Genomic DNA, 144179 nt, shown 5'->3' with positions numbered 1-144179 from the left:
TTACAAAATAACAGTCCAGTAATTTATCTCCTCGCAGTAGAGAGAGATATGCAACAAACTCAGAAACTCCTCTCTTCCGTCTGCAACTCCAGTAATTGCCAGCAAAACGTCAGGGAATCGTCAGCGTCTCGTCAGCGTCTCATCAGCATCTCTTGCTCCCTCTTATGGTGGTTTCACACCACACCCAAAATACATGCTTTGCATTTAAAGTAACACACACTTTAAACTAAGAATCATAGCTTATATATATATTATCTTACCCAAACTAGTTAGGTGACCAATGTTATACCTAACAAAGCTTGACAGCCCTGATCTAAACAACGTGCCACATGTTTATTAAGAAGAATTAGGCCACTTCTTCAGCATGAATCCCTTATAATTTAAATAATTTAGCTCATCACGTTGCATAAAGCGGAGTTCTTCCTACTCCCATATTCTGGATAATAGATGAAACAGGTGGCTTGATCCATCATAATCAAACTGCACTATCATTATCAAAGCCTTACTGGCATACCTCCAGCATGTATTTTTTGGTTTTAGTTTGGTTTTGTTGTTTCCTATTATACTGTTTTTTAACATTTCTAACATATGGTGAGCCACCTAGGGTTACTTGGAATCAGAGGCATAAAATCAAATAAACAAATAAATATTAGTTAGGCGCTGTGACTGATTCGAGAAACCCCAAATAAGGGGATTAGGGTACAAGACGTCTGTGTACTGTTGATGCTGCTTATATATGATGAATTTCATAATTCATTTTTTCATAGTATATGGCCACCGCATGTAGAAATCTAGTATTCTTAATTGTGAACATGGCTAAGCACAAATAGTAAGGGCTTGATTTCCAAAGCAGCACCATAGTCTTAAAATACAAATACTTCTATCATCTTCTCTGAATTGTGCTAACATAATTCATATCTTTTAGATTGTACTACATGGCAGGGTAAAAGTCAAATTGTAGAATAGGACAGGATTATTCAGATATCTGAAGACATCATTTATTTCATTCAGTTCATTCATTCAATGTAATAACTCTCTCTCTCTACACAATTTCAGGAATAAAAAGAAAAAAAGACCTTACTCAGAAGAACCAACCAATAATTCAATAAAAATAAAACTCATAATAAAGTGCTTGTTTGTAGTGTTCCGTGCAGAACTTAATTTAGTCCATCAGGTATTTTTCAAGAGGGGAAGGAATCTGGCACAAGTCTATCTGTAGACTCTTATTTTTCCTCTAGATTATTTCTAATAACAGTCTATAAGTTTAGATTTTTCTAAAATTTGAAGAAAAAAATGCTAGCATCTTCTCCTCTGACAACTGATAAAAATTTTTCATAACTGATCAAAAAAGCCTAGAAAGATAAAAATATACAAACCTTCAAGGAGAAAGGACACAATGTCAAGGCCCTCTCTCTATACATAAATACCATCAAGTGTAGTTAAGTGCCTCCGTTTCTAGGACTTTCCTTTTTACTTTGGCATCTGGTAGCATTGCTGACTTTTTTCAGCAAATATGTGAATGATAAATAAACAATTAACCAAACATTACACAAGGGTAACTGTTTTTCCTGCATCAAATACCCCCAATTTATCAAATGAGATTCAAAGGAGGTCATGAAACCTCAATTGCATCGTGTCCAAGAGGTCATTGTAAGACAGGGATGATTTAGTTCTGCCCTAGTTGAAAAACTCTCTGAGATACCAGCATTACAAGGGATTTATTCAGTCAGTCAGATATACTTTTCTGTAACTGAATAGCTAATTGGAATAAGAGACAGCTATCAAAGCAATATTCAGTACTGTGCAATGAAGTCTTTTAAACATGTAGTCTTGAAAGTTTCTCATTTTTACATTGCATACCCAATGCCCAAAACTCTATTTAATTAAGTTGCTCCAATCCATTTTTTCCTGGATATCTTTAGTTCTAGGTTTTTGGTATCTTTCAGATTATGCCATGAAAAAATGTTTTCATACATCTAACTAAATGCAAGTTGGACAAAATGTTTTTTTTTTCATCTACCTCTTCATCTACACTCCATAGCAAGAGACAGGCAAACTATGTTCTCAAAAATTAGCAGAAAATCTCATAAAAATTGACAGGACTTTCTTCTAAGTAAATATGTAGCAATTGTAATGTTATACACCAAAATATTAAACAGCATTCACAAATATGCAAATAATATTGTAGGTTCTGTTGTTTTTCCATTCATATCATCCAGTCTAATTTTCACAATAAGCCAATTCCTGGTTATGTTTTGCCCCAAATATGCAATCAATATGTATTCCACAAAATCACAAAATACTCTATTATTAATAGTGGTTCACTAGAAGTTCTGTAAAGATTCTGCAACAATTTATGAATTGAAGATGCTTTCAATGCTAGTTGACATGTGGAAAATATGTAATTTGTACTGGGTAGGCAAGGATGAAAAGAGAATGAGGCTAAAATTGGGGTGGGGAGTTGAGGAGACGGGTTGGTGGGTTTTGTTTTTACATCATATTAAATCCCTTATAGAGCTTACATTAGTTTCCATGCATTCCTAACTTAAAAGGATTAAAATTTTTGCCATAAAATATTTCAGAATTATAAACAAAAAGTGCTCAGTGGGCCATACGGAAGAAGTTGGGGACTATGCCTGGTCCAGGGACAGCATGTTGCCAGTCTCTGCTTCAGAAAACAACACATTCATTGGGAAGAAATTGTGAACTGAAGATAGTTCAGCTGTAGCAGAGCTGACAACCATAGCAAAATGAAGAGATAGCAAGTAGACCAGCTCTTTGGAACTCCTTTCCAGACAAGTTGAAATTGCCCATAAGTGCTCCAGACGGTTGTTTCTTGTGAGGAGATTGCAAGAGCAGCAGTCCCAAATGAAGATGAAGTCCCATCTTCTGGGCGATGAAGGAAGAGTTATTTTGCTCAAACCACGGTTGGTATTTTTAAAGGGACACTGATTCAAATACTTCCTTTTCCAATCACTTTTGGATATTACTTAATTGCTTTCAGCCATTAGAACCCTTTGGATCAATATGTTTTACATTACTCATCACTAAATTTGAAGCAGCATGCCATAATTGGAATTTAGCTACCAAATAAGTAATTCCAACTGAAATTCAGCCCAAATGAGTTTGTTTGTGTGGATGACTTTTTTGACATGACTCCTGTTTGTTGCTAGGCCAAAATATGTTAAAGTGATGAATTGGGAGAACTGATTTCTGTGATCAAGAATGAACTGTATGACTTGTGGCAGCAATCAACAAATTGCACGAGAAAACCTGATAAATTGATCAAGAATAATTGAGGGATCACTCAAAGAAAAATTGCCGCAAGGCTTGCCATTTCACAGAATGTGGGATAACATTGATGTTTTTTCATATTAGAAGATGGGTTCCTGGCATGCTGACAGCAGAGATGAAAACATCATTGAAGAGGTGTTATTCACATAGCTTTCCTTGAACTTGGTACCACGATCAGCTCTGCGCACTATACTGGAACATTCAAAACTGTGAAACAGTGTTCGAAATTCAGAAGCACAAGGATGTGTTATTGAAACATCATGCGATGCTTCATATTTCACAAGCTATCCAGGAGACAATTGCAAAGTTGGATATCATGATTTCAATCCATCTGCATAACAGTCTTGATTTGGTATTAGACAATTTGCACCTTTTCCCAAAACTGAAGGATTACTTTTGTGGGCATCTGTTTGATTCATATGAAGAGGAGGAAATGATTCTCTTAATCTGTCAGAAGAGACAAAGTGTGGGTTCTTTTGTGATGGCTTTAAAAATTGTCCATTGTTGACTGAAATGTGTAGTGAATGAGGGTAATAACCATGTAAAAAAAAAGTAAGTACATATTACAAAAGACCTCAATTCAAAGATAATTTTGCTTCGTGTACTAAAACATCCATATTTTAACTAGTTACAGAGGTAAAGAAACTACTTTTCATTCAACCCTTGTAAATATGTATACATATATACTTATAAATACATATATGTACAGTTTCTATTGGGTAAAAAAGAAGCGTTCAGGTTATGAATAGTAATGGTGCAGAAATAGTGATTAAAAACATTGGGGAATTAGTGTTTTTTAAAAAAATCATCTAAAATAATATCCAATACTGTACTTTTAAGCATATCTTCAACCATTATCCTAAAAATAAGCAGTTCATTTCATATTTATTTATTCATGAAGTGTAGAAAGGAGGATTTCAAATTTATTTCCCTTCTGTGTGATATTTTCTTTAAAATGCTTAAGTACTTTCATAATGAAAAATACTTTGAGCACAGCAAAGTTTAATAATAAAGTAAAAACATTACAATTCTCTCAAATGAAACATTGATTAATATAGTTTTTCTGTGGAAAGTAATCAAAACACAAGTTCAATAAATAAGAATAAGTTTATTAAAAATTTAGTTAATGTAAAATTATGGAAAACATGTTACAAACTTTTATAAGATTGCTAATTCTATTTTTATTTTGTAGTACTATTCACTGTATTGCAATTTGGGTGTAGCACATTATAGATATGTGTACTTACTTGGGACATAATATAGTCTTGCATGCAACATTCAAACATACAGTTCTTATGTTTGTATTTAAAAACTTGATACTTTAAGTATCTTCCAACTTGCCTACATTTTTCACTGGGGAACCTTAAAACAATTCCAACCTAGTCATGTGAACTCTAAAGCATTAGTGTTCAAAAGAAGTAAATGTTGTATGTGATCTCATCAGTACTACAAGATGGATGGACTAGATGTCAAGTAAAAATGCAGATCATATTAAAGGATGTACATCAATCTGTAAACTGTACATGCAAATTCCAATTTATCATGAAAAGGCATTTGAAGAAACCAGTTTCTGCATGTTATATCCCCCTACGGAATTAATGCCATTAGCTACACAAGCAGAAATTATCTGCCCATTTCCATCCTTTAGCAATTTTTTTTTGAAAGCTGACTCAAATCAATTTGGGAGTTTGACCCAGAAAATTTCACTTCTATACAAGTGTCATTACTTATCAATGATTTACAAAAGGATGTTACAGTTTCATGCCTTAGAACCAGATTGATTTGCTTTCTCCTCTGTGACTACAGAGAAGACTCCGTTGACTAAAGAAGGGATTCAACATCAGATCTGAAACTATGAGAGGTTCTTTCTGAGATCAAAAAACCACTTCAAAAACCTCCCAAAGAGATGTGCCAGCAGCTGAGTGGCATAAAGAAGGTGTTGAGGATACAAAAAGCTCTAAAGATTCTTAATCATCATGAATACACCCCAATATTTAGTGTAGCTCATTGATGCAGTCTGGGAGAAATATCTAAACTGGCTTAATGGGACATTAAAAACAACTGAGGTTCCTTTCCATCCTCCTATACTGCAGCTAAGACAATTTGCTGGAATTGTTTTGCCCAAATGGACTTATTTTTCTGAAAACCTATCAAATGGAAAAGAAGCACAATTTGTGATCTGTAGTCAGATTATCAGGAATAAACCATAACTCACTTAAGCTTATTTTAACATTTACTCAATTGCATCAAAAGAACCAGTCAGGTTAATGCAAATTTATATTTAGGTTTTTTTTATTAATATATATCACAAGAACGCATTTCTAAGCATATTTAGTATTTTTTAAAAACGGTACATGGGGACAGTGGTGGGATTAAAAAAAATTTTACTACCTGTTCTGTGGACGTGGCTTGGTGGGTGTGGCTTGATGAGCATGGCAGGGGAAGGATACCGTAAAATCTCAATTTCCACCCCACCCCACTAACCTGTTTCCAGCTCCGTTCTTCTATGCAGGGCAACAAAAGAAGACCCAGTCAATCAGCTGGGACTTGGGAGGCAGAGCCAGTCAGAGATGGTGTTTGCCAGTTCTCCGAACTACTCAAAATTTCCACTACCAGTTCTCCAGAACTGGTCAGAACCTGCTGAATACCATCTCTGCATGGGGAGTAATAATAGTTATTCCACCAACTGTACAAAACATATAAACCACAAATATATATCTGGAGCCAGAGTAAGTATGCCAGGAATATCATACAATTTAAAAATGTAAGGTGCATACTTATGGTCTTTCATAAGTTCATCAGTTTCAAAAGGAAGCTTTTTCATATTTTTGGTGAGGGAAAGTAACTGTCAGATACAAAGATGTATCAAATCATCCAGAAAAAACAGGACGTTGTGGGTAATATAATGGGCTTATAATTGTTTCTCAGAAAGAGAGATTGTTCTTTAGTTTCTAATATAACACAAATTGTACAATTTCTGCTTTCATAGGAAGATTATCGAAGTGGCAGCCACCATCTCTCTGAAAATATTACTAATAATTTATTGCCCAGAAAACACAGATATGAGGTAAAAGAGCTCCTTCTCTCTGGAACATCTTATCTCTGAGATGAGATTGGCTCTTACCTTCCTGAGGTTTCATGATACCCTAAAGACCTCGCTCTGCCAGATGGCTTGGGGACCCAATGGGGGAGCTTTATACTGGAAGTGGTTGACTAACTAAACCTTAATTCCACCTCCCCGCCCCCAATCTGGTGTCTGGCTCTCTCCTTTCCCATCTGGTGTTAATGGTTTGTATTTGTTAATGATTTTATCCACTGTGTTCAGATTGATTTTAATGTGTTTTAATACTTTAAAGTTTTATTGCTGAAAAACATTCAGAGTCATTGGATACAAGATGGGCAATGAATGAATGAATGAATGAACAAACAAACAAACAAACAAATAAATAAATGCAATATTATACAAAGGCTGGACCACCCAAGAACTCTGAGTATCCAGCTTAGAGCCTCTCAATTTCATCCAGGATTGTGATTTTTCTGTATATCTCAAATAAAAAGTAAAAAGCTAAATCAATATATTAAGTTTCTGCTGCAGATAATCCCTTTACTTTACATATCAACCTTTTTCTCTGTCTATTTTTTTTTTAATTTTTTTGTTAGCAGTTGTTTTGATGATAGTACAGTGGTGCTTAAAAGCTTGTGAACCTTTCTAAATTTTCAATATTTTTGCATAAATATGACCTAAAATGTGACCTGTTCTCCATATAAACCTGAAAAGTAGATAGAGACTAATTAAATGAATGACTTAAAACATTATACTTTCCTGTATATAGCATGGAAGTAGCTTAAATATGATTTTTTTTCCAGATTTATTACTACATACACTTGGAGCACAAATGGTTTCACCTTGTGTATTTTGTTTTTATTGGTTTCGATTGTTTACACTAGCATTGAAGTTGCAGAAAGTACAGGATTAGATAGGTGACAAATGAGGAATGCATAGTGGAACAGGCAAGGGAACTTTCCAGGTAACCATTGAACATCTTCCAGGTCACAAAAGCGTTAACAAAACCCTTTTCACATACCACCTATTTCTACATATATGTGTGTGTGTGTGTGTGTGTGTGTGTGTGTGTATGTATGTATGTATGTGTATATATATTTGTTTTCTGAGGTTCTCGCGTGTATTTGTATGTGGAACTTTGGTTATTTGGGTTTTCTCCCGCGTAAGATTGGCAGTATCTAGGCAACGTTTCGATGAAGTCTCATTCATCATCTTCAGGCTTCTGTCTTCGGCTCTGTGCTTCTCAGAGTGATGTGAGATTGCAGCTGCTTCTTCCTTTTAACTGCTAGTGGGGGTGTGACTTGATTGGGTGGGGGCTTGGCTGTGTTCTGATTGGGTGGGGGGGTGTTCTCATTGGTAGGGGGTTTGAAGAACATAAGAACTCAATCAAAAAAGAAGAAACGACCTCTTCCCTGGTCCAACATCTCAAAGCCACAGGACATGAGATTGACTTTAAAAATACCAGAACTATCGCCAAAACCGAACACTTCAACAGCAGAATAATCAGAGAAGCCATAGAGATAGAAAAACGCCCACACAGCATGAATAAACGAGATGACACTTCCCGCCTTCCAGCCATTTGGAAACCCGCCCTCATGAACAGACGAGTACCTAACATGAAGAATGACATCAGACCCACACCCATGAGAGCCACACAAGATACCATCACCACACTTCCATGTAGAAAACAGACACACACCCACTCAGAAGATGAGACACGACCATGGACCAGAAGCTGCACTGCAGCTGCATCACTACCCACTTCAAACCCCTCCGAGCCATACATGAAGCAAACCGACACCCACTATGAAGATGGAGCACGACCACGAACTCGAAGCCAAACAGCAAGATCACAGCTCACCAACTCAAATCCCCCAGCAACTAAGACTAACCTGAGCACAACCAAGCCCCCACCTGAACAGAACACGCCTCCAGCCAATCAGAACACAGCCAACCCCCAACCAATCAGATCACAGCCAGGCCCCCAACCAATGAGAACCCCCCCAATCAGAACACAGCCAAGCCCCCACCCAGTCAAGCCGCACTCCCACTGGCAGTTAAAAGAAAAAACAGCTGCAAGCTCACATTACTCCAAGAAGCACAAAGCCGAAGACACAAGCCTGAAGATGACGCATGAGATTTCGTTGAAATGTCGCCAAAATACTTCCAATTTTACGTGGGAGAAAACCCGAATAACCAAAGATCCATATGTGTGTGTGTGTGTGTGTGTGTGTTTGTGTATACATATATGTGTACCCATATCTATCTCTCAGTCTAGTTTATAATTCTGAAATTTTCTGGTCACAGCAGAAATACCTCAGATGATCTCAAAAAAGCTAGGCAAAGCTGGAACTAAGATCTACTCAGATGGAAGACTACAAAAATCCCAAGGCTGTAGGTAGGACATTCTGGAAGGAAACAATGGCAAACCAGTACTACTACCAATAAAACTATACGTGATGTGTAAAAATCTATGTTCAACTTGAGGGAGCCTTACCTGATATTTAAGACAGAAAGCATTGACAATTAGAACAGAATATTTTGTTTTGAATTTACAGCTTCAACCTTCCTTTTCCGAATAATGTTAGCTGGAGATCTTCAATAAAACTACTGACTGTATTTTGAAGTTAGAGCACCCAAGTACAAAGTCACTCTCTTCCTCTCACATCCTAGACATAGGAACAGCTTGGGAAGAAATGTATCCAATGTTGTAGGTATGCTGCATATAGTAAGTCTCTTGTCCTTCAGAAACGTAATGGAGCTCAGGTATGTTAGCCTTCAAATATGAGTTGTTTTAGAAGATCCCTATTGCAATTCAGACATCTTCTACTTCAGCCTGTTTTAGAATCAGACCAAATGTGTCACATATACACCTTTGCTTTAAAATAAATCAATACCTTGACCAGTTAGAACTAACAGAATATTACCTATTAGTGTAGAAACTACAGAGTATTTTATATAATAAGTTCTTATGATTTTTTTCTATATATCGTTAGATTGTAGAGAAGGCCATAAGTTGCTCTAGTGTTCCATCTGTTCAAAAAGCTCTTTGAATGGTAATACAAGAGCAAGCATTTGGAAAAGCTGAAGACCTATTATATAACCCCTTCAGCGCTGTTGTATTTATTTCGAAGCTCACAAAATCAAATACTTTTTGGATAAAGCATTGCTATGGGTATATTGAATGTTAGCATGTGCTCAACTCAGTTTTTGGTAAGAAAAATGGAAACAGTGACCAATATGAGTTTCCAATATTCTAAAACGTTTTTCTTGTCTCATCCAATCTCCAGTTTTTAATAGACTAGACTAGAGGCTAGAAACCTAGGCTAGAAACCATCAAAGACCAGAGGTAGTCAATGGGAAGAGTTAGAGTCACAGCTGTATTAATGGCTCGGTATTATTTATAACCTCTTAGAATAAGTTGCCATTGAAGCAGTATTTGATTTAAGCAAGTAAATACTGTAATATATAAAGATTTAAATGTTTCCCTTATTCAGTCATGACTGACTCAAGGGCACTGCTCTTCTCTGATTCTCAGTGGAGGGAGCCTGCATTGTCTGAGAGATGCTTTCTCCACCATGTAGCCAGAATAAAAATACAGAACACTAACCTTCCTGCCAAACAGTAGCTTATTATCTACTTGCATTTGCATGCTTTCAAATTGCTAGGTTGGCAGAAATTGGGACAAGTAACGGGAACTCACCCTGAACTTGGGTCTCGAATCTGGGGTGTCAGTTTTCCACTTGACAAACCCAGCATCTTACCTGCTGAGCCATCACTGTCTTACTGCACCATGTAGATAGTATATAACAATATATACTAAATAAGTAAATTTGAATATCTTGAAATGTTGATATTTAAAGTGTTCATATTGTTTATGTGCGACATGGTCCTTTCAAAGTTACAGAAAACCTGGTTGGATGTTGAGACCATACAAGATATTTAAATAAGACAGATGCTGTGCACATGTTTACATCAGCCATATCTCTGACAATACCTTCCTACTTCTTGACTCATGTTCACCTGCATGCAATTACAACTTTCCACTGAGATCAAGCAGAGTCCTCCAGATCACACAGAGAGTTCTGCTAACATTCAACAGAATATCAGCAAAATCCTCCTTGGGACCTTGACAATCAACAAAGACATGCTGGAAATCAAGGGGATAAGATCAACATCCGTGAGCCCATCCATTTTATGAGTGACTAAACAGTCCATTCAGAGTGCACTTCTAAGAATTAAATTCTGGTTCAGCATGTGTTAAGCATATTGAAGTATTTTCCACCATTTTGATTTAAATCGAAAAACTGCCAAAAAAGCAAAGCTGAGGTAGAATGTCCTATTCTTAGCAATATCAAATGCTTTTATTTTATGTGCAAAAAAAAAACATGGATAACTTCATTTGTTTCATTTGTTTTTATGAATCCTATGAAGACAATTTAGACTCACTCTTATGTGAAACTGTAAAACTGTAATTTCAATATGAACTTTAATATCTTAGAGAATTAAAAGTAGTCTTTAAAGGTAAAGTTTAAGTTCATTGTCTGATATCTTTAGAACCTGGTTCTAGTTTCAAAGATGGAAATTAGTATATGCTGAATATGCTTGTATATTTTCCCAATGTCCAATAATTGAATAACTGCTCCAGTTAGCCAAATCCACCAGTTAATGAATCTATTAGGCTATCAGCAATATTTAGAACTCTATGATCTGGTCAGATTTGCAAGACTGATGTTGGTCTCACCAGGTAAACCAGGTAGGAATCAAGACCTGATGAGCTTATTCCACTCTTATTGTAAACCTATATTTCTATAAAATCTGAAATACAGGCCTCTCTTACCACCCAAGACAGGTGGTATCTTCTGAACTTTATGCCCTACCCATCCATGGGCCAAGCTGTCTCTTATCTGACCATTCCCTTGGCAGTGTTTCTTCATCCATTCTCTTCAGATGCTTTTATTAGAGTCTGTGCTCTACTTCTTTCCCTTCTTATACCCCTGTGAATCAGAGAGATCTGCCTAAGGCCTAAGCCACTTCCAAGTGTTAATTCTTTGCTCTGGACCTTAAAAACATTTCAGGCTAATCCTAACACTTTTGCCTAGTTCCTGCTTATTTTCAACAAAATCATCTTCCTTACTTGCTACAGCTACCATAAGATTGGAGTTTCAGTGATATTGCATTATCACAGGCTACTAGAGTCTTGAAAGCAGCTTCATTGCTTCCAGAAATAGTTGTATCAATCTATGAAAAGGCTTCTGTTGCAACCTTCAGATTAATAAACAGTTCTGGGGTACTTGGACAATTTCAGTTTGAGATCTCCACCTTACTGTGGTAAATGCTGAAGTCACTGAAGAATGGACAACAGATTTTGGACAGAGAATAGGAAACAGTCAATCCTACAGAGCAACCTACATACAAATATACAAGAGGCTCTGCTGGACACTAAATCCAATTTTGAAAAGGGAGTTTACAAGCTAATTGAAAACCCCTCTTAAAGAAACCTCCAAGCTTGAAGAATCAATACAGAACCAAATGATTCAAAACCATCAAACACAACCATGAGAATCCCTAACCTTACATACAGTAGGTGGTTTTAAGAAACAGAAGTACAAGCTAGAATATTTTTGCTCTGATTAAGAAAGTCAGTTTTTAATTATAAAAGTCAGAAGAGAGTTCAGGATTTTGAATATATTCCTTTTCTTGGAAACTTCAGCATTTGTATGCAAGTGTTTCCCTTCAAGGCAAAGTCCGACTCAACCATTTTGCCTCACTAAGCAGGAATCACCACTGAATTTATTAGCAGCCACGCCATTTCAAGGCTTCAGAAGATAAAACTGGATTAGAGGTCAACTTTGTACGCTGCAGTTTTAAAAGGAAACCAATCACATTGGCAATTTCCATCCCTGAGCAGTTCCAAACAATCCCAACAATTGCTGGCGAAAAGGTAGACCGCCTTTCCCGCTGGTGCGTTGTGGCGGCTCCAACGGCAATCTGGCACGGAAAAGTTCATTGGAGGCAGAAGGAATGCGAAACATAGGCACCGAAACAGGTAAGCGAAGCGAAGATTTTGCTACGCTGGTGGGGATCAGCACTTCCGCCTCGCCACTTCTCGCCTCCGCAGAGCAGCAAGCGATGGTCCCACCCCCGTCCCTGTCACTCACCCGCCGAATCCATCTCTGGCCGCCGAGGTCTCGCTGCCCCTGGCCTGGGTGCTATGGCGTCGAGCCTCGCTAAGGCAAAAGCGTCCCTCCTAGTAGATGGAGGAGTCGGAGCCTCTCCCCCGCGCGCTTGCTTTCCAGCAGCTGCATCTCGCGCCTTCAGGCGCCGGCGGGGAGGCGGCCAGCGCCGCGCCTCCGCAAAGCGCTGCTCGCGGGGACTTGGGGCAATGAGCATCCCAGCCTCCCCTCCCCAATGCCCTCGACTTCCACCACCCCGCAGCAAGCGAGGCGGACGCGCTTTTCAGCCTGGAACCTGTCGAAGAGCGCGCGCGTGAGAGAGAGAGAGAGAGAGAGAGAGAGACTCCGCGAGGGGAAAACGTGCCTGGCCTGCTCAGGGACCAGGTGCAGCCCCGGCAGCAGAATTGGGTCCGGGAGGGACACAGCCTTAGGGTTTGTTCGCCTTCCTGCTCGGCTTCGTAGCACAACGTCAAGAACCAGCAACTTTCCTGGCCTCTCGAGCCGGGCATTGTGGGTTAAAAAAAAATGGGGGAGTGGGGCTGAACTTCCACCTGTCTGAACGCTCTCTAAAAACAGAGCCTTTCCTTAGGCTTTCCGAGCCAAGAAACTATGTATAATGTATTTTTATATTTATGTCTGCACAAGACTGGGAAAACGGTTTTGTTGTGGTAAATGTTTAGTCTTTAAGATACCACAAAGCCCTGGCAAGAAATTTCTAGCCAGCCCAATGTAATTTATTTCTCTTTGGAAAAAGAAGCAAAATCAGAAGCTTTCCCACGTGTTTTTTGATAGGCCAATTAACAAAATCGTGCAATTGGGCTTTTGCTAAATTTTAGTGTTTTGGGTTAGCTGGTTTGAACGTAAGCTTTATTGGGGAGGACATAGTAAATACATTTTCTGAATGTTTCTACTTGTGTCCTAGCCAGACACATCCCTTGGAGCTGTGCTGATAGGAAAAAAAAATGTTTCTAAACTGATGTACAACCTTGCAAACTAATAACCCTTGCTTACAAGGGTTAGAACTGGAATTTCCATCACTAAGCCATGCAATCATAAAGCAGTTGCTGAGCAACACCAATTAGGTTGCCATCGTTAAGGGAATTGCAACTTCATTAAGCACAATGTCACATCCGTGCCATTTGTGATCTCTTGCTAGTTTCCCCACTGATTGGCCGAAGCCAGCGATGAAGGTTGCAAAAGGTAATCACATGAATGCTGGATGCTGCCATGTCTTAAGTGCAAGCAAGTACCCAAATTTTGTTCATGCGAAAGTGGGGATCTGACAGCTGCAAGTACAAGAACCAGTTATAAGTACCACTTGTTCAGCATCTTCGTAAATTAGAAAGGTTAATGAGCAAGTTAAGTTGTTAAGCCAAGTCCTTAACTTCTGTGGATCTTCTTTTATAAGAGTGACCTACCTTCATTGATAGTACTGCTAGTACTGTAATCTCATGGAGGGATTATTGCCGTATGCACTTTATATGCAGCCCTTAAAGAACTAAAGTACATGCAGTTGATCTGGAATGCAGTGGCTTGTGCAACAAATAAGATTTCATTTCTGATTGAAATTAAGTTGACTGTCAATGGTTTTCCAAGCTCAATTCAGTTACATAACACTTGTGGTAATCAATGGTGGAATGAAAGAAATTCAGGAACATGTAGCATTTTGCAAGGTGATTGTAACTACAGAAAAAGGTAGAATTCACTACTGAGGATAACTTCCTTCTAAACAAACATTTTGGATTATTTTTATTTAAAACATTTATAGAATAGAATAAAATAGAATAGACTGGAATTAGAATAGTTTATTGGCCAAGTGTGATTGAATACACAAGGAATTTGTCTTGGTATAAATACTCTCAGTATACATTAAAAAAGACACATTCGTCAGGAGTCGATAATCATAAGATAGGACACTTAATGATAGTATATAGCTGTCTATTTTATAACCAACACTGGGAAGCTCTAAATTAAAAGTTAAAATATAATAAAATCTGTATTAAAACAAACTGAACACATTGAAACATTACACAAAAACCTGACACCAAGTCAAACTTCTGATATGCAGTCACTTAATCTTATTCCAGCACTTGGAAGAAAAACCCATTTTTAAGGAGAAATTAACTGTTTAATTGCTAATTAAAATGTATTTCATCTGAGTAACTAGTGATGCATTCTTATATGAAACCTATCTCATATAATAAAAGGGTGTGTGTATAATGTATCTATGGGGAGAGGGAGGAAGGAGATATATTGCAAGAATATATAAATTATCTTACCACTCTAAAATGTTTTTTTTTAATTTCTAAGTTTAACCTATAGCCTAGGATTTCCCGACAATTCTAAGTTTTTCCCAGTTTATATACTGTTTAGTTTTTTTAGATCAACCAGGATTGGCTTGGTCCTGCCACCTATCTGAGTTATAGGAATTAATTACATATTGTTCCTTAAATATACAAGTAGTCCTTGACTTACAACCACAATTGAGCCCAAAACTTCCATTGCCAATAAGACAGTTAAGTGAGTTTTGTACCAGTTTTACAATCTTTCTTGCATAGATCCCCTCAAATTCTGTAATCTAGAAGGTTCCAAACAAGGTTCTGTGCATTTATATAAATATGTACATTCAAAAATGAGAATTTAAACAATTGTAGTTACATATAAATAACGCTTTTAGTGTATTCTACAAATTTATTTAGAAAATGTATTGGCTGCAAATCTTATCACAAGATATCTCTGTGTGGTTCATAATCATAAAAATCCTTTTATGTAGCTTAGTATTAACAAAAGTGAGCTGTTTTAATTTAAATGGATTTAAAAAAAATATTTGGTTTTTAATTCAGTGCAACAGCCTCTGTAATTTATTTGTTAAAATTGCTGTGCACTTCTCAGTGACAACGGAAGAGGCTTAGGATATAAATATGCAACTCAAAGCCTGAGCTGCTGCTGCTGTTATAGCGGATAGTGCTAAAGATAATGAGATCCCATCTGGATTTCTTTCCTCTTGATCTCACTAGTTCAGCTGGAAAGCACCACCAGCTATTACTCATCTTGGCCATCTCCCTGCACCAAATTATATTTGTTAGACCACCTGCCTTTGACCCTGGAAAACACATTGGTTGGAACACCAGGAGCAACAGAGGGAGCTGTAGCAGATGGCCAAATATTTGCTTTGTTGGGGGGAGGGCAAGAGAGATGATAAGAAATGTTCCATGTACACACCATGATTAGTTTTTCCTCTCCATACATACAAATAGAGCAGTGTAAATAATGGACAGGCACAGGCTAAATTCCATAAATAAATGCAATGAACAATAGAACAAATGCAAAGCCCAACAGAGACAAATGGGAATTTCAAGGAGGTAAAAATAGAAAAATTTAAACAGGCTTCATTGCCTAAGGCAAACTAGTACCAACCTAATTCATCTGGTTCCAGTTTAGAAACTATAGAGATGCAGTTTCAGGACACTGGAAGGAGAGGGAAAGAATAACAATGTTAAGTTTTGGCAGAACATATAGCTAGCAATACTTACATGGTATCAGGATGTGGCCTAAAACATTGCTGAATTTAGATCTCAGAAACTAATATTTAGGACTGCAACATCACTTTTAGCTTGCTGCTTTTCTTGCAAAGAGTTAGTTTATATGAGATGATACCATATTAATTTGATAAATTCATGGAGTTGTTGTGAAACTGAAATATTACTATGACCCTTTATCAGAGAAGTCTAGATAAAAGTCTGTGTGCATTTATTTGATTAACTGTATATAAAAAGGGTGGTTTCCTTGATCAGGAGCAGGAATAGAATAATTTGTGACAAAAGACTAATTTTTAACACAAGGTAATGTTAATGGTAGCTTAACTAAATTAATAAAAGGCAAAATGTAATAAAAAAGGAAAGGCAAAATGAAACCAGTTTCATAAAATGCAGAATGAAAATGTCTTGATACTTGAATCTTGCAAATCAGGATGTTTACCTAATTTTGAAATATTGTTCCATAGTGTTTCAAATAAAACTTTTCATCTCCTTTCTCTTTATTGTTATTGTTTGCTACTTCATTTTGCTATTTGTCAAGCCACACAAGGTGGTTATTGTAATTCTGTTTAAGTATAAATACACTGGCCACACACACATACACACATCAGGTAGGTTAAAAAAATAGTGGACCAGGAGCAGCTGTGACCATTCCATAATAGTGTCTGTCAAGAAATGGTTGGTTATCCATAAAGCTCAAGACATAAAGTTTTATGATATGCTCATGCCAAATAAAGTGTTCATAAATATTAATACTCCTAGATCAACGTGTGACTTTAATCAAATATGTACAGTATCATAAACATATACACCTTAAATAGATATGCAAAGTAAATTCAAAATGGGTAATTCAGTTTCTCTGATATTAAAGATATCCATAATTCACTATGAACTGGTTTAGAGATATGTTCCACATATAACTGCAAATTAAATTCAATCAGTTACTGAAGTTCACACATACCTACGCATCAGTGGTGGGAGTTAATTTTTTTTTACAACTGATTCTGTGGGCATGGCTTGGTGGGCATGGCAGGGGAAGGATACTGTAAAATCTCGTCAAAGGTGGTATTTGCCGGTTCTCCAAACTACTCAAAATTTCCGCTACTGGTTCTCCAGAACTGATCAGAACCTGCTGAATACCACCTCTGCTACACATAGCTTTCACCTTTCAGTTAATATATAATTAGATAATATATTGATAATTACCCTTGGAACATGTAGGTGATTTCATGGCCGCCTCTTCTATGAAAAGTTAAATGCCAAAATATTCAATATATAGGACAAATATTATTGAATACTGCCCTATAAGTAGCATATCCATGCACATAGGCACTGCTTTTGCTTTCCTCCAGGACTCTCCTGTCATGTTTTCTTCAGCTTCTGATCCTATCCAGCATTTCCTCATTGCAAGAGAGGCTGTTTGATAGCACTTTTGTGTTATGGTTGAATTACAATGCATATATTCAGAGGCAGCCTGGTATTCCAGATGTAATTACTTCTCATGTAAATTTGCAGTTCTTGCAGAAGTACTGTAATCTCAAAACAAGCATTTTCTATGTGGGATAAAAGTGGGTGACTCAATATGCTGTATAAATAGCTTAAAATGATAGAGAGCATTTGTGTTAGGTGGGTGCACATGTCTGTGAATGCTGAATTCAGATGGTTAGTAATTTATTTTCTGCTGGCATACGAAGAGAGTAAACCACTTATCTGTAGTGCAAGCAATGACCATAAGTGGGACTGGCAACTTGGCTGTCAGGTGAAGCAGTCACTAAATGAAACATGATTTTACAATTTTAATTCAGCTTTCTTTTGCTTTCCAGACCTGTGAAGGTCATAAATGCAAGGATTGGTCACAAAGATAGATTTTCATCAGTGTCATAATTGTAAATAAGGTAGTCACTAAAACGAGGGTACTGTTTTCTGAAGTAGATTTTGCAATATTCATTGAAATGTATGTCTCCACTATGTAGATAGTAGGCTGGATTTCTCATTCATGGGAAATAATCATGTCTTATTTCCTATAGTTTTTCTGTATTTATCTGTAATAACAACTCTGCCTAAGATAATACTTTAGCAAAGTTAATAAAGACTTCAGGGGAAAATGAATTCTTCACATGAAAGTTATTAGAAAATAAGTTCAAATTTATGTAGGTGTCCTTGACTTAAAACCACAATTTGGACTAGGTTTGCCATTATACATTGGTGATGTTGCAATGCGGCATGTAACATGAGTGCAATGACTTACAGTAGTAATTCTGACATTCCCTATTGATGTTGTTAAACAAAAATTGTGGGTCAATAAGGGGGTAACCATCCTATTTTGGGCTTGGTCCTTCCCAGCCCCAGGCACTCTCAATAAGGCAAACGACTGCTGCCATTTCCCCCATCTGCTTATATTTGCAACTCTAATTCTAGAGCCACAAAGCTGATGTAATAGTTGTTCTTATGAAGCATTCTTTTAAGTTTCATGTTGCATAAGATTTCTTACCTTGAGAAAAGTTATGATCAGATTACTAAAGAAATGCCCAATTAAATGTCCTATTATAGAAAAAGTATGAGTTAAATTTTTTAAATAAAACTTTTATAAAATTGAAAAGCACTTTAAAATATATAGGTGAAGAGCCAAATTCTTAGAATAAATTTGACCTTTATAGCATCTAAAAGCTTTTATGTACTGCTAATTGGTTGTGGTTTGGATACTGTTATTACACCTGTACATGCTGCTGCACTACCATCTAGTGGCCACTTTAAAGTATTTCCAAATCTCATTATTTTTTTATATTTGTGTCTATGCTAATTGTTTGAATCAGTTTTTTTCTTTTGCAAATGTATGTGTGGGGAAAAAAACACCATATGTTTGCCATGTTTTTTTGTCAGCTTCCTATATTACATGTGGTAGATTTTCTGACTACCATGAGGGATAAAACAATGGATAAATTCAATTTACCTCATATTGACTGGACCCTTAACGAACGTACAACTGAACCCACACACACGCAACCTTCTACAATGCAGTAACAAATCTCACCCCTGAAAGGACCTAATGGTAAAGACTGCAATGACGACACTATTAAAGCCAACCTCTTTAACACATTCTTTGGCTCAGTATTTGTAAACAGCAATGGATCATGTCCAGTATTTCCTAGCCGAACCACAGACAACTACAATGATCTAATACATATTGATTTTACAGAAGACAATGTTGAAAAAGCACTACGCAATCTAAAACCATCTCTATCTATTGGACCGGACGGAATATGTGCCTACTTTAAAAAGCTATCCACTGCCATAGCAGAACCTCTAAGCATAATCTTTGAAAAATCTTTCAGGACCAGCTCCTTGCCAAAAGTATGGTCACAAGCCACAGTCATCCCCATCTTCAAAAAGGGAGACCCCAGCCTAGTTGAAAATTACAGATCAATCTCTTTATGCTGTGTCACCTGTAAGGTCATGGACTCAATTATTAATCAATCCATTATCCTCCACTTAGAGACAAACAACCTACTCTCCAATAAACAATTTGGTTTCAGAAAAAAAACTATCCTGTAATCAGCAACTCTTACACTGCAAAAACTTATAGACTACACAATTCGATTAGGGCAAAGCAATAGACACAATCTATATAAACTTCTGTAAAGCCTTTGATTCAGTGGTACGCGACAAACTACTCCTAAAACTAAAATCTTATGGTATCTCTGGACACCTGCATAATTGGATAGAAGCATTCCTGTCAAACACAACAAATGGTCAGAATTGGGACCGTCCTATCAAATTCTGTACCTGTCAACAGTGGTGTCCCCCAAGGCAGTGTTCTAGGACCAACTCTTTTCATACTCTACATAAATGACCTCTGTGATCATATCAAGAGCAACTGAGTTCTCTTCGCTGATGATGTAACGCTATTCAACACCACAGACAATACTGCTACCCTTCAAAAAGGCCTATCAGAATGGTCAAACAAATGGCAACTTCAAATCTCAGCAAATAAATACTCTGCCCTACATATTGGCAAAAAAAATCAGAAAATAAAATACAGTCTGAATAGACAAGACCTTGTTGATGATACAAACTCTGTCAAGGATCTTGGAGTACTCATCTCTAATGATCTAAATGCTAGAGCCCACTGTAACTACATAGCCAAAAAGGCGTTAAGAGTTGTTAACCTAATCTTACGTAGCTTTTTCTCTGGTAATATTACACTACTAACTAGAGCATACAAAACATTTGCTAGACCAATACTCGAATACAGCTCATCAGTCTGGAACCCACATTACGTATCTGATATTAGCACAGTTGAGAAAGTCCAGAAATATTTCACAAGAAGAGTTCTCCACTCCTTTACTTGTTGCAGAATACCTTATGCCACCAGACTCAAAATTCTAGAACACCTAGAACTACGCTGCCTTCGGTCCGATCTAAGTATAGTATATAAAATCATACATTGCAATGTCCTACCTGTCAATGAATACTTCAGCTTCAACCATAACAGCACAAGAGCAAACAATAGATACAAACTCAAGGTAAACCGCATCAAATTTGATTGAAGGAAATACGGCTTCAGCAACAGAGTGGTCAATGTCTGGAATACTCTACTTGACTCTGTGGTTTCTTCCCCAAACCCCCAAAACTTGAACCTTAGACTGTCTACTATTGACCTCACCCCTTTCCTAAGAGGTCTGTAGGGGGCGTGCATAAGCGCACCAACGTGCCTACCATCCCTGTCCTATTGTGTTTTTTTTCTTTTTCTTATATGTATCCATGTATTCATAACTATGTTTTTACTTATACCTATTATCTTGTAAGCAATTAACAATAAATAAATAAATATAAAATAAAATAAAATGTGGAATAGTACTACTACCCAATGGATTTGAAGTTGGCTGACCAACCACACCCAGGATGTAGTCCTCAATGAAGCTACATCTATGTGGAAGTAAGCCTTGGGCCTGGTGCTCTTCAACGTCTTCCTAAATTATCTAGATGAAGGTATGGAAGTGGAACTCATCAAATTTGCAGACAACATGAAGCTGGAGGGAATTGAAGAGCCATGGTGGTGCAATGCTTAGAATGCAGTACTGCAGGCTACTTCTGCTGATTGCTCGCTGCCTGCAATTTGGCAGTTCAAATTTCACCAGGCTCAAGATTGACTCAGCCTTCCATCCTTCCGAGGTGGGTAAAATATGCTGACTCTGTAAACCATTTAGAGAGGGCTGTAAAACACTGTGAAGAGGTACATAAGTCTAAGTGCTATTGCCATTGCCAGCACTTTGGAAGACAGACTCAAGATTCAGAAGGATGTTGAGAGACTTGAGATGACGGTCTTAATATAGGATTTCCTTGATAAAGAGTTAGAAAATAGAAGTTAGAAATGGGAAAATACAATATAATTACCATGTAGACCAGTGGTGGTATTCTACCAGTTCAGCCCAGTTCTGCCGAGCTGGTAGTGGTGATAAGCAGTGGAGACCGAACTGGTTCTCTCGGCCGCTCTGCTGTTGGGCCCACCCATTTACCCAGGCTCCAATACTCCTCTTTTTCCTCTGCCTTTGAAGCACAGCTGCTTTGTGCGGCACAGCAGAGTGCCACGCAAGGCAGCTGCTGAAGCAACCAGGAGAGTGCAGGCTTGCGGGTGACTTGGAACGCCTCTGCGCCTGCGCAAAGTGCGCATTTTGCATGCGCCTGCACGCAAAGTGTATGCATACGCACAAAGTGTACTCACCAAGCCACGCCCACCGAACCGGTGGTAAAAGTTTTTGAATCCCACCACTGATGTAGACACAAATGATAGCAGCTGAAAGATTATTATACTAGTATTGTTATTAGTAATTTTATTAGTATTGTCTATAAAGTAAATTTATCATTATTACTATTATTTTAACTATTATTAATCTCAGAATTATTAATATTGTGTAAATCTAAAATGATTCAGACAGTTCACTGTTTATCAAGTACCTATGTGTATTTAAAGAAAAATGTTTTTAAAAATTCTAAACAAAAGGATATTGAGAGACTTGAACATTGGACCTTATCCAAATGAAATGCAGTTCAGTGGTGAGAAAACTATGGTGCTGAATTTAGGCAGGAAAAATCAAAGGCACGGATACAGAATAGGAGGTACCTGCTCAATAGTAGTAACTGTGAGGGAGCAATATCGAATGCAAGCTCACACTATCTTACTTTGGACACATTATACAAAAACCTAACTCCCTGGAGAAGACTCTAATGCTGGGAAAAAAACAGAAGGAAAGAGATGAGGATGATCAGCACCAAGATGGATGAACTCAGTTACAGTGTGATGGGTGCGCTGTTGGAAGACCTGAAAGACAGAGGCAGATTGTCATAGAGAAAATTTTATCTGTGGAACCATTAGAATAGAAATAGAATAGAAATAGCATAGAATAACAGAGTTGGAAGGGACCTTGGAGGTCTTCAAGTCCAACCCCCGGCTTAGGCAGGAAAACCTATATCATTTCAAATAGTTGTCCAATCTCTTCTTAAAAACTTTCAGTGTTGGAGCATTCACAACTTCTGGAGGCAAGTCACTCCACTGATTAATTGTTCTAACTGTCAGGAAAATTCTCCTTAGTTCTAGGTTGCTTCTCTCCTTGATTAGTTTCCATCGATTGCTTCTTGTCCTGCCCTCAGGTACTTTGGAGAATAGATTGACCCCCCTCTTCTTTGGGGTAACAACTGAGATATTGGAACACTGCTATCATGTCACCCCAAGTCCTTTCATTAAACTAGATATACCCAATTCCAGCAACCATTCTTTATATGTTTTAGCTTCCAAACTGTAAGGCCACACTTGGAATACTGCATCCAGTTTTGATCGCCACAATGTAAAAAACGATGCTGAGACTCTAGAAGAAGTACAGAGAAGAACAACAAAGATGATTAGGGAACTGGAGGCTAAAACATATAAAGAACGGTTGCTGGAATTGGGTATATCTAGTTCCACGATGGCAAACCTATGGCACATGTGCCACAGGTGGCATGCAGAGCCATTTGTGCTGGCATGCGAGCTGCAGGCAAACTTACCTCACTGGGCATGTGTGTGTCTCATAGCTGATTTTCGGCCGGTTTGAGGCCTCTTATCGGCCTCCCAAAGGCTGGAGGAAGGTTTCTGCAGGTTTTGCAGGCCGAAAACTAGCCCCATTTTGTCACTGTGTTTTTCTGAAAATACCAGAAGTGATGAAGGAGCTAGTTTTCGTCCTACAAAGCCTGCAGAAGCCTTCCTCAAAAGCCTTTGAAAAAGGCCTCAAACTGGCCAAAAATCAGCTGTGAGGAGCAGTGCAGGTAAGGGAGCGGTGGGGGTGAGTGGGTGGGGATTACATGTGCATGCATAGGGGGCAGGGGGGGCGTGCATTGCCTTCTGGGTGCTGGCACACGAGTGCGAGCGTGCGCACAAGTTTTGGCACAGGAGCCCAAAAAGGTTAGCCATCACTGATCTAGTTTAATAAAAGGATTCAGGTTAGGGTTAGGGTGCCAATCTATTCTCCAGGGAACCTGAGGGCAGGACAAGAAGCAATGGATGGAAATTAATCAAGGAGAGAAGCAACTTAGAACATTAAAAGCTGACAGTAACTTGATGGCACATAATCTGTCAATGGCTAGGAGCAGCATTGTTGTGACTGCCAGTCCCTAAGAACAGCAGCAGAGAAAATGTTGTCTTCAGGTCATGTTTATGAAGATTCCATGAACCTGTGGCTAACCTTTATAGAAAAAGTGTGTTCCTCACTATGTTTCTCTACACACATCCATTATAATGTACTTCTGGTTTTGGTATAAAGAACCCAACAACTGTGGCTTGAAAATAATATTTCAAAGCGTATAGCTATGCAGGAAACTGAATCATAGCAGTGTAATATGTGGGCCTGACAGGAACAAGTTTTAGTCAGACTTTCAGTAGACTAATTTACATTTCATTGATTTTATTTCATTTTACACTAAACACATTTAAATATGGATCCACACCAAGACTCTTACTGAGATAAACTCTCATTAGCATTCCAGCCATGTTTAGAAACAGGAGGGTCAGAATCTCTTTTTAGACTTACCTGTTTTGTAAGAATCAAACCTAATATACAAATATATACTTTAAAAATGTGGGCACCAATAAAACAGGTGAAAAGGTTCTGCTGTATTATCCATCCATCAATCCTTACAGATGATATTCCAGAGGGTGGTGCCTGTGTGATGTAGCCTGTTTTCTGTTTGTGTTGAATGAAGTTTTTAGATCTTTTCCCTTTGGCTGCCATACCTTATGTGATACTCAGTTTGTGATTTTATTAGTTTAAATTTTGTTAATTTCCCAGCATTATGCATTTGAGGTGTCCCTATAAAATATTATTATACTTGTTCAGAGAACAGACAAACTTGCATAGAAATTTAATAAGTGCTTTATACATTAAGTCTTATTTCTGTTATTTCAAAAACATAGTAAACCTAGTAATATTTGTTACTGATTTTTGCAGCTCTCAAAATTCACATCAAATTTCTATTTAAGCCAATAAACTGTAGCGATTAAAATGTGAGACATTCTGTTTCAAGAGCCCCTGTGACTAAAGATTTTGTACCAGTTATTATTAGATTATCGCATCTTCCCTATTTTTCTCTTTTTAGGCTCTTTTAAGAATACAGAACACAAATTTATCCAAAGATAAACAACTTGTAAATTGTTATTGATTTCAGTAAAATATTTCTTTTCAGATCTATCCATCTGTGTTGCAATATCACCCAATGATCCAATGATACCATACCTGCCAGGTAACACGTGTAAAGCTATGATTGGTCAACATAGTGAGGCAGGTAACAAAACAACCAACAACACGTGTAAAGCTATGATTGGTCAACATAGGTATTACCTTATATGGTCAGTATGCCTTATATGGTCAGTTTCCTTATATGGTCAAATATGCAAATACATAGCCTTATATGGTCAAATGTACCCAAAAGGAATGTTTCCTCACACACCCTAAACCCCACCCTAAACTTGCACAATAAAAGAGAGGGGCAAAGTTTGCTCTGGGCTTCCTCCCCAAGAACATGCCTTTGTGTCCTTGTCTTCATTGCCTCTGCGAGAGAAGCCCGTCTGGGCAGTCAGTCCAGGCGTGGGCTACCAGCTGACTCCTCATCCCTGCAGTGGGACCAGCAACTCATCAACTGGTGGCTACCAGCTGACTCCTCATCCCGGCACTGGGACCAGCAACTCATCAACTGGTGGCTACCAGCTGACTCCTCATCCCGGCACTGGGACCAGCAACTCATCAACTGGTGACCCCGACGTGATCGCCTTCACGTCCCCTTCACAACGTGCTCCTTTTCTAGGAGGCGCCGCCCTGACTCCCGTACTACCCACTGGGCAACAGCAAAGCGCATTCGTAAGTATGGGCTCCCACTTTCCAAAGTTCTGTCCAAGCATGTGGATGAACTTCATTTTTTAGTCAGGAAGGCCAATGCTCTGCAAAGAACTAATGGCATGACAGTCTTTCCTCTTTCAAGGAAAGCTATAATATCTTTTCTCCTCTATCTTCAAAAACATTGCCCAGCTTATTCCGAGGATGGCACTCTTAAACGCTCCACATGGGAGAAAATTGGGAAATGGATCCATCAACCTCCTCGGGCAGCGCCACATATTCTCTGTACCTGGAGAGCGCTCATGGCTGCGATTGATATTTTTATCCTTCTCCTGATTCAACTTTGAATCAACAAGATTCCCTCCCTCCTTCTTCAAATTCCCCCTGCTCTTTCAGCAGCTCCTTTGTCTAATTCCCCCTGCTCTTCCAGCAGAAACTTCACCCATCTCCTCTTTGTCTTCAAACACCCCCGCTCCCCCTCCCTCCTCCCCTTCAACAAAAGCCTTACATTCCTCTCATCCCTCCCCCTTAATCCCCCATCTCCTCTTCCAACAGAAACTCCACCCATCTACTCTTTGTCTCCAAACGCCCCCCGCTCCCCCCTCCCTCTTCCCCTTCAACAAAAGCCTTACATTCCTCGCATTCCTCTCCCCCCCTTCCCCCTCCCCTCCCTACAGCATTTCGGCCTCAAAATCTTCCTTTACAAACCTGACTCCTTCCCCTCTAATACCCCTCCCCCTTGCTTCGTAACACCTTTCAGGAAGCTTTAGCTAATGGGAAGATTAATGCAGAAGATCTTTCTTGCTTCCCCATGATCCTTCAAGCCCCAGCAGCAGGAGGCAATCCAGTTGCTCAGTATGCCCCCATGGAATGGAATCTTATGAAAGATCTTAAATCTGCCACCACCAACTACGGTCTAAAGTCACCCTATGTGCGTGCCATGCTGGAGAATATCTCTAACAACCATAATATTCTCTTTTCTGAATGGCAAACGATGGCTTCAATGCTTTTAACATCTTCCCAACTTGCCGCCCGCTCCACACAAACAGCTTTTCCTGTTCTGCTTCCAACTGCTACCACCCCAAACTCCTCTTTGATCATGGAAGGGGTGGTCGCTGCCCCCTTCTTTATGACTCATCCACTCTTAATTGCCTCTCTCTTACAGCAGTAGGTGATAGACCTTTCTCATTGCCTGCTAACACTATAGTAGCCACTCTTGTTATTGCAACCTTTTCCCCTCTATTCCATGCCCTCAAGGGCTTGATCGCATCATCCCTGTCTGCTATCTTTGGCTATCTTGCCCACACCAGCTATTCTCTTCCAAACAGCCCCCAAAACAAAAAGCTATACATCATCGAATGGCTTCACCTCCCTCACACTCCTAGCCATCACAGTTTTAACTGATGGCTCTAAAACTCATGGTGCTTGTGTCTGGTATGAACTGGCACAAGCAACTGACAATTAAGATGCCTCAACCTTCCCCTCTATTAGCAGGGGAAAGTCATAGTTATTTTCATCAAAACAAAAAGGCTCTGGTTAAACAATTTGGCATTTCTCTGCAGTTTGCAAGCAAAAACGCTTCCTCAAGGGATTAATCCCAGGGGCATAGAGGCTTGTGAGACATGGCAAATGGATGTCACTCAATTCACACCTTTGCCCTTGGAAATACCTTCATGTGTCTGTTGACACCTATTCAGGGTTCATTATGGCCACCCCTCAAAGGGGAGAGGCGTCAAAGCATGTTATTAATCATTGTATTCGGACCTTCGTAGTGCTGGGATCGCCAAAAATCTAAAAACAGATAATGCACCAGCCTATATCAGCTCTCAATTCTCTGAGTTCTGCTATCACTGGTCCATTATCCACAAGTTTGGGATTGCCTACAATAGCCAGGGCAAGCTATTGTTGAAAGGGCCCATCAAACCTTAAAATTGGCATTGCAACGATACATGGGGTCAAAAGGCCTTAAAGGCCCCCTAGCCTCCCAGTATTACAAAATGTGTTAAATGTTTGTCTGTATACGCTAACTTCCTCAATCTCACTGGCACCCCTCCCTGTCTGCTGCATCTCGACACTTTACTAAACCACCTGTTCCCACTTCGAGACCACCTGTCTATTATAGACAGTTACCTGATCCTGCGTGGAAAGGACCTGCTGAATTGATCACCTGGGGTCGAGGCTACGCAGCAGTCCAGCTTCCTGACAGAACTCTTTGGGTTCCTGCAAGGTGTGTCCGCCCATATCACCGCCCACAACCAGCGAAGCCATCATCCGAAAAAGATGACAGCACTCCTCTTCTTCCTGCTTGGCTGTTCGTTTCGCTGGACTGATGGGACATCCACCAGCCTTAACGCCCACAAACCACACAACATCACATGGGTCATCAAGGACGCTTATGGGCAAATACTCAACTCTACAACTAATTACACCATGATTTCTTCCTATTTCCCCAAATTACATTTTGACTTTGCTGAAATGATTATGTATTATTGACAAAAATCATTTTGTATTCAGGTACAATTGTTTCCCAAAATTGATGTATATAACTCAGAAGATTTTGTTTCTTTACTAGAACCTAGACAATATAACCTTAGGGCAAAAAGAGAAGTAGCAACTGCTTTGATGCTAGCTGTACTGCTGGGAATGGGGGCTTCTGGGACGGCCACAGGTATAGCTGGCCTTGTTACTTCTGATCAGCATCTTCGCCAGTTAAGTGCCACCATAGATGAAGATCTTAGAAGGGTCGAAAAATCCATTCTTGCCTTTCAAACTTCTCTTACCTCTTTATCTGAGGTGGTCTTACAAAACCGCAGAGGCCTAGACCTCTTGTTTTTGAAACAAGGGGGACTATGTGCTGCTCTTAAAGAAGAGTGTTGTTTCTATGCTGATAGCTCAGGAGTTGTCCTAGATTCCATGAAAGAACTAGACACCAGATTAAAATTAAGAGAAAGGGAACGAGCTTCACAACATACTTGGTATCAAGGACTATTTAACCTTTCCCCATGGTTAACAACATTATTATCTGCTATAGCTGGTCCACTTATCCTTCTCTTGTTGGCATGTACCATTGGACCATGTGTGATAGGTAAATTCTTAGAAATCCTTAAAAGAAAATTTGGCCAAATTGATTCGGATTTATACTCAAAACAAAAACAAATTAATGCGCTAATAGAGAAAAAGGCCCTCTTGCAATTCTCCTCAGATTCCGATGACTCTGATAACGAGTTCACCAAAGATGCTGCCAAAGGGAACCACGAATTCTCATGAACCTATGACAGGATGAGTCGGAGGACCTAGACTGGACATAACAGTGAGGATAGTGAGTAAATAGCCCCAAAACAAAATAAAAACAGGGAGATGTTGCAATATCACCCAATGATCCAATGATACCATACCTGCCAGGTAACACGTGTAAAGCTATGATTGGTCAACATAGTGAGGCAGGTAACAAAACAACCAACAACACGTGTAAAGCTATGATTGGTCAACATAGGTATTACCTTATATGGTCAGTATGCCTTATATGGTCAGTTTCCTTATATGGTCAAATATGCAAATACATAGCCTTATATGGTCAAATGTACCCAAAAGGAATGTTTCCTCACACACCCTAAACCCCACCCTAAACTTGCACAATAAAAGAGAGGGGCAAAGTTTGCTCTGGGCTTCCTCCCCCAAGAACATGCCTTTGTGTCCTTGTCTTCATTGCCTCTGCGAGAGAAGCCCGTCTGGGCAGTCAGTCCAGGCGTGGGCTACCAGCTGACTCCTCATCCCTGCAGTGGGACCAGCAACTCATCAACTGGTGGCTACCAGCTGACTCCTCATCCCGGCACTGGGACCAGCAACTCATCAACTGGTGGCTACCAGCTGACTCCTCATCCCGGCACTGGGACCAGCAACTCATCACATCTGCATCTTTCTTGTAACATGTAGATTCTTGTAATATATAAAGAATGGAACATACTTTATAAATTAGCATGTTCTCCAACAAGGTGGTATTATTAAAAAAAAACCAAAACAGCCAGAATTTCTTCCTTTTCCTTTATTGATATTGCCAATGTGACTACCTTTATGCAGATAGATTGCTTTCCTATACAACATGCATTCTTTTTTGGAATTAACATTGCCCTCTAGACCTCCTAAAATTATTAAAATAATACCAGTTGTTCCTTAACTTCCACGTTTTTCTTTTAAGAATTTCCATTAAGTTCTTTGCTGCAGGTCTGTGTAAAGGTTACTTGGCAAGAGTTCATGCATATGACAATAAAATGGAGACCAATCCACCACTAAAAGGAAATGCACATAAAAACATAATACAGTACTTTGACATTCAAATAAATACCCACACAGAGATGTAATTTTAAATGTAATCATACCATTTATAAGTCAATACTGTAACCAAAAGGATAAAAACTTAAGTCCCCACCTTCTAGAACGTTTTTCAGCAAACAGAAAACTTTTTCCCATGACATGATTATGATTTCAATTTTTTTTAAATTAATTTATATAAAGAGAAAAACTGATTTCTGCTCCTCACAAGGTTACCAAATTTAATTATTCAAAGTTAGCCTCAACAAATAGCACTGCAGGGACAACTTGTTGATGCACATCTCAGTTTCTGTTTCCTGAAATCACAAATGAATTAGATAAAACATGCAAGAGAAAAATATTAAATATCTTGCTTTTCTTCTTCACATTTGCAAACAATACTATGGTTAACTGGATCCATCACCACACAAAGCTACAGAACTCCCAAAAGATCCTCTGTACTGCAACCACAAATGCATTAATACACCTTGCTTCTTTTGTTCAATAATATTACTTTTGGTTTACAAAGTATATTTGTGTTTTGTTTACTTTTTTTCTTCTATACCCCTGAATTTGCATGATGAAGTATCATTGACTAACAGAATTTTTTACAATTTGAGCAAATGTAGTAGATCTACTCTACAGTAGGTCTACTCATTAATCAATGTGCGAAGGGGAGGTTATATTGCCCTTATTGCTCCACTTGATAACTAGCTTTCAAAACCATGGTTCCTTATTTCTTGGACGGACTAAGCTAGCTTAGGGATCTCCCTTGAAAATTATGAAAGGCACTACTGGCAATAATTAAATGAAGAAAAAAAAAGGCGCTGAAGTAAAACCCCCTAGCAGTCCCAACTTCAGACGTCATATTTCTAAAATGTAACACAATTTGGCACAATCAAACAAAGTAGTAACAAAAACAATTCCAATTTGGAATTTAAGTGATATCGTTGTATAAAATTCTGTTAACCAATCATACACCGTAAGGTTTTCCTAAAACCCAGACGTTCTGGAATTTATAGGTAACACTAATATTTATTTTCAAGTGCCTATAACTGTTTTCACCAGAGCAAAGTCAAGTTTTCTTCTTGTTACATTGAACTATTCCTAAGAATAATAATACAATATGAAAAAACCCCAGAATTTGAATACCCTGGATTTCTCAATTAACATGGCAGTTAAAAATCAGTAATTGAAAACATATAAAGCTTAATATTTTATATTAAAAAAGAAAAAAAGATGCTGATAACACAGCACGTAGATCTTTCAGCAGAAGTCCTAGTTTGTATTGAAGCTCCTTTCTAAATACAGGATAGAACAATACAATGTAGTATAAAACTCTGCCACAAATGGATGAGGAAAGGTCAAGCAGGAGCTCCAAATAGACAGACTATTAGCATAAGTCACTAGATCCCCCCCCCCATTAATATAAACTCTTCTACAAAAAAAGAATAAAAAGATATTAAAGTAAATATCAAAATAGTAAAAGTGCACGTTTAAAGAATTAACTGATTTTTTTTAAAAAAAGAAAGCTCTATAATGAAATTAAAAAAAAAACCGTTTGAATATTTCTTATGAGCATAATAAGCTACCATGGCAATTATTACATGTACTTTATAAAGTATGTTTCTTCAGCATTTGTAAGTTTTCTTCCTGCAGCAGCACTTCAAAGATAAAGCTTTATTTTTGTTTGTTTCCAGACATAACATGCCAAAATAAAAAATAAAATAAAAAAGGCTAAATGAGAACACAGGTTGCATATTGAAAAGAACATATTTTGCATGGGGGGGAGGGAGTATTCATTAAGAGTAGTTTCCATTCTTTGTGCAACAGGCAACCATCACTTCTAAGCATAGCGACACAGGCTAAGATATGAAGTTGTATTGTTGTAATGGCCTTCTCCACGAACTACTCTACAGCTGGAAGGTGGAAAGTAAAAAAAGAAAAAAGAAAAAAGCAAAAACATTAGATTTTTTTTTAAAAGTTTCACTGTCCCAGTTTAAAAAAGGAAACATATAAAGATATAGAAAAGAATGTGCTGCAGGACATCTATAACACATTAATTAGTTGAGATGCATGTGTTAGTCTTTTAAAAGCCAATAAAGCTCATGGGTGCTTTTTCAAACACCAAAGTTAATATTTTAATATGTCACCTGTTAGCCAAAGCTGTGCAGGAAGAAAAGTTTCTTACAATTCCTGAAGCCAAGTTGCTCAAGCGTAAATAAACAATGGCAAATTCACAAGGGAATTGATCAGTGAAGCTGCTGCCTCTTCACAAGCATGCAGGTGAGTCAGTATATCATGCCAGCCAATACAGTGAGCAGTAAAATCACTCAGAAGAGAAGTCCCACTTGCAGAGGTAGGTGATGGCTTAGTAAGTTTTCCACGTTGTATTCCAACCCAATAAAAGCAAAAGGAAACATTGGATGCATCAAGTTAATTTTGAAAAATTTAAACTAAGTAAGTACAAGCCCCTCTCAAAGCTTAGACATAACAGCAAATCATAGCTGTTTTTCCCCAAGTCTGTTTCTAAAAATTGAATGTACGACTAAACAAACATAAGGATGCAGCTGGGCTGACATTCTCTAAGCAGCGCTTCCCAAACTTGGATAAATTACCCAAAGTTAGGTAAAAATATTTTTTCTTCCGGTAATGACATACAAACTCATTACCCAATCCCAACAGGGACATTCAAATTAAACTGTATTACCTACATTGGGTCCAGATCCAGAGGACTTTCTGATAAACCCTTTTGGGTAATGAAGCTTGGGAAGCACTGCTCTAAGCAATTACTGTGAATTCTGAAGACATAGAATGGTTCAAGGCTCAGAAGAATGAAGATTAACAACAATGTAAACAATTAGCAAGCCTATTGAAAATTATAAATATAAATTAAACAATGCAACCCAATGCACAGTTGCAATTCCAGAATCCTTAAATCTTCCAATTTAATGTCAATTTACTTGAATTTTTTTACTGATGCAATCAATTTCTTAAAATTTCCTCATCCTAAACCCAAGAAATGGAGACGCTTGAAAACTGTATTTCATAGATCCCTCTTAACCTGGAAGCAAAACATTGCTGCTTCTAACAGAGCAAAATAGCTCAATATTTATTATCAAGGCAGGGGTTTTGCAAGAAGGGAAACAGAGCTTAAAAAGGCCTTCTGGATTATTGAGCATTGAAGGAGAAAAGCAGGGTGCACCACTGTTAAAAGGCGTTCTAAAAATATCAAAACCTGGCAAATAGCTACATTAAAGCTCAAATTCAGGAGAATAGAATGTTTCCTGCAAAAGCAATAATAAAGTGAGGCATGTAGGACCTACCATTTTACACTGTTCATATGTTTGCCAATCGGTCAATAATTCACAATTAGTTTGAATTCAACAGAACTAATTTCACCTCCTAATTTCTACGTTCTTTATTATTGTAAAATTTCTTTACAACCCATGTTGCAAATATGTTCAGTTTTCTTTCCAATTTCAAGAAAGATGTAAGCAATTCTTGGTGTCCTTTTACTAGGAAAGCCCTCTCTTTATTATTTTACAGTAACTTTGCTATATCTCCTAACTACTTCATAGGCAGAGCAGCGCTACACAGGAAGGAAGCTGCAGATCATCTAAAAAGAGATAGTAATGTGAGACGAGGCAATACAACACCAAGATTATTATTAGCATGGCTTGAAGGGGGAAGAGGAAGGAAGGAAAGAGATATTTCTACATTAGCAGACATAGCTGCACAGTCCTGCATTACTTCTTTGTAATATTCTAAGCATACAAAGTTATTTGAAAAGAGTACCGTATGAACAGGGCTTTACATTAAAATAATGTTTGAGGCTAGGCACTTCTGAATTATTTTGTTTTTAAGTGTACCTTTTTGTGCTCCTTGGATTTACCACAATTTTAAAAACAAAACAAAACATAATTTTCTCCTCTTCCCCCCTTCTTTAGGCACCAATTATGAAGTACACTTTTTAAAAAAATCTAGTGTATTGAAATTAAGTGGCTGAAAAGGCCCCTTAAAAGTTTGACGAAGTATTTTTAATCAATGAATACATTTCTGCTAATCTACCTCACAATTGGGCATAACCAAGAATAAACTAATCATTTAGTTTCCAGTGCCTAGAATGTAGAGCCCTGTGAAGTGTGTGGTTGCATAAGAAATACAATTTTGTTTTATTTAAACAAAACTTAGAGCTCATTAATACTATCCTATAAAGCTCTAATACTGACAGTTAAGGAGAAACTGCATTGCAATTTGACAATACCAGAACATACTATTAATTCTATACACATAGATAGTAATAATGGACATCCTCTAAGCATATGTAATCTCTTTGATTGTAGCAGAAAACAATTATACAATTGTCCCACTAAAATCAAGGGAAGTTAAATAAGCTTAATACTAGATAATGTCCAATGTGTAATTCACCCTTCCTTCTGGCATATTAATTGCCAGAAACTATAATATTTTATCATTGTAGTATAGTATACTCTTCCTACATCACACCTGCTCTGATGTAGTATTCTAGTTTTGCTTTCCTTAACCATTAAATTCTCCTCCCAAACAGGCAATATTACATTGCATATTTTTTTTTAATGTGCAATTTTTTAATAGCTTAAGCCCAAGAAGCCAAGCAGGGCTAGAAAATAAAGGGCTTGAGAAGGTTACCTTCTTTCCCATAATTTGCATTCATATTTAAAATTTAGAGAAAAGATTTTTGATTTTTAGATAATGATAATGATAATGACAGCAATTAAGCGCTGCAGCAGATTTAATCATCTTTTCATTGTACTTCTGATTTTAGAAGCTGGATACCCTCACTTCTCAAAACTACTAACCAAGGAGACAGTTTTGCTGTCTCCATCCCTGGAAACAAACTTACAACTCTGGGGAAAGCATCCCATTTGTGCTAGACAAGCTACAGTTAGTAACAGCATATAGACTGTACCTGATATGCTCCTTTAGCACTTACCCATAATCCACAAAACCAAAGCCATTCACTGTAGAAACAGCAAATCCTCTTCCACCATTAACTTCTTCACAGCCTTTTCCCCAACCATGCTTGTGATTCAGTTACAAGTTAAGACCACTATAATACACCTTGTATTACATGGTTTAACAACGTACTAATATAAATCCACTCGTCATTGCAATATTAATATAGTGGGGATTAATGCTGACATTCAAATGCACAAACATCAGACGTGTGTTTACGGCTTCCTAATTTCTTCTTTAATCACAACAGATCTTATACTTATCACTGCAAAAAACTTGGTTATTAAGCACAGAGCCTTCCGACTTGTCTCCACATGATCGAATGTGACTTACACTGGGGTTACTACTCTTGGCTTTGGATGCAGATTTTGCGCGCACCCTTTTGGACTGCTCATGGTCCAACTCAAGATGTTCAAGGCGCTGGGTCAGAGCCAGCTTTTGCTGAATTGCCATGCGAAGCAGGGAGTTGAGGGTCTTCTTTTCATCTTCAGCTGCAGCAAGCTGGCGTTGCATTTCATCCAGCTGAGTGACATATTCATCACACCTGCAGCAAAAGTACACTTTTTAAAAGCAAAGCCTTTAAGGGCTAACCTACAAGAATTGATTCAGGTGGGCCTTTTAAATGCATTTATAACTTGTAAGAATAGTCTATTCACATATGTGGAGTGCAGAGTGTTATAAAAAAGTGCAATGTTGGTGCTCTCAAGCTCCACAGAACCTCCTGAAAATCAGATTCAGTGGCTAAACTGCCTGAAGGGGAATGAACACGTAAAGGGTTTATATTAACTAAATGGTGTTACTGTACTGTAGTGTATTGTACTAGTGTGGCAACGACTTGCCATCTAAACAGGGAATCCTGATTTTCCATATAAAAATCAAACTATTCCTTTTAATTATTAAATAAGTATTGACTAATTTATTACCACACAAAGCCCTTATAAACAGAAGAATACTGACATCGACATCCCCTAAACTCTGCTGAAGATGTTACCTAGCCTAGTAATGAAATGTTTGGAAACCAACCCACAAGCTCTGAGAATGAACCTTTGCCCTCAAATCTTGTGGTAAATTACAACTGCTTTATTTATATATATATTTGTATAGCTAGAAGCTAGAAAGAGTCCTTAGAAATATTGTGAGGTGGGCAATATTCCAAGGCTCTTTCCCCTTTTGGAAACATCACATTGGCTAGCTTTCTTTCGTAGCTGTCCCTCACATAGGCTGGGTGTACTTGTCAGCAGCTGCACAGAAAGTAAGAGGACCCCTGTGTTTGGGCAGGTAGAATACGCAAACTTACTAGCAGTGGTGAAGCAGAGGGAAGTCTCAAGCTAATGGGTGCTAGGCTTCCCACAACCCAAGATACTCCAGTGTGGTCACTTAACAATTGCAATGGAAGAGCAGAGCTGGGATTGCAAACATTGAATGAGGCAATCATGGGGATGACTCACCTAATGACCACAAAAAACTTATGTAGGCTCAATTGTGGTCATAAGTCATGGACAACCTGTATTTGCTTTAGTATGATGTGCAAACACAGGTACCATGCCTGCATGTTACACATGAACCAGGTAAATTTGCTTTGCATGGGCGTGAATAACTCTTCATGTTTAAAATTTTCTTGACAGTCTCCCTTTCATTCAAGGCTATGGTTTTTAGTATTCTATTCTCATCCTTTCTTGAATTACCACTCAGCCTTTTTATTCAAGATCACAAACTTCAGCCCTGTGAACTATCTCAAGAGAACATCACTTTTTTATTGAAAATGTTCCATAATGGTGACGAAAACCTAATGCATTCAACAACTTTTCTCCTATGTAATTTTAAAAAGTTATGGGGGTTGCTTTCCTTCCTTTCCAGACATCATAGATGGATTTTTGTGCGTGCATATGATATATATAATGTATGTAATTGAAATTAATATCTGAAGAAGAAAAAATGAGTGTCATGTTCAAGCTATCTTTCCCAGGGCCCAAACCACCCCCCAATTACTCAGTTTTGTCTACTTTTAAGGTAACTACTACAAACCATACACAACATTTTCATTTGATGTAACCATCTTTTGCTAAATTTTACCTAGTAGCAAACATGGCCCTCAGAGAAGAGAAAGTAGCAGCGTCTTCTTTTAAAGCTTTTAGTTCATTGCGCAGCTTCATCATTGTTTCTGTAACCATTGCCTTTTCATTTTCATATTTGCTTTTCAAGTTTGCAAGGGCAACTTCTGCTGTCTGATTGTTTCACGAAATGAGCAAAAGAAAAGATTCATAATTATTGTAAGCTTCTATAAACAGTCAGATAAAGAGAATGTTAATGTATTCACGCACCCAGACAAAGACTTGATAATGCAGGCCATTAATCCAATGAACAATTAAAATACAATTCGTTATTTCTGAAGATATTTTTGATATGCAAATCTAAGTAAGAAACAAAAATGTTTGTGATAGGAGTTCATTGGGGAATAGCCTTTTAATAGCAACATTATACCCAAACCCTTCTTCCCAATGATGTCTGCGATGGAAGTGTCAAAAAAACACAGCACAAACAAAAAGATTTCTGTTATGCTTCTTCCACCATCTTACCGCTTTGATTTTCACCAGGCCTACTCCTTCCAACATTGCTGCTTCTACCACCTACACTGATGGGATTAAGGAACAAGGAAAGAAAAATGAATCCTGAAACTGTGAATCTTTCTCAATGTCCTACTTTATAAACAATAATAACAAAACATTGTCAAGAAGCACGCAAACCAATATTCTTTACTTCCTTTCTGATAACTTCTATTCAGTGACAAACTTTTCTTATTGCTGTTCAGACTACTCACTGATAAATCCATCCTTTATGATATATCTAATTTTGCCTTAAAATCATCTAAGCAATGGTTAAGCTATGCAAGTTGCCAAACTTTTTGGGGGCTGGGGGGAGAGAGTATTTATTTATAACTGCTTTACCCTAATTATACATAAATTTATATATTTTGGTCTTGCCTTCTCCTTAGTAACTTTTTCTTTAGTTATTATTTGTCAAAAGAGATTTGCCCTTCTCTGTATCTTTTCCAGTTTGTCACTTTCAATTTAGATGGATCAGTTTCGACTTATACATAATAATCCAAATGTAGCTTCATGATATATTTGTTTACTTCAATCAGACTAACAAAATACAAAAAATAAAATAATGATGGCTATGCAGGCAATCAGTGAGCCTGACCCAGAAGTCATAAGAATTAAGAACAGTGGATTATAGAAGAACCTTTCTTCCAAGAGGGGAGGATGATGGACCTTCTGGGAATAGGTTTCTATGGTACCATTACTGAGCCACATTATGTGTAATGTAATGTCAATTATATTAAGAGCTGACAATTATCTGGGGGATAAAATAGCAATTGATTCTTAGAAAAAGAGCAATGAGTGAGCTATTGTAATTATATTTCTGGATGTATATCTGTGTGTGTGTGTGTGTGTGTGTGTAGAATCTTTTCTCTATGTAGTTTAAATCTCACCTGTTTGTTGGCCTTTAGTACTGTCCTCAGTGTTGCAATCTGTTCTCTCTTGGTGCTTAGCAAAGACTTCAGCTTCAGAATTTCTTCCATAAGTGCCTCTTTATCTTTGTCCACTACTGGCCCAAGTTCCTGGGTAGTCACCCGCTGCCGTGACAGCTCAGTTGTTCTATCTACTGCTGCTTGCAAATGCTTGATCTGATCACGGATTATGGCAATCAGGTTGTAAACATTCATAGGTTCCTTCCGGGATACTTCAGATACTGGTGAAGGGAGGGATGAAACTGGTGAAGGACTGCTTTCACCACTCCCGGTTTCTGCTTTTCCTAAGTCTACCAACAATAAACCTTTAGAGAGCAGGATTGGTGATCTGTGGCCTTTGACCTCTGGACTGGTATGTCCTCCTTTGCCCTGTTTGTAGTAATCTAACATCACTCTGTTGGGGGTTTCATTGTTGCACATACATACATGGTGATACAAGTTGGCTAATTCCTCACTGAAGGTGACCAGTTCATCTTGAGCTACACTAAGGCTGCCCTGGGTTTCCCCAGCAACATCAGTGACTTTCCTGAGTTCCTTCTCCAATCTGATGACCTGCTCTCTATCTTGCCTACTAGATTTGTCCAAAGAACTGATCTTTTCCGTCAGGGCTTGACTTTCTGTCTCATACCTGCTTTTATCCTCTTCATATTTAGATTCACATTCCTCATATTTAGTCTTGAGAGCTTTAAGTTCCTCTTTCAAGTCACTGATTTCTGCCATAGCTACTTTATACTTGCATTCCAGGATCTCTGGGCCATTGATATCAACCTCATAATAATCTCCATCTTCATGGCTATCTCGTTCTTTCTCATTGTCAAGAGCAGACTGACGTTCCTTGCTGACCTGGAGTTTTTTCATGGCATTGAGGTTCTCGGTGAGCCTGCCAACTTTTTCATGCTGCTCAGAAAGTGCACCCCGGGTGTTCTCCAGTTGCTTTTGTGATTCTTGGAGCGTAGACAACAGATTCATTTTCTCCCTCTCCATCTATAATGAAATATAACTATTATTTTCTGAACTCATATCTGTTCCTATATAGGAGCCTCACATAAATGAAAAATTTAAATTTGGCACCTGGCACTTACAGTTAAATGTCACAAGGAATATTATTATAAGATTATTGAATCTAAATGTTTTAAGCTATTATTTCCAGAATTTGGAATTGTTAACCTATAGTTTTACTTTCATTATTTTCATACTTTCATTAATTCATTATTTGCTCTTTTTTGTTTTATAATGAAATCTGTACCAAATTACAGGCCTCTGTAGTACCGGGATTGAAAATGCATTCAGATGTTAAGGATAACTATATTATACAACACAGTTTAATTCTCACAGGTAGACATATTTGTTATTCATGATGGATTACTATTGCTCTGCCTCAATAAAGAATACAGCTCAGTGTAAGAGTTTAGACTGAACTGACCTTTGATCATTGATCACCCAAATAAATTGCAACCTCAAGTTCTTTTGGAGGCTCTAATTATATAACAGTGAAGTTTAGGTAACTATGCTAAATGAAAATAATATGTTGTAATACTAAAAATTATAATAATAATTTATAGACCACCCAATGGAGATGGCAGTTTAGAAACATAAAATATAAACAAATACATAAATATCAATATCTAACAACTTCTTAAATTTCTCTTTATTATACAGAGAATATAACAGGTAATCCTCACTTAATGATTTCCCTCTTTAGCTGAAGTTATGACAGCACTGAAAATGTAACTTGATAATTGGTAATTGTAAATTGCATTTATGACTACTGTAATGTCCTTGTAGTCACGTGATCACCAGCTCAGTCAATGAAGACAATAAAGTTGCAGTCATGTGATGTTTCTCTTAATGACAACAAGTGACTTGCTTAACAACTGCATCAAAAGTGAGGATGTAAGTCCATCATGGTCATATGATGTCTTGCTTAATGATTGCATCACTTATCAAAGGAGCTGCTGGTCCCAATTATGGCCATTAAGTGAAGACTACTTGAATATTATATACTGATTATATAAGTAAAGTTAATCCACATCAGTTTAACTGATGATCAAAGAAAATTATATTATCTATTATGATAAACATATATTTATGTAATGTTCATTCATACTTTTTCCTGGGGCAATGATGTACAAAATGAAATAGTTTTGTCTTCAAACAATAGTTTTCTCTTTCAAAACTTGAAATTTGCATGAAATGTTTTACTCTTTAAAATAATACTTAAATTAAGACAATCTAGAAAAGTAATCTATTGTGAATGGTCATATTTTAGTAAACCATTTAAAATGCCTCTACACTGTACAGTCTACAGCAATGTTTAAAAATGTAGTCAACATTATAAAGTTTTATGTGGTCTCATGGGCATCCATGCTTTGGATTTTTAATTAATATTTTTCTACCTTTAACTCTTAAAAAATTCCTTCTTTATTACAAAACCAAAATAAAACTTTAAACGTTCGGTAATTTCTATGAAAAAAATTGGAATATTTATCCATCTTATGAGATTTCAGCTTATATATATATATATATATATATATATATATATATATATATATATATATATATATTATTTATTTAAATTAATCTTGGTATCATTGACATAAATTACAAGTGTGAAATGCGATTTCCTGTAATGCTAGAATTTTACAAAATTAAATATCAGGGCAGTCCAAATAAAATCTATTATCAATGGACTTCAAATTTTAACAGATTTCTACTTTATAGTAATTGAAAGCATCATTTTCCAAAACAGTGTATAAAGTAGTAAGAACTACTACATTCTGAACTTTTTCAAAGTCAGGCTGTTTTCCATTTCAAATAGAGCCAATATCAAAGATATATCAAACTTAAACACTACTTTAGCAACTTCGTGTAATGAAACAGAATCTCCAACCAGTACACATTTTTGGAAAAGCTTAATTTTAAGAAATTGATATACACATATTTAAGGAATATGTACAGCACAGACTTACTTGCATTAGTTGTTGTTTCAATTTTTGGATTTCAGATATATTTAGCTCACTCAGAAGATCATTCACCAAACTAGGGGCTGGAGGGAAGCTGTCGGTCTTTTTGGGTGTTGATGCTTTATTATTGCCATTGTTGATTTTACTCAGGCAATTTGGTTCAAAGCCATTCACAATCTCATCATTGTTGGGCTCAGTGGTTTCATCGCTAAACTTCAGTCCATCCAAAGAGATGTTCAAATGGCTGGTATACATGGAGTCATTGATATTCATATAATGAGATAATTCTTTCCGAAGATTATTCTTCTGTTCACGTTCGGTCTTCAGGGTCTCTAAGGCTTCTTCAAGCTGGCGTTCAGATATCTCTTTCAATCTTATGGCATCTTCTAACTGACTGTTCAGGAATTCTGTAACCTCTTCTAGTCTTTTGATTTCATGTTTCAGCCCTTCAAATTCCACCTGTTACAAAAAAGGTGTCACTAAAATATCTGATAGCAAGCACGAAAGAAGGAATCTTAAAATGTTCCCCTTGAAGTAGTTAAAGGTCTACAGAAAAACCAAGGAACAAAAAGAAGGATGACGTAGAGCTTCAAACTCTTTTTGTAATGCTTCCTCACTTTTACCAATACAAGAAAGTTATTATAAATGTGTGCTATTAATTTGTTCTCCCTTACCTATGGATTTTCCTCTGAATTTGTTCTGACCCAAACCCTTTTCCAATAAAACAAATAATAACCAAAGGGAACAGAAACCTTTTTCATGAGACTTATGAATCCCCGGTTAAAAGGTTGCTGCAAACTAATTAACTCTGATAAGCACAAACCTTGCCAAAATTGTGCAAGACTACCAAGAATCACAGATAAGAAATATTTCACAACACAAGAGTCTTCAAATACCAACTTAAGATACTGTAATGTCCATGAGGCTGAGTTTCAAAACGTCTTTGTTTCCTGCAAAAAACATTCGCTTCACAGCTAGTTTTTATCTTCTTGAAGGAGGGGCCACTACCTTGCAGCCTTACTCCCAAGTTGCCTGTGGTGTTGCAGCTGCTCTTGCGCACTGGGCATAGGCTCCTTGGGAACCTCCTCATCGCTGCTGCCAGCCCCCACAATCTCTGAATCCCTAATGGTCCTGGCCCCTCATCTGAGTCCTTGCTCTTCTCAGCCGTCCGCACCTGCTGCCGGCTAACCACAACAGAATTATTTTATATAATATAATTTTATACTATGGTATAAAACATGTCACTTTTGAAAATCAGATAATATGAAATCTCAGGTCAGTTTCTATTCATTTCAATAAATCCTGCAAATTACATGAAGAACAAAACTGACATGAATCTAACACCCAATATACATCCTAGAGATAACTTCCCTTGAAATAACATCAGGTAATATAGAGGATAGTACTCTTTGTGTTTAATGAATTGGATACCAGATCATAACCGCATATGCTGCGACAAATTTGTAAGTTTTTAGGACACAAAGCTCATTGTTAATTTTACCAAAACAGATTGAAACAATGTTTTTTCCACCCAATATATCACTGTTGCTTGTATATTCCTTTTTGTCTCCCTGTGCCTTTAAGAACAGCCCAAGTTTCATCAGGAGGGAATGTTCTAAACTCATTCTAAAAAGGAAGTTTTATTTTGGATTTTAAGTATGTTTTAGCCAAGTGTATTGTGAATGGATTTTGTCTGTCTGTAAACCATGAGGTATGCTTATCTGCAGAGGCCTAATTATTTCTCTCCTCAAGTGTGTTTGTGTCTATGCATGAACACTTGTGTGTGTATGTGTGCGCACACATGCACGCACACTTTCTCTTGCTGGCTCTCTTCAGTATACAAGTGGGGAAATAGCCTCTCTTTTCTAACAATATCATTAAGACTTGGACTTTCCAAACTCTGCCTGCAAGCTATCCACCCCACCTCACTACCTTCCCTAAAAGATGTTGATCCTAGCCAATTGTGTCCTAAGCATTTGGGAGCAGGAATGAAGGCATTCCTTTCAATGTGTATTTTCTATTGTGGACAACTATTTGTCTATAGTTGGTCAATTTGCCACGGGACCCATGGGACTTGAGTTTGACACCCCTGCCCTATATCTGGCCTGCCAGGCTGGCCTGGAAATAGCAAAGGACTGGCCCGCAATGCCTGTGCCAGCCAAATGCCCTTTTGGCAGGCAAGGTGCTGCAGGAGGCCATCCAGGCCAAAAACAGGGTGCATGGGAGCTGCGTGAGGCCTCCTCCGCCCTGTTTTGGCCGGCAGAGTGCTCCAAGAGGCCGTCCAGGAGGAAAATGGGGCATAGAGGAGGCACACACAGACTCCCCATGCCTGGTTTTGGCCGACAAGCATGTTGCACGAAGCAATCCAGGATGAAAATGGGGCACAGAGGAGGCTCACACAACCTCCCCATGCCTGGTTTTGGCTGGCAGGTTGCTGCAGAAGGTCGTCCAGGGCAAAAACAGGGTGAGGGGGGAACCTCATATGGCCCCCCCACACCCTGTTTTGGCTGGCAGGGTGTTACAGGAGGTGTTCGTTCCATCTCCTCCCCGACCCACCCCGCCAGGCTGGCTTGTGGAAAAATGTAATGCTAATCCAGCCCTTGAAGAAATCCACTTTGACACCCAGTATAGGATCTCCTGCTCAAGCAGGGGGTTGGACTTGAAGACTTCCTAAGTCCCTTCCAATTCTTTTATTCTATGTGTTGCAAAAAAGCAATCAAAAGGCAAGTGAAAACATGTAAAGTTTTATAGTGTGGGGCAACTGTATTCTGAAGTTGTGACACTTTCTGAAATTTTGAAAGCTTCTGGCGGCCTCACTGATACATGGCTGCCTACTTCCTAAATAATTACAACTGCAGGAAAATATGGTGAGATAGCCCCCTAGGAAGTGTTCTACTACCTAGAGAGATTTTTGTGATGCAAAAGGCATCACAACTTGCCAGCTGTTGCTTTTCCAGCTTCTTCACTAAAAGAGCCTGGTGGATATCAAGGGAAATATCTGGCAATAGTATCTAGGCACAGCCATTATTTACTACTTGCCTCACAACATCAAAGCTATGAAATCTGAGGTGCTAAACAAAAGCTACATCCTTCCCTCATACACAACCATGCCAGATAATAACTTGACAATACTCACTTGATTCTGTTTCAGAATAGACACTTGTTTCTGAAGGCAGATGTTTTCTTCCTCGAGTTCAGTGTAATCTTGCAGCAAGCGAGATTCCCGGAATTTATACTCTTTGATGTCATCTCGTAAGCGACCTCTCTGGATCTCAACATTTTGATTTATCTGAAAGACATGCATCAGCATTTAATACTTTTTGCCTTTTCTTTGAGAGCACATGACCTAAGGTGGTGACTTCCAACTGGTGATCATGTAGAGGAGAGGCAAGATAAGGTAATAAGTATTATTATTTTTAACTTGTTTTATACACATACGCACACACATATACACATTATATTAACTTGTTTTAAATATTGTTTTAACTTGATACACACACACACACACACACACACACACACACACAGTGTGTGTGTGTCCCCGTCCTTCTGTCCATCCTGCCTTTCAGGGTAACATTCCTCCCATAAAATTATAAATTACAATAAAATAAAATAAAGTGGGAAATGGGAAATAAACATTCCATAAATGTTATTTAAAAGTAAAGAACTTTCTAGGAGCCGTGTGGTATGATGGGAAAACCCAGTTGGGTAGGTGGCTTCCGGTAACTGTTGCATTCCTTCCTTACTACTGTTCAGAGATATTTTCTGTACCTAAATAATCCTATACCTTCCGGGCAATATATTATTTCCAATGTTAATTTTTTTCACATACCTACTTACATAAAAATTGGGAAGTGCCTATATGTCAGTCTCCCCAGGTAGATTACATAGGAAATATGACTGGATGAGCTAGTTCTACTTTATTGTAAGGCTACAATAAAGTAGAATCTTGTAAACCTGAAAGTACAAATTTTACAGAGATGCGGGGGGTTTGTCCCTTTTGATCCTCTTGCTTTGCCCATTCTCCAGCTGCAGGCTAGGCTTTAATCATTTCCTAGGCAGTGTCTCTTCATCTGTCTCTCAAGGTTTTCCCCATCACACTGTATACTATTTCCTAGCTTAGTATTTCTGAGAGTTATTTATAGAACTATAAGGGTTTGCTGTTATTGTACAAGCCTCCCTTCTGGAAAGCAGCTTCCCTACCCAATCAATGCTGCAGCTGCATTGACAGGGGATGTTCCCAGACTGATCATATATGGATAGATTTTAATTGCTTCCGCATGGCTTCTCTGGCAACCCTGGTCCTGACCCAGTTATTTATGTCCCTAAACTCACAAAAAGAGAGACCTGCTAAGATACAGAAAGAGATAATCAGAGTTGGAAGGGACCTTGCAGGTCATCTAGTCCAACCCCCCCACCCTGATTTCTGTCTGAGGACAATGATGGTATGAACTGGATACTATAGATCCGTTGTTGTGGTCAGATAAGTCTTGTTAGCCTTGGAGTTCTCTGCAGATTCTCAGCACCTCAGGGACAAAGGACTTAATTCTAGTTGATTGATTTCTAAGGGAACCTCTGACACTCAGGTGCACAGTTCGATCAAGGCTAGAGTTGTTATGTGGAATTCAGAAGCAATAACCACCCTGGGACAGTTTATACTTATTTTGCAATTTGTTAGTAAAACAGCCACATACAAATTATATAAATTAGATAGACAAAGAAGAAAGGAGGTGAAAAATCCTTGATTCCCAACTTGAGTCTTGGAAATGTTGGCTGAGCCATAGATTATTCAACTAGTTTCTCAACCTTAACAACTTCAAATGTGTGCATATTAAGAATGCTAGCTGGGAATTCTAGACAGAAGTCTACACAGCTTAAAGTTGCTGAGATTGAGAAACCATGAAGTAGATAATCTAGATCTATCACTCAGATGAGTCTTCACTACACAAACAAGGGAGGAGTAATAAAAATGATTGACTAAAATAACAATAATTTTCCCTGCCTTTTCAAGGATGCTTAGTCACTTTTATTGCCTCTCTTTTATTTCAAATAAGAAGCAGAAACAGCATCATAACTGTAATTAGTTTTGTTTAGTCTAAATTAAGCAACCAAATCAGGTCTAAATTGGAATTATCTTTTCCACAGGTAACAAACACACCCATTTTTCCAAGTTGAAAAGATTTGTAGACATAAAATAATGAATAATTTTCAGTACAAAGGTATTACTATCACAATTTCCTTGTAGAAAAAAATACGAGCCACATTCATGCCATAAAAACCCATTTCTATTTATGCCAATTTAAATATTCATTACAATGAAACCTCCCAAATTTCTCAGACATGAGATACAAATAATTCAAGCTGATGTATAATTTAGAAATACAAATGTGGAGACAGGAAACCTTGGGGGTTGTCAGTCCCTTGATATATTTTCTTCAAGAGATTTCCTTTCTTTCTCAATTAATTAGCATATTTGTTCTAATAAAATTTGCCTCTGAAGGAATAAGATCATGTGGTATAATCTTGTGAAAATTAGATTCATGAATGCACAGGAAAGCCTCTTTCCGCCCTCTCCAAATTACAAATATAAAATCATAATTATGGTGGTATCTTTCAGCTACTTCACTCATTTTTTTTTAATAGAGCATACATAGGTTATTTCGCCTTGATTCAGATCAAAAATGCAAACTGGTAATAGCCATGATTCGAAGTTATATTACGGACAACTTGTGCAATTGGTCCTTTTTACTGTATATTATCATACCAGACTAAAAAAAATAATTTCAGAATAAGAGTTAAATTCTTGCTTTAAAGTTAGTGCCTCCTATCAATCTTACAATGTATATATTGTAAGATAGACAGGATGCATTAATTTTAAAATAAGAACTTAACTCTTATTCTGAAATTACTGGTACTCTTTTCCATCCATATATAACAATGTATGGAGACTTCCATGATGATCTTTAATCAGAGTAAGATCCCAGAGTAAGACCACCTGGCCTCAGGAGCCACTTCACTACTATACATACCCTACACAAAGTACTGTATATAACTGATACATTCTTTTATTGCATTTTGCGTGTAGGACAGTATTTATGAATGAATTCTTTATTGGCCAAATGTAATTAGACACACAAGAAATTTGTCTTGGTGCAAATGCTCTTCGTGTACATAAAAAGAAAAGATACATTTATAAAGAATCATAAGGTACAACACTTAATATAGTCATAAGATACAAATAGGCAATCAAATCATACTAGGAAACCATCAAAATAAATCGTAAAGATACAAGCAACAAAGTTACAGTCAAACAGTCACAAGTGGGAGGGGATGGGCGGTAAGGAGTGATGAGAAGATTAATTGTATTACTAATGCAGACTTTGTAAATAGTTGGACAGTGTTGAAGGAATTATTTGTTTAGCAGAGTGATGGCATGTGGGAAAAAACTGTCCTTGTGTCTAGTTGTTCTGGTGTGCAGTGCTCTATAGCGTTGTTTTGAGGGAAGGAATTGAAACAGTTTATGTCCAGGATGTGAGGGTTCTGTAAATATTTTCACAGTCCGCTTTTTGACTTGGGCAATATACAGGTCCTTAGTGGAAGGCAGGTTGGTAGTAATTTTTTGAAATTAGGGATTCTTGAAAACAGAAAAGCCCCTCCATCTTTTTTTAATCACTTGATTTTCTTCTACTGAAAAGAGAGTTCTCAGAGTTTTTGCATTTTAATAGCCAGAAATTAGAGAAACGTATTAATCCTAACATAAACTGAGTGTCACTCTGGTATGTGGTATTTTCCAATTTTCTATTAACAAAAAAATCTGTTGTAGTAAGAAGCTTGCTTTCAATTAGTTCCTTTCTCATTTAAAAATAGCCGTCCACTCAAGCTTTTGAAAAAAAAATCAAAGTGCTAGACAGTAGACAATATGTCAAAAGCTAATGGCTAATGATTTATACATCACTCCAGAGCATTTCTAAGTGCAAAACACTAATTAAAAACTAATAATACAATAATAAACATTAATTAAAACAAATATTAATACAACAAACATTAATAATTTTATATAAAAAACCACATTCAGTGTAAACTCTAATCTCCCATGATCTTCTGAAACAGCCATTCAAATGGAGGTCCGCCCTTGTTTCAGGGGCCAGCAGATAAATAGTTCCAATGGAAAACACTTGCTTCCACGACTCTTCCTGTTGATAGATGTTCTATCAAGATATTCTGGATAGATGAGAATATTTAGCAGACATTTTCTATAGTTAACATAATAAATTGCATTTAGAAACACCTTGGTAATCAATGTAACTCCCACAGCAGCGATATTACATGGCAGTAATGAGACTGCCCCATAAAGTATTTCTAAGAGTACAGCTGTTTTTGTAAATATTCTCGGTGGCCTATTTTCCTACTAGCAAAGACTCTTGATTCAACCAAATTTCAGTTGATTTAACATTGTCTTCACAGATCCTGAAAAGGAACGACGCTTTGTCAGTTCCTCTTTGTCGCTTGTATCCTTACGATTTATATGGACTGTTTCCTAGTATGATTTGATTGTTTATTATACTCTATGACTATTATTAAGTGTTGTACCTTATGATTCTTGACTCTCGATGAATATATCTTTTCTTTTATGTATACAGAGAGCATTTGCACCAAGACAAATTCCTTGTGTGTCCAATCACATCTGGCCAATAAAAGAATTCTACTCTATTCTTGTAGCAATACCTCTGATTTTCTTCCAAAGAATCCAATCAAGGCTATGGATTCCACTTCAAAATGCAGTTAGTATATGTTGAATCTGGACCATTTTCTTTGACTTGTTTGTAGATTCTTGTACAGCAAGGGTGTCAAACTCCATTTCATTGAGGGCTGCATCAGGGTTGTGTTTGACCTTGGAGGGGTTGGTGTGTGTGGCCAGGAGGGCAGGGGCAGCTCGAAGTCACTCATCGAGGCTCCATTTTCGGCCACGACAGCCCTTTTGGGCTCTGTTTTGGCTGCGACGGCCTCCTGTAGCCCTCTGCCAGAGAAAATGGAGCTTGTACAGGCTGGTCCTTCCCTGTTTCCAGAGCAGGCCTGCGGGCCAAATCTAAGGACACCCTGGGTCGGATCCAGCCCCTGCCAGGGCCTTATGTTTGACACTCCTGTTGCACAGGTTCTTATATGCACAGCAATCAGGCTAAGCATTTTGACTGTTTCCTTTTCACTCAGACAGAAGACAAGAACTACATTTCTTTCTTTCTTTCTTTTCCTTTCTTTTCCTTTCCTTTCTTCTTTTGATAATTATGTCAGTTATTTTTTTTTAAAAAAAAATCCCTTTTGAGTATGCCAGATTGAGTGAATATTGTTTTTACTTCAGGTTAATCTCCCTGGTCCAAAGACGGCCTTTGGCCTTCTGTTTTGACATTTGTCTGCAGCCATTATTTTGATATATCTCTTCTTTTTCAGGCAGTGCAGTAGGATGTATCCATGGTTACAGCTACTGGGAAGCACACCCAGTTGCAATAATGCTGGCATGCAGTCCTTTCACCATCTTTGCTAGCAAGGGAATATTGTATGTATTTATCTGGGAGCTCAAGGTATATGGAAGGATTTTCCCCCATTTTGACCTCCATCACAACCGAAGTGCAATAGTGCACCTATATTGCTTTCAGGACCTGAAGTAAGCAGGGATGAGCCACTGCTTAGAGTTACTTGTTTCCATTTTCCTATTAATCAGCTGGAAGGATGGGCCTGATTGCTTCTGGGATTCCCTAATTGTTCATTTTAGGTCAAGAGGACTTTAAGCAAATATGATCATAGGCATCTCCCAAATTGGACTGTGACAAATTAGGAAGTGAAAATGCCCTTTTGGGAGAGAGAGAGAGGAAAAAAGAACAAATGGATCTGATAGAGTAGAATGGATAGAGGATGGATCTTGTGGACCAAACAGTCCCTCCCAACGTTATGAACTGAAAAGGATTTTAAAATTAGGAATAATAGAATACAACTCCTTAAACCAGCAGCCCCAAGCCTTTTGGGCACCAGGGACCAGTTCCATGGAAAGAGGATTTTCCACAGACCATAAGAGCTGAGGTTTAGCATGATGCCTGCATCCCACAGATGGGACTTTGCTCGTTTGCACGGCCCGGTTTCTGGCCTGGTGCCAGTCCATGGATCGTGAACCCTCCCTTAAACTCTGGATTTAGTGGGCATGGTTAAAGGGATTTCCCCTGTGCCCCGCTCCCAGCAGGAGGCAGAAGGTCTGCTAGCTAACACTATTGCTAGAAATAGTCCCACAACCACATTATTTGACATTCAGGAGCTGGGATGCGACTTGATTCACCTCCACAGTATAATTTAGAATCCAATGCAAAATCTCTACCAACTCATATCACCATTGATGGGTACTAGATCATCAAAAAGGGTGAATAAACATAAAAACAGATGTCATTGGATTGGTAGTGGAATAAATTATTGGGAATGCCTTGAACTGAAAGTACAATAAATTATTTGACACTAAAGAACGCACATTTTACTGCTACTTACTGCAACCACTGAGCCTAAACCTGAATATTTTGAATACATAAGGCAAGAAAATAATATTCACTGAAAATAAATAATTTTTCACAGTGAAAAATATTCACTGAAAATAAATAAAATTGGAAAAGGCCCTCAAATATCAATTAAATACAAGTTTAAAAAATGATAGACAATCCCAGGGAAATAATGGCCACTGAGTAACAAAAATTTGGAAGAAACTAAGTAACGAATGAAGTACAGAAATATGTGGTACTTATGTTGTGAGAAGCAGCTGGTCTTTCACAAGCTAATATACCTAATTGGATCCGATCATATGGTGACTTACTTAATTACTGCAATAACTTATGACTTGTAATTTCAGGCTCAATTACAAAAGTTGAGAGCTATCTACCGTGTTTCTCCAACAATACGGCCTCCACCAATAGGAAGGTCCAGCATGATTTCTGGGCATGAGGTGAAAGCCCCACCCCGAAAATTTAGGCCTATTTAAACCATGCGTTTCCCCGCCATTTTTCACATCGTTCATTAGAACTACATGAGGTGAAGAGAAATGGGAGGGAAGGGTGGGGGGGATGGGGAGATAACTTGCCTTTAGGAGTGCCCTGCAGGTAGCTGAGGCTAGAATACCTAGATAGCCGATAGAAGCTCCCTGAAGGCAGAGTCCCCAGCCGCTTCAGGGTGTGGCATGGCAACCCGTGTCCCCTCACCTTTAGGGCAGTCTCTTTTGGGCGATGGAAGCTCCCCAAGTGCAGTTACCAGCCACTTCAATCGGCTGGTAGAAGCGGCCTCTTCGCCACTTCGATCGGCCGGTAGAAGCGGCCTCGGGGTGAGCGCACACACACACACTCCCCTCGCCGTGAGGCCGCTTCTATTGGCAGACGAAAGCTCCCTCGAAGGCAGAGTCCCCAGCTGCTTCGGGGCGAGGCATGGCTGCCCGTGTCCCCTCGCCTTTAGACAGTCTCTTTCGGGCGATGGAAGCTCCCCAAGTGCAGTCACAGGGCAGTTCAATCGGCTGGTAGAAGCGGACTCGGGGCGAGCGCGCACACACACTCCCCTTGCCTTCAAGGGAGCTTTCATCTGCCGATAGAAGCGGCCTCGCGAGTGTGTGTGTGTGCGCTCGCCCCTTGGCCACTTCTACCGGCCGATCAAAGTGGCTGTTGACTGCACTTGGGAGCTTCCATTGCCCAAAAGAGACTGCCTAAAGGTGAGGGGACACGGGCAGCCATGCCACGCCCTGAAGCGGCTGGGGAGTCTGCCTTCAAGGGAGCTTTCGTCTGCCGATTGAAGCGGCCTCGCGGTGAGGGGAGTGTGTGTGTGTGTGCTCGCCCCGAGGCCGCTTCTACCGGCCGATTGAAGTGACTGGTGACTGCACTTGGGGAGCTTCCATCGCCCAAAAGACTGCCCAAAGGTGAGGGGACACATGTATCCATGCCATGCCCTGAAGCGGCTGGGGACTCTGCCTTCAAGGGAGCTTTCGTCTGCCGATAGAAGCGGCCTTTTGGCGAGGTACGTGGGCCACTCTAGGTGCGGGAGGAAATTAAGTCGCCCCCAAAAAGACGGCCTAGCCGTTTTTTCAGGGGTCAAAAAAAAATAAGGCCCAGCCTTATTTTGTGAGAAACACGATACAGTATATCATATAAACTCTTGACGCCTAGATAATTATCCTGTTTAAATTTAGCTACATCTTAAATGTATTCATTTCCTTCTAAGACTATTTTTATGGCAGATTCTTCAAATATTTTTGGTTTTTTAATTTACTGAAGTCGAACTGCATGTTTTAAGAGCTACTTGCATCTGGCACACGCTTTTCCTTATCATGAAGAAGTGGATCTATGATTTCTAGATATGTTCCCTAGGTATTTGATTCATATACCTCATATACTTCATCACATTGTGTTGCAATTAAGGCAAGTCTGGACTTTTATTTTGAACTGTCAAAGGAAATGAGTTATCTTCATATCCTTTTGGTCACATTTTATGTTCTATTAATATTAGAGACAAAATCTTGTCTATAAAAAAGTCTAAGAAAAATCATTAGAAATTACTAAAATTATTAATTAATCCTCCATTCCACAATATAGTGTTCCTTTTTCATTCAGAGCACACAAATTAATTCATCTAAAGTATTGCCTGCCACATTCTCTGTATTAGCAACATTGAAAGAAGCTTGTTTCTTTGTCTGATCTTTTACAATAACAATTATTTAATTATCCTTAAATAACTGTAACTGTATGCTTTCAGAACATGCTGCTTTTAGTGTAGGTTTTCTGATTGCAAATTAAGATCCACATTTTTATCCTCTCTGTGTGTGTAGTGTATGTATAAGTTTGTGCTTTGTTTTTTGTTTTTTGTTTTGTTGGCTGAAACTTTCTGAGAGAGAGCACAGACAAGAAATTAATGAAACGTTAAAGGATTCTTAAGCATTTTAGTTACAAATCCTATTGAAACCCTAAGTGGGATTCAAACTTTGGGAATGTTATCTCCTTAGTAATGAAACTCAGGCAGGTGCTTATGAGAACTTGAAGACCTGGAACAATCAGGCTACTGTGTATATAGAGAAAAGCTCCAGACAGCCAATGTAGGCAGATGAACAAGAAGCTTAGCTGGCTACTATGGTGACAGCACTGGAACCTAAAAATAAACAATTGCTGGAAATAATATTGGTTGAATGGGAAGGCGGGGAATAGAAGCTGCGTAGAGTCCAACACCATCTTCTTAAACAGAATCCACATTTCTCCCACCACTTCCATTCCTAGCTGTAGATTTCTTTTGCAATTATTTTTGTGTCCAGGCCAAATAAATGCTGAGAGATTAATTGAGAAGAAATCACAGCCTAAGGTAGGGGAGTCAAACTCACAGTGTATCGGCGGCGTCACATGATATATCGGGACTTTTCCCCCCTTTGCTAAACTGGGCACTGGCTTGGTCAGCATGTGACGCATCTGGCCTGCAAGCCACAAGTTTAACAGTCCTGGCCTAGAGTATTGGTGTCCAACCTTTGGCTTGCCTGAGTAAAGAGGAATTGTCTTGGACTACATATACACTATATATAGCTTTAATAATACAGAACCACATAATAATGGTAAAAGTTTACAATCTTATGGGGCCACATTACTAGCTGTACAGGGCCATATGAGCCTCATGGGCTGCAGGTTGGATACTCTTGGACTAGAGTCTTACAGGACTTTGTGGAGCGGGGCAAAAATATTTCCTTCATTTTATACAAAAGCAGAATTTCCCTATATCTGTTTAGAGATTCTGATTATAAACTGAGGGAAGAATGGGCAGACAACAAAGCCTGAAAATTTAGTACATGCCCATCTTTTTTTTTAAAAAAAAACAGTTTTATTAATTTTAACAACAAACAAAACACATAAAACATAAAAACATCATCCTTTCCTTTATGAGTTTACAGACAGTGTGTCGGTTGGTTTACCACTTTTTTTTGTGCATCCACTTCATAGTCTCCATTGTAGTTATATTACATAATAGCTCATATTATCAATCAATAATTATACAGCCTGATATCATTATTAAACAATCATTTGACTATAATTTTGTTAGTTCATACTTTAACGAGATAACTATAGTTTACTTAATTTATTTTATAGCAAATCATAAAGTCATACCAAGTCTATCTTAATAGAATTTTATAAAGATAGTATCAAATAAAAATGCCCATCTTAATACCCTCACTTATTTACCAAGTATGAACAAAAGTCAGATGTGCTTCTGGAAATGGTGATGGCCAACTTACTACATTTGTGTTATTTCTTTGTTTCTGACCTAATAAACACGTGAGAGGGAAGAACACGAATTTATGAAAGCAGGAACCAATGAAAGAGTTTACAAGCACTAGCTCAACTATGCCAATCTAGATTGCTGAAAACAAGAGTAACTAGTGCCCAAAACTTCTTATGTCTTCAATTGGCAATAGTCTCTTCCGAAAGTCTGACAGCAAACACCTTTACAATAATTTTGTGTTCCTAAATGGAATAAAGTATAGAACTATCATATTTTTAGTGTAATCTAAAATGAAAGAGCTCTTCTTTCTGGAACCTAAAATAATCCACATATCTGCTTTAGGGAGCAGCAACCATATTAGCCTAAGTTTCTGCATTTCACTCTTACTTAAATGAAACACAGAAATATATATTAAAAAAAAACCCTTGCCTTAAATCAAATTAGATTATTGGTCCATTATACCTCAGTCAACAGTGACTAGCAGCAACTGGACCCAGAGATACTGGGGACTGCACCTGGAACTACTTACATGCAAATTGTGTACTTTGCTCACTGAATTACAGCTTGCTCTGAATAATGAAACACAAAATGACTTATGCATTTTTTAGAATGATCACATGAGACAGAATTTGTTGAGCCAGCAAATATGAAGAGCTACATTCATAATTAGAAACCACCCTATCAGCATGTCTGAACAGGAACAAAAGAAAATGAAACAACTGTTATTTAAAAGTACCGGTAATCATGTTGTATCATACCTATTTAAAAAATATATTACCCTTGGAAATAGGCCAATTATTTTTATGCATTCATACCTATACACAACAGAAGAATAAACATCTTCAAAAAGGAGTTTCAGTTCTATATATTAAGAAAACATAGGTGTAACAGAAAAGTAGATGCTCAATTAATTTAACTAGTTGTAGTTTACAATCTTCTTCACAGACAACAAGGAGAAAGTTATGGGTAGGAGGTAACCCCAAACCCCCAGCTTCCTTCCTTCCCTTCTTTTTAAAAGGAGTTCATTTCTGAAATAAAATAGCAATAGCAATATAATTTAGACTTATGGTCTAAGACTTTACAGCCCTTTCTAAGTGATTTACAGAGTCAGCATATTGCCCCCAACAAACTGGATCTTCAAAGATATAAAACTTGTAAGTTCTCGCTTTCTCATTAATCTTTGAGTTTCTAAACTTTTGTTTTTAAATTATCCTACTAATGCAGGTCAATAATTGTTCCCTGAAACCTTGCAAAGAGATTAACAATGATGGGCATGTATAGTTATAGTCATGCCACTGCTGCAAAATAAGTCCATGGCAGTGGGGTAGAGTGAAAAAATTACTCCATGGCAATTCTGTAGAGAAGTTTCCTTTTGTTATTTAATGTCTTGATGGAGGAGAAATTTAGGAAAGTACAGTGATAGTAGTGAGGTTGATTGAGCTAAAAATATAGTTTAGTAAGAATTGGAGTTTTGGGGTGCACAAATGCTAAGCAAGGATCCACATTTCACTCCCCCTTCCTTCTGCATGAGATCTCTTCCTCCCTCCCCCTTTTAGAGTAATTTCATGCATTGTGAATACAGCCAAATTTTTTGTGTATTACCTAAAGAGCAGAAAGCAAAAGTAGGCTTCGAACTAGATCAAGTGACCATAACTAAGGGAAGTGTGGAAATTGTATATTACATTTCACTTTTTCATTTGCAAATGAATTCAGAATGATAAGCAACCCTTTGATCTGTCCTATGACTGAGCAGGAGTACCTCAGTTAAGCAGCAATTTGTTTTCTTATATTCTGACTATGGCTAATATCAGACATTATTCTGGGATTTGCTTAAATTTCTGTGATTGAGGATTTTAGCCACAGAAATTTTCTGTTAGAAATAGAAAACTTGTTTCCTGAAGTCATTAAGCATTTTTTAAATTAAAATTGGAAGTTTCCAAAACGAACATGGAATTTGAATGACATTTGTGAGTTTAACATAGAATTCTTTATAGAATTCTTTATTGGTCAAGTGTGATTGGTACACAAGGAATTTGTCTTGGTGCAAATGCTCTCGGTGTACATAAAAGAAAAGATACGTTCATCAAGAGTCAAGAATCATAAGGTACAGAACTTAATAATAGTCATAGGGTACAATAAGCAATCAAATCATACTAGGAAACAGTCAATATAAATAGTAAGGATACAAGCGACAAAGATACAGTCATACAGTCACAAGTGGGAGGGGATGGGTGATAAGGAGTGATAAGATTAATAGTAATAGTAGTACAGACTTTGTAAATAGTTGGATAGTATTGAGGGCATTATTTGTTTAGCAGAGTGATGGCTTTCGGGGGAAAACTGTCCTTGTGTCTAGTTGTTTTGGTGTGCAGCGCTCTATAGCGTCATTTTGAGGGAAGGAGTTGAAACAGTTTATGTCCAGGATGTGAGAGGTCTGTAAATATTTTCACAGTCCTCTTTTTGACTTGGGCAATATACAGGTCCTCAGTGGAAGGCAGGTTGGTAGTATTTTTTTTGAATTAGGGATTCTTGAAAACAGAAAAGCCCCTTCATCTTTTTTTAATTACTTGATTTTCTTCTACTAAAAGGCGAGTTCTCAGATTTCTTGCATTTCAATGGCCAGAAATTAGAGAAACGTATTAATTATAACAAGCAGCTCCTTGGACAGTTTGAGCTTTCTGAGTTGGTGCAGAAAGGACATTCTTTGTTGTGCTTTTTTGATGACATTTTTGATGTTAGTTGTCATTTTAAGTCTTGTGATATGATAGGACCTAGACATTTCTGCTGATACAGTTCTACAGAATTACTGAGTCTGTCATCTGTACCTCTATAACTGTCTGGTTTGGTTCTGCAACCCAACAAGACAGACACAGACTTCAGAGAATAATTAGGACTTCAGAAAAAACAATTACTACCAACCTGCCTTTCACTGAGTACCTGTATACTGCACGAATCCAAAAGAAGGCTCTAAAAATATTTACAGACCCCTGACATCCTGGAACTAAATTGTTTCAACTTCTACCCTTAAAACGATGCTACAGAGCACTGCACACCAGAACAACTAGACACAAGGACAGTTTTTTCCTGAACGCCATCACTCTGCTAAAAAAATAATTCCCTCAACACTGTCAAACTATTTACTAAGTCTGCATTACTATTACCATTAATCCTCCCATCCTTCCTTTCACCCATCTCCTCCCACTTATGACTGTATGACTGTAACCTTGTTGGTTGCATCCTAATGATTTTTATTGACTGTTTTCTAATATGATTATTATTAAGTGTTGTACCTTATGACGAATGTATCTTTTCTTTTATGTACACTGAGAGCATATGCACCAAGACAACTTTCTTGTGTGTCCAATCACACTTGGCCAATAAAGAATTCTATTCTATTCTATTCTATTCTATTCTACTCTATTCTGTTCTGTTCTGTTCTGTTCTGTTCTGTTCTGTTCTGTTCCATTCTAAAACATTAAAAGTAAAAGATGAAAAGAGCAATGATGCAAGGATCTTATTCTCCCTCAGTGAATTTGGGAGTATCTGCATCAGGAGGAGGGGGGGGTTCCATCCTTGTTCCATTGGGCAGGCATTGTTGCACAAAAACAACCAAAGTCAGAAAGTTTCAAGGACTTCAAGTTGAACCCTGACTTACAAACATTCTTGTCTATTGGTAGTACTGGATAAAATACTTCTAATTACCCTAACCTTGCCACATAACTACCTCTTAAAGGGAATGCAACTGTTCAGATTCAAAAGCTTTTCCATTCAAGCATCACTGCCTAAAAATGCTCACCTCTCTCAGTTCCTGGGCAACTGAATTTAGGCGTTCGTTTTCAGACTGGGTGTTGGCAAGGACATTCTTCAGCTGCTTGAGTTCCGTCTGCAGTTCCATAACCTTTTTCATGTAGTATTCTTCTTTTGTGGCAGATTCCTGTATCAAAGTCTCCTCTCTGCTCTCTCCATCTGCTGCTACTTTCTTGTGGTTGGTATGAGCCTGACCAAAAGCCTGGAATAGAAATCACAGCAGATTATTATTTTTATAAAAATTAGAAGAACATTTTGCAGAATGCATGCTTATTGTACCATAGGAAAGAATTTAAGCAGGCCAATATCTTCATCCATGAAAAAGCAACAATATATTTTATGAAGATAGGCAGACAGATAAAAATGTCCTTTTCAAGAGAGATTAGCTAAGAGAAAATAGCATATATAAAAGCAATATCTGAGCTGATGACAAAAGACTTATTCTCATATTTTTGGTATCTTAAAAAAAGCAAGTCTCATAAGCAGTTCTCATGGACTACTGTCAATAGTTTTATTATATGTTCACAATAGGCTCTCCAATTAAATCAGTTTGATTTTCATTTATGGATATAGTACTGAGATAAGAGTCAAACATTAACAGCAATAAATAGAATCCACAAGGTCCCATTCTATATTCACCTTTAAGTCATACCAGAAGCATCAAGCCAAAATTTCTCTTTAGATGTACCAAATAGATCAATTTTGTTGATTTTTGATGACTAACTCAACAATTTTCTGTCTTTTAAATAACAGTTATGGCTATATTGGAAAGTTAATGTAACTCTTCTGTTAAATATTCCTGCCAATAAGTACAGTTAGTGCAAGGAGGGTTATATGGATAAAACAAATGAATTAATGAAATGAATCTTTCTCTATATAATTCCCATTTTCCCTGAACAAAAGCTCCTGCTTCGCCTATGCAAATAAAAGTACACCTTAGGCTAGAATATTAACAGTTGCTTCAGCCAGGTAAGGGACAGATTATTGTGAAGAAGGTCTGAGCGGTCCTTGTGTTCACTGATTTTGGCTATTTTCTTGCAGAAATTTCATTACCCCAACTAGATAATATCAGTGCTAGCACTAATAATTTTACCCACTTTGCGTAATCAAATGTCTGCAAAAAAAAAAAAAAAAACCAAGCTCAGAGAGCACCATTTCAACTCTGAGCTACAAATATTTTCTTTCATTGAAGGAGGTTTATTTCTGTAATTATGAGTCAACACCACTCAGATATAATTAAATATTCCATCAATCAAAATCCTGTTCTCCCAGTATTACACATATTACCACTTTGTTTTTGCTGACAAAGTATTCTCTCCCATACTATTTTAGTACTTCTAGGACAGTCTCCCAATTCCTATATTTATCTACTATTATTATAGATGGCCTCCTTCATGGATCATTACCTTGTACTGGCAGCTTGGGCATCCACATTATGTGATGAACTATATATATCCCTCAGAGCTCATTCTCCCAGGAAAGTCACCAATGATGAGCTGCTCATAGATGAGAGGAAAGATTAAATATGGTCCATGGGAGGCAATACTAAAAAATGTGTGTTGCTTAAGGCTGAACTACTGAATTCCTGATGTCTCTGTGTTCACTTTTCTTTATGCAGACTACTGCATTACCATGGAATGTATTATCAATTCATCAGAACCCAATAAAGGAAAGGCGATTAATTTTTTTATATTCTGCCTCCAAAATTAAATTTACATTCATAAGCAGGACAAGATCAACTCATATTGGAAGGTGAGCTACTCTCACTCTCATCAGAACAATCCAACAATTATTGTAATTAATTATCAGTTGGCCACTAGATCTCTTATACCACAGGCATACCTTGAAGAATCAGAACAGTACAGAAAAAGAAATGAGCCCTTTTATTTATTTATTTTATGCACTTTTATCTTGTTATTATTAAAAACAAAATTTTAGGGCAATCCAATCCTTTTTGGATCCATTGGTGCAGTCAGTTTCAGTTCCATACTATACAAGCATCTTCCACGAATATTTGATTGTTTATTTTGTGAACTGCCAATTTAAAAACTACTCTCAACCCATTATTTTGTATATAGTCATATATCCATACACACTTCTCCCATGCATATATAATGATTCTTAGTAATTATGTTAAAAAGGAATGGGTGTTCCATCTTTTACAAGAATTGGGGTAAAAATTAATTAACTGAAGATAAATTGATAAGGGGCAGTGTTAATTCAATTATATCTTTTATTTTGGAAGATTTTAATAGCAAATGAATTTAAATTTCAAATCAATTTATGCTTAATAAACACGTATGAATATAAAATATATACAAGTTTAGGGGAGTTTTTTGGTCTTTTTTAAAGGAATGTATGTCTTGTTATGTATTACTAAGCAAGAACAAAGGACACGTTATACCGACCTCCAAAATGACCCTCATCAGATGTTTTTTATTACAATTTTGTCTTCTTTAATCACTAACTGTGAAGAGTATAACTAAAAGACTACAACTAAAGCAAATCATTATACAACATATCTAGAAAAGGGTAAGGCTGCCTAGGATAAAAACAATAAGATGTATCTTAAGACAATTAGATAACTATAATAACAGAACATCAATTCTGTCAATGCAAGCATTGTAAATTTTTATTTTTATTTTTTCCTAATTCTATTGATGGATTTTCAGATCAACAACAAATGTTTAAGCACAAGCATTTTGCTTTCCACTGGATAAACTGCATACCAATTGCTTGCATTTTACAACAAAGTATAATGGACAAAATAAATAAATTTGAGGGACAAGAAGAGCTACCACTAAGATAACAGTTAGATAAAAGAAATCTGAAAAACTGTAACTTGAAAAAGCATCTCAGACAAAAGTCTCCTTAACTGTGATGAAGATAAAGGGAAAGAGGAGAGAAGGATTTTCAGAGTTCACGTTTCTGTTACCATAATGTTATAATAAAAGTAATATTAGCACACATGACTTTCATTCTGTAGCCTGGTCTACCCTTGAAGGGCTGATAGAAAGTTATATTTCAACAAAATGTAGATTAAAGTATCAAAATCTTTTAAAAAAAATTGAATACCACTAAAATGGGTTGCATTACATTTCAAACCCCTTTTAAATAATTTCAACAAGTTGACAACTGATTATGAAGATGATGCAAACTAGCATTACACTCAGTTAAAATTAGCTTTCCAGGAGGTAGTAGTATATTTGGTGAAAACCACAGATAATTTATTTTGGCCAAATGTTTTTGAGAAAAATATTTCAATAACATGGTAATAAACCCTGCAATCATATAATTTTCATTTTATCAATATAAATAGATATAGCAGTATAAATTTATTCAACTACAAATACTAAACATAAGGTTTGCCATCACAAAGTAGGTTTGAAGCCTAAAGCAACTTTATCTGGAACAGTAGTTGTAGAGTTGTAATTGCAGGAATGTTCCAATCTCGGATGGCAAACCTCAGATAAAGAATGTTTCCAAGCAAATACAACTCAGGCAAACAAAGTCACTAATCTATGGATAAAGGAGGATTAGAGAGGGGAAGTAAACATATGTTAGACTTTAACTAGAGATAACTAATTGTATGGATTACTGTACTAAACAGTAATGAAAGTTAAGCAGTAACCAAAGTTAACCAATGATGGAGGATAACTAAAAATGTATATAAATGCAAGACTATACTCCAATAAAGATCATCATCATGATTCAGTTGTACATGATCAAACAACTCGATTGCCTCGTCATTACAACAAGTAGTATTTAATATTCTGGGAAATATATTTAGCTAAAAATTAACAGAACAAAGTATTTTGAAGAGCCCTGTAATTTATTCAAATCTGCTTACCATTTCCCTTTTTAAAAATTGTGTTCATATACCATTCTAAACATGGATGTCTGATGTGTCTCAATATGTACTACATAGTAATCCATTATTAATCTTTTTTTAATTCTTGTAATGTTTTGTTCATTCAATCAAAAATATAATGCAATTTTAAAATATTTTAAATGCTACAGGAAGTTTTCAGCAAGTTATTTGACAACTCTCAGGTTACTTCTTAACCCCCTATTATTAACCAAAGAATCAATCAGTTACGTACTTATAACAAGCTTAACAACAGATCAATGAAACATCATTTTAAATCTTTCAATAGGTTTGTGTTGAATGACTGATCTATTAAAAACTGGTTGTTAGTTTTTTACTAGCTTATTTTAATAAGATTTCAAGCGCAGCAATTAACTACTGACTTTATGCATTTTGCTATGATTTTGTAGAATTCAGGTGCAACTCTCAATATGTAAATGTCTTTCTCCTTTATGTTGTGTGTCATGGAAACAACTCATTTGAGTTTACATTCACTCTTAGCACACTAAGTTGCTGATAAATATTAATATTAGATATTTTAAATATTAAAATATTTCTCATTCTCTCTTGAGCATGCATTTTATATTCCATTTCTTTTCCATTCTTAACCCTTTGCTCCTTTGCCACCCTTCATTTAAAACCTAGTAATACCCAAGCATTAAGCATGAATAGAAACTGTATTTACATATTAAAGGAAGCAGTGCTTTACAAGACACTAAGATACCAATTATACAAGCATTGTATAATACCCACATAAAGAATGAGCTCATAAATAAACAGTGAACATAGATAGCGATACTGAAATAAGCGAACAGAAACAAATGTTCAAAACAGTACTCAGTTTTGAAGTATCTGTGTCCTCTCTACTTTAAGGAATTGCTTGTTCCCATTATTTAATATTAACCATAGTTTATTTTGCATTGGTTGATGACTTTGCAAGTTGTGGTTAATTAGGAAAGAAATATTTGCAGCCTGCTTCCTGCCTAAGGAAGATATATACAAACATAGCGAGAATCAAAGTTTATTCTCACAGAGCTAAATTGTGATATATAATCTGAATTCAGCCATGGACTTTAATGTAATCTTTAAGGAAACTACAAAAGAGGCAGCATAATATGAGAAATTTAATTCCCATTGTAGCAGAAACATTATTACATTGTTCTCACCTCCTGAGGTTCAGTTATTAAATTATTCAGTTAGCTTAGCATTGTAATGTCAGTGAAACTCAGCTTTAACCCAACCCTCTCCAAAAGGTTGGGACTGACAATCATGTTGTTGGCTGGGAATTTTGAAAGCTACAGAACAACAAATCTAAAGCATGCCACTGAGGAAGAGTGAAATTTTTATTTTATTATTTTATTTTATTTTATTTTATTTTATTTTTTTATTTTATTATTTATTTTGTTTTATTTTATTATTTATTTAATTTATTTATTTATTTATTTATTTTATTATTTTATTTTGATTTATTTTGATTTGTCAATCGCTTACAATATAATAGGTATAAATATATACATAGTTATGAAAACATGAAATGGGTACATGTAAGAATAAAAGAAACAACAGGACAGGGACGGTAGGCACATTGGTGTGCTCATGCACGCCCCCTACAGACCTCTTAGGAAAGGGGTGAGGTCAATAGTAGACAGTCTAAGGTTAAAGTTTTTGGGGTTTGGGGAAGAAACCACAGAGTCAGGTAGAGTATTCCAGACATTGACCACTCTTGCTGAAGTCGTATTTCCTGCAATCAAGTTTGGTGCGGTTAACCTTGAGTTTGTAGCGATTGTGTAGCTGTAACTGTACTTACAGAAAGACATGGCATAAATGGGAGAAGGAATTAACAACAATAACTGTGATGTGATTGATGTCAGCTCAGCATTCATTAGAGAAAAAACGTCCCCAAAAATAAAATCTAGCCTGTCATTTAGAGAATAGCCTTTTAGGTTCAGATACATTAAGCACTGTAACTGTAGTTCTTTAGCTCAGAGTTTGAAACCATTAGGGTGTTTCATCATTCTGCTAATCATGCTGCTGCTCAGTCACTCTTTCTGAGATGAGGTGTATACAAATGTCATAAATACATAAAAGGCTTAATACAAATAAAAGGGTTAATGGGATTAAGTTAAAATGGGAGTAAACTAGAACAGGGTTTTTTCTGTTGCTATTCATATTTCTGCATAGCTGTAGAACATAATTACAGCTGTTCGCACACAATAACATCTAGGGTGAGTCCAAGTTACCTGAGAAACCATCTCATCCCAATGGGACTGCTCTGCCCCACCCATGCCAGCAGAGGAGGCATACTGCAGACCCCATCTGTCAAGGAATTTCAGCTCGCAGGGTCCAGGAGAAGAGCCATCTCTGCCATGCCCTTTGGAACATCATGCTTTGAGGTGGGACATGCTCCCACCCTCATGGTCTTCTGCAATAGCCTGAAGACCTGGCTCTGCCTGTTGGTTAGGGGTGGGAGTATCACACTGGAAGTGGTTGATGAAACAATAGAAGATCCCACCTCCCACCCTGCACATCCTGCTCCCTCCCTCCCCATCTTTAATTTTTATTTTTAATATTATTAGAAATACCTATTCTTATGGTTTTATTGCTTTTAATGTTGCAAGCCACCCAGAGTCACATGTGATGAGATGGGCGGCAAATAAATGTAATAAATAAAATAAATGTTGTAAATTTTGTACATGGATCCAGTCCAATTCAGTACTGCTGTATTTCTTATTAAGGTACCTTTTTAAACATTTCTAAAGAAGAAGCCCTGGCTCGAACAACAAAGCCACACTAAGAAGGAAAATCAATTACACTATTAATTTGGTTTCAGAAACTGTATTTTGCAGTTAACATGTTGTTTAAATACTTAATACTTACTTAATATTTAACTTAGCACTCTCTAGGTGTAATGAATTGTAATTCACTGCCCACAGCCCTTCTGTGAAGGAGATAGGTAATTAAAAAGTTTGATAAATATCCTAACCAGTGTATCGCTTAATATGTGTAGAGTGGGAATGAACTGGAGAATCGAAGTTTGAACCTGTTCTTCTTCTGCATAAAGAATATGTGCTCCACATGTATGATTTATAGAGGGAAATCAGATATGAATATAATTTAAAAGCATAATTATAATCACTTCCTCATAGCAAACATGGGATAAGGTTGGAAAGGGCGTTGGTACTTACCTGATACGCCCATTCTCTTTGAGCTGTGAAGAGCATCCAGTAGTGGGGGGTGCTTCAGTCTGCACATCTAGGCTGGGCTTAATTTCTGGAACGCTCCTCCTCCTCCACGGGACTCCTCCCCAGCGTTCCCCAGTTTTGGCGAAGACGAGAGAATAAACACCAACTCGCCCTGAACGCCTTAACAATTCGTTGGCCAAAACAGGACCCCACCAGATGGAAAAAGAGGTGGGGCAGCATGCTCTTCACAGCTCAAAGAGAACAAGTGTATCAGGTAAGTACCAATGCTCTTTTTCCCATGAGCTGTTCAGAGCATGCAGTAGTGAGACATACCAAAGCTTGGCCTGTCCTATGGGAGGGAGACCGTCTGGCTTGGAATTCCCTCCTGGTCCCCATGGGCCCGTTGCAGAACTCATCTACCAAAGGAGGCCTCAGCGGATGCAAACACATCTATTTTATAATGCCTAATGAAGGGCGATGGAGAGGCCCAGGTTGTGGCTCGACAAATATCAGTTATTGGTGCCTGCATGGCCCATGCTGCCGATGTTGCTGCGCTCCTTGTTGAATGAGCTGTTATGCCCCTGGGCACCTGTAGTGATTGAGTCTGATACATTTTCGCTATCGCAGCCCATAGCCAATGGCCTACTGTGGAAGAAGAGACCTTGCATCCCTGAGTGTTTGGCTGAAACAACACAAATAAAGCTTCCGTTTTCCGGAAAGTCGCTGTGCGATGAATATATATTCGCAATGCTCAACTCACATCAAGCCAATGCCATTGTAGTTCCAACCTTTCAGATGGCCTGGGACAAAAGTTAGGAAGTATCAGCTCTTGTGCTCTGTGAAACACTGAATTAATTTTGGGTATAAATGTAGGATCAGGACGAAGGACCACCCGGTCAGAATGGAAGACACAAAGGTCTTTTCTGATCGACAAAGCTGCCAGTTCCGAAATACGACGAGCGGAAGTGATCGCTACAAGGAAAACTACTTTGTATGTCAGAAATTGGAGACTTGACGATTTCAAGGGTTCGAAAGGATACTTAGTGAGTGCAACAAGGACCTTGTTAAGGTCCCAAGTGGGATAACGGTGAACTGCTGGCGGGTGTAAATTTGTGGCTCCTCGAAGGAAGCTCCGTATGCGTGGATGATCAGAAAGAGACAGTAGACCCCCAGAAGTGACAACTGATGCCAAAGCCGCCACCTGCCTTTTCAACGTATTAGATGATAATCCCTTGTCAAGCCCCTCTTGTAGAAACTCTAGGATTTGAGCCACTGATGGATAGATGGGACCAGTTTGAGACTCAGTACACCATTTGCAGAAACTGGACCACGTGGCATTGTAGATTCGAGTTGTTGAGGGGCGTCTGGCAACTTGGATGGTGGCGGTAACTCTGTCGGAAAACTTTTTGCTCTTCAGACATCTCCGCTCAAACTCCAGACAGTCAGGTGCAACCATTGAGGGTCCGGATGTTGAAGGAGTCCCTGGGTTAGCAAAACCCTGTCCAACGGAATTCTCCATGGTGTTGCTAAGGATAGATTGTAGAGGTCTGCAAACCATGGCCTTCTGGGCCAGTAAGGAGCTATTAGCAGCAGCTCCGCCCTCTCATCCAGCAGCTTCTGGATGAAATTGGGGATCAGAGGAAGTGGAGGGAATGTGTACAGCAGACCCTGGGGCCAATGGCAGCAGAGCACGTTGAAGTTCTCTGCTCCTTGTGAGGGGTACCTGGAAATGAAACTGGGGAGCTGAGAGTTGAGGGGGGAAGTGAACAAGTCTACCACCGGCTGCCTGAATCTCCTGACTGCCTCTTGAAACAGGGTCGGATGGAGGCGCCACTCCGACTGATCGATTGTGGCCCTGCTTAGCCAGTCTGCCTGTGTATTCGACAGGCCCGAAATGTGTTCTGCTCTGATGGAAAGTAGGTTGCTCTCTGCCCAACGACACAAGCGCTCCGCTTCCTGCATGAGATGTTTCGACTGTGTGCCCCCCTGTTTGTTTATGTGAGCTTTGGCTGTGACATTGTCAGTCAATATTAGTATGTGTTGATTGTGTACCTGTGGAAGGAAGCTGTGGAGAGCCAGGTGTACTGCTCGAAGCTCCAGCCAGTTTATGCTGCACGACTGTTCTATGGCGGAACAGCGGCCTTGGGTTGTGAGCGATTGAACGTGAGCTTCCCATCCAAACAGGCTGGCATCGGTGGTGATGGTAAGTCTGTGTGGCTCTTTGAAAAGGCAGCCTCTGTTGATGACTGGTCTGGTCCACCAGAGAAGAGATATGAGGACCTTTGATGGTACCTTGACCTTGTATTTGGAGTTGCTTCGGCCGGAGCTCTGGTACGGGAGCAGGAACCACTGGAGGGATCTAGTGTGGAGCCGGGCCCAAAGGATGATTGATATACATGACATCATCTTGCCTAACAATTTTGATAGTTCAGCTAGGGACACCCTCTTAAGACCCCTGATCTCCTTAACTAATTGCTGAATGCTATTTAGTCTATCTGGTGACAGGTAAACTTTGCCTTCCACCGTATCTATAACTGCTCCCAGATGGATTAACCGAGTCGATGGTGTTAAATGACTCTTCCAAATTATTGAGAACCCATGTTGTTGTACGGATTGTAATGTGTTCTGAGTATCTCTGATTGCTTGATGATTGGAAGATCATCCAATGGGATGATGGGAGTCGCCAATGGGAGTCGGGTCCAGGGAGTTATCTTGGACGCCAAAAAGACCTGTTTCCTGCTCCTCGTAAGGATCTCTTGGAGTTACCACCCCTTCTACTCCTATTCCCGAAGTCAGACCTATCTGGCTGCTGCCCTGGTCTGAATGATGGGGGTCTCTGGTATCTGGGTGAAAAGGGTCCCTGGTAAAAGGACCAAAAGGATCCCCTCCAAAAGGACTGAGGGTTTCTAGAATCTGACTTCCGAAAAAGGGAAGGTAGAATTTTCTTTTTGTTTCGGGTTTCAATTAGTAGCGGATCAAGGGAAGGGCCAAACAATAGGAGATGAAGCCAGCTTGCATTTGTGCTTAAAGTCCGCTTGCCAATGTTTTAACCATAGTAAGCGTCGTGCTGTGACATGTGAAGTAATGGCCCTGACTGAAAACTTGACCGCATGATAAGTTGCGTCCGCTGAGAATTCAGCAGCTGCTATAAGTTTAGCAATATCTTGGTGTGTTCTAATGTTGGAATTAGGGACATGTTCCCGTAAGAGGCGGAGCCATCTGAGAGTAGAACGCATAAAGGAGGAGGCAGCCGTGGCTGCTCTGATGGCCCACACGTCAGACTGATGGGCCCTGCATAGGGCTAGCTCGGCCCGTTTTTCCTCCAGCTTTAATGCCTCTAGCGCTTCACTGGGAATGGAGGAGGATGCTAATCCTACTATAGGTTCATCTACCTCGGGAGTATTCAACAATTTTGAGAAATCAGGGGCCAAATTTAAATATTTCCTGTCATATCCAGTGGGGGCCGGGTACGCCGCTGCAGACGCCCACTGTTTCTGTACCAGGTCCGAAAAAATGGGAGGAACTGGGATCACCTCTGCCTCGACTACTGGTTGGTTGAAAATTAGATCTTCTGGTCCCTCTTCTGAAGGAGCTGGAGTGGTAGAAGGGGTCGACTTGTTCAGGCGTGCAATGTTTTTTGCCTTAAACAAAAGAGATCTGAAAAGTTGTGGGCAGAATAAGCCTGTAAATACAGGTTGATCGGGAACAAGGCCCTCATCCTCAGACATCCCCCTTTCTAAGGGGTCTGCTTCTGTGTCTGCTCACTGTCATGTATTGATCCTGATTCAATCTGTTCCATTTGATCAATTTGATCCACTTCTTCCTCCTCCTCCTCCTCCTCAGTCGGCCCTTGGAGGGGCACTTCCCCTTGTAAATGTACCTGGGTATAGTGTTGCTCCGACCTGGTCAATGACCTCAGCTATTAGGAATCATAATCAGTGGTTATAGGATGTTCCCTGGTCAGAACTGTGTGTTGAAGACCTGCTGCAATTCCCTGGCAGATTGCCAGCTCCATCCAGGCCTTCATCCTCTCTGGAACTTCCTCTGGAAGAATGTCGTCCTGTCGAAGACTGGCAGCCGTTGGAGTGAATGTAGCTTCAGGAGCCCTTCACGTGGTCGGTGTTCCAGATAACTGGGCCTGTTGGCTTTGGGGAGCCAAGCTGCGCCTGGATGAGAGGGAGAGATCTAGGGGAGGAGGAGGGTGGGAAGAGGTAGACGGACATGGACTGGAGGAGGGAAAGTCCTGTGAGGCCCTGTGTGCCTCTCGTGTGCACTTATCTATCTGCTTTTCTAATGCTTTATGGCGCCTGTTGGCATCCCTTTTTGAAGCTTTAAAATTCCCTTTAGCCTGCTTAGGTTTGTGCTGAGATTTGGTTTTGACCTTCAAGGATGAGGTCTGAGAGCTGCTACCGCCTGCTATTTCAACTGAAGGAATTACAGTATGCTTGTTATTCAATGCAATACTGTGAAGGCGATTGGCACCCAGGGGCCTGATCTAAGGACAGACCAGTTGCCCTGCTGATGTTTTTACTCCCCCCTTTTCTCTCTCTCTCTCTTTTTAATACCTATCTAAAATGAGTTGTATCTCAGTAATATTATTATTATTGCTGTTGTTATATAATCACTAATATATATGGCTATATGTATATGAGTATCAATTAAATAGCACAAAGCAAAAATGTTGAAAACCAGACAGCCAAATTGAGAACGCCTAAAGGCCCAAATTGATAAAGGTAGAGGCCTTCAACAGCTTCCCTGCACAGGCGGACACAGGGCTAGGTGCTCGCTGTTGTGCCGCTGGGTTGATTGGGCTGTGAGGGTTAAGCCAACAATTTAAATGTAGGAATAGCCTCGAATGTAGAAAAAACAAGACGAGGGTATAATGATCCCAAGTGTTCCTAAAAGAAACCTCTGCTCAGGAAAGAAAGTACCTCACACAGCACGAAATGAAATATAGTCAGTGTGGCCACGAGGTCTGTGTAAGAAAAAATGGTCTCCAGCCGTTAACTTTTAGGCGCGCTCCCCAGCAGCAAATTCCCACCGTGTGAAGGAGTGGCCTCCAAGGGCTCTTCCTATAAGGCTAAACGGCAGGGAAGGGTGGAAGGCACTAAGCATTTGAATCTTCCACCCCCAGACAGTGTTCAGAGGGGGGAAGGAAAGCGATATGACTCCGTTGTGAGCAAAGAGCTCACGCCGGTGTTCAGATGAAAGGAACTCTGTGGCTATCTGTCGGAATGGCAGGGGTAGAAAGAGCGGTTGTGGGGAGGGGGCGCGGAGCAGCGCCGAAGCCTCCCTCCGCTTTGGGGCGCAAATCAGCACTTTCCTGTAATGCGAGCTATCTCCGACTGCCTGATGTTAAAGGGCCAACGTCGAGAGATCGTAATGCGATTAGAAGGCTAAAGAGTTCTAAAGACAAGCTGATCAATTTTCAAACCTGCTAGTAAAGAAATGAATTTCTTGTTTCGGCCAAGGAAGAATCACAAGCACTGCCTATCCCTCACGAGGCTGAGCAAAAACTGGTGAACGCTGGGGAGGAGTCCCGTGGAGGAGGAGGAGCGTTCCAGCAATTAAGCCCAGCCTAGACATGCAGAGATTGAAGCACCCCCCACTACTGGATGCTCTGAACAGCTCGTAGGAGAATAGAGCTGATCTGAAGTGATGAAAGGCAAACTTGATTTTAACATGTTTCTAGAGGATTCAAGATTTTTTTAAAAAAAAAATCCAGATCAACTAATTGTACAACTTGGAAGAAGCAATATCATTCGGTCACTTGGGCTTTCTGTATTTTTTCGGCTGTGATCCCCAGACCCCAGATGGTCAAAGTGCTGTTAAATTTAATCCCTTGAATTGTGTCTGGACATCTGTCCATAAGTAACTTCCCTCAAGCCATTTATTTCACATGTATAAGCCATGAGCCATCCATCAACTTATAATTGCTTTGAATCTCTGCTGGCCAAAATCAAACTGACCTGGATAGAATTTACCAATCCATCTTCTGATTGTGTCCTGTCCTGCTTACTAGTGCAATAATTAAATATTTTTCTATTGCACAAAGCTCACACGCTTAGATGTTTCTGTTTTTAAAAATGGTTGTATATACTTATCATGCTTAGGTATGTTTATTGATTAAGCCATAATGACTGAACTCGCGTATCAGGCTACATTGCAAACAGTCTACAACAATCTGTATGAGACCCAGTTTTGCAGAGTAATATTGCTGTATTTCCTTTTAAGTAGAAAAAAGTTACATCAACATCTCAATGAAATTAGTGAGCCAATTAAAATAGGATACACATATTCAAATAATTGAAGCAAGAGCTATAGCAATTCTTTCTTAGTCTGTAATTCTGATATATTGGCATATTGACTTACTTGCATGTATTACTCCCCATCTCCATATAAGTAAAATTACATCAATCATAGTTTTAACATGATTTTGTATAGGTTTTTTTTAGTATTTTATAGGGAGCTGCCCAGAGTTGGTCGGAAGATAGCTGGGCTACATAAATATTTTAAATAAATAAATATGCTGGACTATACCATGAGACTTTTTACATTTGTGAGTAGTATCTTACAGAATATGACAACACTCTACTTCAATATACAAGACACTTTTCTTCTCACTGACCTGCATGGTCCTGAGCACTAAGATACTAGTCTTTCCTAAAATGTGTAAAACAGAAACATAAAATCAATATAAGTCAAAAAACACCCCTCTCCCCCTTGTCTGCCTCTCATACTCATAACAGAGTTAGGGATCATTTGGCTTTGGCTTCAAATAGAACTTGAAATTTAAGAACTCTCTTTTTTTATTTAAAAGTTATCACACTGCATTTCCCCTTCGTATTGTTTCTATATTGTTCTTTTTATATTGAAAGAGGCAGTTCGGTCTACTGCTGGCCTACAAACCAGGAGACTGTGAGTTCTAGTCCTGCCTTAGATATGAAAGCAAGCTGGGTGACTTTGAGTCAGCCATTCTCTCTCAGCCCAATTCATTTTTGTTGTGGAGAAAGGAATATTACCTATGTTCACCATCTTGAATTATTTATAATAGATAATATTGTCAGAGGATATAAATTAAATAAATAAATAAATCTGCTAGCAACCTCAATATTTGGCAGTAGCCTAGGTTTTATTGTGTCTCTGAAAAATGATAAGTAGCTAGTAGCTAAGTAGTTTCCTTTGTTTGGTAGTAAAGCTGAAAAAAGAGGAAAAGTTTGATTGTTATTATGTCAGTTGATCATAACACAGTATGAAAGCTTTATAAATGTCTTGCTATAAATACTTCCACTATTTTCTTGTTTCCCTTTGCCCTATGGCAGCAATGATTCCTTAATGACTAAACAACAGTCATGTACCAAAGTCAAGCAGTGCTCTGAGCACCTCCAAAGCTAGAGACCTAATTTGTCATCACAGACCAAGAGAGAGCATGTGATGTGTCCTGCCCTCCAAACATATCTGCCAACACAAGGCTAGGCTATCGTGCATAATGCATTCCAGCAACTACCACATGATTTGTGAAGATGAAGCCAGGCATTGCAGTGCTTCACAGCAGAAAATTCCAAATGGTCCAAGTTCAGTAGCTGCAGTAAAAAAAAAATGGCTTTGCCTATATAGTACAGCAGGCAGTGTATAGGAAATTGTTATTCTGTAAGATTTATATTGCTGTCCATCTTATGTACCAAAACTTGGGACAGCCACAAAAAACAATTAACAATTAACCATTAATACTTGATGTATAAACGATTGCAAATCTTAATTTTTATTTTCAAGACATGTGTAACTGCTGTGCACCCTTACTTATCATCTTTTGCAAAACCAGATCAAACTACCTGTATTTCCCAGAAAATAAGACCCACCCCCAAAACAAGCCCTCGTCTGATTTTTTGGGGTGGGCCCAAGATAAGCTCTACCCAAAAAATAAGCCTGGGGGATGGCTGTGGCCTGCCGGCCCTTGACGCAGTGCAGATACCTGTAAGTCTGAACATGGAGGCAGAGGCAGGGGAGGCAGGTGATCCCGATGCCCCATGTGGACACCTGCACGATGCAGCCATGAGCAAGCCAAGAGACAGTGGGACAGTGTTGGGATCGCCTGCCTCCCCCATGTGCCTCTGTCTCTACCTGGCTCTGCAACGCACTTTTCGCCCAGAGGGAGACAAAGCTTCATCTGCTTACAAATGGGATGCTCCGTTTCAAAGCATCCCATTTGCAAGCAGATAAAGCTTCAAGTCTCCCTCATTTCTGGAAAAGTATTTGGGAACAGAGTGATTTGCGTCGCTCAGATTCCTGCTCCAGTGCCACACCGGTGCCTGAAGAAGTGAGCCAGTGGCCAGGTGAGTTCCTGCTGCACATGGTTGCTGGTGCTGCAGCCACCAGGCAGCTATTGGGGTGTGGAGCCACGGGGGCCCTGGGGTAAGCCGGTGTGCATGTCAGGAAGTACCACCACTACCCCACCTCATGGCAGTGGCACTCAAAAAAATTAAGATACCTCTGAAAATATACTCAAGTGCTTATTTGGGGGCCCAAAAGAAAATAAGACTGGGTCTTATTTTCGGAGAAACACAGTATATTAAATCAAATGAATTCTGTGGGAAAATCTGATACATATTTTATTGTTTTACTCAAGGCCAATATCTTATTGTCTACCACACAAGTAGGTTATTTCCTAAAACTTGGCTCAACAAATTTAAATCATATGGAGTTTTTCTTTCCCTGCAGGTTTCTTTTATTTTTACTTGGTGTACATTATGGTATGGATTACAGCTTTGGGAATGTTCAAGATGGTTATCTGTACAGGGGTTACAATTGATCAACCTTTCAATCTCCCTTAGTTCTTCATAACATGGAATATTATGGCATGCTGTCCCACAGAATTATCCAGGCACTCCAGATCAAGTTTCTTCAAGGAAAAAACCTTGAAATAATTTTCAGTGCTCAGAGAACTCATAAAAAAGCTTATATTTACAGTTCACTATTCATTAGCACAATCAGAACACTGACCTGCAACATGTAAATATTCCCATGACTGCATGTGCTAGCATTTTGCAGTATGTGAAGTTTTTTTTTTAATGATCTGCCCCCTCGCCCAATCATGGCCTCTCATGAAACCCTAGAAAGGGAGGATACTCCAGATCCTTGGAACAATTCCCAAAAATGAAGGTACATTACTTTATTGTATTTTAATACATTTCAAAAGCTAATATATTATGGCACAAACCATAATTAGGAACCTATGGCACTCTAGAGTAGGATTTTTCAAGCTATGCTTCATGGAAACCTAGGGTTCTTAGGTGATCTTAGGAACTTGCTAATTTGGATCAGCTATATAAACCAGGATGAATCTATCTGTGATTGGTGTAGTAAACCAAAATTCCTTGCTTATTTTCTTTAACAAGCCAGAATAATAAACTAAACCCTAATCATTATGATTTGACATGAGATAAAAAAGATGGGACTCTAATTCAGCTGCATCTTAGCACAAAACATGAACTGAATTGCCTAGGTTGCATATCTACTTCCAATAGCAGAAGGAATAAAATGGAAGCAGCAGAATTGTGGCATCACCACACTTGCTAATTCTAACTACTGCATCCAAATATAGCTAAATTAGAAGATTATTGACAGGAAAGGCTAGCAAACCCCAGCATCACTTAGGCTGTTATTACACAGAAAAGCCACACAACCAATTACAGTACATCCTCCTTCATTGTGTGCTTAGAGAGAGAGCTTCACTCGTTTTAAGCAAGGTACTTTTTTATAAGGACTATGTATGCACATCCCCCCCCCAAAAAAAGAAAACATTAAGAGCTCCCCATGTTATAAAAACATTAAGAGCTCCCCATGTGAACAGAGACAATAAGGGAAGTGATGCAACCCTGTGTGTGTCTTGGACTCAATGCTCCCCTCCCAGCAGGCACCAATTAAACTGTTCTGATGGAGGTATGAGACAAGGAGACCTTGATGAATGCTGGCTCTCAGCCCAGAGGCCAAGAAGGAGGGGAGGAGAATCTGCCTGGCAAATTATTCCTAGAAAGAGTTCTGTGTGTGACAAACGGTGGACTGGGGGAACAGAAGAATTCATGTTTGCTGTATTTGCCTCCTCCTGTCCTCTATTAACCATCCTCTCTAAAGCAAAACTACATTTGTTTCTATGTCTCCACAACACCATCAGCATTAATGCAGCCCACAAGTGCCATAGCCTCACGCCATCCCACTGACCCAGGCACCCAGTGACAAGGACCTCTGAAATGTCAGGCAAAACAAGGCAGCCTTTAATAAACGCCACAGTGTCTTTTTCTCTGAACTGAAAGGCTGATAGATGGAAGCTAATTGTACTCAACAGATGAGACAACTTGAGGCATTAACTGTTGCTTTCACTCATTCAGAGATGGGGGACAAGCCAGTCCCTTCAACTGTCCCATTTACATTACTGTGTATAGCATCTCAGTTCACAATAAGACTGTCTTTGGAAGCTGACAGATGTGTATATGTGATTCTTTCCCCTCTCCCACCCTCACTAAATGAAAAGTTTTTATCATTCGATTCAAATCACTGCTCTAGCAAGTATGGGAGCTTGGTCAGAAAGTAAGAAAAATAAAATATATTCCTAATTAGTAATTAAAATAACTTATTCTAAAAAGCAAAAAGAAAATGCTGTCTGGCTAAATTGCATTTTTAAATGAAGTGTTTCATATTTTGACACCAGGAATACTTACACAATCATAGAAACAACAAAAACACAAAACACGAGGCCTTTAATTTCTCCCCTTCTGAATACATGTTCATTTGCACAGCGTTTGTACATTCTGTCGGACCACAAAATAAAAACTCAGCACTTAAGAAGTCACCAAAACCATTAAGAAATCAGCCATCAATGTTATAACAGTCAATTTTTCTTAAGTTTAAAAATAAACAAACATACATGTGATGCTTCTGAAGAAAAGATTAATAGCTTATTTAAATGTTAACAGCCCAAAAGAAGCATTAAATTATTCCATATGGACATTGATGCCATCTAACTGATTCATGTACAAAGCCTCAGTGCACCGCTGTACAATTTCCTCTTCCTCAAAGCAGAAATCAACCAAGCTGCAAAGATGTAAAGCAGGTGTAGGTAATACAATATCTACAGGCTTGTGGATTGCTATCATGCTGGCATCTACTCACACCAGATTTTAATTCATTAAGAGACTTTAACTTGAGCAATTTGTCAGAAACTGGCATGCTGCAAAACAAGATGCCAGACTTTAGCCTAATCTTGATTTATAAGAAGATCTCTATTCAAAACAGCCCATAAATAATTCTTTTAAGTACAAAAATAGATGACTGCAGACGAGAGCCTTATTTAAATGTGCCCAAAAAGAGGTCTAGGCTAAGGTTGTAGAGAACATTTTAAGGGATACTAGAAGGAGAAACTTCATCCATTTTTATTTCGGTAAACATAATTTGTGACTGCCCATGCTAGCTCTGGTAAACAGTTTCCAGATTTCTTTTCCAAACCCACAAATTGCTCTCTCAAAATTCCAAATCCTTGGCACAGAGAAAACCACCTCAATCCCAGGAGCTTTGCAGATGACAAATGACATGTCCCGCTGTAACTGCTATCATATGAAATCATTTAGAGTAGTTTCCATATGGTCATGCCTGTAATTCAGAGGCCAGTCTTGAGTTCCATCATGAAATCATTTTGAACGCAAATCCCATCCTCTTTCTTCTATGAGTGGATTTATTAAATACATTTCTGTATTTTGATGGGAATAAAATAAATAAATGTTAAGAGCATCCAAATATGCTCTGCTGAATGCTCCTCCAATACTACCACATCACAGACAACTAAAGATAAATAATATTTCTTAGTGATGGCACCTCTCTCGGTGATGAACTCCAGGACAGTAAAGTTTTCCAGTTATCCTTTGAGCTTCCTGCTTTCTAGCAAGCATTTTAAAATAGTTTCTCTTTCTTTTTTGCCATTTAATTTTCAGTTTACAAACATTTAAAATTAAACATTATATTCTGAAAAAATAACTGTAAAAAAATCCATCAAGCCATGATTTAAAAATTTAACTAAATATTTTAAACATGTTAAACAGAAAAATGAATAGAAGAAATCCAACCTAAGTTTAAACAATTCCAATGTATGTTTGAGGAAACAAGTATTCTAGACATATTTACAACTGTCTCAACTTTCTTTATACTGAATAATAAAATTTTAATAGGTATGTTAATAACTTAATAATACTTACCTGCATGCCAGCATTGACATATATATATTCCACAGAGGCCCATTGAGTTGAGAAATTTCCTCCTGTATGAATGGGCACATACCAGGGGTGGGATTCTACCAGTTCTGATTGGTTCTATAGAACCCCTTGTTACTTTCTAAGCAGTTCAGAGAACCAGTTGTTAGAAGAAATCTCCTTTTGTTTTTTACCACCCTTATTACATTCTGGGCAGTATGCCTAGACTTACTGTCTCCGAAGGAGGGTTTGTTTTTTTTCTCCTGGTACTTTCTTAAAGGGGAAGGGTTGTTTTAAGCTTTTTACACTGCTATTGGAAGGAAATACTTCCAACCGGCATGCAATGATCAGCACTTTGAAGAAATAATTGAATAACGAAAAAGAGCTATGAAAGAAGCTTTTTAATGACAAGGAACCAAGATGAGTGACATTCAGCAAGACTTCTCGGCAAGCTAAAAAGAATGACATTCAAACGTGAGTTTACATACCCTTTCTGATCTAAAACTGGTTTTTGGTGAAATTTAATTCTGTGTTTATTGATGGGATAATTTTCCCTATTCAGCTTTGTTTGGAAGGAAATTTTTTATTTATTGATTGATTTGATTTGATTTGTCAATTGCTTACAAGATAATAGGTATAAGTATAAATATGCGTAAGAATACGGGAAATAGGTACGAATAAATGGGGACAATAGAAAGGGACAGTAGGCACAATGGTACATTTATGCACACTGCTTACAGATCTCTTAGGAATGGGGTAAGATCAATAGTGGACAGTTTGAGGTTAAAGGAGTGGGGGTTAGAGGATATAACAACAGGGTCAGGTAGTGCATTCCAGGCATTAACCACTCTGTTGCTGAAGTCGTACTTTCTGCAATCAAGTTTGAAGCAGTTTACATTGAGTTTGTATCTGTTGTGTGTTCTTATATTGTTGTGGTTGAAGCTGAAGTAATCATTGACTGGTAGAACATTGTAGCAGATAATTTTGTGTGCTATGCTTAAGTCCAACTATAGGCGGCGTAGTTCAAAGTTGTCCAAGCCCAAAATCTCAAGCCTGGTGATATAGGGTATTCTGTTGTGAGCAGAGGAGTGTAGTACTCTTCTCGTGAATGGGTATCTTACGTTCATTGATAAGAATAGAGAAACCACTGAAAACAAAGCAAAAAGCAGTCAATGTAAGGTGTAAATCAGAGTTTCTCCACTTTAACAACTTTAAGATGCATGGACTGATTCAGATACACAAAGCTAACTGGGGTTATTATGAAGATAAAAATGAAGATACAGCCCATATAGGTCACAAAAGCTCCTCAGAGAATGCAAAAATAATCAATTAGCCATGATTGCAAAAATCAGGTCAAATCATCTAGAGTAAAAGAAATAGCATTTGTGAAAAACTAAATTCACATAATCATTTGGTTTGATTTAAAAACTGAGTTAACTGCAATATTAATCACATTCTGTTAGGAAACAGATAATTATATGATTAATTACAAAGCATCAACAGCCAACAGTCACTGAAGGCCCCTCACTGTCAGCCTTGTCTTTTCTTCCAAATTTAAATAAATGTGAATTCTTGGCCACAAAGCAGAAAATTGAGACACCTTTGCCGAATTCATAGGTGCTCTGGCTTTGCTTCATACACCAAAGGCTGTAATCATTATTCATGGCTTTAGAAACAAAAATGCTCTTGACACGTGTGCCAAGTGAATTCTTCATGCCCTAATTTTAACATATGAAAATTAAACAAGAAATACCAACTCCTCTTTTTAGGTGGAAAAGATGCCTCCCCATGGCCCATATTTTGGGAAAGGAAACAGAGCTGAATAAGGAGGTGGGGGGGAGGGACAATCTAATTGAAGGTCCTATGACAAAATGTGACTCCCTTCCTGCAATCATCTTTATTATGGAGAGAAAAAATGCTATCCTGCTGAGCACAAAGATTGCCTGGGAGCAAACTGGTAGACAACAGCTGGTTGAGATGTATTTAAGTGGCTTAAACCTGGCAGCCATCCAGAGATCTTCAGAGAAAATAGGAAATGAGATGCAGAAGGGGAAAAAATAGAGGTTCCTGGAATAATTTTGCTGAGTATAATGACAGCATTTGTATTCATTTAAAAGAGAATGAAAAAGCAGAGAAAGAAGGGAAAACCCACTAAGTAGTAATTCTGAAGGCTTCTGAATTGTGTGTTAAGGTTAAAAGAAAAAAGAAAAAACTTCCCTCCCATAACCCAGTATTTTGAATCAGTATCATGTGTTGGGTGGGGCTACCAGATTTGGGCTGCAAAAATATTGATGTCACTAGATGGCAGCAAAACTTACATCTTTTGGATATTTGGGGGGGGGGGGTGCTATCTAGGGTTATCTGGATTTTTGCAGCCCAAAAAGCAGGTATTATTACGCCCTTCATGTTTCAAAGGAAATAATCAGGAAGCTCTAGTAATGAAAGTCAAGGAGCACAGGAAAAATGGGACTAACATTAAACATACAGAAAACCAAACTAATGACAACAGATAACAATAATAAACCTTAAAACAGACAGTGAAGATACTGAAGAAGTAGACAGCCTTTTAAGATAAACAGTAAAACAATTGCACTATGCCACAGAGTACAGAAGGATAGCTAGGGAGATCTTGGAAAAGATTCTTAAATGCTGTGATATATTTACCATGATTAGAGTCATGCAAGCAAAATTGGAGTTGGAAGAGCCAGAATACAGAAAAAACATGAGTGTTTTTGAATTTTGACATTGGACAAGACTTCCAGGAGTATCATGTATAGCTAAGGGCTCAAATGAATCGAAGAGGGGCTATATTTTTTACAAACAAATCCACATGTTGAAACTGATAAGCAAATAGTGGGCACCGTAAGTTCTCCAGCCCTGTCTTAAACTCTTAGTAAATAGTTCTATAACAAGTATTTACACCTCACAAAATAAATTGTCACAAAATATACTGGTTTCTCAATTACAGAACAATCTTTCCAGAGAGGTTCTGATGCTCTTTTTAAAACTCTTATTCCATTCTACTTTTTGTTTTTTTTCCTTCCAATCTCCAAACCACAGGTAGACACTTAGCGCCTCCCTATTCCCTTCTTTACTTTTTTCTGGATTTGTCATTTCCCTTTACTTTCCCGCTTCTGTTATGAAAAACCCAGATTATCCCAGCCTACCCACCTCTTTTGGAAAGCCTTCAAGGTAACTCTCACAGCAACCCAGCAGCCACTGCTGATCTCAGATATAGTCTCTAAAATCCATGGATATTTCATCCTTCTATTAACACAATTAGAAAAATATAATGTTAAAAAGTTCAAATGAATACTAATGTGATCTAAAGCAACTGCATGACACAACGTGTAGCTTGTTGTACACATGGCTTGGTGATGTCATTGGTCAGCAATGACTCAAGCCCATTCTGAACAAAGAAGTCTACTATGCTAAATGGAAAATTCTCTCTACAGATATATTTGGTCAAAGGTCTCAAAGGAATAAACAGTGCCAACAATAGCTTACAATGAAAAACAGGAAGGAATTGCTTTCTTTATGTCATCTTTATTTTGTCAAATAGCACTTTTAGAAATAAAATGCAGGAAATGGCAGGGTTATAAGACTTTACGTAATATCATACTGCTATTGTTGAACTTGAAAGTCAGAAATGGTTGTGCGGTGAGCAAGAAAAAAAATAGAATCCTCAATAAAAACACTGTGCAGAACTTATCTCTATTCTCAGCTTATTAAAATAATTTGGGTATCCTAACTCAGTTTTTACACAGTATTTATTCTCATCATGCTCATTTTCATAGATGGCTTCACTATAAAAAGAAGGAAGCTCCTACCTAAATTAACAATTAAGATTTAATTGGACATTTTACCAGCTTTGTTTCTATTCTACAACTACAACAAGTTCACTTTCCCAAATACATCCCTTTCAGAGGTATGGAAATAAACATTTGTGGGTGATAAATATGGGAAAATTGAAGCATAATATAAACTAAGATAAGAAAGAAGAAGAAAGTTGCAATCAGCTAACAAAATAGTCCAATGATCCTAATTCGTGTTTGGGAAGACAACTCTATCTAACTCTCCTTACTATAACATAACATCATACATATGATACTTCCATATCATTGGAAACTTCAGCTCTCTCAGTCGATCAGTCTTATCATTTGAGAACCTTTATACTGTACAGGTGAAACTCAAAAAATTAGAATATCGTGCAAAAGTTCATTTATTTCAGTAATGCAACTTAAAAGGTGAAACTAATACATGAGATAGACTCATTACATGCAAAGCAAGATAGTTCAAGCTGTGATGTGTCATAATTGAGATGATTATGGCTTACAGCTCACGAAAACCCCAAATCCACAATCTCAGAAAATTAGAATATTGTGAAAAGGTTAAATATTCTAGGCTCAAAGTGTCCCACTCTAATCAGTTAATTAAGCCATAACACCTGCAAAGAGTTCCTGAGCCTTTAAATGATCTCTCAATGTGGTTTAGTAGGAATCACAATCATGGGAAAGACTGCTAATCTGTCAGTTGTGCAGAAAACCATCACTGATACCCTCCATAAGGAGGGAAAGCTTCAAAAGGTAATTGCAAAAGAAGTTGGATGTTCTCAAAGTGCTATATCAAAGCACATTAATAGAAAGTTATGTGGAAAGGAAAAGTGTGGAAGAAAAAGGTGCACAAGCAGCAGGGATGACCACAGCCTGGAGAGGATTGTCAGGAAAAGGCCATTCAAAAGTGTTGGGGACTTTCACAAGGAGTGGACTGAGGCTATAGTCAGTGCATCAAGAGCCACCACACACAGACGGATCCTGGACATGGGCTTCAAATGTTGTACTCCACTTGTCCAGCCGCTCTTGAACAACAAACATTGTCAGAAGCGTCTTACCTGGGCTAAAGAAAAACAGAACAGGTCTGTTGCTCAGTGGTCCAAAGTCCTCTTTTCTGATGAGAGCAACTTTTGCATCTCATTTGGAAACCAAGGACCCAGAGTCTGGAGGAAGAATGGAGAGGCATACAGTGCAAGATGCTTGAAGTCCAGTGTGAAGTTTCCACAGTCTGTGTTGATTTGGGGAGCCATGTCATCTGCTGGTGTTGGTCCACTGTGCTGCATTAAGTCCAGGGTCAAAGCAGCCATCTACTAGGAGATTTTGGAGTACTTCATGCTTCCTTCCACAGATGGAAGGAAGCTTTATGGGGATGCTGACTTCATTTTCCAGCAGGACTTGGCACCTGCCCACACTGCCAAAAGCACCAAAACCTGGTTCAATGACCGTGGGATTACTGTGCTTGATTGGCCAGCAAACTCGCCTGACCTGAACCTCATAGAGTATCTATGGGGCATTGCCAAGAGAAAGATGAGAGACATGAGACCGAATGATGCAGAAGAACTGAAGGCCGCTATTGAAGCATCCTTCAATTGAAGCGTCTTCCATAACACCTCAGCAGTGCCACAGGCTGATAGCTTCCATACCATGCCGCATTGAGGCAGTAATTGCTGCATAAAGGGCCCAAACCAAATACTAAGTACATATGCATGCTTATACTTTTCAGAGGTCTGATATTGTTCTATCTACAATCCTTGTTTTATTGATTGTATGTACTATTCTAATTTTCTGAGATTGTGGATTTGGGGTTTTCATCACAATTATGACAAATCACAGCTTGAATTATCTTGCTTTGCATGTAATGAGTCTATCTCATATATTAGTTTCACCTTTTAAGTTGCATTACTGAAATAAATGAACTTTTGCACGATATTCTAATTTTTCGAGTTTCACCTGTAAAGTGGTACTTATCCAAAACCAGAATTTAGCCTGCACCATGATCATAGCAGATCCTGATTTGCAGTAAAATGCCACCACACCCCATGACTTAAATAGAAGGAAGAAGATTTTGAATAAGGATCAAATTAAAGTTTAAAAACAAAGAAAAAGCACTTAATTATCAAAAGCGATGTTAATTATATTTAAATTAGAGACACTGCCCAAAAGATTTCTCATTATTCGACTAGTAATTCAGGTCAGAAGTCTAGCATGCAATTTTAAAATTATCACAGTTCAACATTACGTGTTAAACTGCTTGGGAAACACACAGTTCTGATTGTCTGAGAACTGGAGTCTTAGCACAATAATATTTTTAATATACTATAGCATAATATAAAATATGCTACAATATTTTATCTTTACAAAATCCAATGTTTATATCAAATGGTTTCTTTATATAGAAAGGCACTTTATTCTAAAATCAGTGTTTTGAGTTCTTACTTATGTTATTCATTCATTCATCTAATTTACAGAGCTTCCCACTGCACAAGCAAGTGATACCGGACAACATACAACAAAATAAAAAGAATATTTAAAATCATTATCATTTTCAAATATTAAAAAAATAATTAAAAAGGTTTAATAGGAATAATCCAATAATGTCCTTCAGATTTATTTTATGATACTACTGGTAGCTTCAATATAATGTCATTAGAGGAGGAGTCCCCAACCCCCAAACGGCACCGGTGCCTGGAGTGTCATGCAAAGAAGCAAAGCCCCATCCATCTGCAGGGGTGCAGGCAGCACACAAAAATACACCCCCTCTGGTCCCAGTCCAGAAGATTGGAGGCCGCTGCTTTAGAGGACATCAGACTGGAGAAGGCTATGCTATATGAATACTGAAACTACTGAGAATTGGAGGGTGGGGCAGCATGTAAAATCATCAATTTATTTTCAAACTAGTGTTTCCTATTAAAATGGTATCCTGGTGTTGCTTTAAAAAAAATGGTTACAAAGACCACACATGTAATCATTCAACAAGCTTGCTGATTAAATACTATCCTTGCCAACCAACATAATTAAGGTACAATTTTGTATTTTTTGTTTACAAAATCAACACTTGCTCTAACCAAGATAAGATAAAAATGGTAAAGATGGGACTATTTAGAACTGGTCATCCTGTCAGATATTTTCTGAGAGAGAGAGAGAGAAGAGAGAGAGAGAGAGAGAGAGAGAGAGAGAGAGAGAGAGAGAGAGAGAGAGAGAAAGATTATTGTTGGCTAAGTGTGATTGGACACACAAGGAACTTAATTTGTCTTGGTGCAAATGCTTTCAGTATACATAAAAGAAAAGATACATTCATCAAGAAGCAAGAATCATAAGGTACAATGCTTAATAATAGTCATAAGGTACAATAAGCAATCAAACCATACTAGAAAACAGTCAATAAAAATCATTAGGATATAAGCAACAAAGTTACAGTCATACAGTTGGAGGGAATGGGCGATAAGGAGTGATGAAAAGATTAAGAGTAATAGTAATGCAGACTTTGTAAATAGTTGTTACAGTAACAGTAAAAGTTGTAATAGTAACAGGTAGTCCTCAACTTAGGACCAGAATGGAGTCCAAAATTTCTATTGCTAAGCAAGGTTGAGTGAGTTTTGCCCCGTTTTATGAACTTTTTGCCATAGTTGTTAAGTAAATCACTGCGGTCATTAAGCAAATCTGGCTTCCACCACTGACTTTGTTTGTCAGAAGTCAGAAGTAGTCATTGGGAAGGTTACAAATAATGATTACTTGATCCCAGGACAGTGCAACTGACATAAATACATGCCAGTTGCCAAGTGCTGAAATTTTGATCATGTGACTATGGGAATGTTGCAATAGTTGCAAGTATGAAAAACCAGTCATGAGTCACTCTTTTCAATGCCATTGTAATTTTGAACGGTCACGACAATGAATGGTTGTAAGTCAAGAACTCCTTGTATTTATGTATTATGTTGTTTTATTATTGATACATTTTAAATTGCTGATTGGGAACTGGCAAGAGTTTGATATAAGATGGGCATATTTATATATTTGAAATATTTAAACATTTTAAATCAATCAATCCCTGTTGTGCCATGCCTTCTCATTCATTCTGAAATGCCATCCCTCCTGCAATAAGTGCAACTGATCAAATCATTCAACAGGTGTGGGAAAATACCTATTTTTTTTCACCCAAGCCACACCTTACATGTGGTTTTTCAGTTTGGTTTCTTTCCACTATCCTTTTTTTTTTAAAAAAAGAATATGACCATTGATATTGTACTATTCTATTCTACAGAATTGATAAGGTGATTGAGAGCAAAAATGCTTTAAGATTTATGAGAACGGGAAAGAGCCCATAACTACATTAAATAAATAATAAAAAGCATGTCTCTCTATTATCAATGTAAGCTCCGTTTGATGTATAGCTTTCTGTTGCTCTTCTGAAAGATTGTTGATATATTAATTCAAGGTACAAGTTCCACCAATTCCTTGTTTTTTTCCACAGGCAGCAGATACTAATTGAAAACTGACAATAATTAAATTTAACCAAGACCCTCAACTCTCAGCTCAAGACCTTATTGCTTGATAGAGTACACAACTAATAAAACATCCAGGACAATTGTATTTTAATTAACCATGGGCGTTCTGGAGAGATTAAAATGGCACAGACAGTCTGAGGTTATGGATTCAAGCGTCCTTGACAATATGCCAGAACAAAATAATACTATTTTCCAAGTGGAACAGTAACCCTAATAATTGCTTGTGGCAAAGACTAGATTGTTATTTTCTCATATCTGATGACTCCCTTTTTATTCACAATCTGGATTTTAAAAAATGAGTCATAATTAAATTTAGTACTGTTATTTTATTTATAAATGGATCAGTCATTCCATAACAAATAGATTCACACGTAATGTACAATTAGAAAAGCAAATCCCTAACTCATATAAAAGCATTAGAAAACTGATGATGAAACAAACAATACTGTGAATATACAAAATGCACAGAAATAAAAATGCAATTAAGTTTCAGGAATGAAAAGATCTAAGAAAATAAAATGGGCTTTACTTTGTACTAAGAGAAAATAATTCTCAAGAGTACCTCTCTGCAAACTACCATATATTCCAAAACTGGATGTTCAGCATACAAGGGTACTCCAACTGAATTTAGTTACTTGAGTACAACTATACAAAAAGAATGAGCCTTTGTATACTTCAAAAACACCTGGAAGAAGTGCTTCAAATCTCTCAGAAGCAGAGCCCTTCAGTACATTTCATTAAGTAGCTGCCACCACATACCAAACAGGAAAAAGATGACCCTAACTTAGAAAATCCACATATTAACAATAAATCTAGCTCTAAAACTAACAGTGCCCCTTTTTAAAGGTGTTTTAAAAAGTTAGGCAACTTTAATGACTCACAGAGATTTGCTATGCTTGTTTGCGCTTCAAAGCTCTCCTTCTAAATAATTCCTGAAGGCTGAACATAGGGTTGTATGAAGGCTTCTGCATGCTTTCATCATTTGGATGAAATTTATATTGTCCAGTTACCCCACAAGTTCCATTCCTTTTGGACAGATGGTTAATCTCATGACACAGATACAAAAGGGGAGGAGCTTTCAGCCTGACAGCATAACATTGCTTTTGTACAACCGACCCATCTGATCCACAGCACTTAAAACAAAAGATGTATCTCTTCAGTATAGCTCTTTAAAGCAGGGGTCTCCAACTTGGGCAACTTTTAAGACTTCTGGACTTCAACTCCCTTTGCTTTGCTGGCTGAGGAATTCTGGGAGTTGAAGTCCACAAGTCTTAAAGTTGCTAAGGTTGGAGACCCCTGCTTTAAAGCACCAGTCACTATAAAACGAAAGCATCCTTCAAGTCAAGTTTGACTGCTGGTTAAATTTTGACACATCTGTGCTGGTTTTTGGCAACCGTATGAACACTGATATCCAATGCCTCCTTCTGGATGACTTTTCAACATCTCCGTCTAAGTAACTAACACCACTGCTAACTGATATCCTTACAGCTAAAGCAATTAACTCTTTTTAAAGCTTGTTTTGCAACTCTTGTCGTCTTTCTAGGTATCTTCAAAAAAAACCCTGCTTCTCAGCCCTCCCCAGCATCAACAGGCTGTCCCTTTGCATTGGGAACTATCTTCACACTTCAACACGTTCCACACAAAAGAAATCTTGAAGAGAAGCCCCACAATCTGTTCTCTGGCAGGAAGTCTCAAAATCAAGAGGGCCTTGGCATGACATTGCTTCTCATTTGCTCCAAATTCACAAGTTCTTCATGGCAAAACAATTGCAATTTCTTCAATAATCGTGCAGTATCAGAATGACAATCAGATTGTTTTTATGGCCACAAAGCAAATCTGGAGGAAAAGTTGTTTCCTTGAACAGCAAAACAGCTGACACTTTTATTACTACTATATTGTGCTCTTCCTTTTTTAATACATTTTTTTCAACTGTTAGAAAGTTTATTGAAAAGTATGCCTAGTTTATTGAAAAGTATGCTTCTATCCCATAACCACAGTTAATTTCATTTGAACATTCTTATCACACTTAATAAATGAACACTTTAACATTTTGGATTAATTTTCCTATTCAGTAACACAACTTTAGAGACTTGTTAAGTGTTTAATAGGAATATTCTGTTGAAATATGGTGTCTGAAATTATATGTTACTGTTTAATAGTTCTGATTATATGGTATCACTGCATGTACACATTTAAAAATACTATCAACAATACAAACAATACAGACAAACCTTTTATAATTACTGAATTCTTGTTTGCCCAGTTATTAACGGAATAAGTACACCAATAACACGGTATAGTCATGTAGCAGAGAAGAATGTTCAGATCAGTGAAATGTCCAGGAGGAGTTCATGGGTATTATTCATTGGTTTTATTCAGTAGTTCTGTTAAAGATTTCATAATAACTGAGAGCTTTGGACCACTGTCAAGAAAATATGTTTAAAATTAAATCAATGGTATTTTTCCTCCAGAATAGTGCTGACCTAAAGCGTTTCTTCCAAATAGTTGTTACATTGTGCAAAAGCCTTATTATCTAATCCCATCCACCATAGTGTCCTTTGAAGAATGTGTGCCATGATGGCCAGGAATTCTGGATGCTAAGTAGAACAAACATGCCATTCAAAAGCAAAAGGCTGCTTTCAGTTGTGTGGGTTTTTCAGGAAGTTTGAAGTATTTGACCTGCAATAGCACATGTAAGTCATTATGTGAAGTAATGTTGGTTTTATTGAAACCGCAGCATCAGTTTTGATCAGTTTGCATCAGGAAAACTGCATAATCAGCAATGTGACGTAAAAATGTCATATCGCACATCACTACCCTCAGTCCCCAATGTTGATCACCCTGTTCTAGCATAAATAAAGGCCAGCTACCACCTTTCACAAAAATCAAACCAGATAAGCAAAACGTGGGTGATTAAATGTAAAATACTGAGATACCATCACATAAAAATTCACATTTATTTGAGGTGCTGAAACCAAAACCAACAACCAGAACATTTTGGTTGTTCAAGAATTAAGCTGAAACTGGGAGCCTCCTAGCTGACAGACCCTAGATTGCGACTCTCTGTGGCTATGGTCCATGCTCTTTCGTTGGAGAGCCCCGATCATTACGATTAGGGGCTGAAGCTGCCTTGGACGGGTGGTGGAGTAAGGGGAAGCCGCAAGCCAGGTTGAGGGGAGCTGCATCTCCCCCCGGCTTGGTCTTTTTCCCCCCTGAAGATGACCGCAGCGGTGGTTTAAAATGGCCACCCCGAAGAGGAGGACTCATCTGGATTAAGATTTGTGCAGGAAGGAAGAAAGAGGTGGATAACATCTGAACTGGGACATCTGGGCAATACAACTAAACAAAAGTACCCCGGGATTAAGGTAACATGAAATTTTTAAGAAAAGAAAAGTGAGCGGCGAAATTACAAAGGGACATGGGAAAAAAAAGAAAATATTTTTGACAGCTAAGCGGGGCTTCGAACCGGGAAAGGAAGAAGTTGGAACTAAAGATCTAACTAAATTGGACTAAAATATTTTGGGAATAAACAAGCATAAAATAAAGCTGGACTTAAGATTGTCAAATAATAATAATAATAAAGTTTACAAATTGGAGACTGGACGGTGCTGGAATATTGACGTTCGAAAAACCTTAAATAAAAAAATAGGGGGAAAAGGTGAAGAGTGGAGAGTGCCACCTTTTGACAAAAAACTTGAGCTCAAACAAAAGAGAAAGCATCCTGTTTCTCCCATGAGCTGTTCAGAGCATCCAGAAGTAGGAGGTGCTTCAGTCTCTTCTGGAAAGGCTGGGCTTAAAACTCTGGGACGTTCCTCCTCCTCCACGGGACACATCCTCAGCATCCCCCAGTTTTAGCTCAGCCTTCATGGTAAGAGGTTGTGCACTCCCTGACTAGAATGATTTTCTGTTTCAGGTTTGCTCATGGGTTATTTCGGCTTGTAAAAATCTTCCCCATTTAATTTGGCTTTTTTCAGGCTTGTGCCTCTATTAGGTTGCCTCGATCAGTTTAAAAACAGTTTCTTTGTAACTAGCGGAGCCTGCCACTCCGCGGGCAGCCTGAGGTGACCGCCTCAGGCAATTACCTTATCTAACTTTCCGATCGTCTTCCCTGCGATTGTAGTGGAGCACTCACAGCCGCGGCTCACTTTGCCTTGCCGTTTCGTCTGACAGGAGCATTTAATTTGCAAGTTAAAGCCTCAGCGGCAGCAGCTTGTTAGACTTCTCAGACATTAGCAGCGGAGATTCTGGCTTCCCACCTTTTTCAACGGCTGGCTCAAGTTCACGCCTAAATAACACAGGTGCCATTCCCCGCTGGTTTCCCTTTTGGGGGACCAGGGCAGTACCTTCCTACTTCGTTCTCCCTGGGTTTAGCTTTCCCTTGTCTGGCCAATGTTGGATAAGCAGGCTAGTCATTAAACAGGAATTTCCTTGCAACTGCCTTTGGATCATTTCTTTGGAGTGAAGCCGCAAGTGCCATTTTAAACAGCGGGACATTTTGTTTTGACAGGAAAGAATCCATCTCAGATCCTGTATAGCTGGTTTCCCTTGTTGGGGACCCTTAGATACTGTTTACCATATGCACAGTTTTACATATAGATATAGGCACATATATATGTATATGGGTGGGTATATATAGATAAATATATATATAGACTTACTCTCCTGGAGGAGCATTCTACTTTCAACCACAGGGGAAGGCATCACCCCAAAGTACAAATAATAATAATAATAATAATAATAATAATAATAATAATTATTATTATTATTATTATTATTATTATTATTATTATTATTATTACAAATTAAAGTCAGAGGCAAGAGAATCAGTCATCCACAATGAAAGGTGACAATGCTTTCTGCTCCAAGACAAATAAGTCCCGAGATAAGCCAGTGGGCCCCAAAAAGGTCTCTAAGGCGGCGGATAAGGATGCCCATAGACGGCACCTAGCTTTGGAAAGGCAATTGCAGAAACGAGCCAGGGAGGCAGACAAGATGGTTATGACACAACAATCTGATCAGGACCCAAGTCCATTGATGGGTTTCCCTGGCAGTGCTGTCTCAACTGTTAGGGAAACTGATTTCTTGTATTTCCATTGTGCCTTGGGCTCAATTCCATTCTAGAGAGCTGCAATGGTTCCTGCTACCTTTCCAGCAATCCGGCAGAGCCACTTCCAACATCCGGATAAAGGTACCACACAATGTTCTCCAATCGCTCCGTTGGTGGTTGGAAAACACGATAAACAAGGGGTGTCCTTTCAAGGAACCTTACAGGGCAACGATCACAACCGATGCCAGCCTGATAGGATGGAGAGCTCACTTCCAATCCCACACTGCGCAAGGAATTTGGACTATTTCCGAACAATCACAAAGCATCAACCTGTTGGAGCTGCGAGCAGTTCACCTGGCCTTACGCAGTTTTCTACCCCTTTTCCAATCACGCCACGTTCTGGTCTTGACAGACAATATCACAACCAAGGCCCACATAAACAGACAGGGGTGTACCCATTCCAAACTTCTGATGCTGGAGACGGCCAAGTTGTTCAAGTGGGCCGAAGCCAATCTGTTTTCGCTCAAGGCAGAACACATAGCAGGGGCCTTAAACACACAAGCGGACTAGCTCAGCAGGGCCACAACAGATCAGGCAGAGTGGCGCCTACACCCGTCTGTCTTCCAGAAAGCAGTGCGGAGATTTGGGCAACCGGTGATCGATCTATTTGCCTCTCCTCTCAACGCCCAATTGCCCCGGTATATTTCAAGGTACCCAACTCAGGGGGTGGAGGCCGTCAATGCCCTGCGATGTCAGTGGCCTCCCGGACTTCTATATGTGTTTCCTTCACTCCCGGTAATACCCAGGTTGATCCAGAGGTTATTGGAGGAACAAGCGGAATTGATATTGGTCGCCCCTTACTGGCCCAGGCGAACGCAGACTTACAGGACCTGTCGAGAGAACAACCTTGGAAAATTCCACCATCAAAGGTTTCCCTCTCCCAAGGGCCAATACTTCACCCGAACCCACAATGGCTCAGTCTAGCCGTATGGAGGTTGAGCGGAACCGTTTAAGGGCCCAACAGATTTCAGAGGATGCTATTGCCACCATTCAAGCATCCAGACAGTCCTCAACAAATCGTATATACGAGGCCACGTGGTCCACCTTCTGTCACTGGTGCCAGGCGTCTAAGATCGACCCAACTGCCCCATCAATAGGACAATTATTGGACTTTTTACAGGAGGGGTTGACCAAGGGCCTATCTCCAAATATTTTATGCAGACAGGTGGCGGCTTTAGCCTCGGTGATAGCCTGGAGTGACCTCTGTTCCATAGCACACCATCCACATGTCCACAGCTTTCTTAAGGGTGCTACAAACTTACAACCTCCTGTAATTCACCGCTATCCCACCTGGGACCTCAACAAGGTGTTAACCGCACTTACAACTGGCCCGTTTGAGCCTTTAAGAACCGCTAGTCTTAAATTCCTGACATATAAGGTGGCCTTCCTAATTGCAATCACATCAGCAAGGAGGATTTCCGAATTGGTGGCATTGTCAATGAGAAAGGACCCGTGCGTGTTTCATGCAGACAGAGTGATTCTCTGATTGGATCCATTGTTCACTCCTAAAGTAAATTCAGCCTTCCACAGAGCGCAGGAGTTGGTGCTTCCAAATTTTTGTCCGAAACCATCTCATAGACTGGAGCATCAATGGCATCGACTTGACGTTCGAAGGGCCTTAAGCATCTATCTAGACCGCACGGCAGCTTTTCGAAAATCTGAGGCTCTATTCCTATCCTTCAACCCATCCACTTTAGGGCAAAAGGTGTCATCGACGACCATCGGTAGATGGTTGAGAGCCACCATAGCTAAGAGTTACAAATGCCAGTCCATTTCAGTTCCTAAGGGCATTGCAGCCCACTCAACAAGGAATGTGGCAGCATCAGCAGCATGGGCCACAGGGGCTTCCATAGACGAAATTTGCAGAGCGGCAACTTGGGCTTCACCATCTCCCTTTGTCAGAAATTATAAAATTGTTGTCTATGCCTCAGCGGACGCTTCATTTGTCAGAAGAGTCTTGCAGAGGGTCCACAGAGTTTAGGAGTGGATTTCAATCCAGACGGAGTCCCTCCCTAAGGACAGGCCAAGCTTTGGTATGTCCCACTTCTGGATGCTCTGAACTGCTCATGGGAGAAAGGGCGTTGGTACTTACCTGATACGCCCATTCTCTATGAGCTGTGAAGAGCATCCAGCCCCACCCATTTCTTTCCATCTGGTGGGGTTCCATTCCAGTCAGGGATCTAGATTAGGTGATGAGACCCGGACTTTGGCACTCAGTCTTCGCAAAACTGGGGGACGCTGAGGAGGTGTCCCATGGGAGGAGGAGCGTCCCGGAGTTTTAAGCCCAGCCTTTCCAGAAGAGACTGAAGCACCTCCCACTTCTGGATGCTCTTCACAGCTCACAGAGAATGGGCGTATAAGGTAAGTACCAATGCCCTTTCTGAATGAACTTGTGTGGATATACCATTAAAGAAATATTGAAACAAAGTTAGAATCTTAGAAAGTGAAAGCAGAACCAGAATAAAGAAAAAAGCAAGGAAAGACTGACTGTAGGATTGATTGATGTTTTTGGTATAGACCCTCAGCTGGAATAACTAAGAACTTTAGAAAATTGAAAGAAGAAAGAAGGAAAGTAAAAGTGGTTTTTTTTTTGTGGAGCTTTAATGATCATAAAATATAAGAGTGTGTAATGATGATATCTCTTCGGGAATTAAAAATGGAACTTAAAAATATGAGAGAATTACTACAGGAAAGAGGTGAATCACTTTGCTCTGTGTTAGAAAAAACGGAAATGGCGATTGAAGAACAAGAAGAAAGAGCTTCAGAGGAGGAGGAGTCGATTCAAGGAGAAGACATTTTAAATAGACAATTAACACAAAGAACACTACAAAGAAGTGGGGAAAGAAAGAAGGTTAAAAAGTTGAAATTTAAGAAGGCAATCAAAAGGGGGAATACCTGTGAAGTCAGGAAAGGCAGAAAGACCCAGCAGAAAAGGGGAAAGGAAGATATTAAGAGAGGGATATAAACTGGAATGAGAAAAGATATGGGGAAAAGAGGGGGAGGAGAAGCAGTAAGAAACAGGTGCATGAAATAAAGAAATACGGAAATAGTAAAATATTGAAAAATTGTTTTTTCAGAAATAATGGTTGATGAATTAAAAAGGGGATTCTGCAGGGTGACAAGGGGTAATAAGAATATTTCTGCAATTAAAAATATTTAGAAAATAGGGTAATATAGATACTGATAACTTATTAAAAATCAAGTGGGGAAAATATGCTGCAGAATCCAAATAAAAAGATGTAATGCTTATTATTGTAACTTCTTAAAAATAATGGTTTATTGGGAATCAAGATGAGGGAATAAAGGTATATTTTAATCATTGAGGTATCACACTCAAAACAGTAAAAGGGGGGAAACGTATACTTGTTCTTTTTTTTAGTGTTAAAATTTGTATTAATCTAGAATTTATAAAAAGAATGTGTAATGGAAAGGGAATATGACAAACTAAAGAACCAACTAAATTAATAAGTTAATATAGACTTAAAAGCAAGGAGAGACATTGGTAACTTTTGTATTATTATCATTATTATTATTATTAGGCAAACACATTGTTTATCTTTATTTTTAAAATAAATATTAAAGGATTATATTTGAAATAATTGAAATGAAACAAAAAGATGTTTCCATTGAGATTAATGAAAGAGGCTAGAATTAATGTGTTTGTTTCTCTCCTTACTGAAAATGTGGAATGGAAAAGGTAATAATAGAATTAATTATGCATATATGAATGTATAATTGCTGTCATATTTGTATGTAAAGGTGATGACCCAGAAATATGTTGTCCACTAAAAAGAGATTTTTGTTTTTAATGTGAAAAACTGAATAAAATTTGTTAAAAAAGAAAAAGAATTAAGCTGAAACCGTTTCCAAAAATATGTCATAAAACAAGGAGAACATATCCTCCTTTTCAACATGGCTGCCACCCTACTAGCCAACCTTCCTAATTTTCACAATACCCACCTTTCTGTACTTCCCTTTAGTTACAGCTGCCCTGGAATTCAAACGCAGCATATCCAATTGCCCTGCCCGCCCATTCTCCAAATATTCTCAGTGCCTTTCCTTCTAGTCTCTCCTTAACTGCCATTTTTCCTTCTCTCTCTCCTCCAAAGCACTTCTGTATGGATCAAACACATATTTTGGTTCCATGCCCAGATACAGCATGCATTCTGAGTCCATACCCAAGCAAGACATGCATGTTTTGATGGAGACATAGACCATCTAATATTGATTGTTCCATACAGACAGCAGCAGTTCATGCAGAGGTGTGCACTTCTCTAGTTAACCTAACCTGCCTAGAGTCACTTTATAGGGGAGATGGGTGGCATCAAAATTTAATTAATAAATATTATTATTGTGCAAATCTTCCATCCTCTAAATGTGAAAAAATACAGATTTGTCAAAAAAAAAACCTAGTAAAAAAATCTAGTAAGGACACAGATTTTTGCTTGCACTAGAAGAGTTTTTAGATAATCTTACTTAGAAAAGGAATCTACCCATGTAGCCATTTGCTGAAGACCACCCTTGTACTATTGGATTAGTCAGCCTAAAGCAAAAAGCTTTTTTTTTAGAAAACTAGGAATTCATGGTCCTATGTGGCACAAGAAATTTAAGCTTAATTTACCACTATTTAAAAAAGATTTCTTCTTAATTGCATCAGAAACTGCAGGCCGGACAAGAACATAGAGCTAATGTGCAGAGTATATTTCTGAGTTATCAAATATTACAGTTGAAAGACAAATCAGGTGGATTACTTAAAAAAAAACCTGCTACAGTATCAGCATGAGACCCTCTCCTTCTCCCATCCTCTGCCAGGCAAAGGATATACACATCACAAGGAGAAAAATAAACCTACATTCTTTAGGAACAGCTGCTGGCTGTTTTGCATATATATCACCATCTCACTTTAGGCACAAACTCTTCATTCATCAGCATGCAAATCAAGTGAAGGCAAGACAAGAGAAGTTGTCAAACCCCATCAGGAACAATTCTGGATCCCTGAAGCCATGAGATGTAAAGGGAAGGGGTTTTTTTAAAACAAGAGACAAGGTAAAAACAAATGAAGTGCTTTATTGCAAATAAAACTGAAAGATTTTGTTCTTCCACAAAACAAGCAACAGATAGCAAGAATTTTCCATAGCCTTCATAGGAAAGGGTGTTGTTCTGCCACTTAACTACAGTATATAAATAATTGCTCTAAACCCAATCAATTAATAAATCCTCAGTGGTAGCTGTCTTTGAGTTGCATAGAGGAAGGCATTATTTCTGGGATATTTGGGGCAATGTTTTGGCCTTAGGAGCAAAAGAACTACTTTCAGAAAATGTTCATTGCAAAATAAGTGAAAAGCATTCTTAAGATGAACTGCATGAGCTTCTAGAGACTGAAAGACTGAATCTAGAAACTAAGGCCGTCAGTAGAAACTGGAAAATGCACTCAAACCACATTCCCACAGTGAAGTCTTCTGGAAATTCCTCGAAATAAGAATGCTGATATGCTCCCATTAGCTTATTTTATTTATAAAATTAACATGCTGCACATTCACCAAGTGACTCAGGGCAACTATGGTATAAAAGTATAAAAAGAATGGTATAAAGAAGAGGAGAAAGAAAAACTCAAATGGGCAGGATTATAATTTATAGTACATTAAAGCACAGAAAGTCAAGAATTTCCAATCAAGCAGTTCTTGCAGCAAGGCTGACAAAGATACTTTGCCTGTGGAAACACAGAGGAATGAATCCACCCAATATAGAAAGTTACAACTCTTCTTATGGCCAGGTTGGCTGACACAATGCAAGTTGCAGTTGAAGTTGAACACATGCAGTGTGCAGTAGGGTGAGATAGATCAGCTCCAACCTTTTCTAGAAGAGGCAATACACGTAATCCTTGACGTACAACAGTTCATTTAGTGACTGTTGAAAATTACAGTGGCACTGAAAAAAATGACTTTGGGCCATTTTTCCCACTTATGACTACTGCAGCATCCCCATGGTCATGTGATCAAAATTTGGCCGCTTGGCAATTGGTTCATATTATGACGGTTGCAATGTCCCAGACTTATGCGATCATCTTTTGTGACCTGACAAGTAAAGTCAATGGGAAAACCAGATTCACTTAACAACGGTGTTACTGATTTACCTATTGCAGTGATTTCGCTTAAAAATGTGGCAAGAAAAATCATAAAATTGGGTAAAACTCACTTAACCATTTTTTTCACTTAGCAACATAAATTTTGGGCTCAATTATTGTCATAAGATGCGGACCACCTGTATTAAGAAATTTTAGGTGGTTGGTACATAAGATATACTCATCAGAACGAGCAAGAAAAAATAACTCAAAACTATCATTATAACATTCAGTTTGAAATGGTTTTGCAAATCCAACAAATACATACCTATTAACACATTTCATTTCAAGATCAGCATACCTACTCAGTGTGTCATCTGGGTGAAATGAGCGAGGGGAAATCTTGTTCAAAACTATGCCAAGGTTTTTGAAGATCAACATAAAGGTTCTAACGCACATATTTTTCTCAGGTATCAGGAGAAGCAAATCATGTACTGCCATTTTCTGTTTGAATGCAGTTTTGTAAACAAATATATACTAATTCACTCTGCTAAGGTTGGAGGTATTAAGTCGCAAAAAAGAACAAAACCCAACTGTTAGAAATGCAAGGGCAGGATTGGAAAAAGAATCTGTTATGTGGAAAGACTGGTCTGTGCATGTGCATTGAGAGATGAAATCTGATAAAGCCCTGAAGGTCTTTTCAAGAAGTTATCGCTGCAATCACAGAAAAAATGGGAGCCGTGCTTTCTGCACACCACACAAGACAAGACCCCTCATTAAAGAAAGGTGGCAGAAAAAAGAGAAACTTCCCATTCACCACACTCAAGATTCTACTTCACCTCGCAGGCAAAACTATTTTCCTGTGTAGGTTTTCCCACGGGCCTTCCAAATAGTTCGTCATCATGAAGAATGCTGAAGTACATTGATGGTGCATTTCTATTGATCGATTGATTTAAAATATCCATAGCCTCCCATCTTCCAACAAACTCCGAGTGCTCCCGCTTAAAAGTAAAAAAACCAAAATAAAATCACACATTAAAAATATAAAATTAAACTGATTAAAACATTGTACAGATACAGTGCACAGGCAATCCTCAACTTATGACCACAATTGGGAAGAGAATTTATGTTGCTAAGCAAGGCAGTTGTTAACCAAATCATGGCTCATTTTATGACTTTTTCTACCAGGGCTGTTAAGCAAATCACTACAGGGGTTAGTGAATTATGTGGTCGTCAAGCAAATCTGGCTTCCCCCATTGACTTTGCTTGTCAGAAGCCAGCTGGGAAGGTTGCAACGCTGCACAACATTGCAACCAGGGGTGGGATTCAATTTTTTTAACAACGAGTTCTATGGGCGTGGTTTAGTTGGTGGGCGTGGCTTGGTGGTAATGTGACTGGCTGGGCGTGGCCAACTCAACATCACTCACATCGAGGCACACATCTCCTTGTCTGGCCTCTCGTGACAATGGGGATGCTGCAATAGTCGTAAGTGTGAAAAATGGTCATAAGTCACTTTTTTCAGTGCCATTGTAACTTTGAATGGTCACTCCACACAAGCAAAGTACCAGAAAAGGAGGGGGGGAAAACTCCAGAGAGGTTCCTGAGACAGGAAGTCTAGTCCTGCCAAGAATGTAATAAGGGTTAACGGAAAGGCAGTTTCTGTAAGCAACACCAGAATGTTTCCTTCCTGCCTTCCTTACAGGATTAGGCCAATAATTTCTTCTAACAACCTGTTCTCCAAACTGCTTAGAATGTTAACAACCAGTTCTAGAGAATAGGTGTAAACTAGTAGAATCCCCCCCCCCGATTGCAACCATTGTATAGAATACAGATAGATATAGAATTCTTTCGTGTCCAAGTGTGTTTGGACACACAAGGAATTTGTCTTGGTGCAAATGCTCTCAGTGTACATAAAAGAAAAGATACATTCATCAAGAGTCAAGAATCATCAGGTACAACACTTAATGATAGTCATAGGGTACAATAAACATTCAAATCATACTCGGAAACAGTCAACAGAAATCATAAGGATACAAGCGACAAAGTCACAGTCATACAGTCACAAGCGGGAGGGGATAAGTGATAATTGATGAGAAGGTTAATATATACCAGTTTCCAAGTCCTTGAATTGTGATCACTATGGGCATGTTGCAATGGTCATAAGTGCGAGGACTAATTTTTTCCCTTTTTTTCCCAGTGCTGTTGTAACTTCAAACTGTAGCTAAATGAATGGTTCCAAGTTGAGGACAACCTGTACTTCCTCAGCTCACAATAACAAACCACATACAATTAATTAGCTGACAATTACTATCTCAAATATTTTGCAAGACATCTCATACTCATACTGATGGACAAAACAATAATAAAACACTGAGGAACCTTCAGAATGTTGACTAACATGCGTTCCTTATTTTCAGCAGTGAAGAAGATGAGCTGTCAGAGATGCTAGTCCAGGCAAGCAACAATAGCTAAGAATTCTTTTTCAGCTGTCCAATAATGGGGAAAAAATAGGCATACACGCTAGATGTTTCCAGCATTTATTGAAGTGCAAGGCACATACTTAGGAAACAAAAGCTGACATTATGTACCAAGCCACAAAACTATGACAAAACGAAGACAGCATGGCTCCAACTCAGTGAGACTTGAAGCCTTAAGTCAAAAAGAATGAGAAAAGAGCCCCAATACCGTCCGTCTGCAGTAGAAAACAAAAGCTAACTGAAAAAAAAAAAGGACATTGTTTGAGGGGGTACTCTTAAAATGTAATGTGAATTTTAACTGTAACTCACGCTTTCCTGGGAAAGAAAATTAGTATGACCGGGATAATGAGATACAAGAGCCTTGTGCAAAATAAGCAGACTGGATTATATGGTTTAGTAAATGCCCTCTGCCCCCCACACTGTCAGTAAGTCTGAGTTCAATGAAAGTACAGCAATGAAACTCCTTTGCGAGACGCACTGGGACCATGAGACTGCAAGATGCAAACGCCAACTGCAGCTCAGCAAGCTGATGGGGTGGGGGTGGGGGAATGAAAGCCTTAAGATGCTCCTTGCAAATTCCAACGAAAGGAAAACCAAAAGGAATACCTAACCAATTTTTATGCTGACCGACTCATTAGAATGAGCAAGGAAAAAAACTGATTCACTGTAATCCACTGATATACATCATTTATCAATAAACGAAAGCATTTGTAGGGTTGAACTGTGGAGTCCTTGGTGCTTTCTGAGCTTGGTTGTTTTCTTGCAAACATTTCAGTACCCAAGTAGGTAGCATCATCAATGCTACAAAGGAGTGGGATTTGCTCTCTTGTTTATATACAATGAGTTGCCCTGTCAATTTGGTGGGAGTGTATGTTTTTTCTTGATCGGCTGTTGTTTACTGCTTGACATTTTGTCTGGTGTTAATCCCTACTTATCTGGGTGTTGATTGTGGGCAAATAGGATTTCTTATCTTTGTCTCCTTCACAGCTTTTTATTGTCTGTTTTGATAGACAAAATGTGTATACAAAGTACAATGTGTGCAAATGTGGTTTATCTCTATCTGCCTGTTGATGGTTGATCGGTCTGAATGCCAAGCTTCTAGGAATTCCCTAGTGCTTTTTGATTTAGCTTGGTCTAGGATGCCCAGTTTCCCATTTGAAACTATAGTCTAGTTTGTCCATGTATTGTGCAATTAACAAGTTTTCCTTGTGTCTTCTAAAAACTAGTTGCTATTCATGAATGTGTTCTGTTAGTCTTCTGTATCTGTCAATACTACATACATCTGGCAATTCTACATATTGTAAAATGGGGGTCCTCAACCCCTGGTCGTGGACCTACACCTGGTGAAAGCCCCATCTGTGGGATGCAGGCATGCAAAACCACACCCCCTTCTGCCCTCAAAAAACCCTCTCTCCTCGGAGCCAGTCATTGGTGCCCAAAAGGTTGGGCATCGCTGTTGTAGAAAACTCCTGTTTTTTCTTCCTAGGCTTTTGGTTAATTTAAAATGTTTGGGGGAGTTTTATTTGGTTTGTGTGTTAGTGTGATGGCATATGGTTGCAATAGCCTGCTGGTTGTTTCAGATATATTTTTGATGTATAGTAGTGTTACCTTTTCATAACTTGGTTTGGCTGCGCTGTAGTGGAGATTGAATGGTCGGGCACATTAATAGCTTTTTGTTGGCAGAGTTGCCACTTATATTGGTGGACTATTTCCTTTTTCTGGTGTTCTGGATTGCTACCATGCATTTGTGCTCATCTGAAACAACTCTTTCCATGGAGGTTGAGTTATTAGTAGGGAAAACACTTGGTTAGTGTGGGCTTTTCGGTAAGATTTGTGTTTCTAACCTGCTGTCATTTCTTTGCTCATGACTATGTTCTTATAAGGATGTCCAGGAAAGATTGTATGTTGTTTTCTTTTTCCCTTGTGAATTTTATTCCTTTGAGGATGTTTTTGATTGTTTCACATGTCTGTTCTAGTTGTTCCTTTTTTCTTATGACAAAGATGTTCTCTACATACTGGATCCCTACTTTTAGTTGTATGCATGAGAGTGCTATATTTTTTTCTAGACACTGCATTACAATCTCTGCTATGAGTCTTGAGAATGGTGATCCTCTAACCTGTTGGTATGTTTGCTCATCAAACAGCGAGTCAGAAGTTGATGTAGCCCATGATTCTGGATATTTCAATAACTTTGCTTTTGTGAGGAAATTCGACATATAAATATACTTTATGCCTTTTAACTTTTTAATATTGTATATTTTTAGCCTTGACATATGTTTGGTCTACTTCCTATGATATATATGACAGCAATATTGTCAGATTATTTACTTGCAGTTTAATAAGTTTCCCCCCAGCAATTTGGATAAAATTGTCAAAATATAGAAACAGTTATTGCCACTGTGTTATATCTTCCCCAAAGAAAGTTTAGCCATTCATGTGCCATTAAAAATGAATGGATAGATCTATTAAATTCAATTTTGTCTGGGTGTATGTGAGATTATTTTTAAATTCAAAAACAAAAATCTTAAATATAAATGTATGTTTTGCATTATAAATTCCCATTTAAATGCACATTATATAAAAAGACAAAAGAAAATTCAATCTGAAACTGTATCCAAACTTAAAGTTCACAGAAGGAACATTGTCAAAATATGAAAAACAAACTCCACAGAAATAAGTTAAATCCTTCGTTGCAATATTTCCAACAGTTTATATAATCCGACATCCAACAGATTTTAAAATGACACTTTTTTCCATTTGTGTGTCACAAGGACGGATGCTTTTAAAATGATTAGTTTTCATATTATGTTCAAATAGAATACTTAATATGGTTCACTTCAAGGTCATATTAAATTAGCTAAACTTACTCATCCAGAGTTTAATTGCCTTCATTCTGTAGCAGATGTTGGGGGTGGGAACTCCCCACATATATAAAACAGAGCCGATTTAATAGAATTTAGTTTAAGGTTCACTTCACAGAGATTTTGTTCTAAAATATCGGGTTTTATAACTGCCAATGCAATTGCATATTTCCGAGTGCAATCAATTTAAATATTATAATCTCTCAACCCTGGTATAAGGATGAGCAGAGGTCTAGCTTCCTACCCCAGTACTGCACCCATAAGCATCAAAAGCTACATTCCACAATTTACACAATTAGAAATGTAATATGAAGGTGTTGTGGGTTTTTTTGCAGACACTGAAATATGTGTACAGTATTCAACTGTAATATAAAAAGTTTTGTTTGACCATGTGGAAAATAAGAGTCTAGTTTTCTATGGTCAGTATTCAGGCCACATGTTTTTCTTCAGTTAAAAGTCCATTTGCTTGTACAATAATCTTAAAGGAGGGACAATATTGTTCCAGTTTGACGACACAGTTTTGACTAGAGGTGTTCCGGAATAAAGGATACTCACCCATGCCCAAGTAAGACTATAATTCAGTTTGAGTCTTTGGTAAAGTTGAATACAGTGGCGAGAATGTGAGATTGAAATAGGCAGGTAACCATTCACATTTAATTCCAGCTGGGAACATCATCAGTAAATGCACAGCAACATTCTTACAAAATATGTGAATAAAATTACATGACACAAATCCAAGAACAACCATTGTGAGCTGCTCTGATGCCAATTCATAATGTTGAATTGGAAGAGATCTTAAAAACCATCTAGTCCAACACTGTAATCTCTTACAAATGACCACCCAACTTTTGTGAGGAGCAAAAGGAAAAGTCAACTAGTCATGTGGCAATTTGTTCCACTTCATACCCAGTTAGGTAGTTTCTCTTGACATCTGGCTTGAACCTGCTTCCTCATAGTTTTACCCGCTACTCTTTTGCGGTAACGAAGATTACCGGTAAGTTTATTTTCTCTGTCTGACAGCCCTTTGGATATGTGAAGATGGCTATCATATTGTCTTTTATATCAATCAAGTTTTTAATAGGTTAAATATATAAAGATTCCTTCTTCCTTGATTCCTTCTATCAAGTCTCCTTGCCATCTTTGTGGCCCTCTTCTTCACTTGCTCAAATTTGCCACGGTCACTTTTGAACAGTGCTATCCAGAACTGACTATTCAAAAAGCCACCCTCTGCTTAAGTCTGTCTCTCTATTTTTGAATCCTCTCTAAAGTATTAGCCACCTTTCCCAGATGTGTGTCATCTGCAAAATTTTAAGTTTCCCCTCTACTCCCTCATCCAAGTCATTTATAAAAATGCCGAACAAGTCAGGGCCTAGGATAAATCTTAAAACTATTCATCTTCAGAGCACTTAACAAACATATTTTAATGCAGTCATTCAGTCAACAATGAACCCATTAAGCAATAGTATCATCAGGGTATATTTTACCGTTGGAAATGGACAAGTGAGTCCAAAGTTTCCATTGCTCAGCCAGGCAGTTGTTTTGCTACATTTACAACCTTTTTGCCACAGTTGTTAAACAAATTACTGCAGTTGTTAAATGAATCATGTGGTCATTAAGCAAATTTGGCTTCCCCGTTGACTTTTTAGAAGCTGGCTGGGAAGATTGCAAATGGTGATCACATGACCCAAGACAGTGCAACAGTCATAAATACATGCCAGTTCCAAGTGCCCAAATTTTGATCGTGTGACTGTGGGGATGCTGCAACAGTCATAAGTGTGAAAACTAGACATGTCACTTTTTTCAGGGCCATGGTAACTTCAAACAGTCACTAAACGGATGGTTGTATGCAGTGGTGGGATTTAAAATTTTTTTACTCCCAGTTCTATGGGCATGGCTTGGTGGGCATGGCAGGGGAACGATACTGTAAAATCTCCAGTCAGAGGTGGTATTTGCTGGTTCTCCAAACGACTCAAAATTTCCGCTACCAGTTCCCCAGAACTAGTCAGGATCTGCTGAACACCCACCTCTGGTTGTATGTCAAGGACAATCTGTTCAGGGAACTGGTGTAGTGGATCCTGGCACTGAGTAGTGTGTTGGGCAAGATGGTCTCTAAGGTCCCTTCCACCACTGGGATTCTATGATGGAATTAAGTTAAAAAAAGTCTGGAAAACTAAGTAGTTTTTCACCATCCCGTAAAATCAAAATAGAGCTCCTTGAAGAAATTTCTCTTCTGTATAGATGAACATAAGGTAGTATTTATCAACATGTTTGTTTGTTTATTTATTTATTTATTTATTTATTTTCTTTCCTGTTTTATTATTTTACAAATTACTCAAGGCAGTGAGCATATCCAACACGGTCTTCCTTATTTTCCTCAAAACAACTTGTGGAGGTGGGTTGGGCTGAGAGAGAGTGACTGGGCCAAGATCACGGTTAAGGTGGACTAGAACTCACAGTCTCCCACTTTCTAACTTGGTATGTTAACCACCACCTCTCTCTCTCTCTCTCTCTCTCTCCCTCCCTCCCTCCCCCTCTCTCCCCTTCCTTTTCCTTCTCTTCCCTCTCTCCTGCCCTCTCTCCCTCCTCTTTTTGCAATTCAGAGTTGCAAATAAAAACAAAAACCCTACCTTCAGAACTCTTGTGCCTAAATAAATAAATGAAGTACTGAGAACAAAATCCTCTGAATTTTAGTTTGACATATTGCCTTTTACCAACTTCTTAGGTTCAAAGGTTCAGAGACAGTCCCCTAGTCTTTCTGTAACTACTGTATAACTTATCAGTTGAATCATTCCCTTGAATTTTTTTCCCACTAGCATCTTTTAAAATAGTCATAGCAAATAATCCAATAACTTTAAAATGCAATTGCTAGAAACAAGCTTGTTTTTCTCATGCACACTTAGCATGAGAAAAACAAGAAAATGTACTTCTCTACCTTTCCCAAATTTATATTCTGGAGTGAACTTATATTATTATATTTTCTCAAGAGTCCAATTCTGTTGAATAGGACTTTAGGCTAAATCTTTGGTGTGGATGGGAGTTACAATACATACAGTGTGGTTTCACCTCCTGCTGAATTCAAACTGCCTTTGTTTCTTAGGCTTTTCTAAAAAGAATAAAAAACCATTGTGCTCCAATTACGCACAAAATTAGAAACTTAATGGGAGACCAAGTCTGAAACCTAATGACTTGGAAGGCAGAAGGATCCATTTATCTTAAGTTTTGGCAAACAGCACTGATTTCCCCCGCCCTGCCCCCACTGCACTATGTTGAAACACATCTCTATATGCAAACGACAAGATGAAAAAGTCTGTGCATCGGTTGTTCTCAGCAAATCACTGTTTTTCAAATTTAGATTTTGTCTGTTTTTCAAGCTGTTTTGGTGCTTTTTTTCCCTTTGCTTTTCAAAAATAATTTAACAATATTTTATGCCCCCAAAATAAGACCTCCTAGTCCATACTCGAACCTAATTTAAATACATTTCCCATCCAGACATATATCTGTAAGATTTTGTCCCTCAGAAAATCATTGCACAGTTACACTGCATCTCTTCTTTTTAAAAAAACAGATCTTTGCAATAGGTAAAATAACCCTGCTTTCAATTCTTCAAAACTGCAGTTGTTTCCAAATTAAAAACCAAGGTTTAAAAGGGGGTACAATGTATAAAGTAAAGGAGATTTAGACATCATGTGGAATATGTCTTGTTGAATAATTTCTAGCCTCTTAATAATCCTTCTGCCTGAAGTCACAGGGTTTAGAGTGGGCAATTGCAGCCTAGGCCTCTTTTTCCTAGATTTCTATCCCCAGCCCTAAGCCACGTCTGGCAGCCTGGCACGTTTTCAACCTTGCTCTTTCTGGCTCCTCCCTAACATTAAATTTGGTTCTCTTCCATTCTGTTTTCAGAGAAGTTTTGTTCTCATGAACAAAATCTCAACACCTTTAATCTGTAAATAAAAAGCAGTCCTTCAATAAAACCAAAGCGTTGTGGGGGAGATTAAAAAGGTAGAGAATATTAGGGAGGATTTTATTAAGCACAGTCTTGAGAGAATACTGAGAAATCCAAGGTGCTTGTGAATTCTGATATTCTGTAGATTCAACTATTCTGAAAATGTTAACTGTATTATGGAACGAGATCTAAGAAACAAAAGCAATTATAATGCCAGGGACAAAATAACTTGCTCTGTATAATCTAAAACTATAAATTCATCAGATTGCATTACTAATTGAAAATATTCATTATTCTTTATGGTTATTGTCATAAAGAATTTTATTTATTTACTTCATTGTTACACCATCACATTTGTAATGGATTCTGGGTGGTGCTCAGCATTGAAATATATAGTAAACTACACACAAAAAAAACTGTACAACAGTATCTGACATTATGGAATTATATCAATACAAGTATCATTAAATTAGATCTTATCTCCCAATGATAAGATCTTACCATTAAAAACACTTAAAAATTTGAGTTTCATCATTTTCAAAAATATCAGGAGGGAGGGCACTGTAAATTCCAGAAGGTAGGAGCTACCACATAGAAGCATTACACAAAAGCACTTTCTGATTAAATAAGCTGGTCTCTAAAATAAAGTCCTACAATATGTACAATACTTGTTCCAGCCTAATGCAGAGCACTGAAGCATGCTTTAGTATAATGGTTGAACCAGCACTATGGTAGATTAGTCCAGCCCACTTTATCTTGTCTTCTGTACTAGAAGCTTATCTTTGTTGAATGAAATCAAAATATCCTATGTCCATCACATTCTCCTGCTCAAATAAACCGATTAGATTGGTTGACATGACTTATCTTTGATTAATCCATGTAGGTCCTCCTAAGTAATACATTATTTTTGAATTGCTTATAAACCAACTGCTTACTAACCTGTTGACTTAAAGATGACTGGTGTGTAGTTACCCATGTAGTCTCCCTCTATTTTTTTTGAAAATGGGTATTTATATATTTAAACATATGCCCTTGAAAAAATATAATATGCTTATTTCTAGTCTCTATGATTTTTTCCAAGATCATAGGGGAAAATATTTTTAAATATTAAAAGCATTATTTTAAAAAACACAATAACAACACTTTGGGGAATTGTTCTGCTTATGTCCCTATGAACCCATTCCTCCTTTGGGTAAAGTAGAAGTTGAAGAACACTATCCTCCCCATACATCCTGTGATTATCCTACCATCTTCCCTTAGTGATTCCCACTCCACCCGTCCTGGTCTTCTTTTTCTTCATTATACTACTGACACAGTGAGGAAAAAAAAGCCCTTTTGGTTATTTTTAGATTACTTTGCAAGTCAAAGTTCCTTTAGTGTCTTAATCTAACTCAAACCCTTTCAAACTTTCTTTCAGCTAATATCAACTAATACTGACCCTTCCACTTCCTAGACATGACCTTTTCTACATTGTCCAATTTCTCTAACATTCAATAATGGCTCCCTATTTTTCTCTTTGTTTAAGGGGTCCATAACTATATTTCTTAGTTGTCAACTCTTCTTTGCTCTCTTTAATCTGAAAATATCTGCTTGCTATCTCTTGCTTAATATTTCTCTTAGTTTATTGAAACTGGTTCTCCTGAAACCCATTCTGCATGTAATATTGTGCTCTTATTTATCTTTCTGAAGTATCTTGATCCCTGAAATGGACCCTTCTTCTCATGGTTCCCAGTGCTTCCTTTTCTTCAGCCAACATTTCCCTTTTGGTGCTTGATCTCCTTGACTCTTCTTCAAACTTCTAGAAAATGATTAACAGGACCACTGAGGAATTCTGGGCACCCTGGAGTTTAGTTGATTTAATTTTCCAACAGATGCCCAAGCATTTAAGAGTCTTGCACTGTTACTACATCTCACTCCCTTTAGTAAGCCTCTTACTATTCTACATCCCAAGTCTATAATCTTATTTACACATCATGCCATGCTATGGTTTACTGAATAAATTACAGCTGGGTAGGTTTACACTGAGCCAAACCAAACTAATTTATTTTAGTTTAATGAAAAGTATGATTTCAGCTAGTGTCTAATACTGGAATCAATAATACTAATAACATTCTGTAGATGGGCAGGCAGGCAGACAGATAATATACAGTAATTCTAAAAAATGATTCATTTATTATTTGTCAAGAGCCATTTGTTGCTTTGCCTATGTACAAGGCTTTTGACCTAGTCCAAACCCAAAGGACTCCAGGCAGCACATAAGAACAACAAAAAGAAAGCAAAACCCATAATAATAAGTAAATCAGAACCATGTCATAAACAAAAAGTAAGAAATATGAAGTTGTATCTCACAAGATCAATTTTATTACAGCCGCTTGCTAGCAAATAAAAAACCATTTGCTGTGGTTCATTTGAAACCCAATTATGGAGCCCCTGACAGAGCCTTGGTGCTGGATAACAAAGTTTGCAATACCTTAGGTCAGAGGTGTCAAACCCAAGGCCTGGGAGCTGAAGCCGACCCGTGGGGTGCTTAGATCTGGCCCATGAGCCCGCCCTGAAAACAGTAAAGGACCAGCCCACAGTGTCTCTGCCAGCAAAAACAGAGCCCTCACGAGCTCCGTTTTCACTGACAGAGGGTTACAGGAAGCAGTCACAGCCAAAAACGGAGCTCGGGAGCCTGTTTTCGCTGGCAGAGTATTCAGGCCACCATAAGCACCCCCAACACAAGTGATGTCATACTGGCCACACCCACTCCAACTACGCCCAACCTGTCCTCTCAAGGTAAACATAACCCTGATGCAGCCCTCAATGAAATCGAGTTTGATACTCCTGCTATAGATTGTACTAAAACAGAAAAAAAATAAAAAGTGGTGGTGGTGGGAAATCCACAAATACAGAAATGTCACGAAGTGTTTGAAAAATCTGTTTACATACTAAATGTTAAGAATTATATGTATCACTACTTTGTGTCAAGGTTTCCATGAATTATATTTCAGAACCAATTATATTTGTCTATACTTCAGTTGCCAACACTGAAGAAAAGCATCTCTAGATTCCACCAAAAGTAGAGAGAGAAAGCAGAAATGAATACTTGGAGAATGACTCATTCCTTGGAAGTAACTTCTTCCCCCTCAATGTCACTGATTAGTCATTGCTTCTCATATGGTAGAATGGAAAAGAAGAAGAATGAAGCTACTCACTTGAGGCCACCCACTTTATTTTTCCACCCCAATTGTTAGAAGACCATTTTCAAATAATTTAAGCTTTACTAAGTAAATGTGATTCTTTAAAGACAATGTATCAGAATATAATGTGGCAAAATTACATTATCATGATTCAAAAGCCCATCTTAAAGCCTTAGGTATATTGTATTTTTTCGGCTTTCCATCTTTAGCTATCCATGGGCCATTTAAAAATAACAGTGATGAGGACAAGTTATATAAATATCACTGGGAAGATATAAATACAGATAGTCCTTGATTTACCACAGTTTAGTAACCAATACAATGGCACTGAAAAAATGACTTATGACCATTTTTCACACAGCTGCTGCAGCATCCCCACAGTCAGGTGATCAAAATTCAGATGATTGACAGCTGACTTATATTTATGATAGTTGCAGTGTCCTGGGATCATGTGATCACTTTTTGTCACTTTCTGACAAGCCAAGTCAATAGGGAGGCCAGATTCACTTAACAACCATTAACAAATACTAAATAAATACTAAATCAATCAATAAATCCTAAATCAATTAATGTTAATTTAATGTTAATTTAACATCTGCAGTGATTCACTCAACAACTGTGGCAAGCAAGGTTGCAAAACCCACTTAAACAATTGTCTCTTTTAGCAACAGAAATTTTGGACTCAATTGTGGTTGTAATACAGGGGTGGCTAAGGTGTTTTAAAATAAAAGAAGCTTCAGTCTTAAGCCTCAGTTTCACTGAAATGGGTGCATTCTAAGATACAGATATCCATGCATAAACAAAACAATAATTTTATAACGTAGCAAAAACTATTTAAATTTTCATTCACCAATAATGAGGACACTGTGGTTTCATATTAATTATTGATTTGTTTGATAAAGTGCATTGTATTTCAAGTACTTTCAATGTGGCTTACAATTAACATTAGACAGCAATCAACAGAGTTAAAATACACAATTTAAACTAAAATCCCAGGAAATAAAATCCTTTTTTAAAAAAAAGCTCAATCAGTAGCTGCATCATATAAGATCAAAGTTCACAGCATCAATGTAACTGCCTATTGCATTGGATCACATCTTTTTCCCCCCAGCCCTAACACTCCAAGAGCAGAATGCTTCCACGGCTGGCCTTGGAAAAGGTTTGCCCAATGCTTCCACCAGCTGATCCAAAATGTTCTGTGGGGAACAAAGTTCTCTATCCAAGTGATCAAAATGGGCGTTGGTACTTACCTGACACGGCATTTCTGGTCGAGCTGCGTAGAGCATCCAGAGAGTGGGAGGTGCTCTAGTCTTCACCAATTGCAGGCTGAGCTATAATTTGAGGAACGCTCCTCCCACAACGTGGCTTCTCCATGCGTTCCCCAGTTTTTACGAAGACGAGAAGACAAACAAGTATCCCCTCATCTTAACTATAAACAACACTTAACCACAAAAAAACAATATGAATCGTTGGCCGAAACAGGATTCCCCACCAGACGGACCAAATAGGGTGGGGCTGGATGCTCTACGCAGCTCGACCAGAAATGGCGTGTCAGGTAAGTACCAACGTCCATTCTCAATTGAGCTGCTCCGAGCATCCAGAGAGTAGGACATACCAAAGCATGGCCTGTCCTACGGGGGGGGACTCCGTCTGGCTCGGAGCATGTTCTGGATCTCTCACCACTTGCTGAAGGACTCGTCTGCCAAAGGAGGCTTCTGCCAAGGCAAAAACATCAATTTTATAATGGCGAATAAATGGAGATGGAGACAACCAGGTAGCCGCTCTGCAAATATTATGAATAGGAGCCTGAGTAGCCCAGGCTGCAGAAGTAGCAGCACTCCTTGTAGATTTAGCAGTTACTCCACTGGGAACAGGAAGCGCCTGTGACAAATAGGCCTTGGATATTGTAGCTCTAATCCAACGGCCAACAGTAGACGGGGAAACTTTGCAGCCCAGCGTCTTTGGTTGAAAAGATAAAAACAAAGCCTCCGACCTCCTGATAGGCTGAGTGCAACTGATATAGATACGGAGCGCCCATCTAACATCGAGAGTATGCCACTGCCTTTCTCTCTCTTGAGAAGGACTTGGACAAAAGTTAGGAAGGACAAGCTCCTGTGATCTGTGAAAGGCTGAGTTTATCTTGGGCATGAAGGAGGGATCTGGTCGCAGGACCACCCGATCAGCGTGGAAAACGCATAACTCCTTTCTAATGGATAGGGCTGTTATTTCAGATATCCGACGAGCCAATGTAATTGCCACAAGAAAAACCACCTTGAGTGTGAGGAGTTTGAGTGACGTCTCTCTTAGAGGCTCAAAGGAGGGCTTAGTTAGCGCCGAGAGAACTTTGTTGAGGTCCCAGGTCGGGTATCTGTGAACTACTGGAGGGTGCAAATTAGTGGCACCTCTAAGAAAAGCTCTAATGCGAGGATGGTGGGAAAGCGGGCCAGACAGGTTGCCAGAGATAACCGTAGATAGGGCCGCCACCTGCCTTCTTAAAGTGTTGGGGGAAAGACCTTTGCCCAATCCTTCTTGTAAAAAGGCCAGAATTTGTGCAATTGATGGAGAGATCGGATTAATGTGTAACTTGTGGCACCACTTACAAAATATGTTCCAGGTGGCATTGTATATGCGAATGGTTGAAGGCCGCCTGGCTGCTAGAATAGTGTTGATGACCAGATCGGACATGTCCTCCTTCCTTAAACGGTCCCGCTCAACCTCCAAACAGTCAGCTGAAGCCATTGTGGATTCGGATGCTGAAGAGGTCCCTGGGACAGCGAAATCTTGTCCGGTGGAATCCTCCAAGGAGGAGCCACTGACAGGTTGCGAAGGTCCGCAAACCAGGGCCTCCTGGGGCAATATGGGGCCACCAGAAGAAGTTCCGCTTTCTCAAGGATTACCTTTTGGATCACCTTGGGCAGCAGCGGTAGGGGGGGGAAACGTATAGGAGCCCCGGGCCAAGGGCAATGCAGGGCATCGTGGTTCTCGGCCCCTGGGTGGGGTACCGGGAGAAAAACCTCGGTGTCTGGGCATTGGATGGGGACGCAAACAGGTCCACTAGCGGAAACCCGAACCTCCCTGAGGCCTCCCGGACTGGTCATTCGGACTGGTCGGCGACGGTTCTGCTCAACCAGTCTGCCTGAACATTGGAGACCCCCGAGATGTGCTCTGCCTTTATGGATAGCAGATTGGCCTCTACCCATCGACAGATCCGTTCGGCCTCTTTCATGAGTCTGATGAAGTGAGTGCCCCCCTGCCAGTTGATGTGGGCCTTGGTCGTAGTGTTGTCCGTCAAGACCAAGGCGTGACGCCCTCGAACTTGAGGAAGAAAGGTGCGTAATGCCAGATATACTGCGTGGAGCTCTAACCAATTTATGCTGCAAGAGCGCTCGTTTACTGACCAGGTTCCTTGAGCTGACAGCGAATGAAGGTGGGTCCCCCAACCTGTTAGGCTGGTGTCTGTTGTGAGGGTGACTCTCTGGGGTTCTTTGAACGGATGCCCTTTGTTGGTAGTGGGTCTGGTCCACCAGAGTAGCGAGGTGAGAACCTTTGGAGGGATCCTTACTACGAATCTTGAATTGCTCCTTCTTGAGCGTTGATAAGGTAGCAGGAACCATTGAAGGGACCTGGAATGAAATCAGGCCCAGGGAACAATGGATATACATGAGATCATTTCCCCAAGCAATTTAGATAGGTCCAGCAATGAAGCTTTCTTTGCCTGCCTGATGGCCTTAATCGAATTTTGAATGCTAGCAAACCTTTCCGGGGAGAGGAAAACCTTTCTCTCAACTGAATCGATCACCGCCCCTAAATGAACCATTCGAGTGAAGGGGTAAGCTGGCTCTTTTCCCAATTTACAAGGAAACCATGATCCTGAAGTACTGAAAGAGTGGTTCTGGTGTCCCTCTCAGCTTGGCTTTGGGTTGGAGAAAGAATGAGAATGTCGTCAAGATAGCAGTAAATACGGACAGGGAGTTGTCTGAGGTGAGCTGCTAAGGCTGCCAAAACCTTGGTGAAGGTCCTGGGAGCTGAGGCTAACCCAAAGGGAAGGGCTACATATTGATAATGACAGCCATTGTAATAAAATCTCAGATATCTAGAAAAGGAAGGGCGAATGGGTATATGAAGATATGCCTCAGAGAGGTCAATGGAAGTGAGCCAGTCTCCTTCCCTGGTGCCCTGTAGGATGGACTGAAGGGTATGCATTTTGAATTTATGATGAACAATATAACGATTGAGCCTTTTTAAATCCAAAATGGGCCTCCAACCCCCAGAGTGCTTAGGGACTAGAAAGAGGAGGGAATAGAATCCCTCTCCTCATTGAGAAGGTAGCACGGGCTGTATGGCCTTAATATCCAACAGATGTTTAATAGCGGTCTCTAGGAGAGCGCGCTTGGTATGATCCCTGGAAATGGGAGAAACCATGAAGTGTTCGGGTGGAGGCACTTGGAACTGAAGGGAAAAACCAAATTGGACCGTGTCTTTAACCCAAGCATCAGACGTAGATGCCTCCCACCGGCTTGCAAAGAATTTAAGGCGACCACCAATGGGTAAGGGGACTGAAAACCTATCTTGGACGGCGGGGAGTCTTACCTGCCGAACCCCGGAAGGGTCTTCTGTAACTACCCCCCCCCTGGATCTGTCTCCCGAATCGCCCCGGTCTCGATAGGCCGGGCGAAAGGTTGGAGATCTCTGATAACGGGGGGAGAAGGGAGTTTGAAAGGGGTTACGGAAGGAGCCCCTTCGAAAGGGCTGAAAGGATCTGGACTCTTGCCTACGAAAAAGAGCCGGAAGAAATTTCTTTTTGTTCCGGCTCTCCATCAACAATGGTTCCAGGGCTGGACCAAATAATTTATTTCCGGAGATGGGAGCTGAGGCCAGTTTTGACTTGTTTTTAATGTCGGCCTGCCAATGCCTAAGCCAAAGCAGCCGTCGGGCCGTAACATGAGAGGATATGGCCCGAGAGGAGAACTTCACCGAGTGAAAATTTGCATCGGCCGCAAACTCAGCTGCTGCTGTTAGTTTTGCAATATCTTGATGGGCCCTAGTATTAGATGGAGGAACATGCTGCTTCAGCTGTCGAAGCCACCTAATAGACGACCTAGTAAAAAAGGATGAGGTGGTGGCAGACCGAATGGCCCAAGCATCAAACCGGTGCGCCCGTCGCAGCGCCATCTCCGCTTTCTTGTCCTCCGGCCTTAAGGCTTCCAGAGCGTCTGTGGGGTTAGACGAGGATGCCAGTCTGATAATAGGGTCATCCACCTCGGGGGTGTCTAGCATAGTGGAGAAGTCTGCGTCGAGATTAAAAAATCTCTTGTCCTGCCCTGAGGGGGCGGAAGAGAGACCGGAAGAGGCTAACTGTTTCGCCACTAGATCGGAGAAGATTGGAGGGACTGGCACAACTTCGGCCTCCACTGCTGGATGCCTGAAAATGGCATCCTCTGGAGCCCCAGAGGCTGCTGGCGAGGAATCAGAAGATGGCTGGGGAGTTAGGCCTGAGATATTCTTTGCTTTGAACAGCAAGGACTTAAATAAATGAGGCTTGAACAGGCCTACAAGGGAGGGCTGGTCGGGGGAGATGCCCTCATCCTCCAACATGTCCCCTTCCAGCTGTTCCACTTCGGAAAAGGGCTCAGAATAATGGAGGGACCCCCTCTCTGACCCTTCCTCTGCCCCGTAGGGTGCAAAGGCCATTTCCTCTTCCTCGTCCTCCTCTTCCTCCCCTTCTGTGAAAGGAGGGTCCCCTTGGGAAGGTACCTGTCTGTGGAGAGTCACCAGTCTGGGTAGAGGTTCTCCGGAGGCAGAATCAATCTCGGGTGCCATTGCTTGAGAGGCTGTCTTGGACAACTGTTGCATACCTTCTGCAATCCCCTGGCGGATGGCAAGCTGCATCCATTCCTTAACGCTATCAGGGATGATGCTAGTTGAAGGGTCTTCTGAGCGTAGGCCAGCAGTGGTTGGGGTGAAGGTCGCCTGTGGAGTTCGAGTGGCCCAGGGGCTCTGGACAGGTGTGTTGTGCCTGGAGAGAGAAGGTTGTTCTGGCAAAGGGGGAGGTTGGTTAGAGATAGAGGGAATAGAAGCTGGAATTACAGAATGAGAGTCCCTGGAGCGCCTATCAAACTCCTTTTCCAGAGCTCTGTGGCGCCTCAGGGCGTCCCTTTCAGAGGCTGTGGTAGGTTCCTTGGCCCTTTTGCGCAGATGGTGAGTTTTAGACTTAGCCTTTAGGGAAGGCCCTCTGGGATTTTCCTCTGCCATTATAACCAAAAGGTAGAAACAAGGTATATTGAATATGAAGGCGATTGGCACGCCTAGGAATGTAGTCCACAATGGGAGCCGGGTATCCTACAGTTGAGCCACGTCCCCCTTTTGGAAAATTTTTTAGATTTTTAGATATTTATGATTTTTTATTTTTTATTTATTTATTTATTTATTTTGGAAAAAGGAAAAAAACACCTCTAAGGGTATACAATAAAAAACTGCACCAAATGACCAAAAAAAGGAACTAAATTATTAATAAAATATAAATGGTTTGGTTTTGGGTTTTTTTGTTTTTTTAAATAGGGAAAAATTAAGATGAGAAAACTATCTCTAAACAACCAAATTTAACCAAATGAACACTGAGGCCAAACTTAAAACACGAAAAAATATACCAGGAAAGAAATTGTAAAGGCCTCTGAGGCTGCCTCCCAACAACCTGGAAAGTAGGTGCCTGTCTTCGCCTCTGAGCAGGCTGCGGAATGCCAACAATTAAAATGGGGCAACAGGGCACAAAGCCACAACACCCCTTCTGAAATAAAAGCTCCCACAGGCCTGTAAGGCCTGTTATGGGGCTCTATCAACTTCGCAGCAATTTGAGCCTGGGCAAAATGGCGCCCGCCACGAGGCACACCTAAACATGGCTACCGGGCTGGAAGCAGGGCTCAGAGACGGAATAGCCCTAAGAAAAAGGCAGTCAGCTAAAAAGATTGAGCTGGACAAATGAGGGCTAGGAAAAGGCATTTGTGGGGGGAAGACACAACGCGCACTAGGAGAGCACGATAGCAAGCCTCTGCTTAAAAGCAGGAATGGCTTGAAAAGACAGGAAAGAGGGAAGGGGGGGGAGCAAAGACTCTAAAACCCCTCTATTTCCCCCCTGAGGGGCGAAACTTCGCTCCTTTACACACAACTAAAACTCAAAAGCGCAGGGATCAAGGAAAGAAGCCAAAAACGAAACGATCAAACCTGAAAGTGAAACAGAAATCCTGAAACGACCAAGGAGAATGATCTATAGCTGCCTGTCTCTTGTGAGATTGAGCTAAAAACTGGGGAATGCATGGAGAAGCCACGTGGTGGGAGGAGCGTTCCTCAAATTATAGCTCAGCCTGCAATTGGTGAAGACTAGAGCACCTCCCACTCTCTGGATGCTCGGAGCAGCTCGATTGAGAAGCACATAGAACAAAACATTGTCCTAACACCTAAACCGCAAAGATGATCTTTGGCAAATGAAGCTTTTGAACAGTAATCCAAGATTGGATATTACTATTTTCTCCAGATCCCTTCTTTCTCTTATCTAACACTGGAGATAACCCAAACTAGAATTTCTGTAAATGATTTCAATTGAAGTAGTTTCTTCATCTTTTTGGAACTCCAGTTCCCAGAGCTGCCATTTAGTCAGAGACTTGTGTCTTTATTATTTTTTAAAGCAGATTCAAATAAAGTCCAGTCCAAGAAAGATTCCTGCTATATGAACTGATAGTTTTGAATCAATTAAAGTTAATTTAAATAATTAATAGTAAGCAAGGAAATTTTTCCTAAAAGTTGATATAATTCATGTAGGTAGAAAAGATCAATTATAAATATGATTTAAACAAATAGAGTTTACAATACTTGAAACATTAAACATTAACACTTTCCGAATCTGGGGCCCAGTACTATAATTTATTTTGCACATTATTTAAAAAAAATCAATCCAGAGTATCACCAATTCAGTATGATCTAAACAATTTAATCATAAAAATTGCACCCATTTGCCTCTGAGCCAATCTAAAAGGAGTAGCACATAGTCTCATTTGAAGTTTGCGGAGAGCTGTTCTGACATCGCAATACACATCAAAGAACCATGCAAAACTGATAACCTCTTTTGAAGTAGAGATTTTAAGGCCCGATCCATCCCACCCGCTAATGCCAAAAAGTAATTAGCTTCTGCAAACCACCACTGTCTTCAAATTAAAGTTGACTTTGCAAAACCTCAACTATCCCTGGTTTATAATAGTACTGCTATCTTTAACAGCACTACGGACAGAAGATACGCATATCTTTCCAAAGACTACTTTCCTGAACACCCATATTTCCTCCCCAGATCAAAAATAAGAAGCGGGACAAAATTAAGAAAGGGAAAGATGAAATAAGAAAACAACGGCTATTGTCATTTAGATTGGTCTCAATTTCCTTTGCCACTGCTGACTACAATTCCCGCACACAGAAACATTCTCCTTTTCTTCTTGATATCTATACTTTCTTTGTCCAGACCAAGTAACAACACAAACATAAAGGATTATACTATATCATTATTCTTGCCAATGGTGAACTTGTGTAGCCAGTTTGCCTATTCTTGATAGCCCAAATTCTTCCGTTTAAAATGTTTCAAATATCTGGGAGACTTTTTTAGGTACTTGGATAGATTAAAAAGAAAAAAAAACCCAACTCTTGATAGCCATTCAAGGTCTTCTGTAAGTTCATTGGCTTTTAGGATGACAGAATGTTAAAGATGGGGGTTTGGAGGGGAGAAGAAGAGAAAGAGTACCAGATACAACACTCCAGAGCAGTGGTCCTCAACCTTTTGAGAGAGCTTTTTCTAGAGACTGGAGGGGACATGGTTTCGTGTGTTGCCTGCATCCTGTGGAAGGGGCTTCGCTTGTTTGCACAGCCCAGTTTCTGGCATGCTGGGATCCGTGCCTGTCCATGGACCAGGGGTTAGGGACCCCTGCTCTAGAGATAAGACGGCCACTACAATAATAATAAGAATGCTCCTTTCCCAATGATATTTCTACAACAGCCTTTCTGCTAATATCCTCCACATCTTCTGAGCTCAATTCTATCAACTGCATCAAAAGCAGAGTGAGGATTCAGGGGCAAAAGGAGATGCTGACCAACTATATTAAAGAACAGAATGTCATCCGAGTTGTAGAAAATGTGCTTCATAAAATTTCAGAAAGAAGATCCCAAACTCCAGTGCAGAGCAGAAAAATAAATGATACAAAAGAATTATTTTATCCTTTCAGGAAACACATCTCTCACTTCGGTATCAGAAAACGAGATTGCTGCTATTCTGTGACAGGCATGTTCTGAAAGGTTTTGTTACAGGTCTTCGGCGGACGTAACATTTCACAACCTATCCAAACCACAAGACATGGCACAGAAGTTGGTAATCAGCTTTTAAGTGATCACACTTTGTGTCCATAGACACAAACTTATCATTTCCAAGCCCATTCTAAAATACTTTCTATGTCATCCAAATGTTTCATTTTCACTAATGACTGATTAGGATAGGCAAAGAATTCCAGAAACTATGGAGGACAGCTTTGAAGCTATCTAAATCAGATAACACCTCAATTATTGAATCATGCTTCATGGCCCTTCCTAAAATGTGGAAGGACAGACATGGATAGATTAGAACACGCCCAAAGCAAAGCAATCAAGATAATAAAAGATCTAAAAGGAAGAATTCAGGACAAACACTGAAGATTCATGATGTGTTCAGCCTGGAGGGGGGAAAATACCACAGGGAAACTTTAGTTGTCTCCTTGTATCTTAAAGACTCTATAATTAAGAAGATGGGTTTAAATTGTTAGAGTTGTTTCAATCAGTTTAAATTACAAGGAAGTAGGTTTTGGTTAGACATCAAAATACACTTCTAAATAGTAAGAGCTATTCACAATAACATAGATTTTCTTGGGAGGATGGGAACTCTTATTTGCTAAAGGTGTCAGGCAGAAGGAACCAAAATGGCAGCCTAGAATGAACAGAGTTACTTCTTTATTGCTGCTAGTCTATTTACAAGAACCTCACCAGACTAACTCCATTCTCTTGGGAACAGCTAGATAAGGCCTTAAGGAGTTGAGGGGAGAGGTCAGGTCCTCTTTGCTTCCTGTCCCCACAAGGACAGCTTGCCTTAAAAGCTTGCCTGCGTCTTCATTCCTCCCCCACCTGTAGAGATTCCACAACCGGATGCTATCGCAGATTCCTACTTGGGCAAGTAATTGAACTAGATGATTTCCAAGGGAACAATGAACCCTTACAAGGAAGAAAAAAGCATACTGTACTACCTAAGAGGCAGGGAACTTTGCACACATGAGAGGGAAATTAATTTTTTTTTTTCAATGTAAAGATTAAAGCTTCCTGTAATTGCAGAGAAATATAGAATGCTAACAAACTCTCAGATACCTTCAGAAGAATTATCTTTAGAGTTTCTCTATAAAAATAATTATTTGAATACTCAGATTCATTGAGGAGGCACCAAATATGTTCTCACAAATCAGAGTCTGGAAAGAAAATTAGGCTGTCCAAAGGACAGAAAAGGAAATAGGCCACAAGGATATTAGGACACCATAACTGCAGTGATAGGAGATCTACACATGATTCTGAACACGAAGATGTTTATATTGGAATATTTTGGTTGTTGTATTGTGTTCTTGTTGCACATTCACCAAGATATATCAAATGCTCATTCCCTGCAAAGGAGACATTGGCAGATCTGGGTGTCATTCAGTTATCATTGTTTTAGTGGCTAACTGCTATACCAACATAATGGTAAAACAGACATGGAATATTTGTCTGTCTGCTTCAGCTAAGAACATTGACAAGAAACAATGTTAAAGAAGGCAAATCTGATAACCATGTAAGCTGCAGCTATGTTGTTATTAGAGAAAATAAATTACACATTTTCTCAGCGTTGCCTGATAAGCCTTTGAAAAGAATTTTGTTTCAGAGATTCAACTTCCACTACTAACTAAGCAAATAATCCCAAAATTAAAGTGAAGAGAAAGCAGAAGGAGAACCAAGAGAGAGCCATAGGTGTTGATGATTTCAAATACTAATAATGCAAATACTACAAATATATCAGTAGAAAAATTGATAAGAACTATTTTACTTTTAATCTGCTTGCCTAGACTAGAGCAATAGAACAAAGAACATGTTTATACAATCAATACATTGCTCTCCTTTGTCAATCCAGCCTCCCAACGCATCATGTCTCCAGTCAATCTGGACTTTAATTCCAACTCTCCCCAGCCATGGAAGCCTGCTCTAAACAGAACTACTGACATGTAGTAGCATATAATAGCTGGGTTCCTACAGTTCTTTCTAATTCATTCTGTTGGAAGCAATCTTTCACCAACTGAAACAAGGAAAAAGCTATTAAGAAAATAGCACAACACTTCAGTACATCAGACATTAAGTGAGCTGGAGCAGGAAGGTCAGTAACAAGTCACATTGCCGCTGTACTCCTGCACTGGAGTACCTTTGATTTAGGAACCTGGTGATCACTTATGGGAAGAGAGTAATCTCTTCAAATTGGGGAATGTTTCAAACATACACCTAACCAGGTAGTGCGGCCTTTTGACTATGCGAGTTGGGAACTATGAAATGTATGAATCTCTTTTTTAAATTATATGCACCCAATTTTTTGGTGACCATGTTGCAAGTCAAATTGCAATTCTGTGAGGCTGCTTGGAATATGGTTCTCAGTCCAACTTAATATCTACTGTCTATGTTAACAGCCACAGTTCCCCTTTTTATCCAATATTATCAGTTTCTTTTCTGCCTTTTACATTTATGGATTTACTTATGGAGATAATGTTGCACCTGCAGTTTTTCATTGAGGTGAAAGCTTAGATCCAAAAATGCTTTAGTTGGGCTAGGTGCTAATTTTGACCTTTCATGTTTTTCCATGCCCATTCCAATCACTGATTGTATTGGGTTTCAAATTTTAATTCTATTTGAATTTTATTAAATATGGCCATGAGGCTATCTTCTATACTTCAAAGGATGATCATATATAGTTTTCAATAGCACTTTTTATTTTTTGTTAATTAATTTTGCTAACTTCTAGAATTTACTTTATAATTTTTAAAATATTCTTGTGCACCTGGTTTTTTTTTCTTCCAGTAAAATCCATAATTACCCAATTGGGAAGCTTAAGCTTCTAGTAACCTCTTTGGTCCACAACTCTGGTTCATTTGAAACAAGAATCACTTTTTCTTGTGGATGTACAATGCTAAGCACACTTATTGTCACATCTAAAATGGATCATAGTCACTGCCATAGCAAGGTGTTGGATTAGGAGTGGAAACCCAGGAATGTGGAGTCTACCTTCACCATGGAAACTCACACTGGCCAGTCAGTCTCTCTCTTAGTCCAGGCTATCACACATTTTGGATAGGCTAATGTTCAGTCTCTGACAGAGTTCATTTCACCCAATTAAGGGACCCTGACTGGATGAGTCATGCCAATTTATGGTTATTTTTGTCTGTGACTATTTATAATAAGGGAACATAAATATAATCCTGTGGAGAGGATAAAACATTGACATAAGTTTTGCTATAGTTTTTAATCAGTATAGTATTAATAATGTGACATGTTCATTTGTGTTTATGTATATCTTGTTGGCTGCATTAATGTTCAACATTTATATGCAACATTAACATGTGATATTTCATTCCTAATCTAAAATTTCTGGCCAAAATCTTCTGATAAACAACTGGGAAAACCTACTTAGATTAGTTCATACAAAAGTCCATACATCCAAGGAACATCAAACTGGGGAAACCATGTTATAGAATAGGATATGGATAAAAGCAAATTGAAAATGTTGTTGTTGTCTGTTTTTCATTGTAATGTACTGAACAATCAAGAAAATGTTATCAGTTATGTCCAAGTTTGAAGAATTCGTTTTAATGCCCTCATTTCAACATTAAAGTAAGTTGAAAACTTCACTTCTTCAAGATTAGCTATATCTGCTGAAGATGCAAATTTGTTATTTACTGCCCTATTCCAATTTAAATTTCATTGTGGACAGACCCTACAAAAATATCTAATTCCATATATATCCATTTTGAATTCAATTCATTACTATATACAGAGCTCAACTCTTACCATATAACCTCATGAGACCTAGTGAATTATTATTTGTTCTTTGTATCATGTAACAGTATGTTATGAAGAATCTAAACACCAATTCCAAGACAACTCAAATAATAAAACTATAAATAAAACATTTTGCACCATGACCTAAATAACTCTAGTTGTAGAATATCAGCTTATAATGTTCACATTCTTCTAGTACAAACTGAAAATATAGCAAAAAGTTACAAGCCGCATCTCACATGGTTTCAAGATGTCTTTTACATTGCATATACTATATAAATAAAATCAGATGAACTACTCCTAACTAAACATGCACTGAGGACTGAAAATGTTCCAAGCAAGCTTACAAAAGTCTGTTTTTTTAAAAAGCTACCACATCATAAATCCATTTTTTTTTCTGCTGATTGCTCAGCATACATCTGTTAATGATTAGGCAAAGACTCCACAACTTCATAAAAGTCCCAAAACTATAATTTTCCATAGCCTAGCCTTAATCCACTCCTTTCAATGAATATCAACTTAAAATTCTACACAAACAGAATTCTGTTACTTATATAAACTAAGAAAAATATAGATTTCATTTAGGTTTTATCCCACCTAAAGAGATTTATAAGAGGACAACACAATAAAAGCTGTCTTAAATCATCTTACAATCAAAAAACAGCAAAATGTTTACATGTTACACAGAACATTTAAAATGTTTATTTAAAAAGGAATAGAAAAGCAAAATTACTGGAAATCTAAAATACAGGTTGACCCTATTATCATACAAATTGCTGGTGAACACTATACCCGTCACAATTCAGGCAAGGAGATCAGCCAAGCACACTTTAGAAGAAAATTTTGTAACTGGGAAGTTGCCATTAAGATGCTTTGCCTAGTCACACTATGCTTTGAATTTAATCTTCCCAGCTGATATTGAAGCAAAGGCTAGATCAAGGCTGTCAAGCTCGCGGCCCATGGGCCAGATGCGTCATGTGCTGGCCAAGCCGATGCCCAGCTTAGCAAAGGGGGGGGCAGTCCTGATATGTCATGTGACTCTGCCATGATGTGAGTTTCATACCCCTGGGCTAGATGGTATTGAGAGAAACACAATTTTAAGCAAAGAATGTATCCTACGCTGCTTAGGGCTCTATAAACAAAATACCTTAAACTGGTTCTGGCAGCTCAGAAGCAAACCTTGTTATATGGTTCTTTTTAGTTAATTTATTTTAAAAAAGCTGAGTATTATGCTACAATGGTTGCTGCTTCTGAAGTCTTCAAGGTGACTCCACATAAAGAATGCAACCAAGAGATTAGGAAGGGCATCCATTCAGCTGAAATCCTACTTGTCACACTTGCTAAAGTTTCTTGCTGCTGGAATAACCTATGTTTCTGGGAACTAATTAGAATTCCAAACTACTGTTCACAGCTGTTGTTTCAGAGGAAACGTTCCTTATCCAATATAAGTGAGTTTCCTAAATCCCAGCCTTGAGAAACATTCATCTGAATATTGCAGCAACTTTTATGGAGTTCACTTCAATTTCTTGGTCTTCAGTCTATCATTACTTTCCAGGAAGTGTTGGACAGTGTCAATATATTAATGATATCAGTCTTGCAGGTATGAATGAAACAATTTCATTGATCTTTCAATACTCAAATGAACAAGCTGTTCTAGCAACATGCTATGATCAGTAGTGTCAATGCTTGACAATAAATCTCAGAAAAACTAAAACACCTGAGATCTCAAACGGGCCAGCAAGGCTGATTCTATGCTACATTCAGACATGACATTACAGTGAAATGAAACTAGGTAACTAATTTATTCCAAATGTGCTTGCAATTAGATGGCTATCATCTTCTCCAGTACAGGTAGTCTTTGACTTACGACTACAATTGAACCCAATGTTGTTATGTTGTTAAATGAGACCTTTGTTAAGTGAGTTATGCCCCATTTTACCATTGGAAAGTAGTTGTCCAGAATCTCAGGCTCTAAGAAAGGATTGTTCAGAGTAGACCAAACTGTCACCTTCTTTAAGGCATCTAAATTTTTATTAACTATTGTCTAAATCCAACTAATAAGACCTTCCTTACTAAATTCAAGTTACAATGGACAAACATCTAGAAGTCCAGCTAGGTAGATCACTGAGAAAACCAGGCAGTGAAGATGCCCTCTTTCATTATCATATGCTCCTTTGTTACTCCCTTTATAGGAATTTATTCTTGAATGACCTTCCCCACCCTGAGGAAATTTCCAGGCAAAGAGCGCAACTTCTATTTGTTATTTGTCTTGTCGGATAAGAATCCAATTAATGCTCTCAGATTGTGCCTTGTTTGATGCCTCTATTTGATCTATTCACTTTACTCATAGCTAAACTATTATACACCTTATCTATTTACTTATACGTCATGTTATTATGACACTCTTTCTCTTGTATTATATTATTTTTGTTCTTTGCTATTTGTTTCACTTCTTGTGAAACATAGTTTACTTCTTGAGTACAGAATTTCATTTTGTGGGTGTTATCTCACTGTTCTCTGGTCTTCTCGCTGTGGTAAATGATTTGATCTGATGCTCCATTGATAATCTACAATACACCAGGCACAACTGGGCCTTTTGACCTATGCTCAGTCATAGGATTAATGAGATTTGCACTACTTGCACTTTAGCAGTTTACAGTTTGGCTTCCTTGCTTAGAGCAGCTCAGAAAACCAAGGGGATTTCTGGGCCCGTCCTAAACGGAGATGGGTCTCTGTAGCAATAACAGCGGCAATATTTATTAATTCCCTGGTCCATCATGATATTACAGCCTCAAAAAGAAATTACCAGCAATTATACCTTGAGGCCCTTCACCATGCACTTAAGAATCTATTAGAGTCTGTTCTCTGAGGAAGGACTCTCTGGTTTTCCACCTGGGCTCACTCATACCCAACTCAAATCCTATTGCATGTCTGCTTACACTGTTTCCCTCGACCCCTCATGACATATTTCAATTCTGATAGATGTTACAGGAAGGGGCTACGAGTTCTGGGAGGGAAATTAAATCCTCACCCTCTGGTAAGAGTCCTACCTACCTCCTTCTCAGAAAGGCCACACATTTGCACTTCTGCTGACAGTGTAGATGTTAAAACATGGCATAGACATGAGGGGGAGGAAGAGAAAGCCATTAGTGATACTGTACTGGTAACCATATGCCCTCCAGGAATTTTTCCCATTACTTCACAACAGTATTTCTGTTGGACATACCAATGCACACATATATTTAATAAGGACTGAAAAAAAAACCTACTTTGCTTTGGTTAATCGTGTCCTGCTTAAAAATTGTTTAAAAGTGAGTAATATTAAATAATTTATTCTAAAAAAAGAAGTCATTATTAAACTGTGCCAGTACAGAGATTTTTCTGCTATTTAATTACATTAACTTTTACTGTTCCCTTTTAATTTGGGCCTATGGTAATGCTCCTGTTGCTGGCAAATTATTAGTTGTTCTGCAACAATAGCGGTAAGATTGCTCTTCACCTCCCTCCAAATGTTCCCTCTAAGCATTTGTGATCATTACCATTTTTCAAGCCACAACAAAGCTCTCATTTCTAATCCATAATTCACTACAACTGATATATAAGGGAAGGAGCCAGCATTTATGAAACCTGCTACGTTACACACTCACTGCCTTCTGTTACAGCTCTTTTCCTTCTCCTACCTATCTGGGGGCTGGACTAGGCAGAACCACACAAAGACATTTTTATTCTTTCCCCTATATTGTCCCCAAAAGGTGTGTGGGGAAAACTACATGTTGGGCGCCCAAAGTCAAAACTGATGCTCTAGGATAGAAAATCCAGAAAACCAGAATTAAATCAAATATATAGAAAATTACCTAAACAAAGAATGACAAGTGTAAGTTTCTGTTTTATCACTTCTGTAGGGTTATGAAAATATAGAAGAATTCAGGAAAACTGAAAAAGGATTTTCACCATTGAACAAATAGTGAAACCAAAGGATATTTTGCACATGTGAATGCAAACCTTTAAGGTTTTAACAAAAATCAAATTCTTTGGGAATACCCTTGCACAATGCTGAATATTCCAACTGTATGTATTGAAATCAAGATATGAACCATCAAGACAGTACAATTTCTAAAAGGGGAATAATTTTCAGATCAATGAGTTTTTTCACTATCCAAACAAGTATCAATTCTGAACAGAGAACATTCCTCTAATGAACCCTTAAAAATGATCTGTTTCGAAATAGATAATTTCATGTGTGTGTGTGTGTGTGTGTGTGTGTGTGTGTGTGTGTGTGTGCACTTAAGAGGTGGGAAATGCAGGCCAGAAAATCTAGGTTCCCCATGTCAAACATCAACATGTCAAACATCAAAACAAACAGAAAAGCACATAAACCTCTGGCAATTCTAGAGAGCCAGGTTGAGAAAGAAATCCTGTGGGGGTTTGTGCTCCTTAAATAGCAACGGAAATGCCAACAGGCCTGAGCACTCTACAGCAGAGGGAAGAAAGAGAAGGCCCTTTGCTGGTGGGCAGATGATCACTAAAGCTCAGGATCCTTCAAGCAGCCCATTTCCCAGTTCTGCAAGTAGATTCTGCAGATGTCCAAGGGAAGGGGACATGAAGGGGAACGCTCAGCTGCCCCTTTAAGGGGACTACACAGCATGACGCCAGAGCAAAGGAGCTGGAGGAAGATCAAGAATCCAGCTCCTAGTGGCTCCTGTGACACTGCATGGAGGGATGGGGGAGGGGGATGTGTGGATATGCCTGGGGTCTGCCTGCCGGATATACCAAACGAAAACCAAGCCAGCAGCTGCTTTCCGGTGAGGGCTATCTAAGGGACATCCTAAGCAGGGGGGAGGATTTGCAAACCTCACTTATGAACCCACCCCGCTTTCCAGACACTCAAACTCATCTGTTCACAGCCCCCATTCCTCACGGCCTCCCCTGCAAAGGGTCAAACTCAAGAAATCCCTGCGCGAAGGCAAAAGTCTGGCCGCCCCCAACCAAGCGTGCGATCGGCCAAGCTCGGCTGGCGAAATCCTCCAAGCGCCCGGCTCAGGCTTCCTGCCTGTCCGTCCCGTCCTCCCACCCCACCGCACTCCCGCTCCCCAATCGGCCCTTCCTATGCCTGCCGTCCCTACTGCAGAAGGAGCCGCTCCTGCCGCCCCCGCGCTCCGCAGACGGGAGCCCAGCTGCTGGCGCAGTCCGTGCCCAAGGGGCGCCCTCACCTCCTTCAGCTGCTCCATCTCGGTGCGGATGGTTTCGTACTCCAGCTCCAGCTCCTCGTATTGCTGCTTGAGCTGCTGCTTCTCCTCCAAGACGACCAGCCCATACTCGGCAGCCTGGATCTTCTCCCGGGTGGTTTCGCCCAGCTCCTGGAAGAGCCGCTTGATCTCGGCGCGCAGGCACTCGGGCTCCGACTCCATCACCAGCTTGGCGTATTCTTCCTCTTCCATGGCGAGAGACATCTTTGCAGCAGGCGGAGGCGGCCGAGAGGGGGGTTTCCACAGACCGGCAAAAAAGGAAGGAAATGCGGCAGGGAAAGCAAGCAGAAGGATGGACGCCGCAGCACCCTCCGCCCCCTTCAGCACCTTCAGAACCCCGCCAGTCCCTCGGCCACCATGGTCCTCTCCTCTCCAGCGCCACTTGCCCGGCGTGCCATGAACCGGGAAGGCTCCTTTGGCTCTTCGATCGCCCGGCGCTTACACCATGATTCCTGCCCCCCAACCCCACCTCCCCGGTCTCTGACTGCGGCTGCGAAACTCCCTGGGAATGTAAACCGCAGTGAAATCATTCAAAAGGAACGGCCAACCGATTAACCCGCAGCATTACGGGACTTGTAGTCTTGGCTCCTTTGAGTCAAGCCCAGCCGGAGCCTCTGAAGACTACGATTCCCACAGTGCACCGGGAGGCAAGCACAGAGGGATTGGCAAAGCGCCGTCCTCTTTAAGGAATTTTTGTTTTGTACAGGAAGAATCAATCTGGCAGCCGGCGCTGTTGTTATCCTCAGTGCAAGTGCGGTTGTGTCAAAGCGCCGTCCGTTTGAATAGTGACCCCTAGAGGCCGTCCCTAGTATAATCCTCTGTAGAGACGTGGGGACGAGGAATCGCGTTTACTGCAGGATACCCATGAATTGTCCGTTCTTGAACCTTTAGATGACATTTAAGCTAAAATTCTGCAGATGCTAAAAAAGCGGCACGTTTGCTTTTAGAGGCTGGCGATATGGCGGAGGAGGGAGGGAGGGGAACTCTAAAAATCAATGAAATCTTAATTTATATCTAATTGGAAAGAAGTTGTTAGTAGAACCTTTAAACATTTAGACATTAAACATAAAGCATTTAAACATTCAGATGTAACAGCAATAGCACTTAGACTTATATACAGTTTATAGTGCTTCACACACCCCTCTAAGCAGTTTACAGAGTCAGCATATTGCATTATTGCTCCCAACAATTTGGATCCTCATTTACGCAACATGCTTGCAGCACTGAGCTCTCCACTATGAAGTAAAGCACCAGCTAGGGTGATTGCAGCTGCCAATCCCAAAATGCTTCTGAACCAATGGCTTTGCTTAACCAAATCATTATTTACTGAATCCAATCACATGACATGATCATAAAGTAATCACACTGGCTAAGTATGAACAAGCCGTATCAGCCATATGTTAGCCAGGCTGAAACAAACATTTGATGGTTTGTTGATGGTGCAGCCCTTGTGAAAAATCAACATCTGGCATTCTTAAATTAAAAAAATGAAATGATCAATCCATCAGAATAGAGCTGGAAGGGACCTTGGAGGTCTTCTAGTCCACCCCCCTGCTCAAGCAGGAGACCCTACAAGTGACTGTCCAGTTGCTTCTTAAAAACTTCCAGTGATGAAGCACCCACAACTTCTGAAGGCAAGCTGTTCCACCGGTTACATCAAATTATGCCTGGCGTGGAAAAAATTAAGTTTTGTCTTATTTGAAAACAGTAAAATCCAGAGACACTCAATGAAAGTAAATAGTGGGAGATGTCAAGACAAATAAAAGGAATGTCTTCTTCATCTAGTACAGGGGTGTCAAACTCACGGCCCGCGGGCCAGATGAGTCACATACTGACCCCGCCCCTGCCCGGTTTAGCGAAGGGGGGGCAAAGTCCCCATAAGTCTCGAGATGACGCCATGACAACAGGAGGTTGACACTCCTGACCTAGTACAAAGTTCAGCAAAGAGTTTGCTTCATCAGATGTTAATAAATATGGCAATTTTAAAGGAATATAACTACTTTGCCAAAGATTACACTATAAATTTGACCTGTTGATTGCTTAAAATAGGGTATCGACTCCATTTCCTCTGGGGGGAAAAAGGCTGAGCATAATATTGCTTTGATGTCCTACTTGCAGACTTCCCAGGAAAGTTTCCTCAGAGGTATTCTTAGGAGGGCAGTGACTTGAATATTTCCTTATATACATTTCCTGGTGGAATATTTGGGAAAATCTCATTGGTAGGAAATCCCACTTAGGGTTAGGCTTAGGTCTCCATGAATTCATGGAGCAAAATGGATTCATAGCTCAGAGGAATGTTTAGGAGGGAGATGACTTTTCAAGACTGCCTTATATCTATTTCCCGTTAAAATAACTGGGAAAGTCCCATTGGGTGAAAAACCGGGTTAGGGCTAGGTCTCCATGAATTCAGGGAGCAAAATGGACATTGCCAAGTGATTCATAGGGCATTGGTATGTGTAGGAGGAGGATGACCTTTCGAGCCTGCTTAACTATGTTCCTGATAAAATACATAGACAAATTCTATTGGAGGGAAAATCTACTTATGGATAGGATTGGGTCTCCATGTATTCAGAGAACAAAATGGCTATCACCATCAAATTCATAGCCAATCGGTATGTTTACTAGGGCTCTGATGGTTCAGGACTGTCTTAGCTACCTTTCCTGGTAAAATACATGGACAATCTCATTGTGAGGAAATCCACTTAGGGTTAGTGTTAGATCTTCATTAATTCAGTGAGTAAAATGGACATTAATAATGGATTCATAGGACATTGGTATTTTCAGCAGGGTGCTAACTTTTTGATCCTGCCTTTATTTTCCTTTCCTTGTTAAATACATGGGAAAATCCAATTTGGGGTCAAATCTACTGAAGCTTTAGGCTTAGGCCTTGAATTCTGAGAGCAAAATGGATATTGTCATGAAGAGGCAGAATGTGGACCTGGAATCAGCCTTTTTATCTGATTCAGCATAATCCCTTTTTTATACTCAGATGTGGTAGGACCTGAAAAGATGGAGCTCTACTAAATCAAAACAAGCACACCTGAAGATTACATTAGATGACATTTGTTGTGCCCTGCCCCTGCCCAAGGCCTTTGGAAAACACTTTAATCTTCTTCCTTTCAATCATTTTGATCAAAACTGATCTAAATATTTAAAACATCCCTTTTAATAATGTGGTCTGCAAGTTGTAGCTTCAGAGCCAGCAGCTGTTCTGGCTTACTGGATTTTCTTAGCCTATGATGAGATTTATCATGTGAATGTATAACACTCTTATTTTTTATTTGTTCTTAAACTCGCCTGAAACCAAAATATTAAGAAGTTTGATTTAATTCCACCCCATGTATTTAATTAACATTGTTTTCTGATCTTTTCTGAGCGTACCTGTGGAGTTTGTTCACATGTCCTTTAACATCTTAACAGATATTTAGTTAATTTCTCACTTACGCATGTCAGGCCCACCTGCCTGGATTTAATTCAAGATCTGAGGAGGTTCCAATATCTTACATAAAATTTATGAGACCTCCATTCATGGGAATTGAAAATAAGTAGGTTGAAGGTAAACCTTGAAGGGAAAAGTTGAGAGTCCAACAAAAGCCATTCAGAAAACTCCTAAGGTAAATTTCAGCAGCTGCTTTTGCATCCAGATTTCAACTATTTCTTTTTTTGATTACATATTTGTTTTATCAACAAAAATGAAATACAAAGCAGAAAAAAAAAATCCATACATCCAAAAAAGAAAAAAATGACCTAGGTATCAAATAAATTTAACTTTAAACATATGGAATCCACCCAGGTGGGATGTTGGGTGGAAAACAGATTAAATTCTCCTCTTCTTTATGTAACAGATCTACAAATAATTGTAAACTTTCCCATCTCTATTTAACAAAAATACTATATTAAACAAATATTTGTCTATATTATGATGGGTCAATTAGATTATTAGATAAAAATCCCTTCACCTGGAATATTTGTTTATTTAATTCAACCATTTCTGCCTTTTATAAGAGTCCAGAAATATATCAGCAAGCAGAGGTTTTCCATTTTAACCAAAAGGCTGCATTTGCAAGTTAGCATCTTGTTTTCAATATCCTAAGCTTGAATTCATGTGGTACTGAATCCCCAAAGTGTGACCGGAAAATTCAGGAAATTCTAGCGTTCAAGGGCAAGCGTATTGTACAAACGGTGCTTCTTCATGAGGCTATTCTTTGAAGAAAAAATCATCTGAATTGGGCAGGGACTGGAAAAGATTGTCTTGCCAACAACACGTTCCTTTTGTTATAATCTGTTTAGTCAACAGTCTGCACCAGTCTTGGTTAAGTCCTACCATTTTCTTGCAACATCTTTAGAAATGGCTTGCTAGTATCTTCTTCCTCAGTGAAGGGATTTCTTAGTATATTTTGTCACTTTTAAATATATGATTGATTACTGAGTCTTGCCCAGCATTTTACAGGAATGTGGCTTCCAGTTATAGGCTGATCTTTGTTGGTCCAGCATTACTTGTATGCAGAATGTAGACAAGATAACTTCAGATTTCATTGTTCTAGTTTAAATTCCATTTTTTTGGTCAGGACCTAAAATAACATAACTTTTTGTGTTTTCTGCACTCCTTGTGTGATGGAAGGAGATGGCAGAGTTGCTACTTTAACTCCAGCAGCAAAGTTCTTTTGTTCTACTGAAAGCAACCTATCGGTATAAAAGCTTTACCCAGATATTTTGGGGGATGATTGTTCCAGAACAACAGCAATTGCTCCAGAACTTTTTAAAATATGAACATTGTTTTAATGTTAGTTATTTTATTGTCTTTTAGCACTGGCTTGTTGATGGTTTTCATTGTACTGTACACTGGCACCCATTAAGGGAAAAAGCATTAAATTGTTGTGATCAGTGCTATTCTTACAGGCCTCCTTTGCAATCATGTTTGCCAAGTAGAAGCAATATCAGGCATTTGGCAGAGGGGGGTATACTGACCAGAAGGTAGCTAGATTGACATGTCTTGTTAAATCACAGCATTGTTTTGTTTTGGTGTAGCACAGCATCTGAGACGAATTAATCTTGCCACACATAGAAGCATCCTAACTGAAGCCTTTGTAATGGAGCTGCAATGCCAAAGCCACAGGATTGGATGAAACCGTAGGTTTTGGTCATGCTCTAATATTCTAGGTGATCTTCTGTGACTCATTTCATTTTTATTCCATTTTGAAGTTATTGTTTGCTCCCTCAACTCACAATGCAGTAAACAGGGCAAGCTGAGTAACTTGAGGGGAGAAGACACGAAGCAAACTTTATAGGCATCTCTGTTGACTGGATCTTTTTTTCTCCATGCAAAAAACATACTGCATCTCAAACCATCAGGGAAATTAGAGGGGAAAGGCTTAGTATTCAGTGGGCACAATGTCTTTAGAACTATGGAAAAATGCAGTAAGCTTGCTCATTCCTAGCAAGGGTGATTTATAACTCAGAAGCAAATACTCTGTGATTTAAGCCCTGCAATTGATTACAAATCTGCATTCTCACAACATGTATCTCTATGTCTAATTGAACAGCAGTTTATTCGACTGACCTGAACTATAAGCCAAATATGCTATATTACAATGAAACTGACTCATTTTGATCCAATGTGCCATAGAAATGCAGCAAACATTTGTGTTGTTTTATAACTAAGACAACTGCTCTTTATCCCATTGTTACTACAAGTCTGATTCCTTCTCTAGAAGTTCTGTGTATAGAGTAAACTTCACAGCATTAAGTTTTAAAGAGCATTTGTTTTAACAAATACCCTGAATGTTAAGAAGTTTCCTTTACCTTATTCCTTATCTTTGCATCTTCAGCATCCAGCTTCCCTATAGAGCAGTTCAATGGCTTTGCAGAGTTTCCCCTTATCAGTTACTGTACATGAAACTTAGCAGGTGCATGAATTTATAAGCCCTCCCCATACAGGTAGTCAAGACTGTGCTGTCATAGTGCAAGTACTGCCCGCTTTTCTGTGAATATGATGTCACAATGTATGTACAAAGAGGTGGAGCTTTGCTGTTTTTATCATTGTCCACTTTCATCATCCTCCAGACACTGAAGCTTCCCCACACGGTGCAAGATATTTTGTACTGTCCAGTGAAACTGTACGATCACTTGTACCATTATTTTGGCTTAGTGACCAACCATCTCCTTAAGCAGCGTGAGAAGACAGCCTCTAGCAGTTGAGTTTGTAAAGCAGACAGCAAGTTACTTCATTTATCAGAGGTTTGATTCTCAAGAAAAGACTGCCTTAAGATTTTTATTTTCAGTCAGGCGCCTAAATCACTGGCCATGCTGTGCACCATAAAGGCTGGTTCTGCCTTAGGTACAACGGCCACATTGGGCTAATTCTGTGTGATGCGGAGAAAAGCTCCTGCTATGGTTCCCTGGCTACATAGCAGCTAAAAATGTAGAACAGGAAGAATAACTTCCAAAGGCCCCTTTCCCCTAAGATTTCTTTCCCTGGGCTCATGTCTGAAATAAAGCCAAATTACGTGTTTCCAGGCAGGGGAGTCATTTCAAAAGCTCTTCATTGATTAATTCCTGGCTTTGTTCTCTTGCATGATCAGAAAGAGGTCATTTTAGCCTATTATAAGCCCTCTTCCATGTCTTCCTTTCCCAATATCAATTAGTTATCATGCTTATCTGATGACCCAGTTGTACTGTAATTTGGTAAGCCAAACTCACCAACAACGTTGTTTCCCATATAGCATAGACTGTACTAAAAGACCAAGAATGTAAAATTTTCAAGGATTGATACTTTCAGGTATGATAAACAATCTGGATGATTTTTTTTCATTACTAAATAGAATACAGAAAATACAGCTGTAATATTATACCTTAAAGTTATTTTTATTACAGTAGAAGTTTATATACAATAACCGCAATGCTTTTATACCCAGAGGTAAAGTTACATCTGCATGGTTTGCTTAGTGGATATGATTCTTAATTTAGTGACTCAAATCACAATAGATTAGCAATATGTATTAAAAATTGTAGAAAGCTCATGTATTGTGGGATTTTTAAGGCAGGGTTTAAAAGATTGACATTTTAGCATTCCTGTCTTGTTTTGTAAAAAATAAAATAATGATACCATCAAATATCCTATTAAGACAGAAAAAATTCTGATTCTAGAAATAATAATCCAGATTCTCATATAGAATATTCAGATTATATTAAATATGAAAGGCACTTCTGTTGCGTGATCTGAAGTCAATGGTTAATTTTAAAGAGAGGTTGGGATTCAAGGTAATTAAAAGCCACATTTCTATCTTCAGTGCAAGCTTTCCACATGGACTCTACCATTAACTAGAAAAAAAGCCATACTGTTTTGATCATGTGAGAGAGAAAAGAGAGAGTGAATACTATTTAGTTCTGTGTTTGCATATTATGATACATCTAGCCTTGATGGGATCATCATGAAAATATAATCAGGCTTCTCAACTCCTATTATCTACAAATTCTGCTCGATTTTTTTTTCTTTAGGAGTTAAAAGAAATGTGTCCTAAATATTTGGAAAGTGCAAGTTCATACCAGGAGAAGAGATCCCTCAGATAATCATGTTCTAAGTGATCTCTGGATCTTACAGGTTAACAGCAACACCCAGAAGACAATTGGTAGGTTTGGTGATTTTTCAGTACAGGCATTGTGTGATGCCCTTTCCCTTGTTCTGGTTAGTAACTTGACCAGTGTATTTTGAATCAGCTCAAATTCTGAACCTGTTTTGAGTTTAGCTCCTTGATGATAGAATTCAAGACCTGTTTTGTTATATATAGAACTTGCCACTCAAAGTATAGTGGTTCCAATAAGACACAAAATAGAGCGTGATGGTATTAAAATATTTGTGGTAGGTATTCTTGCAAGATTTGCTATACACAAGTGTTTCCCTGTTGCATTGGCACAGCAACACATGTGCCATTCTGAATTCTTACCTATCCATTCATGAAGCAGCATGTTGCATCTCAAGTCTCTTCTTGGACTTCATCCAAATAAAAATTCTGTAAGAGTTACATCTTTTGAAGTTTAAACTTCCAGCAAAGTTCTAAATGTTAAGTAAACTGCTTAACCGAAAAACATCACAGAGAAAATGTTGCATACGCAACGTTCTGTATAAGCACGCAAGTAATCTAAAATGTTTTCAGAAGTTGAAAACCAGATAATCAAGAAGCTCTTGATCAGTTCTACAGATGATTTGTGTTTTATTGCCAAACAAGCAGATCTCAATATCCTGTCAATGTTATTCTAAAGAAAACCCTTTAAAGAGCTACCTGTTTCAGTAATGGGTTGGGAAGAATCACTCAATTTTTGTTCTATTTGTTACTAAAATAGAAGATCAAAAAACTTTCAGAGGATACAGCTTTTTGTGTAGATACTTGACTGTGAAATAAAATAGAAAAGATCTTAATCAAATCTTTAAAACTAGCTTCAGTGAGCCAAAATATAACTCAGCCTTAATCCTGTGCCTACAATCATGCAGGGCACAATCATGAAGGGCACAATCATGCCCTTCCATCAAATAGCATGTATTCCAATTTACAAAGCAATTTCATGATTACAGCTTCATTTTTATTCACTATATTCCACATTATGTAAACTGTCTCATTAAGCAAGATTTTCAGTTGATCTCCTGCGTGTGAAGATGTACATCAGGATACAAAACGTTCAGTTATATCACACATTGCTCTGTGCAAGGTGAGCCGAATGCTAAGATAATTATTTAGTTGTTCTTAAACTTTGGAACTTAAAATGCATAATATAATCTACATTTTTTTTTATATTTCAGAAGCAAAATGGTTTTTAAAAATAGAAGTGCTGTAAATTCAGGCTTTAAAATTCTCCAGGCAGCAGCCTGAAAGCTAAATCCCCATCATCATAGATGTATATCAGTATGTATATATGTATGTACTTTAAAAGGCAGTAGACGAATCCAAAGTGATCAAGAAACAAATAAATTGCATTTACAAAGCTGAACAAACTGAAGCTTGACATGAATTGTTATGATATTGCATTTTCAGATGTGCTTTTACCTTCCTAATCTATTTTTATAGCACGCTTGCCAAAAATATGAAGGCCGGTCATCAGCAGGACAGCAACTGCTATTCTACAGGAACATCTGGTGGGATTGAAAAAAATTGGCAAATTGCCAATGACAGAATTCATGTGAGAGGAAGAGGACTGTGATTAGCATAATAAAAGCTTGTAATTACTTATGTCCAGCCTGGCAGGAGTCCAGAATTACCACAGCTGTATCAAGCCATAATTATCCAACATTTCTCTTGGGATTTCTATCTCAGCAAAGCAGGAAGTGGTGAGTTTGTTCAATCCTCCCACTTTTGCCTTTTAACCTTCTGTTAGCAGCATGTTAATGATAACATGAGCCATCATAATGCTGAGCATTTATAGCACGCAATCTGAATACTCAGAGGCAGCATACATTATTTCAGCAGTTCTTACAAGCTTTTATACTGGCATTCTTAACGCCTTTAGTGCTTGTTTTTTAATTCACATATTTATGTTTGCAATTGCATTTTGCAGTTTTAAGTTCATCATTTCAACTTAATTGAGTAGGGGATGATTAGGGGACTGGAGGCTAAAACATGAAGAATGGTTGCTAGAATTGGGTATGTCTGGTCTAATGAAAAGAAGGACTAGGGGAGACATGATAGCAGTGTTCCAGTATCTCAGGGGTTACCCCAAAGAAGAGGGAGTCAATCTATTCCCCAAAGCACCTGAAGGCAGGACAAGGAGCAATGGATGGAAACTAATCAAGGAGAGAAGCAACTTAGAAGAAGAAGAAATTTCCTGACAGAACAATTAATCAGTGGAACAACTTGCCTCCAAAAGTTTTGAATGCTCCAACGCTGGAAGTTTTTAAAAAGATGTTGGATAACCATTTGTCTGAAGTAGTGTAGGGTTTCCTGCCTAGGCAGGTGGTTGGACTCACTAGAAGACCTCTGTTATTCTATTCTAGATCACCTTTAAAGAAAGGGGTGGAATTAACACAATTAAAAAGAAATTAATAGGTCTATTTTTGATTCACAGCAGGGGTGGGATACGACAGGGTTAACTACCGGTTCGGTGATTTACGAGGTTCGGTGATTTATGATGTGCTTCCCTGCGTGCTGCACGCACGCACCTGTAAGTCAGCATCAGCACGCTGCATGCAGAGAAGCAGCCTTTGAAACAGCCCTCTTTTTCTGCTTTTTTAACTGCAGCTGTGCCTCACACTGCAGCTGAAGTTGAAAAATCAGGAAATAAACATCAGGTAAGAGCCCGGGTGAGCAGGTGGGCAAAAACATCATCAGACATAGAACCAGTTCAATGTCTGCTGCTCTTCAGAGCTACCAGTTCTACAGAGGTGAACAGAACCGGTAGAAACCCACCCCTGATTCACAGAGTGAATGTAAGGGGCAATTGAAAACAAATAAATTTGTGAGTTGAATGATTGCATTCAGTTGATTGCTAAATTAGAATTAAAGGAATAAAGACACCTTCAGTTTATGTTGACTCCTGATGGACGCATTAATGCACATGTTGAAGTGATTGGCTATTGCAGTCTTCTAGGATTTGTTGAGCCCAAGAAATCACTTGTAGGATTTTACCCCATTTTCTAAGAGGCCCAACATTGCTTGGGCCTCTTAGGTCAGAGAAGATTAGCCAACTGCTAACAAATCTCAACAACTGTGTTTAACACCTGTTTATGTTTGTATATTATTAAATTAATTCAAAATTTTTATTGTTTTAAGAATTGTTGTTAGTCATCTTAGAACATAGAACATAGAGTAATAGAATTGGAAGGGACTTCAGAAGTCTTTTAGTTCAACCCCTTCCTTGAGCAGGAGCAGGAGAACCTATATCATTTCACGCAAATGCTTGTCCAATCTCTTTTTGAAAGCTTCCAGTGATGGAGCACCCACAACTTCTGAAGGCAAGTTATTTCATTGGTTAATTGCAGTTACTGGCATTAAGCCAAGTTTCACCTAGTCTATACCTGAACAATTGGTTTTTCTTACCTATTTTTATCTATGTTGAATTTCATTTTGTTAGATAGGACCCAGTGTTCAAGTCTGTCAAGATCTTTTTGGATCCTGAGCTTGTCTTCTGGAGTGTTGGCTATTCCTGTCAGCTTAGTATCATCTGCAAATTTGATGAGTTCCCCTTCAGTCCCCTCGTCGAAATCATTTATGAAGATATTGAAGAATAACTGGATCTAAACTGGAACCTTGGGGTACCTCACTGCTTACTTCCCTCCATGTGGATGTAGTTCCATTGAGGACTACATGTTGAGTAGGATTTGCCTTTATTTAATTGCCTTTAATTAATTAACTGCTTAAAATAATGTTACTAGTGAAAACATAGAAAATGCATAAAGTTACAGTTGAAGACTGTTACTTGTTTCTCATTGTCCTTCCTTTTCTCTGATTTCATGCCTGCATAGTCATCCATTTTTATTTTTGGATTCCATTTGCTATTGTCCACCATTTCTTCACCCATTAATCATTCTAATCCTTTTTTAAAAAAAATTTGTAATTCATTTTAACCTACAGCAGAGCTGGATCTGATAATAGCATTAAGGTAGCTCGACAGAGAATAAAAGTTACCCCTGTGTTCCAGGTCTGTTAATTACATGGATTGTGTCTTTAAATGGTTTAGTCATTAGATGGCTCTGCACGTAGTTAATTTAGACTGAGTAATGAGTTTCATGTTACTGTTTTCTGCTTTTATTTAATAGAGATAGTGATGCAGTCCAGTTTCCATTATGTTTTCTGCACCATGAGCCACTGCTATTTAGACATAGCAAAGGGAGAAGCTGGATTTGCTTTTGTAAGTGTGACTGTCTGACTTACCAAGACAATAATCATAGCTTTCTAGAAATGCAAAGAAGTGCCCACTTTTCCACATAAGAAGTTCCATGGCTTCTATCCTGTACTTGTTCAGACGTGGAGCTGCATTTGGAAAATAAACTATGCACTCACCGTGCACAATCTTACCTATTAATTCTGGCATTCTTCTTCTGTCTTTGCGGCATTTACCAAACACCAAAGTGAAAACAAGATCTAGCTCAGAATGATGTCCGCTCCACTCTATATATTCTAATAATGAGGTTGTGTTTGTAACTAGAAACTGAGAGAGCATCATGTCCAAATCTGTTATTTTAGCCCCAAATCTGGACAGGCTGGTTTTATTGAATGTCAAGAAAGTAGAATGAAACAGGGAGTAGAAAAGGGCCTGCCTCTCCCTTCAATGTCACAGCAGGATCTTGGCTCCTTGCCTGGAGGGAATGATTGGGGAGCCCATATTCCAGTATGTCTGGCATGCCATCTGTTAGCACATATTGCAAAGTGGATTTGGTGTGCACGCTCAACACGAAAGGCAGGACCTGCCAGGGCTAGGGTGGAATGGTTGTATAGAGGAGATGGGGAGGAAAATTAATCTTCAGCTGTTCACCTTGTGTTGCAAACAGCCTTTCTGCATAAGCCAGCTAAATAAGTCACCGCTCAAAAACTGGTAACTATATCTCCTTTGAACCCCCATTCTGAATCTCTAAGCATATATTGGCTTGCTGTGCATTTATTCTCATTGTCTCTGAGCATGCTGAGGTGATAAATTAGATGGCAATACTTTTTTGGCAAGTTCTAGCTCTTTAAGAAGAATCCAAATTCAAATGATGTGAATATTCCACATCATAAACAACTCTCTGGGCAGCTATATTTGAAGTATATGAAGTTCTGATGGTTCTTCTGGGTATCAGACTTTGTAACATCCTGGTGGTGTGTGTGTGTCTCTGTGTGTGTGTGTGTGTGTGTGTGTGTGTGTGTGTGTGTGTGTGTGAGAGAGAGAGAGAGAGAGAGAGAGAGGATGAAACTGCTACAGCTGTTCTAGTAAATATGTATCTCATCATTTGGTTACTTTTTGAAATTACTCAGAAACCTGGCATAGATTAAATAGTTTAACTATCAATAGTTTAGCTAAGCTCTTGTAACAAGCATTTGTTCTAAGACAGAAACTTTGCACCATAAATTAATTCCCTGTTAAATGTTCCCCAGCCTCTATGAACCTGATAGCTTCTTTGAAAAGTTGTGAAATGGATCCTTCTTGCAATTTGTACTTTGCTGTTTAAAGGTAAATATTTTCTTACAGCTAGCTTTCTTGATCATGTTAAGAAAAAATATTAAGAAGTTAAGAACATGTTACAGAATATAAAATATTTTATTAATTAAGCCAGCTGTCCTTCTTACCTAGGATTAGGAGCTACAGCATATACAAGATTATATGGGATAATCCATACAGTCCCTTATAAAATATAATTTTCCCACTCTAGCAAACAAAGAGCTGGGAAGTGGAATTCTAGTCCTGCTTTCTCTCGGCCTTAGAAATAAGGCAATTGCAAACCATTTACAAAGAAATGGGCGGTCCTTTGATCACCTGGTTGTGGCCACCATTCTCATTTGACCCCTTTCCTTGGAAATCCCTGACAAAATCTGTTCTAGTCCAGAGATTCCCAATAAAAAATTGATTAAAACTAGAGAGCACAAGAGAAGAAGGAAAAGCCCAGGAAGGCGGCAAAAGCAAAATGTTTTTTAAAATAAACAATACATAAAGGGAGAAAAAGAAGAAGAATTTGCGGCTAAAATCTCACAGCTTTAAGACATCTGACAGGAGAAATTAACAAAAGAAGGATGCATTTCCATTTGAAAATTGTACTCCTGACAGCTGATTGACACCTTTTCCGTAGTAATTTTTATGGCTTTGCTAGCTCAAAGCACAACAGCCTGTTTTCATTTTGTAGCTTTCAGGAGTTCCATTTTAGTCAAAAAATATGCTATTGAAAACACTTTGATTGGCAGTACATAAAATTAGAGAAGAGAAATGAAGGGGGAGAGAATGTTAACAGTGGAGTTAAATCTAATTTTTCACCTTCTTATCTCGATGTGCATATATAATGAATGCACACTTTCATCTTTCTTTGATGACTTCTTTTGCCCCCAGTATCACACTCTTTCTAGTGATGAACTTCACAATGGCTGTTTCAAGGTCTTCTATGGATATCCTCTCCAATCTCAGTGAAAAAAATGTCATATGGACAGTGGCTATCTCAATTCTACTGGGTAGAGTATGATTAGGAAGAACTATAACAATCATTTCCTCCTGTGGTCTTAGAGGCATCTGTTGGCCCAGTATGGAAATAAGATGGGGAGCCATCTGGACTTCCGGTTTGAAGGGCTTCGGCGACAGACAGGAATCCGCGATCATGCACAGTTTCTGCCTGGGCTCGCTGCTGGAGCGCCCCGGGCTGACTGGTTTTGGGGCTAAGCCACCCCGTAGAAGTGGTGAAGAGGGGGGAGACCACCAGCAGGGTTGAGGGGAGCCACATCTCTCCTCCTCAGCTGGCCATTACTCCCTTTCCCAAAGGCAGTAGGAGCGGTGGTCAGAAATGGTCACCTCAAAGAAGAACTCAACCGGAAAAGAACATGCAGGAGGAAGATAAGAAGTGAAAGTTTTGGCTGACCAGGCTAAGTTGAAAAAGCAACAACTAAGGTACCCTGGAATTTAAATTTTACAAGAAATAACATTGTTCCCAAAGAAGAGTCAGAAGCAGCGAAAGAAAGTGAAAAGGGAAAGGTTTGGCTTTTTTTTCCTTCTCTCTCCTTCCTTATATTGACAATTAAAAATAAGAAATTGGAAAAATCCGCTTTGGCATTAATAGGTAATTAAGCTGAAAATATAACTAAATGCCAAAGGGACAATAAAGATTTCTGGACATTAAAAAAAATTTCTTCTATAAGCAGGAAGGGAGAGAAAAAGAATAAGGGCAGGATCTGGAAGAGGGAGGAGACTGCCTGGACTTTAAAAGAATCTAAAGTAAAATTTCAATAAGACTTCTAAAAGATACATTTTAACTGAAACTTTGCAACTAAATAGTAACCCCAGGAAGAGAAAGTGTTAAAAAAAAGAAAGAGCAAAAAGAAATAGCTTGTGTGTATTTGGATTACTTGGTGACTTTTGGATTTTTGGTTATTATATTTGAATGACTAAAATCAATCGGGTGGTTGTTTAAAAATTTCTACTATAGCATCACTTTTGGATGAATTGAAAATGGAACTTAAAAAGTACAAAGAAGATGCACAAGAAGGGAAGGGTTCTTTTGGCTTCGTTTTTCAATTCTTAGAAATGGAGATTTGGAACTATGAGAAACAACAAGAAAAGACTGCAAAACAAGAAGACTGGGACAAAGAAGAAGCTCTTTAATGAACAAGTAACTCAATTTGGGGTCAAAAAAGGAAAGAGGGGAAAGAGGATGGAGAATTTAAGACTTAAAAAAACAACCAAAGAAAAGAAAAATAATTTCGAAAAATAAGTATAATACTGGAAAGCAACAGAAAAGGGGAATACAGAAGAGGGAAATAGAGGTAGAGAGACAAAGGGGTAAAAAGGGGAGAGAGAAGAAGAGAGGGAAGAAGGAAAGGAAAAGAAGTTACAAAGGATCAGAGCAAGATATAAAGAAACAGGATCTATTTAGAGATAATGGGTGAAAATCTAATTGAAAGGGGGATTCTGTAAAGGTACATGAGATTGTGTTGTTATATTTGTAATAGAAATAACTTTAGAAAATTGGAAACAACATATGATTAGAATGAGGGATAGAATGGTTAGTGTAATTTAGTGAAATGTTTGTGAATAAAGTAAATGAAATAAAATAAATGAGAAAATTGAATTAGGAAGGAATGGGAACATTTTAATTAGTCAATGTTTTATAAAATATAAGTGAAGAGTGGGGGAATTGACTATGGAAAGTTTATAATTGTTCCCATAGAAGTATGATATTTAATTGAAAAGTAACGTGAAAAATGTTAAGACTTTAATGAATATTAATATTAATGATAGAATTGAATTGGAATGGAATGTTGTTTTAATTATATACATTTATAATTTTTTCTTCTTTTTTTTTTTTTCAAGAATACTGTGTGTAGTTTAAGAATGTACCAAGCAGAATCCAAATGGAAGCTATGTATTATATTGAGTGTTATAACTTTAGGGGAAAGATATAAAGGTGTCATACTCCAATCAGTAACTACAGGAGAAATTTTGCTTAATGAGAAAAGACAATAGACAATTGAAACAGGACAGACAAAAAATATAAATATAGTGATTTGAACTGAGATGAAATAAATAAAATAAAATTGAGGAAATTAAAAGAGGGGAGAAGCCATGTAGAAAATGTAAAATAGTAATAAGATATGGAATAG

General features: G+C 38.7%; 1 protein-coding gene across 3 annotated transcripts; it reads right to left on the bottom strand.

The window, feature by feature from the left end:
* Positions 1–29456: 29456 nt before the first annotated feature.
* BICD2 (BICD cargo adaptor 2) lies at positions 29457–128523 on the bottom strand. Of its 3 annotated transcripts, XM_026723958.2 has the most exons (8): positions 127885–128483; positions 58290–58502; positions 44367–44519; positions 41237–41689; positions 38229–39251; positions 36809–36960; positions 35069–35279; positions 29457–31656 (listed from the first exon to the last, which is right to left on the bottom strand). In XM_026723958.2, exons 1-8 carry the CDS (start codon positions 128122–128124, stop codon positions 31651–31653), a joined length of 2451 nt encoding a protein of 816 aa, XP_026579743.1. In that variant the 5' UTR covers positions 128125–128483; the 3' UTR covers positions 29457–31650. The 3 variants fall into 3 exon arrangements, with proteins under 3 accessions (XP_026579743.1, XP_026579736.1, XP_087780008.1); XM_026723951.2 differs by having other exon boundaries at positions 29457–35279; positions 127885–128513; XM_087923882.1 differs by lacking the exons at positions 29457–31656; positions 35069–35279 and adding an exon at positions 37312–37367 and having other exon boundaries at positions 36822–36960; positions 127885–128523.
* Between the last annotated feature and the right edge of the window lie 15656 nt (positions 128524–144179).

Source organism: Pseudonaja textilis, chromosome 2 (genome assembly GCF_049901715.1).
Source record: "Pseudonaja textilis isolate UNSWEBS1 chromosome 2, rPseTex1.2, whole genome shotgun sequence".
NCBI classification, from domain to species: domain Eukaryota; kingdom Metazoa; phylum Chordata; class Lepidosauria; order Squamata; family Elapidae; genus Pseudonaja; species Pseudonaja textilis.
Note: the sequence above shows the minus strand (reverse complement) of the source record. Positions and strands in the feature narration are given on the sequence as shown.

What these genes read in the sequence shown, in the direction of transcription:
- BICD2 (XM_026723951.2), bottom strand. Translation starts at nt 128,124, where the DNA reads ATGTCTCTCGCCATGGAAGAGGAAGAATACGCCAAGCTGGTGATGGAG. An exon ending in TGAAACAACAACTAATGCAA is followed by an intron (nt 39,252 to 41,236) that starts GTAAGTCTGTGC and finishes ATTTCATTATAG; the next exon opens with ATGGAGAGGGAGAAAATGAA. An exon ending in AGGGCCATGTTTGCTACTAG is followed by an intron (nt 35,280 to 36,808) that starts GTAAAATTTAGC and finishes CTTTTGCTGCAG; the next exon opens with GTGTGATGAATATGTCACTC.